Consider the following 144,179-nt stretch of genomic DNA (forward strand, 5'->3'; position numbering starts at 1 on the left):
ATGTGGTCACCTTTTGTGACCTTCTGATAAGCACAGTCAATGGAGAAGACAGATTCGCTTAACAACCATGCTACTAACAACTTCAGTGATTCACTTAACAATGGTGGCAAGAAAGGTGGTAAAATGGGACAAAACTCACTTAACAAATGTATCACTTAACAGTATAAATTTTGGGCTCAGTTGTGGTCTTAAGTCGAAGACTACGTGTAAAAGATTTTTTTTTTAGACACTCAAAACCATGATAGTGAGCTGTTAAAAAACTGATTTTTTTTGACAATAGTACAAATTACTCTGGATGAACCAAAGTTCTGCTGAATTTTGAAAGTCTTACTCCAAAGTCAGTAGGTCTAAGAATTCTTCTATTTAGACAAAAGCTGCATCAGACTAAGATTTACCGGTAATTTAAAAAAACATAGTGGAAACAGATTTGTTGTCCGGTAAGTAGCTTCCTACGGGTGGGAACTGTCTACCCCTTTCTGTCTCCTAGTGTATGGGAGTTCCCTTTCTCTCCTGAAATGGAAGGTCTCTCACTGCTATTCTTCTCTTGCTTTCTGGCTGTTCTGATGGTCATTGCTGTTACTGTGTCATGGCCATTTTTTAGTTGGGGAAGCCGGTTCCCCCACCCACTTCACAGCAAAAATCTTTCTCTTTATTAGCCAGTTCAGTTCAATTTATCATGGAAGCTTGCATACTGTTTTGTAAATTGTCCTGCTTTTTCCAGATGCCCTAAGAGAGGGGTCTCCGACCCCGTCCATGGACTGGCACTGGTCCGCAGCATGCCAGCAGCCGGGCTGCACAAACAAGCGAAATCCATCTATGGGATGCAGGCAGCACATGAAAGCACAGCACCTCTGGTCCACCGAAAAGCTTCTCTCCATGGTGCCCAAAAGATTGGGGGCACCATATGTTAAATTGGACCAGAAATTATGGGAATTGAAACTTTAACACGTGTGGAAGTTACTAAATTTGGAGAAAATGTTGCAGTGGAATTAGAGAACACTATTTTGAGCTTTGTTATTCACGTGGACACTATTAAATTATTAATGCATGCATTTATACTGAATATATTTCCTGATCTTTTGTTATGAATTCTGGGTCACCTTCAACAATTCAGTCATGTAAATTAAGTCAAAATACTGCTACATTTTGTTCTTACTGTCATGTTTCCGACAGATGAAACCCTTCAAAAGAATGTCGAGGAGTTGTTTATCTTAAAGAATCTTTTATTTGGGAAACAAAGTATTGGCACTACATAGTTGAACCCAAAAACTAAATTCCCCTTCCCTAGATACAAAGTAACAAAGTACAATTCCCACCCCCAATAAACAGTCATAAAGCACATTCCCCAATTAGCTTGAAGCACGGGCTTTCTCCCCAGCTCTCCAGCCTGCCAGACGTTATCAGCTCAGGACCCAGTTTGCCCTTGGATTCCCATGGCAGAGTTATTATTATTATGACTAACTGAACTCTCATCCCAATCCCCCCTCCCAGCACCAACTAATTCTAAAATCATAGAGAAAATGGCTGCATTTTCATCTGTTGTCAAAGCAAGAACATCCGATGTTAGCAGTGTTGACACAGTTACTAGAAACATAGATGTTCATATTTAGGCTGACTTGGCTCTGCTAGTGTGTGCCTCACACACACACACAATCAAACAAAAGAGAAACTTTTCTTCACATATTCATTTATTTTTTAAAATAGAGCCCAATCATGTGTAATCCCCAGGAGCTGCTGTGTACCAATTACCTTCAGATGGTGTTCTCTTTCTGTTGACAGGCCCCTGTGCCCTATCTGAAGTAGATCTGGGTCACACAAGGCTTCCAAGAATGCTCTTCCATGGCTTTTACAGCACCTAAAAATAGTGCAGAAGCATTCTCTGCTTTCATACACTTTCCAGAGCTGCATGAGAGCATACCTCATTCTCACATAGTCACCAAAAATCATGCTAGAATAGGATATGATTTTAAGAATAATTGTTTTGGGGTTTGGCAAACACTGGCCTGTCACCCAAAACTTGTGGCATGTCACCTCTGACATGCATGCCATAGGTTTGCCATTGCTGCTGTAGATGAAGTAGTTCTCTACATCATGGTACTGTAGTGTGAACTCATCTTTTATTTATGAACTCTAATAAAAAAGGTATACTGTAATCTTTAGTCTTTTCCATTTGAAGAAATCAGTTGCCAGAATTTCTTCTACTAAGCTGCTGTAGGCAAGATCTGCATGGCCTCAGTACTTCATATAAGTTAGAATGCCTTCATATCCTTGACTGTATTTCATTAACAAGTTGATACCTCACATAGACCAGGGCTTTTCAACCAGTGGTACAGGTACCACCTGTGGTACATTGGCACCTGGCAGATGGTACGCGACCATCCTAGAAAAGTGGTAGCAGGAGAGGGGAATGAGCTGTACCGGTGGTAGCACCACACAAGCCTGAGCGAGAGATAGCTGGAGCTGCAGGGCTGTCAGGGCTCAGCGGAAGTGCCAGGATCAGCGCCAGGCTCCAGCTGGAGCTCAACACTGATCCTGGTGCTTCTGAGCCCAGAAGAAGCACTGATCAGCTGGAATGTTGCAGCATCTCCAGGGTCTTTTGATTTACATTCAGATGCTTGGCAACTGATTCATATTTATGATGGTCACAGTGTCCCAGGGTCATGTGACGTGACCAAAACCTGCTGTAACCACCCAGCAGATGGGGGGAACTAACACCTCCCAGATACTTTGGATTACAATTCTTAGAAATCTTAGCTGGCTGAGAATTTTAGCACTGTAATCCTGTGCATCTGGCGGATGTTGGATCATGCAAAACAGCTATCGAATGAGGTACCATAGTATTATCCAGAGGAGCTTGTAGTTTTGCCAGTCAAATAAGACCTCACTACTCACAACTGCTTTGTTACTTCAGCAGTTTCCTTTTAAGAATATTAGACAGGATTTGGTGGTTCTTTCTGCTAGGGTTTGCCTTCAATAAACTCTACCATTTGTGTATTTCTTTGTCAGATTCCCTTAGGTATAGGATTTATTTTAAAAGAGGATAATTCTATGTTACCTTTAAAAAATTGTTTGTGTCTCTTTAATAGACTAGTTATTACATTTGTGCTCTTTTGTGAGCAGGTAATTATTTAGTTATTTTAGATGTTGCTGGCCTCAGAAAAATAGTGTAGAATATTTTACTTGAAGTAATGTATTCACTCCTTTTGATTACAATATAGAATGTAGTTCTGTTAGCAAGCATGACACTGAAGTGTGAGAGATGTTGCTAAATATTGCTAAAAAAAGTCTGTTAGTGCTGCAGTACAAATTATTCGTACTAAATTCAGCAATACCTCTGACCCAAATTTAGAGCAAAAATATCTATAGTAGTGCGCAGGCTCAAGAGAGCTTCTTGTGAAGTTGAAAAGCTGGGCAGGCAGCTAAAATCTGCTAAATGCGGAAAAGCTCTTCAAGAAGCCGCTGGTTTGGTTGGAGGATAAGTCATCAAATGTTTTTATAGCACAATGTTAACCTAAGGCTTTGTCGTATATAGACTTCTATACTGAAGCCCAAATTTAGGCAGCGTTTTTGAGCTCATCTGAATTTTGAAAACATGTTGTAAGTGTGATTAAAAAATGGCTGCCATAGTGAGGTTTACCTAGTTACAAAATGGCTGCTGTGCTCAAAATTTGAACATTTCTTTATCTCCCTAATTTCTCTCTTTCCCGGTGCAAGTGAAACAAGTTCTTTCAAACAAAGATCAGAGCTGTAGCCTCTCTTCTTCCTCCTCTTCTTCCTTTATAATACCTTACCATACTTGTAGACTGCCAGAATTGTGAGATGATGGTTAGTGTAGAACAAAGCATGAATAACACAAACACATTAGAACAAGACATGCATACGAAGAGGGGATGTCCACGGTCAGTCAATTGCAGTGAAAGTGCAATGAAATTAAAATGTTATCGCTGTTTTGTGGAAAGCATTTTTATTTTGTAATAATCCCTATGGAGCCCTATGTAGACCAAAGGCCTACTTTTATATACTATACGGGTATTGCTGGAAGATGGCACTTTGCTTTTCTACAGTCAGCATCACATTTATTAAGTTTATAATTACATTTCAGGTAGAGATGAGACCTATAGGCACCAAGCACCTATTGGCACATTGGTACCATAGGCACTGTGTCTCTTACTCGTATTCCAACTGAAGTATTATTAACCGAAAATTAGATTTGAGGGCCTTTTCAGATAATATATTGGGCAGCAAAAATGGAATTAGTCATCTTCCAATATATATACAAATGCAGTACATTTCTACTAGAGAAATGTCATTCTTTGCTAAGTAAGGCACAGCTCTTAGCATTGTGGTATAGGGAAAGATGCAAGAATATCAGAAAATGCTTCTGGATTATTTCAGTTCTGCAACCCACAGCTGTATTTGAGTAAAAAAAAATGGACTGGCTTATTACCTTGAGAGAATGGTAGAAGAGGAATTAAATTATAACATGCATAAATAGTCTTAATGATAATAATAGCAACAATTATTAACAACTAATTATTAACAAGTGAATTTATTCCTCTCCAGGCCCTTATTCATTCACACTTACAAAACAAAGGATTTTCCCCATAAAGGATGGGTGGGGGAAGATATTTCTTTGATTGGTTATAGAAATAACCAAAATCATAGCAGGATTAATCCTTACGTAAACATGGCATCGAATACTTGAAGATAGTGTGGTTCAAGGAAAACACCAAGCATTTCTAGATAGGCAATAAACAGTGACTCATTTAATACTTAAAGGAGTATGTAATCTATTCAGACAGTCACTTTATTTGCACCCTAATAGCAAAAGACAGCATTTACTAATCCATAAGACTGATGTTAAATTCTAAGTTGTAGAAGAAAACAACCAGAACATTGTGCTGGTTACTCTGTTTTACAAGATTCATAATCCTGAGTGTGAAAACCTAAATCTCAATAACATGATTGTTTAGAGTAATTTACACTTCTGTTTTTCTACACTAGCAACCATAGTGAGATTATTATTGTGATTCATTTTCTGCAAGATCAGAAATTTTAAGGGATCAAAATGTAATATCAGTAGTCCAAATAAGAAAATATTTTATTACATGGACATTTTCTTGAGTCATCTTCATTCTCTGATTCTGAGCCCAAATAAGCTTAATAATTATTATAGCTGATGTAGACTTCTTAAACATTGGTTTTTTTCTTGTTTTCCCCCCAGAAAAAAATAATTTTTCAGACTTTTTTATTCTTTTAAGCTACATTTATTCCTCCTACTGTGCAGTTCTTTAGAGGACCTTCATAGGGCTGGGGTTTTTTTGCTTGGGTTTCCAATTGCTCACTGTTCCAGGAAAGACTGAGGAACGAAGAACAGAGTTCTTTATGCCTGTTATTTTAATTAGAATAAACTTTGCTTAGAAAAAATAGGCAAAAGGAATCCAAATTACATAGAAAGAGAAAGTCATCTGGAAAGCAGGTGTATTAGTCTCAGTTAAATCTTGTCATATTCGCAGCCATTAAAATCACCAAATTAAAAGCTTTCTGCCTATGTTGGGAAGGAGGAACCGTGGATGCAGGGTGGCATCTGGGGTGCTGTTTTGCTTTCTGCTGAACTAGATGGTCAACTTTTAATGGAACTAGAGATGTGGTTCTCAGATGGGGTTTAGTAAGTGCCACATGGTGTAAACTGCTTGCAACTGATGCTGGATAAACACTCCAGTGCATTTGTTCTTTCTCATTTAGGCACAATGTTTCGCAAGAAGAAAAAGAAGCGACCTGAGATCTCTGCTCCTCAGAATTTTGAACATCGTGTACACACATCCTTTGATCCAAAGGAAGGGAAGTTTATTGGCTTGCCACCTCAATGGCAAAATATTTTGGACACTCTGAAACGCCCCAAACCTGTTGTAGACCCTTCAAGGATTACCCGGGTGCAGCTTCAGCCTATGAAGGTAAGAAGAAAATATTAGCACACTCCAGAACACTTTCTAATCATCTAGTTCACATATGTATGTATGAATCTTCCCTTGCCCCCATCAAGGTATTCCATGCAGCTTAATACATTAGTTGAGGGTGAAGGTTCATTCTCTGAGCTTGTGGGTTGGTTTCTGAACGTTTTGTTACCAGGCTAGGTAACATCTGCAGCGGAGTTTAGGGGATGTCAGTGTCTGTGTTCTTCTGTTTATAAGGATCTCAGGAGTGGGCCTGTTGAGTGAGGGTCTTGTGATGGGTCAGGTGTGAGTCATCAGTGAGTTTTGTGATAGGGAGATTATATCAGGTCAGGGTCATTCGGTAGTAAACTGCTGGTGGGGGGGCGCTTACGTGGGTTGGTTGAGGTTTGGTGCTGTCTCTGGTTGGCTGTGCGGTTGATTTGGATTCTGAGGGGATCCTTGGCTGGTTGTAGGTCAGTGTGTCTGTTGATAGAATTGCTTGTGGAGTGCCAGCCTTCGATGAACTCACAAGCGTGGTGGGTAGTAGTGTGGTCGATGATTTTTGTGTGCTCCAAACGAACTGGTGCTGTTTGGTATCGGTGTGTGTAGAGATTAAGGATTTGGAATCATGATATTTGAGTGCCAACCGGTGTTCGTGGAGCCTGGTTTTTAATTGACATGAAGTTTGTCCCATATAGAATTGGTTGCAATGGTTGCAGTCGATTTTGTAGATGGCATTGTTTCTTTCATCCTTCTGTATCTTGTCTTTGGTTCTGGATAATTCCTGGCAGAGTGTGGCTGTGGGTTTGTGAGCTATTGCTATTCCTAGGGGTTGGAGAATTCTGACTGTCATTTCTGACACCCCTTTTGTGTATGGTAGGGTTAGTTTTTACGTGGTAGTTGGCTGGGTGGTGTGCTGTGGTTTGGGTGCTGTGTTTCGGAATACAAAGTTTTTTGGATAGCTGTGTTGGAGAAAGACATCAAGCAGCCATTTCTCTTCTGCTTTTCTTATTGTTGTGGTGCTGTAGTGTGTCCTTGCCCTTCTGAACAGGGTCTGGACACACCTTTTTTGTGTGGTGGGGTGATTGCTGGTGAAGTTGAGGATCTGATCCTTGTGTGTGGGTTTGTGGTAGATGCAGGTTTCCAGTTTTCTATTGTCTCCTTATGTCAATGTCAAGGAATGGGAGTGTGTTGTCTGTTTTCTCTTTGCGTGTGAATTTGATCCCAGGTAATATGTTATTGAATAGGTGGTGTGTTTCTTCAGTTTGAGAGCGCTTGATGATAATGAAGTGTCATCGACGTAGCATGTCCAGAATTTTGGTTGGATAGTGGGTAAAGCTATGGATTTGAGTTTTTGCATGACTGCTTCTGCTATTAGGCCTGATATGGGTGATGCCATTGGGGTACCTTGTACTTGCTTGTTGATTTTCCCATTCAACCTGAAGTATGTGTTGAGGCATAGATCCAGAAGTCTCATGATGGTTTCTGTGGACATGGAATGTTCTGTAATGGCATCATCCTTGTGGATATGGTGTTTAGTGAGTAGGTGGTGTATGCTTTGTTTAGCCAAGTCGATGTCAATCAAGGTGAAGAGAGCAGTGATGATGAAGGAGACCATAATTTCTTCCTTGTTGATCTTGGTTTTTTTTGATGCATTGGAGAAATTGTTCTGGGGAATTTATTGAGTGGGTTGAGTCATTGACCAGGCATCTGAGTTTCCAGTGCAGGGTTTGTTAGTATATTAGTATACTAATATGTTAGTATTCATAGTAAAAAAGTGCAGACATGAATAAGAGTTGAAGAGTTGGGGGAAAAATTGCTGGAGAGGCAGATCAGAACTTCATCAAACTTCAATATTATTCATTAAGTATATTGTTTGGGAAGGTTTCTGGCAAATATTTTCCAGTGGTAGATCTCTGCATTAGTATTTTACAGTAAATCTGGAAAGAGCTGTGTATTGCCTGAAAGCTAATACATTGATTATATTCAGTGCTTTTTTTGTAAAAGAAAAAGGTGCCGGAACTCACACATGTCATACAACCTGCCTTGCCTACCCTACAAGGTTCCATCCAAAAAAGGTGCCGGAACTCCGTTCTGAGCGTTCTATGAGAAAAAAAGCCCTGATTATATTAGTTTTTCCCATGTGACGTCTTTTGGGTATGTTGGGGCTACAGCTCCTCAGAATTGGTACTCTTGGCTAAATAGTGGGAATCTTGAGAACTCTAGTTTCAGTACATCAGGAGGCTGAATTATGGCATTGACTAGAATTCACTTCATCTCATGTCAAAGGAGCAGTTTACTTTTAGTGTGCATTTATCTATCTTATGCTTTTACTGGACATATTTAAAAAGACTCAACTCATTTTCTTTGCTGTGTAGAAAGAACAGTAAAATCTACCCATTCTGTGCATTCAGTCTGGGTGGATATGCTTCTTCTAATTTTCTCCTCTTGGGATATTGGGAAAGGGGTGTATACCATAGGCCACCCAACCAGGCAGAGGAAAAAGATAAACATTTTGGTATTCAGTAAAATACAGGAATGCAGGAAACACACCACTGTAACTACTCTGACATAAACTGGGAGACAAACTCTGAAGCAATTGGGAGATCAAACAGGTTGCTGGCATGCCTACCTGACAACTTTGTTACCCAAAGGATAGAGAAAGGAGCCAGAGACTCAGCTGCACTAGACTTAATCCTTACTAACGGGGATGAAATGATAGAAGGGATGGAAGTTGTAGGAACTTTCAGGGAGAGTGAACATATCATACTAGATTTGATCATAACAAAGATACAGATAACTGAACAAAGTCGGACTAGTGCTTTAGATTTTAAGAGAGCTGATTCCAACAAATTAAGAAAGGAAAGATTCCATGGACAGAAATCCTAAAAGGAAAAATAACCCAAGATATTTTGGAAACTGAAAAATAAGATTATTAAAGCCCAATCAAACACAATACCAAAGAGAAAGGGAAAAAAGAGGTCCCAGATGAAACCAGCATTGTTGCATAAAGAGATCTCTGACAAACTGAAGGACAAAAAGTATAAATGTAAAAAATGGAAAGAGGGGTTCATAACTAGAGCATAGTATCAGAAAATAGCCCTAATCTGCAAGGATTTAAGGAAATCTAAGGATCAGAATGAAATAAGACTTGTAACAAATGCAAAAATAACAAAAAAGGTTTCTTTTGATATGTAAGGAACAAGAAGAAAGTCAAGGAAATGATAGGTCCTGTGATAGGAGAAGATGGCAAGATTGTGACAGGCAGCAGGGAAAAGGCAGAACTGCCTAATTTCTTCTTTGTGTCTGCATAAAAAGGAAAAAAATAATCCATCCTATCAAAAACACCACTGTGGGAGTCAGATCAGGAAAACAGGTCACAATAAGCAAAAAATTAGTAAGAAAACACCTTTTTCACTTGATGAGTTCAAATTGCCATGACCAGATGATTTACATCCCAGGATTCTGAAGGAGCTGGCAGATGTGATCTTGGAACCACTGAAAAAAAGTCTTTCAGAACTCCTGGAGGATGGGGGAAGTGCCAGCGGAATGCAAAAGAGCTGATATGATTCCAAATTTTCAAAAAAAGAAATAAAGTGGAACCAGGAAACTACAGAACAATCAGATTGACACCAATACCTGCGAAAATCCTAGAAAAGATAAGCAAGCAGCAGATTTGTAAGCACCTAGAAACAAACAGGGACGTGGTGGCTCAGTGGGTTAGGACGCTGAGCTTGTCGATCAGAAGGTCGGCAGTTTGGCGGGTCGAATCCCGAGTGCTGCGTAACAGAGTGAGCGCCTGTTACTCGTCCCAGCTTCTGCCAACCTAGCAGTTCGAAAGCACGTAAAAATGCAAGTAGAAAAATAGGGACCACTACGGTGGGAAGGTAACAGCGTTCCGTGCGCCTTTGGCATCTAGTCATGCCGGCCACATGACCACGGAGACGTCCTCGGACAAGCGCTGGCTCTTCGGCTTTGAAACAGAGATGAGCACTGGCCCCTAGAGTCGGAAACGACTAGCACGCATGTGCGGGGGAACCTTTACCTTTTTACCTTAGAAACAAACAAGGCAATTAATAGAAGCCAGTACAGGTTTGTTAGAAACAGATTGTGCTAAATAAACCTTATTGTCTTTTTTTTGATAAAATGACTAAATTAGTAGTTCAAGAATATGATAAATCAAGCATCCAATGCTGTGGATATAGTGTACGTGGACTTCAGTAAGGCATTTGTCACAGTAGACCATAGCCTACTTCTTGGTAGAATAGAACAATGTGGTATAGACGGTAAAACCACCAGATGAATTTACAATTGACTGACAAACCGCACTCCGCATGTAGCCCTCAACAAAGCTACATCTACATTGAGAGAAACATGCTGTGTGGTTCCTCAAGATTCTGTCTCAGTGTTCTTGAACATCTTCATAAATGATCTACATGAGGGGATAGAAGGAGAGCTTATCAAATTGGCAGACACCAAGCTGGGAGAATTGCTAATATTTTAGACTCAAGATTCAGAAGAATCTTGACAGACTAGAGAAATAGACCTATCCAATAAAATGCAGTTCCGTGCTGCAAAACCTAAGGTCCTGCACTTAGGCAGGAAAAATCAAATGTACAGATATAGAACAGGCAGTACCTGGCTCAACAATAGTCAATGTGAGAGGGATCTAGGTATCCTAGTCGACCATTGCTTAAGTATGAGAGAGCAATGTACTGCAGCTGCCAAAAAAGCCAGCGCAGTCCTAGGTTGCATCAATAGAGGAATAGCATCAAGATCAAGAAAAGTGGTAGTATTACTCTATACTGCATTAATGAAGCCATACTTGGAATACAACATCCAGGTTTGGTCTCCATGATACAAAAAACATGCTTTAGACCCTAGAAAGAGTGCAGAGAAGAGCAAGAATGATGATAAGAGGTCTGCATACTTAATCATACAATGAACAATTAAGGGAACTAGGTTCGTCTAGTCCAGGGGTAGGCAACCTCGGCTCTTTTATGACTCGTGGACTTCGACTCCCAGAATTCCTCAGCCAGCCAAGCTGGCTCAGGGATTCTGGGAGTTGAAGTCTACGAGTCATAAAAGAGCCGAGGTTGCCTACCCCTGGTCTAGTCTAAAGAAGAGAAGAATTAGGAGTGACATGAGCCATTGTGGCGCAGTGGTTAGAATGCAGTACTGCAGGCTACTTCTGCTGACTGCTGGCTGCTGGCTTCCTGCAGTTCAGCAGTTCAATTCTCACCTGCTCAAGGTTGACTCAGCCTTCCATCCTTCCGAGGTCGGTAAAATGAGGACCCAAATTGTTGGGGGCAATATGCTGACTCTGTAAACTGCTTAGAGAGAGCTGTAAAGCACAGTGAAGCGGTATATAAGTTTAAGTGCTAATTGCTATAAATGTCTTCCAGTACTTGAGGGCAATCACAGAGATGAGGGGGTTGACTTATTGTCCAAAAGTGGAAGCTTGTTAAAGAGCAATCCCACCTGGAACTAAAGAGAAACTAAGTGAGAATGATTAATCGAAACAGCCTGCCTCCATCATTGGAGGTTTTCAAGAAAAGATTGGACATTCATTTGTCTGGGATGGTATAAGGATTCCTGTCTTGGTCAGAAATTTGGACTAGAAAACCTCCAATGTCCTTTCCAGCCCTATGATTCTATGTGTGTGAGAGAGAGAAATATTGATGGCGTCACTCTATTTTTTTGCTGAAATACTTGAGATTATTCTTTTCCATTGTATCTTGCCATGGTTGCTATCTTTTATCCAGCTTGTGTAATTTTGAATTATGTTGTAGACCAATTTTATAAATTTATAAATTTCTATGATTTTATGGTGTTTTTCCTTGATTGTAAACCATTTAGAGTTTATGATTAGGACAGCAAGACATATTTGAGAAGGAAAGTAAACAGGCAGGCAGGATTTATATAAGACGATTGTATAGGGCAGCTCTTTCCTTCTTTTGAAGGGAATTTCATGACCAGGATATTGACATTGGAAAGTCCCTGCCATCTTAAGCTTAAGCCATCTAAAAATGCCCTTTAGTTGCATTCCCAAAAGTTTTGGAGAACTTTATTTTCTCAGTTTGTAAGTTTTTTTCAGAATGGTTTCCATTCTAATGCAGTCTATTACATCTTGACTATTTAGGTATTGATCTGGTTTATACATTGCTTTTAATCATACTTCATTGACTAAGTCACAGTTGATCAGGTTTGAAGATTGTTTAATGACAGTTCTTTCTTTCTTGCATTTCAGGAAAGGACTGTAATAAGCTAATCTGTCTGTGGGAGTAAATCTCTTCCATTATGGATTTTAATAACCACAGATTTCCAGAGATCCCGTTCTATGGAGAATACATGAATCACTTTTTATATATACAAAAGTGAATTTGACAGTGGTTAGGTTTTCATTTTCTACATATATTGAGCACGGAGAGCTGATAATTCCCCATGAAAGCACCTAATTGAAAGATTTTTTAGGTTGAATTTAGACCATTTCTATCATTCTTGAAAATTGGGTGGTTGTTTTTGTTTGCTTTTGTTTTTAACCCAGGCAAACAATATAGATCAGGTTTTGCTAGGATGCCATAGTTTACTGGTAATATAGATCAGGGTATTCTGGAGGTTTTGCTGGTGAATTGTAAAAATGTAGATGAGTTATACATGACACAGTTCTGATATTGGGTGAGTTAACTAGCTTTAAGAAAATGTGTGAATGTGCTATCACATATCAGACATCGTGTTAAGATGCTTTCAATCATCAGGCCATCTTTCTAAGCTGTGTTAAGTCATAAGGTGGTTTGTTTTGTTTGCTTTAGTATAATATGTGACTTCAGCTATTTTGAGTTGGATTAATTTTACTCTGAACAAATTGTGTGTTCAAATTGGTGTGATATGTAAACCCAGCCATTGAGAGCTTTGTTGAAAGACCTTATTTATTTATTAATTTGATTTATACCCCATTTTTACCTATGATTATAAATAATAGTATACATATTTTTTGGATAACTCCAGGTGGTATATATAATGCTCACATCTCCTGTTTTCCCCACAATTACTGTGAGGTCGGTTGGGCTGAGAAAGAATGATTGGTCCAGAGTCACCCAGCCAGGTTTCATTCCACGGAAATACTAGAGCCCATGTCTCTATATTTCTTGTGAGAGAATAAACTGGAAGACATTCTTAAGTAACTAGTGAAGTCTAGTGTAGACAGAAAAAATACTGAACTATATAATTAACCACTAAAAAGCAAGCAACACATAGATGAGACAGATCTGAATAAACAAAGGTCTATCTAGTCACCTTCAAGGTTCTAATTCAAAGTTATTTTGATTTTTGGGAAATAAATTACCAAAACCATTTTAAAAATTAAACAAAAATTATCCCTTACAGCTAGTCCTCATTTAGCAATTTTATAATTTAGCAATTAGCAATTTAGCAATTTTTTTATAATTATGACCATGATGAAAAGTAACTTTACACCAATCCTCACATTTTCGACTTTCACAGTTCTGTAAAGCAAAGGAAAGCTGCAGTAAGATTATAAGCATAGTCACAGTTTTATTTAGTGACTGCTTTGCTTAATGATTGAGTTGCTGGTTCCAATTGTCGCTAAATGACTATTTGCATTTCTAATTATCTGTGTATGGATACAGTTCCTAAATGAATCCAGCACCTAAAATACAACCTATCCATAAATTCAATAATGCATGGTAAGTGTTCTGGAGATGAAAATGAGGACGGAACACTTGTTAGAAAATGCAAGTATTTGCTCTATTTAAGCTATGTCAAATACTGTCTTCTAAAATGGACCGTGCTTTTTAGACTCCTTGCAAAGGTTGGTGGATCACCCTATCACAAGATTCTACTGTATATGGCTAATAGTGTACAATAAAAGCATACAGATAGTCCTCGCTTAACAAGCAGTCACTTACCACCATTCAAAGTTACAACAGCCTTGGAGAAGTTATTTTATGGCCTGTAAAGCACTTCTAGCTCTTGTGAAATGTGCTGCACCCCAACCCCCACTCCCACCCCGACATATGACTGCATTTCAGGCACTTGGTAACTAGCTTGCATTTACAACTGTTGCAGCATCTCACAATCACTTGTCCGCAGTTTGTAACATTTTTGCTGTTTTGAAATGATGTAGTGGTTGGCATTGTTATATTGAATCTCCTTTTGGAGAAATAAATAATATTAATAGCTTCTTAAGCTTCTGATTTCCTATGTAAATCAGTTGGCTGAGTTGTAAGACAGGTAATGTAGAGGTAGGTGTCTGGGCAGGAAAACACAGCTATTGTGTTGCAAGTCAATATCTTTGCATAGTTGAAATTATTTGGCTTATAACTAATTTCCTGTGAAAAGGAATTCCTTTTATTTTTATTTATTATTGAATGTGCATATCTCGTCTTTGTGTTTATTCACACCAATAAATCTGATGGATTATGATGTTAGAATTTGAGATATCATTATAACAGATGTAAAAAAAAGAACATTTACTTGCATTTCACCTTTCAACATATTATCCAGTAAAGCAGCAGCAGGCAGTAAAAATAGATTGTGTATCAAAGATAATTGGTTCATAGTGTGCATGTTTGCTTTGACAACTTGTAAGCTACATGTTTTTTTCTTTTTCTTTTGCATGTGTTTGTGTGAACTGGACCTTAGTAATTGCTTCAAACTAGGAATTAAAAACAGTGGTAGGCAACACAAATCAATGTATTGTAGATCTGCTCTCTTTTGAAGTTTAGCCTCACTTTTGGATAGCCTCTGTAACACCTGATTTGTTAGTAGCACCAAACACTTTTTTAGTTGTTGAGCACTATGCGGTAAATAAAAATGTGGTTTTCTCCCTGGATCTATATTTTCAGAGTGAACTAGGAATAGTTCACTAATTACATACAGTCTGTAGAAATATGTGTAAATTTGTCCCAGATTTAGATATCCCCTTTCTTAATGAATGAGCAGATGACATTGACTTTCCTCAATTAATCAATTAATTAATTGTTTTGTGGTAGACGGTTGTGCGAGCCAGCACATTTGAAGTGGAAGGATATATCTCTGGAATACTCAATGACATCCAGAAGCTCTCCCTCATCAGTTCTAACACCCTGAGGGGTAAGAGCCCTACTAGCAGGAGAAGAGCCCAGTCGCTAGGACTTCTAGGAGAAGATGAACCAACTGACATATACCTACACTGCGCTGAACCAGACTGGGCGGACAAATATGGAAACTACCTCAACTGCAACGGTGGAAGTAAATCGTCTAGAAGGCAGACCTTATGGCCTGATTACAAGCCCATGTTGGACGGGCAGGCTCATTCCAACAGCCTAGTCATGAAAGCTCAGTCTCTTGACCCTTCAGAGTTCCAAGGGGCAAATAGCCACTTTGCCCCACTCTCATCAGGTTTTCAGCACCAGCAATACGTCCCTGTTCCTGAAGTAAGCAGAGAAGATGCTGTAGCAAGAAGAAACTCCGAAGAGAGCTACGCTCATCAGCCCTGCCATGGGAGCCAAGCTAATTTGAGGCCACCTGGAGAAGGTAGTCCTGGCTCTAAATCAAGGGAAAACAGTTTGAAGCGGAGGCTGTTGCGAACTGTGTTCCCGTCATCCAACCCTTCAAATAAGATTGGAAACAACCCACAGATAAAGGTACGTGTGCTTGGTTCCCTAGAAGGTATTATATTAGTACCTTTCTAGCCTGAGAGCTTCCAAGTTCCAGTTCTCAAAGCAAATATCGCTCTGAGAATCTTCTTACAACTCCTCTTCTTACAACTTGCAAATCATTTCAGGAGGTTATATTTATATCGTGAAGATAGCCTTAAACATATGTTGATGTTAAAGTTTCAACACATATTATCACATGCACAGTATATGTATATGCATGTCTTTCACTTACCAACTATCCATTTCTGTCTGTCAATGTCATTGTTTATTTGAACATACATTTCTTACCTTTATATAAGAATTACATAAAACATAAGCTAAATGGAAAAAACATTGCTCTAGAAAGTTGGGGAGAGGCGTTAGCTGGGGCAGAGAAATGATCAGAAAGAAATTAAAAATAATGCAATTTCCACACCAGCCATTTTATTCCTTCATGCAAACTCATAGCCCTCTGAAAATGATTCTGGCTGGAAAAATATAAATTACTGTGGGTTTTGCACCTATACTGTTTCTTGGATTTTTTTTTCATTGCTTCCAACTTCTCTGCTATGCATTTTTATTATTACCAAATTGCTTTCAAAAGAATTAAGTTCTCTAGTAATAATTTTGTTTCTTGTCTTGATTAAAACAGCTTAAGACCATTTGTTTTACAAAATATTTCAATAACTACTTTTATTGACATTATTGATTCCAGAATAATTTTGCTTATTCGTGAGGTGGCAATTTAGTAACTATATTGATTGCAAAATTATAGTGTCCAGGGCCAAACTATCCAATCTGTTGAGTTGTGCATTTAGTGTGTCTGATCTGTTTTGAAGCAGAAATAACCAACAATGGAAGCGTGTTGAGACTAGTACTACAGAGCAAAAAGGGAAAGATTAAGTCTTTTTACCAGTGCTAAGTTCCAAATGAAAATGTGGTCTGGCATTACTATTTGCATCATGAGGAAACTCCCTTTGGTGCTCGTCAGACTTGAATGATTTCTTTTGCCTTGAAAGTGGCACATTTTCAGAAAATAGCGCTGAATCTGGCAGGACCAGGTCTACTATTTGGCAGATAGAAAATTTTGGATGTCATTCAAGGTTAGCAATTGTTAAATGTTTTAACTTCTAGCTACACTTTTTTTTCTGTCAGACATGGAGAAGGAGAAATGCTTGCACAATTTTTTTTCCTCTCCGATATACCAGAATAAGAGAGGTAGCAAAATAACATACTGCACCCAAACTGAGAAAATGGAATAATAAATGCCCTACAGAGCTAGATTTAATAATGTTAAAAGGATTGAGTTAGTTTGATATTAACAATTTATTTTATTTTTAGTTTGTACAAATGTTGCTCGTTTATTCATTGTTCTATATATATTTTTTCCTGATTTTATTACCACTGTTATATTTTTGGTTGTGTCTTTTCATATCCTCGGTTGTTATATTTACCAATCATATATACATATACACATACACACATACACATATACACATATACAAAGACCTTTCTTCAGCTTCTAGGTTCTCTATGAAGCCCAGAAATAATTGAGCCTTGCTGCTTCTACTGCAATCTATAAGCTCTGTCCCTACTCTTAAGTCCCTATTACCTGAGGTGCTGTGTTAAGTGGAACACATAGAGTAAGGTTGTGAAATCAGGGTGAGTTCCATAGAGCTGCATACAGTGGCAAGCAAGTAGCTGGCATAACTCTCATAAGAACATGCCACTCAAATGCTTTTCTCTGAGGAGCCCTATACAGATACAAAGTTGTGTGGAGCTCTCTGTATGTGAGTGCTCTAGATAACATTTGCTCCTATTTAGCATGGATGTGTACAAAAGGAAAGTCTGTATTTACAGACTTGTATACATGTAGGCTTTCTCTGAGTAGATATCCTAAATGTTGACTGTACATTATGTGCATGAATTGGAGTTGAGCTTTCTGTAATGCATGAGTCTCATATAGAGAGTATTACAGCAGTTGAGTCTTGGAGCAACCGGTGTATTTGTGTAGAAAGTTTGAAGAAAAAGGCATGTCTACGTATTGAGCACCTCCCCCTCCCATAGGTAGTACTGGGTTCAGGAATTCTCCAAATGTTGTATCTGATTCTTCATGGCACAGGTAGTTCTTGAGTTACAATCATAATGGAGCCTGTCTCTCACAGCCATAACTCGTGATGGCTGTAAAATGGGTCAGTCACACGAGCAACCCAATTTTACAATCTTTTTTGTGGTGGTCATTAAATAAATCACCATGGGCATTAAGTGAATCTGCAGAAGTTAAGCAAACCAATTTCCATAAAACTGTCATAAAATGCAGCTATGTGAACACAGGACACTGCAAATGGCTGTAAAGGCAGACCAGTTGCCAAGCGGTCAAAGTGCAGGGGGATCCAACCATGGGAACTTCAGATCTGAGTCATAGGTGCCATAGATTTACCCAGGTAAATCTGTCAGAACTTCAAATAGTCACTAAGCAACTGGTTGTAAGTCAAGGATTACCTGTAATGCAATTGTATCTCAAAGAAGTTGTCTGTTCCAGTTTAACATAGCCACTATATTCTTTGAATCAAATGAAGGTTTTGTCTATAGTGGCATTTGGCGATGATAAAAGCCTTCTCAAATAAGTACTGAGCATGGAATAATGTTTCAGAATCAAATGAAAATGTAAACAGCATTATGGTCTGAAAACCTTGCTAAACTGGATGGAGTATTGGACTAGAACAGAAAGATGTGAAGTCAACTTACCGTCCTGCCACGAAGCCTAGCCATTCTTTTTCAGCCCAAGCTGATGTTTAAGAGTAACAGCAAAAATAAATAAACAAGATAATCTCTGTCTGTACTGTCCTAGTCTCTTTTAAGTAGTGGTAGGATATAAATATGTTTATATGATTCCAAAATTTCTAACGTTTTTCAATTTCAACCAGCCTTCTTACACTTCCGTATCCATTTGGATATGTTCTGGATTTTGCTTTTCAAAAAATGATTATTGCAGTGAGGATCTCAGAATTTTTTTGGAAGAGATCATAAAGCTGTTCTCTAGTGTCAGTTAGTAGCTGCTAATGACTAACCTAATTTGGCTTGGACCAACTACAAGAAGGAAACTGAAGAGAATATGTACAGAGAGGCCTGCTGACTCAGAACATATTCATAAATAAAAGAATGATGGTAGGAGAGCCCAGTAACAGCAAAATTATAGAACTGTGAGCAAGGGAGGCCACAGATCACCCACTGAACCTCAAACGCCTACCAGTGTGTGTGTGTGTGTGTTTTTAATCTGGTCTCTGCTGACAGTTCATTTTGCATCTGTCATTTTGGTAGAGTCATCTTTCATTTGTAAGCTAGATCTATTTTCCCATGATTTCGTATCATTGCAATCTCGTGTTGTACTATAAAGACATTTGAGATGAAATGGTAGCATAGCCAATAATTTTGATGGTAGCAGTGGAGACTGTCTGGATGTAGTCTTGGGAAGGGGATAATAGTTTAGATTAAATGATTAGAAATAAATGGAAATATGGGCATGTTTCTGGTGCTAATTTTTTTTTTAAAAAAATTGGCACATAATGCGCTGAATTTATAATGTAAATTAGTTATAAAAGGGACCCCAAGCTTAACTACCTGTGGAACCTTTTCGGGTGCCCTAGAATACATAAAACAAAGCTGGTGATTTGAACGCTCCTTGCTATCAGGGACATGTCTCAGCTGGACGGAAAAGATATTGTAGACAGAAATGAGCGAAGTACATTTCATCAGGCAAGTAGTGGTAATTGTGCATGCTGACAGTTCTCTCTCTCTGCACTCACTCAAAATGTACAATAATTGCAATATATACTTTCATTTACCAGTATGTATACCCACAGGAGTCAAAACAAAAAAATGCATATGCAAGATAATTAACTATATTTGCTTGCAGCGTAAATATTACTAGTCCAAAATAAGGATAATCTCTTCTATCACCCTATATACTTGCTTAAATACATATAATTGTTTTTCACCTCATTAATACAGAATTGTATTAATGGCCTGGCCTCCTTTAATCCAGCATCTACTGGTTCCATCATTGATAACCTAAGATGAATTATTGTCAGTAGTAGATGGCTATGCCATAGGTAAGGCTAAATATTCCCGAAAAATTAGTATTGTATTATGATAAGAACTTTTAACTTAGCCTGGAGAAATCATAAAACATTAAGATTGATAATAATCTTATTAGACAAAACCAGGAAATCAACTCAACAGGGAAGCTAAAACTGCTTTTCCGGATGCTGGCTATAATATCAAATTCTTGCAAGTCTGATTATGCTGTACCTTCTTCACCTTCTCATAGTTCAGTGAATTAGAGAGGCATCTATCTGAACTGTTTCCAAATGTCATTTTCTTCTGGATTTTTTTTTAAAAAATGTGTCAGCTGCTTTGCCTAGGTAACAGTTCTTGCCTATTTTCTTCAAAGTTGTCTTCTATACCAGGGGTAGGCAACCTCAGCTCTTTTATGAGTCATCTGCTGACTCAGGAATTCTGGGAGTTGAAGTCCATGAGTCCTAAAAGAGCCGAGGTTGCCTACCCTTGTTCTATACTCTTCTACTTTACTTCTTGAAGATCATTTAGTCCATTTCTCTGACAATATAAGAATCCACTACTATAGCAGCTGAATCCTTTCTCCACTCAGCATAGCCATTAAATTAATAGGGTGATCTTCAACTAGATCTTCAAATACCTTGTTTATTAAACCTGACTTATTGTAATGATAAAATCAAGTAATTCCCACTTATTGCATTCCCACTTATTCTTTGAGGAATAAAACTAGATAGGGATTTGCATAGTAATTTAGCAATGATTACCAGTGGCTAATGATAAATCTCAATAAATAAATCTCCAAGGATTAGCTTTCAGTCACTCACACCTAAGTTACTTCAAAGTGCTTTACATCTGGCTGTCCTTGAAGAGTATTGGGAAGCTGCAGTTAGTTCAAAATGCAGTGGTAGGCCCATGTAAGACATTGACATTGGCTCCCAATAGGTTTCTGAGTGCAATTTAAGATGGTAATGGTCAGCTATAAAGCTCTATATAGGATAGGGCCAAGTTCTTTTCAGGACCACTAATTCCCAATTATGTATTTGCTCATCCCATAAGATTTGTTGGGGTCCGAGTCCTTCTTTGAAACAGCGCCAAGTGGGACCCAGGAAATATGTCTACTATGTCATGGCACCTACCCTACGGAAGAGATCTTCCCTGAGATTTGAGCAGCCCCAACTCTCCTAACCTTCCAGAGAGTCCTGAACAGCTGCCTTTATCCTCAAGGGTTAGGACAGGTTGTTAGCTAAGTCTGACATGTACGGTTCAGTTCAGTATTGTTTTAGTGGGGGTTGGCTTTGCTCTGATATTATTTTATTACTTTTTGATTCAGAGAGGTAATTGTACTGGTAGTCCTTGATTTACAACCTTTCATTTAGTGACCATTACAACAGCACTGAAAAAAGTGACTTATAACCATTTTTCACACTTACGACTATTGCAGCATCCCCGTGGTCACGTGTTCAAAATTTGGGAGCTTGGCAACTTCCACTGTCCCGGGGTCATGTGATCACCATTTGTAACCTTCCCAGCAAAGTCAGGGGGGAAAGCCAGATTCACTGAATGGCCACATGATTCTGGTCACAGCTGCAGTGATTTGCTTAACAACTGTTGCAAAAGCGGTTGTAAAATGAGGCATAATTTAAGAAATGGGTTGCTTAGCAATAGACATGCTGGGCTCAATTGTGGTGATAAGTCAAGGACTATCTGTATACATTCTGTAAAAATAAATGGAACCAAAATATCTATATTCTATTTTACAGAGTTGGAGAACAGCAGGGAATAAAGGCACAGGGAAAGAAAGTCCCTTCAGCAGTAATAGTATGGAATATATGTAGTAGCTGAATAATTGGGTGTTCAGAATAGAATCTTCTGGAACTATTGGTCTTGTATTAAGGGTGTACTAACAAGAAAAAAAGTTGCTTATACAGGCAACATATTTTTTAGAGAATGTACAATAGTGTAAACTTTTTCCTCTACTGAACTTCCAGTACCACTAAATCAGTTAGGAGGGGGATTGTGATGCCACACAAGATGCTTAAGTCTTTAAAACTCAGCTAAAGATAATAAGTGCTTTGCTTGTTGACTGCATGTGATAGGTTCTTTAACTCACTTTATATGTCTTTAAAAATAATGAGAATTTTGTTTCTCATCCCTGCTCTATCCATAAATGTGAAATTTCACAAGGTGATGATTGTACAATCATACATATGCATACATACTTAAGCCAAGAAAACTGAGGTGGCATATGAGGGTGTTCCTCAAATAGAAGAATAGGAGGAGCTCAAGAAACTCTCTACTATTTGAAAGTGCAGGACAGGGAATATAGGTAAATTCTTGTTGAATGTTAGAAGAAATTTCCTAACAGAAATAGTTGTTGAAGAATGGAATCAGTTACTCTGAGAGATTGTGACTTCCCTCTGTTTTCAAGTGAAGACTAGACAATTATGTATCAAGCATGCTTTAATTTGGACTTAGATATTGAAGTGCTCATTACAATGTGTGTGTGTTTGTATCAGGTAATTTTTTCCCAAGATGGCATCCTCTGCAATCTATAGGTATGCTATTTCAAAATACAAAGAATACTTTAATCTCCATTCAAAACAATTGTTTCAATAACTCCACGTATGTAGATTGCACCAGCAATGTATTGATTCAAATATATTTAATGTCTTTATCTGAATTGACAGTTCTGCTAACGATACATTTTCTTCTATTCTTTACAAGCCAAACCCCTTCTTCAGGGCACCCCAGCACTGGAGTTCACCGCACAGTCCTGCAGCCAAATCCCAGTCTCTTCCCTCTGACCAGCCTGTGCCTGATTATGCTAGGATTTCAGAAGCTGGTGGTACCCCTCACAAGTCCCCAACAATTGAACATAGAATTGGCTTGCCTCAAGGTAGGCCATCGCCAGCAGGGTCCCCACGGAACAGACACACCCAAACCAGCTCCAGCAACCTTCACCTTCCCCTGGATGCTAAAGCACAGCCAACCAGCGAGGATCCAGCGGTGGTAACTCATGAGCAGTTCAAAGCTGCATTGAGGATGGTGGTGGACCAAGGAGATCCTAGGACAATGCTAGAAAGCTACGTCAAGATCGGCGAAGGATCTACGGGTATTGTCTGTATTGCTCGTGAGAAGCATTCTGGAAGGCAGGTAGCAGTGAAGATGATGGATTTACGAAAGCAGCAACGGCGAGAACTCCTTTTTAATGAGGTGACTAAATTAATAGATATTAAATGTAACCTTTTTTTGCACAAGATGGATAGTGAGTAATGTCAGTGAGATGTAGTTGTACTGCATCTAAAAAGACGCAGAAGGAAAATTATTCATTTGGCTTTTAGAGATTGCTTTTGGTGCCATATATTCATACCATTTAATAACTCTCCCATGCACTTTCATCAAGGATTCTGTGCCAATTTAAAAGCAGTTTTGAACTTCTGCTTCCCCCTCCTATTAGAGCTGTTGGAGCACCAAGCTGATTTATTTCCAGGTCAACTGTGATGTAGCTGAAATTGTTGGAAAGCTGGAGGGAAGTGTTTTACTTTTTAAAAATGATGTAATTCTAGTTTGTTATTTGAAGGACCTCTTTCTCCCCTCTTTCTCCAAATTCCTGAGCTTCAGGAAAATGCTGGCAATCTGGCCTCCAGAACCTAGTGAGTAAAAACAAGTGCGAAATTGACAGTTTTCCTCTAAAAGGATTGTGGATTTTGTTTTCTGGTTTTATTTTAAAAGGGGTTAGTAAGTCTTGGAGGATCCTGGCCAGAACAGTGAATTTCATTTTCATTCCCTGTTCTCAGCATTTTGAACTGGCTGAAGCACAAATTAAAAAAATCTACTGAGAGTTTCAGGAATGAAAATAGTGCTACTGTAGTGTGGGAGGTGCCTGAAAATCATTATGATTTAGTCACGGATATAATAGTCTATTCCACAGGTCGGCAACCTGCGGCTCCGGAGCCGCATGCGGCTCTTTGAGCCGTCTCTTGCGGCTCCCAGCCGCCCGGTGCGCGCGCACCTCTTCCAACGGGCAGTGGTGCGCGCGCACCTCTCCAAATGGAGAGTGGCACCGCCCGTTTGGAGAGGTGCACGCGCACCTCCCCGAATGGGCGGAGGTGCGCGCGCACCTCCCCAAACCTTTGGGGAGGTGCGCGCGTACCTCCGTGCGAACGGGCAGCGGTGCCGCTCTTTCAGGAAGCCCGCCGCGGCCTGTCTGTGAAGCTGCCGAAAGCGGCAGCTTAGCAGACGGGCCGCGGCAGCTTCCGCAAAGAGCGGTGCCCCTGCCCATTCCGAGAGGTGCGCGCGCACCTCTCCGAACGACCGGAGGTGCGCGCGCACCTCCCCAAACCTTTGGGGAGGTGCGCGCGTACCTCCGTGCGAACGGGCAGCGGTGCCGCTCTTTCAGGAAGCCCGCCGCGGCCCGTCTGTGAAGCTGCCGAAAGCGGCAGCTTAGCAGACGGGCCGCGGCAGCTTCCGCAAAGAGCGGCGCCCCTGCCCATTCCAAGAGGTGCGCGCGCACCTCTCCGAACGACCGGAGGTGCGCGCGTACCTCCGCGCGAACGGGCAGCGGTGCCGCTCTTTCAGGAAGCTGCCGCTTTCGGCAGCTTCCTGAAAGAGCGGCGCCGCTGCCCCTTCGCACGGAGGTACGCGCGCACCTCCCCAAAGGTTTGGGGAGGTGCGCGCGCACCTCCGGTCGTTCGGAGAGGTGCGCGCGCACCTCTCGGAATGGGCAGGGGCGCCGATCTTTGCGGAAGCTGCCGCGGCCCGTCTGCTAAGCTGCCGCTTTCGGCAGCTTCACAGACGGGCCGCGGCGGGCTTCCTGAAAGAGCGGCACCGCTGCCCATTCGCGCGGAGGTACGCGCGCACCTCCGGTCGTTCGGAGAGGTGCGCGCGCACCTCTCGGAATGGGCAGGGGCGCCGCTCTTTCAGGAAGCTGCCACGGCCCGTCTGCAAAGCTGCCGAAAGCGGCAGCTTTGCAGACGGGCCGTCGCCATCGGGCAACCGGGAACCGGTTCCATCTCATTTTTTAAAAAATGGCAGCCGCGTGCGTCCGCGCATGCGCAAAAAACCTTTTTGCGCATGCGCGTGCATGGACACACGCACGCGGCTCCCTCTTTTTTTAATTTGTGATGGAACCGGTTCCCAGTGGCTCTTTTTCTTTTTTAGGTTGCCGACCCCTGGTCTATTCCAACCTTGAGTGTTTTTTTTAGGTCCAAACTGTTCAGAATTTCCAGGAAAAGAAAAAGATTGCAACGTGGAATAACTTTGTTCCAGTAGTATGTCTTGTCAGTGCTTGAATTATATAGAAGGATACTGACGTGAAGAAATGCATGTTGAAATTATGGGATGTGACCCTTAGCCCTAGAATGAAAGTCACCAATCTGGGAAGGCTAAAAGAAAAGCCTCTAATTGGAGATATACCACATCAGCAAGAAGCATAGTGTGAATTATGTCATTTGTCTTTTGTCATTTTTCTCAGGTCGTGATAATGAGGGACTATCAGCACGACAACGTTGTGGAGATGTATAAAAGCTATCTTGTAGGTGATGAGCTTTGGGTGCTGATGGAATTTCTCCAAGGAGGAGCTCTTACAGACATTCTCTCTCAAATCAGGTAGGAAAAAACCAGGAATATATCAATCCCTCTCTTCTGATTCAAAGCCCCCTATCTTAGGGTGGGTTATTTAGAAAATTATTTCTGTCACTGAAATTCTGCGTAGAGAACCTGTGGCTTATAAATTGCAGATAACTCCAGGCTTTGTTTTGCACAATTTGCTGCACCATATTATACAACAGCCAAAGAATGTAATTTCAGCCGGCTCTTAAATATCACGAGGGATACCCAGGGAAACTCTGTGATAGGAGATGCAGAGTAGACAAAAGGAAGGGAGCACTTTTCCAAATAGCACATTTGTTGGAATACTGATGATTCCTATCAATTTGAATGGCTTTAATTCTTGGAGTATAAGAATATCAATAATGCCTAGTCATGAGAAAGAATTAACTCCTGGGGGGGGGGGTGTCCTGAGAACTATTTTCACAGATTCAAATTTGATAATGAAATTAATTTAGTAATTTTCCACTAGAGCAGGGAAAGAGGATGATAAATTTTGTTTTGTCACCAGAATATTATCTAGTATGTGTGTAAAACTTGATTTTGGAATTCCAAATCACTTATTCTGAATTTTTTTACTTTCTCTACTTTTTAAGAATGGCTGTTCATAATTCTTACTCTTAATGAAGCAGGAAGTGTCATAAATATCATGCGTGCTATAAGTGAACATTTAATTAATTGTTGCTGTATGAAATTAAGTTACATATACAATTTTGGCTGCTGTATTTCAGACTGAATGAAGAGCAAATTGCTACAGTATGTGAGTCAGTCTTGCAGGCACTCGCCTACCTGCATTCCCAAGGTGTGATTCATAGAGACATTAAGAGTGACTCCATTCTCTTGACTCTTGATGGAAGGGTAATTCTTAATTTGCTTCTTTCATCTCTTTTATTTCCTGCGTTTTTACCTTGGCTTCTCTTTGCCATAACTCAGGAGCAAAGTGTGCTTTTGTATGTAGAAAATTCAAGGTTCAGTCCCTGACATCTACACTTTAAAATAAGCAAATTAGACAAGGGGCCATATACACAGTTAGCAATTGTGTGAATTGCTTTTAAAAGGTAAATAAGCTGCCAGCTCCAGCCAATTCAGAGAATTCAGTTAGAATCCTCAGGCAGGGCCTTTAGACCATTGCCTACTTCTACATTTTTTTCTTCCAGCTGGGCCTGCTCACTTGTCAGGGATACATTTTACCCTATAACTAGATGGGATTTGCAGCCATACCTTGCTAGGCTCCTTTGAGAACCTATGTGGGCATGGAGGCAATGGTTGGTTGGGTCTAGGAGGTGATCAGTGCCCTTTGAGGAGATGGGGGATAGAAACCATCTTAAAATTCACCTATACTACACCACTATTACCCTGTCTTCAGTTTTCCATTTTGGAGAACATTTTTGAGATGGTGGTGGGGCTTCAGTTACAGAGACCCCCTAGAAGAAACTGATTTTCTGGGCCCCGTCAATCACATATTCTTTTGTGAGGAGCTGAGGACACTATTCAACAGTAATTCCATTCCTTCCAAAGCAAATGGTTCCAATATGTTGCAGGGGAAGCAGACATCAGTTTGACAAGTGTCCCTTTGTGGAGTACCAGAGGGCTTCTCTGTGATATTTCTTTAATACTTGCATCAAACTGTTGGGAGAAGATTCATTTTGTAGTTCTGACTTTAATCTGTAAACCCTGCAGGACTTGTCTTCTCCTACAGTCTCTTTACGTGCCCATTTCCTCCCCCTACTTTTTCAGTGTAGGATATCTAAGGTTACCTTGCTTTCTTTTGTGTAGGTGAAACTCTCTGATTTTGGCTTTTGTGCACAAATCAGCAAGGATGTGCCAAAACGGAAATCCTTAGTAGGAACACCATATTGGATGGCTCCAGAAGTTATTTCGAGGTCTCCATACACCACTGAGGTAATTACAGCTCCAGAACCTGAAAGGGGTGGCAGTTTGAAATATTTTACCAACTCTCTTTTAGCACCTACCCTTTAAGATTATGACAAAGTATGACTCGATGTCTCCTCTTGCCCTCTGTATTATTATTTCTGATGCGTATAATTCAGTATGCTGGAAACCATGTTCAGACAGAGTGCAAGAAGTTGGTTGATGTGGCTTTCTCATCTAATTCAGCAGCTTACAGCTGTACATCAGTGCAGAGCTGGCATCACTGTAAGACTGTTATGATAAAAATGTTACGTTTATTAATTTTTGCAGAATTTGTTACTGTGAATGTAAAAATAAATAACAGAAGCAATGGCACAACACTGAAAGGAAGATAAACATGCCCTCTTGATGTAATGCTAGAAAAAAAGGTTAATTTATAATCTTTCAGGTTCTTTGGTATCTCAGCTGGGAAATTCTCTTTATCTCTGAAGAAAATACAGTATCTTTTTGCACATCACCTCCTGCAATCTTTTGTTTTGGCAGGTAGACATCTGGTCTTTGGGAATCATGGTAATTGAAATGATTGATGGAGAACCTCCCTATTTCAGTGATTCTCCGGTCCAAGCAATGAAGCGGCTCCGTGACAGCCCTCCTCCCAAATTGAAAAACTCTCATAAGGTGAATATATTTGTAAAAATTTCCAACTCTGTATGTTGTAGCAGCTGAATACACTTCTAAATATTATATACAAAAATATTTAGAAATAGCCTGAACAATGTTTGCAAGGGATTCCTCTTGCTGTTCTTACCTATGGCTGTTGTGCGAATGGGCATTATTGGGGAAACTGAACTTGACCATAAATCTACACTCTTTAAATTGTATGCACTCGTAATGAAGCAAATATTCATGTAGTTAACACATAAGCTAGCATATAATACAGCCTTCCTATTTCTGTGCTTAGGGAGGCTTTCTAAGTGATAAGTACCATATTTGAAGTAATTCTGGTGATCATAGAATCATAGGACTGAAAGGGACCTTGGAGTCTTTTAGAACAACGCTCTACCTATGCCAGGAATCCTTACACCATTCTGGACAAATAGTTGTCCAGTCTTTTCTTAAAAACTTCCATCAGTGGAGTACCCACAATTGTTCTGTACCAGCCTGCTACCGGCCCTGCAGAAAAGGCAGGGACAACCCCTTTAGAAACGGCAAGAGGCTGGAATACACCTGCCAAATTTATTCACATAAAACAGAGTAAGACAAGACACCAACCATAAAACACGAGCTAAGAAGCAGGAACAATCCAAGCGGTTGCCTTCAGCAAACCAGCCCTCCCACACATTCCCCTTAAATACAGTTCAGGGCGTGGCCTCTCTGTGCCTCCTTCCGAGGTGCCCCATTGCCTTCCTCTGTTTACTCCTGACTGACTGCCTCCTGCGTCGGGCGTCCTTGAACAGGGCCAGCTGTGGGTCATCTTCATCCACGCTGTCAGGCTCACACAGCTGGGTCTGCATCGTGACCAGATGAGAGGGGCCTTGCTGGGGGGTCTCATCAAGCTGTCCAATCCCCTCAGCAAGCTCTTCAACACCCCCCTCCTCCTCCTCTGAGTCGTCCAACCCAACTGCCGAACCCACAGGCTGACCCTGAATCACAACAACAATTCCATAAGGCAAGCTATTCCACTGATTAGTCATTCTCACTGTCAGGAAATTCTTCCTTATTTTCTGGTTGGATCTCCCTCTGACAAGCTTCTACTGAATTGCTTCTTCTTCTGCCCTCAGGTGCTATGGAGAATTAAGTCCCCTCTCCCTTCACGTATTGGAAGACTGCTATCAGTCTCTTCTAAGCCTTCTCTTTGTTGGGTAAACATACATCCCTTAGCCATTCATCATACGATTTAATTTCCAGACCCCTTTGTTGTTCTTCTCTGCACTTTTTCTAAGGCCTTAGCATCTTTTTTGTGTCATGGTGACCAGAACTAGACACCGTATTCCGACTGTGGCCTCACTAGAGTGGTTTAGGGCAGTACTATCATCTCCTGTGATTTTGTTATTAACCCTCTGTTGATGCAGTTTATGATTGCATTGGCATTTTTTGGAAGCTGCAAGGACATTGCTGACTCATACTTAAGCAGTGGTCTACCTAGACACCTAGATCTCTCTCATAGGCCTACTGTTGAGCCAGGTACTTCCTATCCTGTACCTGGGCATCTGGTTTTTCCTACCTAAGTACAGGATCTTACTTTTCTCACCATTAAAACGGCATCTTGTTGATAGGGACCAATGCCAAGATCCTGAATCTTGAGTCTGTCTTCCAAAGTGTTAGCAATTCTCCCTAGCTTTGTGTCATCTGCAAGTTCCTCTGAGCTAAAATATAGTTGCACATCAGATACAATGTGATGGTACCATATGGTAACACTCTTCTGCCTATGAGAACAACCACATAGATCTAAGGTCTGTTCAGAAGCTGGAGAGGGCAGAATTTAGCTTAACTGTGACTTCTGCAGACTGTTGCTGGCATCTAGTGGTGAGTGCAAGATATATTTTTTTCTAACAGAGAAGCCTGTAAAAAATAATTTTTAAATGAAATCCTGGATTTTACAGCTCTAGTGGTGCAGGATGTGCTTGAGTATGAGAATAGATGGCTATTCAGCTTTTGTCTAAAGACCTCAAGTTATAGGGTAAATGCAATATCATGACTTTCATCGAAGTCATTAATAAAAATCTAGGGCAGTACAAAATCCAAGCAATTACTTGTGGTATTCCAATTGAGAATATTCTTAAAGCTGGTGTGGGGACATGCATAAATATTCTGTCATTCAACCTACTATGAATCCTTCAGGCAACTGTATCATCTAGCCTTCATTTTGCCATTTTATTAATGAAGATCTTCTGAGAACCATAGTTGAATGTTTTGCTGGTTTACTTTATCTATCCCCCTGATAATTAAGTTAGTAAGTCTGTCAAATACGAGATAAGACTTAACTGGTATGATTTGTTTGTGAAAAATGCTGGCTCTCACTACATTCCTATCCAAGTGCTCATAAATACGTTATTTAAAAATCATTTTACAACACTATTCAGTAGAGGCACCAAATTGACAAGTTTAAATTCTTGGATCCTCTTCTTTCTTTTTTTGAAGATAAGAACAGTATTTGCCCTCCTCCAATCTTTTCGGACTTTTACATTTCTCCAGGATTTTCAAAGATTATAGTTAGCAGTTCTGTCATCAACTTTGCTTGTCTACTTGTCTTTCCATCAGTGGCAAATGATGGCCAGCAAGAGGTTTCTCTTTCTTCATAGGGAAGACAGATGTAAAATATAAGTTTTAATGTTCTGAAATATTCCTACCACCTCTTTTGTTATTTTAAGCATTTCCCACAAGCCTCAGCTGATTCTCTTCTTTAGCTCTCCTGGCGCAATTCCTTCAGTTCATTCTTGTATTCTTTTTGGTTGGTTATATGCATTTCCTATGCATGACTCTTTCTACATGAGCTTTCTAAAATGCTGTAAAGAAAGAGACAGGCACAGGAAATGGAAGGAGAAGCATATAACCAAAGAAGAATACAAGAACTTCTTATATTCTCCAGAGATCTCTAACCTTTTATTCTTTGCCAAATATTCTTCATAGAATTTCTGTATTTTAGAATTGCAACCATGTAACTATCACAGCTATAATTCTGAGAGGATATGTCACAATTTTAAAGGCAGTCCACATAATAGTGTAATCTATCCATATTTTATCTGCAACTTTTTCTATTTTCCCTACTCTTTGTATAAAGTTCTGTTAAAAAGAGGAAAATTGAAGAGCTACAAAATTCTTCTAGTGGAAGAAGAAGGATTTTTCCTTTAGAAAGCAACCGTTATAGATGGGCCTCAAAAAAAAGTATGGAAATATTCTTTCTATCTAATTTATTGCAAAAAGTGCCTTTGGCACTTTAAAAGCTCCTTCAGAATAATAACTATATATTCATATTGTATTTTACTCTCAAATGATAGTTTTATGTCACCTTAAAGATTAACACATGTACCGTGGCATGAGTTTGAGTTAATTTGGAAATATGAAATAAAATTTAGATGACATTTATCAGATTTGGTGCCATTTCTGCTTTTCTAAAAGGGTTTAAAATGGGATTGAAAAAATAAAAATAAATATCATCATATAAATAAATTCCTCCAGTAGTATATAGGACACAGTTTTTGAAAAGCTCCAACATTCTGTCTTTTATCCTTTCCTATTTATTGTCTTTAGTAACATCAGACACAAATCCTTTCAGACATTACTGGAATCTGTTTTATTGTATGTAATGTCTAATATTATTTCCAGTGAAAATTCCAGGTTTCTTGAGGCCTGCCATAAAACATTTCCACAATGTATTTTAAAATGACTGGTGGGGTTTAATGGATTAATCTTACTATTTAATAGTTGGGTGTGTTTGTCAATGTTTGCCAAAGATTGAGAGGAAAAACATGTATATTTATCTAATTTGTATATCATAATACTTCTATAGCACTTTTTATTTATATAAAGTCAGCTTGGAAAAAGCGCCATACTAAGCCTTTCATGAAGCCTTGTGACCAGCCAGGATTTGTATTTGGGAAAATATTTAGATGACAGTATTATGTAATCAGATTCTCTCACGTCCCTAGGCCTCACTGCAAAGTATAAGATTTGAAAGCAATACCCATGTGTGTATGATGGCAGGCTAGTCAAAGTAAGACATCAGCCTGGGTTTCCTCAGTTCCAAGTACAACATTTTGTAATTTGGAGCATATAGATTGCAAGTACAATAGCCGGTGTTCATAAGTTTGAATTCAGGGGGGGGGAAAAGCAAAATAAACTATAATTACAGTTTTATTGTTGCTGTTCAATGCTTGGTTGTTTGTTCTGATGTTGGAAGTTTACGAAAAAGAACTTTGGATTACCTCTGGGAGCAATGGCGACTTTAATTTAAAATTTTAGAAGAACTTTTTGTGTTGTTGAAACTGGCTTAAAACTATCAAATTTTGTTTCAACAGACCTCTCCAGTTTTAAGGGATTTCCTGGAACGAATGTTAACACGAGATCCTTTAGAGCGAGCAACAGCACAAGAACTCCTGGATCACCCTTTTTTGCTTCAGACTGGACTTCCAGAATGCCTCGTGCCCCTTATTCAGCGATACAGGAAACGCACCTCTACCTGCTGATTCTGAACCTGAATCTAGCATTGAAGTGCAACCTTTTCCTTAGAAATTCTTACTTGATTAGGATAGGATGAAGGGCAGTGTTGCCCTGTGCACACTGCTTCAAATTGGACAGGGTTCTTTCCCAAGATGTGAATGTGAGAGGAAATTTTCACCATCTTTTAGCTGCTTTTTAATGTTTACCTTTCATTTTGTGGCTGAAGACAATCAAAATCTGGATTCCTACAAATTCTTACTACCGGTATATTATGAATATTGTAAAATGTCTGGATTCTTATTTCTAGAAACATAAGTAAGATGGTTCTGTCAGCTTGGGTCATATGTATCTGCAACCTCCAGAGGCATTAGATAGTGACTGAACTAGAACTTTCTGAAAGAACGAAGTCTGATCTTTGTCCTTTCGTAGTAACTAAAGGATAGGCATTCTCATTCACTTAACTCTAAATGGCATCATGTCTGTCTTAAACTTGCTATAAAATGACCTTGTCCCTTATTTATTTTTAAATCGTTCCTCCAGCACTTTTCTTTCCTTTTCCAAGAATGAATAATATTGAGCCTACAGCTTTACAAATGTTTAGAATGGTCTGTCATTTCACCACCTTAACACAATATCTTTGGGGAGCAGGGCTGTAAGGCAGACACTTCCCCTGGAAACTTATTCTTGAAATTCTGAAGCATATAAACATAGTGCCTTCTCTAGCAGTGTCTGAAACAGAAGGCAGCACAGGGGTTATCTAAATAAGGAAGCATGTTTGCTCTAAGTACACTGGACTCATCCTGGACCCCTCTAAATACACTGGACTCCTCAGTGAGGCAACTAATAGGTTGTATTTTATACCAGTTTTGAATTCTGTAGCAAGGTGAATAAAGTTTTGGAAGCAATCCTGTTAATTCCCCTGAAAATGTCTGTTTTGCAGGTGAAAATGTTTACCCTCTACCTCCCATGTTTTTTAAGCAGGGGAAAGCATGGAACAGATTTTTAAATGTATGCTCATCCTGGATGTGGACTGATCATTTTTAGTATTTTTTTCTAATGTCAATGCAGCAATTTTGTATGGGGAATTTGACCAGTGTAAGAACAAGGTCATTTTGACACTTAAGTGGTATTATGTGCATTACTGTATGGAGTGTTAATTACAATATATTGCAGTTCAGTCTTGTGAAACAGATGTTTTGTAATTTGTGGACTGTGAGGATCGTTTCAAAAAATTAGGTGGGAATTTGAAGGGGGTTAAATTTTATTTCTACTGCCTCAGAGTTTGCCCTCACATGATAGATTACCCATCTGACTCAAGTGTAGATTTGTGTAAAAATATAAACTTGAAATACTAGAGACATTTTTGCTGTAAAATATTTCTGTATGTTTCAGGATCTGTGCAAAGCAAGTTCCTTTTTTAAAAAAATACCTAATTATCCTAAAAAAAATATTTCTTTTGTGTGTGTAAGTTGTTTGCTTTTGTTTTAAATTAAAAGATTTTTGATTATTCATAAATATCTTGCAGTTTTGATATAGTTTAAACATGCAGTTGTTATTTTGTGATAAAACTTCCAATGAAGAATAGCAGTCCTATAGCTCTGAAGTTTAAGCAAGTGCCAACAAAGTTCAGCAAATAATTCAAAGGTTTATTCAGTAGGGTCCAAGACTACAATGTCAAAGGCTATTTGAGCAATAAGGTTCATATGGAGTCCACTAGCTTTTTAAAAAGTTTTTTTAAATATTAAGAATTTTAATATTTTAATTTTAATTACAATTACAAATAAACTTATGAGTGTGAGGAGAGTGAGTTTCCATTCTGTTGTATTCCAAGTAGTAACTTCAATTATAAGTATTACAAGATTTCCACTTCAAATGATAGTCTAAAAGGAGGAGTAAGTCCATGTAAGTTTCATGCTGCTACGATCTCCTACGATTTCTTCGTCTTTTAATTAGAGCTTGCTGTGAAAACAATACAATCTGTGTTTAAATTGAAATGTTCCAGTTACCTAGAAACTCTATGGACACATGCATAATTAAAATGCATAAAGCCCAGTAAAATGGTGGTCATAACAAATAGCACTACGCAGTATCTGAACAATCCTATGTCCAAAGTAATGTTGTCCAGCCCCATTGCTTCCAGAGCAGTAAAAAGCCTTCAGTCAACAACGTTAAAAGCAGCTGCACTGGTGTTTCCTTTTCTGTGGGCTGATCACTTTCTCTGTTAATTAGCTGAAAAGATAAATTGGTCCCTTTCCATAGATTCTTTTTCCTTTCAGGGAGTCTTATATTGTTCCCTCACATTACAGTTTTGGATCTTGTTTGGAGTGCTTAAGGATGAAATATCTCAATATTCCTACCTACAGCAAGGTAGGTCAATAATGAATATGCAGACATTTGCATTTCCCTCCTTCCTTGCCCTGCCTATGTTTAAAAAAGCCCTTTCTTTCCCACTTCTTGCTTAAAATTGAAGAAAAAAGATTTAGCCCATCTAAACATGTGCTATAAGTCCATTTCTAGTTAGGGGCATGTTCAGACCAATCAGGCCAGCATATCCTCTTTGAGGGGATTTCAAAATGAAGATTTCCAAGATAGCATTAGCCATGGAGGCTGTCAGAAGAAACAACTTGGCCCTATTTCCTGCCTTCCAAGATTTGAATCCTCTCTCTATCCTTAGAGGGACTTCTTTTGCAAAGCTAGCCTACAAATACCCGAAGGACCAGGCAGATCATCCTGCAGAAAATCTATCTGGTGGCTAAGGGTCAATATTAATTCTATGTCACATAATCAGGCAATCAGCCAATGTTAGCTGATGGAGCCTGGTTTGATCAGTTGCAGAACTACACAATCCCCATCAGTGCAGCTTCATCTCCCAAGTAGAAATATTATACAAAAATAGATACTTTTAGTCCATGGGAATGTGTGCATCTGTGTCCTTCAGAGTAAATGAAGACGTCTCAGAGGAAACCTAGGGCTAGGAGATGCAGCATGTTTCTTTGATTAAAGCAGTCCACCTAACGGACAATTAAGTTTTGAAGTCCAGTCCTGGGGGAGGGGTGATCAGTTAACATTCTTTCCAATACCATAGGCCTGAATGAAATCATTCCACTGAATCTACCATCAGTCAGGAAAAGGGAAAAGGACCTACAGTAATACAAATATTGTCTTCCTCCCATTCCAGGTTCCAACTAAATTCAAAGGATGGCTGATTAAAAGGTGGTTAAATCAGGGGTCTTGTTATGTTATGTGGTAGGCCTATTGTTGTTAATGACTGGCTGAGAGGACTGGCCTTATTACAAAAAAGAGGATTTAGCGAGATACAAAATAGAAAGTTATCTACTCCTCTGCCCCTTCCTGCCCCTTATACCTCTGTTTTCATTCCTTTTTTTCCACAGATGAGCAGACTTTCAAACTGCAACACTTACCATTTTTTATTGAAGAAATCAAGACATCACTTGAGGGCCAGTTTAGTGCAGACATGTCAAACACAAGACCTGGGGGCCGTATCTGGCCCATGAAGTGGTTTCATGTGGCCTTCAAAGCCATCCTGGAAACTGAGGGAACGGCCACCGCTGCCTTGCCCCGGCCGGCTGGGAGCCAATGTACAATTTTGTGGTTGTCATCTATGCTGAAATACATTCAGTCCCACAAGGACATCTAGAAACAGCGAGGGACCGGCCCCTGCCGCGTCAGCACTGCCCCCTGGGCACACGCTGGGGAAGTATCACCCCTTGTAAGGAATGAAGAAATGCATCATCACCTGGAAGTGGCCAGCACATGGGCCTGCCTACTTCAGGCAGGCTTGGGGCTGGGCAGCGTTGCGCTTCTCTTCAGATTTGTGCCACCCGGTTCAGCCTCTCGGTGCTGTGAGGAGAACGCCCCACTGCCTGCCAAAACCGGGCAGGCTGGGGGCTGGGTAGCATTGCGCAGGTAACGTCGACTCTCACGCTGCTCATGGCATCCCCTCCCCCAGAGCCCACCAAGCCGGATATGTGAAGTAGGCGAGGGCCATGTGCTGGCCACTTCCAGACGATGGTGTATTTCTTCATTCCTCATGAAGAAATGACACTTTCCCAGCTGTTTCTTGCCTGTTTTTCTCCCTCCCTCATCTCAAATATTTTCCCACCACTCTGTACTAAGGAAGGAAGGAAGGAAGGAAGGAGAGGGAGGGTCTGAGGGAAATCCTGCCCTAGTCCTTCCCTGCTGGCCTTTCACCATCCCCTTGCCCCTTCCTCATGGCCAATCCTGGGGGATCTCCCATCCTATTGCTAAGAAAGCTTTGGATACAAAGCCAGGTCTCCTCACATGGGCCTCCCTCTTAACTTTGCCCTAGTACCCATCATGAGCAGCCTGGCTAAGGAGAGCAAGCACAGCAGCAGCAGCAGCCTTGAGGAGGAGGTAAATGCAGCTGGGTGCCCCCTTGGGGAAGTGGGGCTGGGCTTAGTGCTGCGGGTGCTTGAGGGCTGGGCTGGGCATTTGACCTCTGCGCCACCATCCAGCCCCCCGCCCTCCTGCATGGCCTGAGAGGAACAGTGAGGCTCCTCCAGTGGACCATGCCTTGGCACTTGCCCCGGTCCCATCTCCTTCTGCTAGAGACCCTCAGATCTGTTTCACTCCTACCCAGACCCCCATAGGCACCCTTGATGCGAATGATGTAGAGCTGGCCATGCCCACCCAGTAGGCCACACACACTCCAGCCACGCCATCTCAGTAGGCCACGCTCACCCTGGCAACACACACACACACACCCTCCGAGGGCAACCGCAATGCTGATGCAGCCCTTAATGAAATTGACTTTGACACCCCTGGTCTAGTGGCTAAGGCAGCAGGCTAGAAACTGGGAGGCCATGAGTTCTAGTCCTGATTTGGCCATGAAAGCCTGCTGGGCAACTCTGGGCCCTCTGGGTAACCCACCTCACAGGGTTGTTGTTGGGAGGAAATGGGAAGAGGAAGATGCGTCGAATATGTCCGTTGCCTTGAGTTATCTGCAAACATAATACAGGTGGGATATAGACAAATAAATAAAACCAGGCTGAAATTATCATACTTTGGATACATTATGCAAAAACCCAGTTCCCTTGAGAAATCCACAAACCCAGGAAAGGTAAAAGGAAAGAAGAGGATAGAGAGAGAGCATGGCAAAGGGACAAGATGCAATGGGTACATCACTGGAAGACTTGTAGAGGCAGCCTGGAGACAGATCATCCTGAAGAAGGTCTCTCTATGTTGTTGATGAGAGTCAACATCAACTTGATGGCACCAATCATCTATCTTTCTCCTTTCTTCAGAGTTTGAGATTCATTTCGGTTCCAGAGGCATTTTTGGAAATAATAAATATGCTGTTTTTGCTTTACTACATATCAACTCTCCTCCCCTTTTCTTCAGTGTAGTTAGGTGAGAGACAGAGCCAGGCACCCAAGTGCCACAGTGGAAACTCATGTCAGGTAAATAGTGGCAGGAGGAAAGACAAAGCTTTCATCCCACCCTCCAACTTCCAGTGTCCCAATCTCATTTTAGCTCACAATTGCTTTTAATCCCCCTCACTTCCCAAAGATGTCGCATAAGATATTGAAAGACCTCTGTTTCCCAGCAGCCAGTCCCGCAAGCAAAAAGACTCTTTTAGACAGATCAGCTGCACACCAGAAATGGTCTTGTAACGCTAAGTTATGTGGGGGGAAAATACCAGTGAAAAGAAGCAGGCAAAATGGTCTAGTTTAGAGAGTAATAGCTTCTACATGAACTTTTCAAGGCAGGTTTATATGCACATTTAAAATATCATTTCCATTAGTATAATGATTGCTAACAAGATAAAATGGACCATATACGTTTTTGCTAAAATTAACTCTTAACTTTAATACCCATCTCAATTGCTATCATATTGTTTTTGTTGTTTCTATACCTCTTCTACTTCTTGTTAGAGGCTGTGTATTTAGTACCTTTGGTACCTAAAAGTCTCTGCTTTTAACTTTATAGTACATGATTCCAGGTTCCTATTAGGACTTATAACTTAAATTGTAACATAAATAAACACAATCCTCACTATCACCATAGTAATGGACACATATTAATGCTCTTTCAAACTTTCTTGCTCTTTGGCTGAAAAGTGATTGATGAACATGAAAACGAAATAATTTTCTTCATCAGAAAACCACCAGGAGAGCAGATTTTGACGCTAAGCGCGCTCTGAGTCCTTTTATTTCAGAGAAAAAGATGAGCTTTTGGGGAGCAGAATTCATAAACCAACTATTGCATAGCTTTGATACGAAAAGACATGAAAACCGCATAGGTGAAGGAACTGAAGGTAACACGCTGCATTTCACAAGCAAAGGAAGACAAACTTCTAATTTTCTAATTAAAGAAAACCTTCCCGAGAAGCCACACATCCAGCACCGCTTCCCAGTCCACCCCGCTAGCGACGGCAGAAATGTAAATACTAACGAGCTGAAGTAAACAGCACGATTAACGGAGTGGGTAACCCCAGAAACTTGTCAAGCAAAGCTGGATCGGATGCCCTCCTTAACGGCGCCGTCCTCGGGATGAAGCGAGGACACGACAGGCGGCTGAGATGAGCTGCGGCTCTTCAGAAAAAGCCGGGTCGCTTCCAGCCGCCCGCCCGCCCGTCCCCACGATCAGTGGCTGAGGAGACTCTGACAGTCAGGCGCCGTCGACCTGCGAATCAGCAGGCGGCCCCTCGTCGCCGAAGGCTCCTTTCTCGCTTCTGGGCCATCCGCTTCTTCTTCTTTTTCTCCGTCTTCTTCCCCTCCTTGGAATCTCTGCTCCTCCTCGTCTAGCGGGAGCTGTCGCTCTCTGGCCGCGTGAAGCGGGGGAGAAGCAGCTGACGCGGCCCCGTCGTCGTCTCCCGCCTGCGACGACGGCGGCGGCGGCGGCTCCGGGAAGATGAGGAGCAAAGCGCCGGCCGAGCGCAGGGCGCGCACGCACTGGTGGTGGCCCCCGCTGGCGGCCAGCTGGAGCGCGGTGTGGCCGGCGCGGTCGGCTCGCTCGAGGCGGAGCTGGCCGAAGCGGCGGAAGGCGCGCAGGAGCCACTCGACCACCGCCGTCCGCCCTTCCGAGGAGGCGTACATGAGAGGGCTCCAGCCGCGCCCGTCCACCGTGTCTGGGTCGGCGCCGTACTGAACCAGCAGCTTGGTGACCTCCAAATAGCCGCGCTCGCAGGCCAAACTGAGGGCACTGCGCCCGGCGTCGTCGCTCAGGTTGACCGCGGCGTGGTGCTCCAGCAGCAGTCGCGCAAAAGCCAGTCGCCACGCCGGGTCCTTAAGCAGCACGGCGTACATGAGCGGCGAACGGCCCCGGTCTGAGCGGCAATCCACAATAGTCCCATCGACGGCATCCAGGACAAAGCGCGCCAGATGCATCCGCCCTGCCCTCATGGCCTCTAGGAAAGTCTGCGTGGACGCCCCCGGGCCCAGGTCCCGCGGTTTCAGCATGGCCTCCCGCTGCTCCTGATCCCCCCCTGCTTCGGTGCCTGCTGGTGACTCGAGGCGACGGCTCTCCAGATCGGCTTTATAACCTCCCCTCAAGTCTCCATGACGATCGCCGCCTTTCCGCTCCGAGAGAGACAGATCCGTTTAAGCGCTCGGGTTGGCGGGCTGGGGAGAGATGTCGGCCAAACTCCGAGATAGTCACGGACGGCAGGAGCTCCCCGCCCACCTGCTTTCGCCTGTCAGGTTGAGCGGGAAGCTGAATGCGAGCCCGAACGGCTGATTCCCTCCCCTCTTTTGCCACGGAATCCCGGACGATCTCTGCGTAATTAGGAGACCGTCTAAGCAAGAAGAAATAGAAATTCTTGAATGGTGGGATGGTTTCCTCAGACTTTTTCAGGGCTCAGTTATACAGTATTGAGTAGGTAACATCAGTGCTTTTTTTGTAAAAGAAAAAGGTGCCGGAACTCACACATGTCATACAACCCGCCTTGCCTACCCTACAAGGTTCCATCCAAAAAAGGTGCCGGAACTCCATGAGAAAAAAAGCCCTGGGTAACATGACTTATTTAGTAGAAGGCAGTTGTATCTCTATGGCAGGGGTGTCAAACTCAATTTCATTGAGGGCCGGGTGGGTATTGCAGTTGCCCTCAGGGGGCCGGGTGGGTATGGCCAGGGTGGGCGTGGCCTACTAGGTGGGCGTGGCTAAAGTGCATATGGCCTACTGGGTGGGCGTGGCCAGCTCTACATCGTTCACATCAAGGGTGCCTATGGAGGCCTGGGCAGGAGTGGGACAGATCTGAGGGTCTCTGGCAGGAGGAGGGTCTCTGGGCCAGGGCCAAGGCAGTGGGGGCTGTTCCCTCACTGCTTCCAGGATGGCTTCACGGGCCACATGAAACCGCTTCGCGGGCCAAATCTGGCCCCCGGGCCTTGTGTTTGACATGTCTGCTCTATGGCTACCAAATCTGGCCAAAGAAATTGACAGAATCACTGCCTGGCAGCAGATTTTTTTTTTCCTTGCTTCCCTCTTATGACTCTTTGGATTTCTGCGGCTCTGGTCTGTTAGCCTGTACAGTATAAATATACTGTATTTAATTACAGGTAGTCCTCGGCTTACGACCAGAATCGAGCTGAAAATTGATGTTGCTAAGTGAGGAATTTGTTAAGTGAGTTTGCCCTATTATATGACTTTTCTTGCCAGAGTTGTTAAGTGAATCACTGCAGTTGTTACATTAGTAACATGATTGTTAAGTGAATCTGGCTTCCCCGTTGACTTTACCTGTCAGAAGGTTGCAAAAGGGGGTCACATGACCTTGGGACACTGTAACTGTCATAAATATGAACCAGTTGTCAATCATCCAAATGTAAATCACATGACCATGGGGATGCAGCAGTGGTCAATAAGTCTGAAAAATGGTCATAAGTCACTTTTTTCAGTGGCATTATAACTTTGAATGATCACTGAATGAACTATTGTAAGTCGAGGACTACATGTACTTGGGATCTGGGATCTACCAAAAGTGGGTTTTTTTCCTTTAATTCTCTCTGCAATGATCTTGCTACATTGGAGTGCTGGGCATTGAAATCTAGCATATCTGGAGGGCAATGCCTTGGAGGAAGCTTTTTTGATGTCATGTGAAAAAGCTATCTGGGATATTTGATGCAAGCTCTGATTGTCACTTGATGGCTATGCATTTATGCATTCAGCCTTTTTGTTGCATAGTTGTGTTGGAGGATAAGTTGTATATAAATATAGTACTCATGTGCAGTCCTCAGAACCCAGAGTGTGTTTTGATTTCTGCTTTTCACAGTGACAGATGGTAGCAGGACCAGTAAGTACAACAAGCACCGTTTCCATGGTTTGAGATCATCCTGGTGGGTGCTTTTGCATCTCCTTTTGCTCTGCCAGGATATCCAGTATCAGTTCCTATGCAGACAGGACCTTGCATATTTTCTATCAGTTTGGGCTTTGTTCTGTATAGGTCCTGAAACCAGATACAGGATAGTATAGAACAGGGTTTCCAAACTTGGCAGCTTTAAGACGTGGACTTCAACTCCCAGAATCCCCCAGCTGGCATGGCTGGTTGGGGAATTTTGGGAGTTGAGGTCCACAAGTTTTAAAGTTGCCAAGATTGGAGTCCCCTGGTGTAGAAAGTGAGAAATCTATATCACTGACAATCTTTTCAAGATATACTCAGAATGTGCTGAAAGTCTTCTAGCAGTTGGCAATGGTCATATGAACAAAGCCAGCACACTAGCCAACAACAGTGGGGTGCCCCAGGGCTCTGTTCTGGGCCCAGTGCTCTTCAACAACTTCATCAATGATTTGGATGAGGGGATAGATGGGAAACTCATCAAATTTGCAGACGACACCAAGCTGGCAGGAACAGCCAACACTCCAGAAGATAGGCTTAAGATACAGAAGGATCTTGACAAACTTGAACATTGGGCGCTATCTAGCAAAATGAAATTTAATGGTGAAAAAAGTAAGGTTCTACATTTAGGCAAGAAAAACCAAATGCACAGGTATAGCTTGCTCAATAGTAGTAACTGTGAGAGGGATCTCAGCGTCCTACTGGACAATCAGGGGTTGTCATAAAGATTCTCACAATTTAGAAAATATATTTCTATTGATGCAGTTAAAACTGCATTTGTCTTTTTCAAGCCATATCACACTGCTAATGTGTATTCTGTGACAAATAGAATTATAAGATACTTTTCATGTACTACTCATTTTAAGTGTGGTCTCATCCTGTACTTGTGTATTTTCTCAAACAATTTTTTTTTGCATTTGCCTCTACAAAATTTTATTTGCTGTTTTCAGAACACTTTGTTGACTTAGCATTTTGAATGTCATTTCTGTCTTCTAAAATATTAGGTTTCCCTCTCAATTGTGAGTCTTCTTCAAATTTTATAAGTTTTTCTTCCATCTCATCATCTGAATCATTAATAAAAATGTTGAAAAATACAGAGCCTTGGAATGAACCTTGTGACACCTTTCTTAATAGCTCCCTCCAATTTGATAACGAGCTGAGGAGAAGCCCTGTTTGAATATTTATTTATTTAATGTCTGTATGCATACATGCATGTATGTTTCTACACAGCCTGTTCTTGGAATAGTTTGTCCACAAATCCACTTGAAGATTAATTGTTATACTTCTAACTGGTATCTATGTTCTGTAGCTTGTTAACCAGAAGCTCATAGGGAACTGAATGTCACATTCTCCCACATCTTATTCTGGGTCTAATCCAACAGTTCTTTGTATCTTAATTAATTTGAGATGAATACTGTTCTTTTAGCCTTGTTTGTAATTACTGTAATAAGTATCATCACACCATCTTTTTAGAAAAATTGAAAAAGTCTTTCACGTGATTAGTACTTGGCTGATCTTGTCTACATGAAGAGACTAAACAGGATTAGTCCTAATAGTTAGCTGAGAGACCAGCACAGAATTCAAGACTATAGAACAGAGTAAGAAGTTGAATTATATCCCAGAAGAAGTCAGTGGCAAACTACCTCTTTACTGTTGCCTGATTTTATCCATGAGTCATCTAGAGATAACTGCATGGGGATTCCAAGACTCAAGGGAGACTTTACTAATTACCATAGAGAAAGGATGGCAAAAGTAAAGGATCCTCTGAATGTTTTGTGGATAAATGTCTATGCTCTTTTACAGACCTCTAATTATTCATAATAGGAATTATTTATATTTTATAGGCCACCATTAAATAATAGCTTCACAACTTCAGGTAGCATTCAGATGGTTCTAAATATAAATTGGTAACAGTGGCCTTTATAGCATATCCTTCTCTGATTATTTCTTTCATCATGAATATTGCAATAAGTCTGACGAAATGCCTAAGTGTGACACCAGCTGCGTCTTTGCAATTCACATCAACAATTTAATGACCTAGCCTTCACAAGTCTTTCATACTGACATATACACTTCAGTTTGCTTTCTTTACTGAGTGTTGAAGAGCATATAACACCTATAATTTTGATTTTAACCAGTACTTTGTAATAAATTCTAATATAGTTTATAGTTTATTAATTCAGCTATAGAGTGGTAACCCCTCCCACCCACCATTTGCTACGTTGTGATGATTATTCTAGTTGTTGTTATTGTTATCCTCCCGGGATGAAGTTAGTCTCTTGTTCTTGATTTTCCATGTGACCTGACAATCCCCAGATGATAAAAGATTAAATAAGTTCCTATCTTGCTTCAAAGCATTTAAAACCCAACAGAGTACTAATTATGGCTCATGAAAGCAATATTCTTTTCCTACCTACTACCTATTACTGAAGGGATGGGAAACATGTTGCTGAACGACAGCCTTGGCATTCTCCACAGCTTGGCTGGCTGTTTAAACCTCTTAATCCAGCAGTATTTGAAGAACCCTAGTTCCCCACTGCTCCTGTATAGAATTTGAAATTATGAATGGTAGGAATCACATAGAGAGAAAAGAAAGTTTGCCAGTAACACATAAAGCAGGGAATGCTTTTCTTTCTCCAGGAGGCTTTTAACCTAGTATAAATTCCTGTCCAGGTATTTAACAGGCAGAGGAAAAGGAGGCAGTGGTTAATATAGTATTAAAAAACCCAAACTGCTTTAAATAAAAAATGTATTCCATCACATATACGCCCTCCCCACACACAAAGAGAAAGAGCCCTCAACTTACAATAGTTCATCTAGTGACCATTTAAAGTTACAACAGCTCTTAAAAGAGAGACTTATGACCATTTTTCACCCTTACAACCATTGCAGTACCCCCATGGTCATGTGATCAAAATTCGGAAGTTTGGCAACTGACTCATATTTATGACAGTTGTAGTGATTCCGTGTGCCTTTGGCATCTAGTCATGCCGGCCACATGACCACGGAGACTTCCTCGGACAAGAGCTGGCTTTTCGGCTTTGAAACGGAGATGAGCACCGGCCCCTAGAGTTGGAAACAACTAGCACGCATGTGCGGGGGAACCTTTACCTTTTACTAGTGATTCCTTTTTGTCACCTTTGGCAAGCAAAGTCAGTGGGGAAGCCAGATTCACTTTAACAACCATGTCATAAAAAGGGGCAAAACTCACTTAACAAATGTTTCACTTAGCAACATAAATTTGGGGGTCAATTATGGTTATAACTCAACTACCAGTACTAACTTAACCATTGTGGTGATTCACTTAACTGTGGCAAGAATACACATACATACACACACACATACATACATACACCCATTTATCTCTCTCTCTCTCTCTCTTTCTCTCTCTCTCTCTCACACACACACACACAAACTGCTAGGTGGGCAGGAGCTGGGGAAGTAACAAGAGCTCACCCAGTTGCACAGTGCTTGAGTCTCACATCACAACATATAGGCCCTTCCTGAAAAATGTAGATCAGGGCTTTTCAACCAGTGTACCTGTGGTACATTGGCAACTGGCAGGTGGTATGCGACCACTCTAGAAAAGTGGTAGCGGGGGAGGGGAATTAGCTGAACCGGTGGCAGCACTGCACAAAGCAGAGCGAGAGATGGCTGGAGCTGCAGGGCTGTCAGGGCTCAGCAGAAGAACCAGGATCAGCGCTTCTTCGGGGCTGTCAGGGCTCAGCGGAAGCACCAAAATCAGCCCCAGGATCCAGCTGGAGCTCGGCACTGATCATGACGCTTCTGAGCCCAGAAGAAGCACCGATCAGCTGGAATGTTGCAGCATCTCCAGGGTCTTGTGATTTACATTCAGATGCTTGGCAACTGATTCATATTTATGATGGTCACAGTATCCCAGGGTCATGTGAAGTGACCAAAACCTGCTGCAACCACCCAGCAAGCGGAGGGGATAAAAACCAAACCAAACCCCACCCCACCCCACTCCCGCTGCCAATCCTCAACAGAAATGCTCACAACAATGAAAACCTCGGACAGGAGGAAGAGCGCTGCCGGGCGGGCAGGCAGGTGTCTTGCTCGGCTGTGGCTTGGGGGGGACTTTTTTCAGTGCCATTGTAACTTTGAACAGTCACTGAGCAAACTATTGTAAGTCGAGGACTACATCACTTTTTTCCTTTTTTTTTTTGGTCATCAAATTTTTGACACCTTGCTAGGAGACTGGTGGTACTTGGATGTTGCCATATCCTAAAAGTGGTACAATGGGTGAAAAGGTTGAAAAGCCCTGATGTAAATCATTCCAATCTTACAGTGATTGACTAATCAAGTCCAGCTTTCTTTTATTTGACACTGTTGATTATGCTTTTGGAAGATACTGGATTTATAATGCAATGCAATTAGAGGGTAATTGAGCAGTTGTGCATACATGCATACACATACACTTTGATGCAATATTTCAATATTCTTTTTAATGCTTTAATTTTTTTGGGGGGGAGATAAAAGCATATATTTGTAAAAAGGGCATATTTTGTTGACAAATAATTTTTTATAACATTATGGGATTTCCAAACATCTTACCAATCATTTCTGAGTCTATGTCTCATGAAGGGACAGAATTATTTGTAATTGAGTGGATTCTTCCTTTCTCAAGCACGTTGTATGGAAACTGTTCCTTCCTTTGAATCTTCCAGTTTTAATCCCTTATATTTCTAGAGCTGATAACAGAAACAATGGGCAGAAGAAATGGGCAATCTAGAAACATTTGTATTGCAATCAATTCATTTTAGTCTGTCAAGATTTGAGCTTCTTTGTGGTCGACAAATGGATCAACTTATTAGAAATATGGCCTATTATGAGGCTGGTTATACTTTCTATCAGTATGCCAAGCAAAGATTTCTCTTCTTTTCAGTCTCCAAACTGTACTTTTAAAAGCCCTCTTCCCATTTAAAAAATAAAGCATTAAAAAAATACATGCATGTGCTGTATGTTGGTGGTGGGACAGTTTCACACTTTATGAAAGGCCAGTGACTTGCTAGAATTAAGAATCTGCAAGAAAGCCCCAGTGTCCCCTTTGCAGCTACCATCTGTCTTCCAAATGTGTTCAGCTAGCAAAATTTTCTTTCCTTCTTCCATTCAAATTGCTCCTCTGGAAAAACTCAACAGGCTGTTGCCGTACCTTTGCTAAGTATGTGATGGTAGATAGGCATAAATTGAGTAGGGGCCTCTCGTGGTACAATATTTTCTTAAATGTTATAAACGAAGAAATCTTACTGATGATATCTGGTATTTGAGTATTCCTTAGCAAAGCAGTTGTAAGATGACTTTCTAAACACCTTGAACTCCCAGAAAACTCACCTGAGATCCGTAAAAACCAAGTCAGAAAGTGGCTTAAGAGCAGCTAGAACAATCCCTACAGAGTTGGATTTCTTACTTTTTTTAAAGCAAGGGTGTGGCATTTCTCTGCAGATATTTGAATTGCTCCAAACACATCAGCCTGTGTCCTTTTGCACAGAGGCCAGGATCTAGTGGCTCTGATAGTTCCTAAGTTAGATTTATGGCTTCACTAATTAATCTTGAATGAATTTGCATGTATCATTTTAATCAAGAAATCATCCCTAAACTGAAAACCATCTTGTGTTACTGTTTGCAAAACTGCACACTTGTTTCATATTTGCAACATGAATGGACATTTGTGTGCATACAGACTCTCCCCCCCCCCCCAAATTTAAAGGTTATTTTTGCCATTCCATAGCTTGAAAAATGACCATATATTTCTTTTGGATAAACATGGTCTTCTCAAAACATCTATTAGACAGTCATTTCAGCTGCAGTTCCCCAGATGCCTACTGGTTTTGTGAAAGATGACAAATGATAGTGAAATCTTGCATATTGGTGCACATTGCAAATTATTCCTTTGATAGACTGGGGAGTGCCCAGGTTTGTAAAATATATTTTTATTGCTAGATTTGACTATTTTAAAAAAATTGGGACAGCAATGCTGAGATAGTTCCTTCACTGGCCACAGATCTGCATTAGAAAAAGACAGCTGACTGGCCTGCTTACATAGCTTGAAAGAAGCAAGATAGGACTAAAAACTGCCTCTAAAAAATCTCAGTGTTTGATTCCCCCCCCCAAACTGGACATACAATTAAGACCAGCCAGAAAAAAGCCAAGACAGCCTATTGATGAACATCTTGTCATAATATCTGTAGTGATCCATTGGACCACAATAATAATAATAATAATAATAATAATAATAATAATAATAATAATAATAATAATAATAATAATAATAATAATAACAACAACAACAACAACAATAATAATAATAATAATAATAATAATAATAATAATAATAATAATAATAATAATAATGATGATGATGATGATGATGATGTTGGAAATGACCTTGGAGGTCATCTAGTCCAACCCCCTGCTCAGGCAGGAAATCCTATACCATTTCAGACAAATGGCTGTCCAGTCTCCTCTTAAAAACTTCCAGTGTTGGAGCATTCACCGCTTCTGGAGGCAGGTTGTTCCACTGGTTAATTGTTCTAACTGTCAGGAAGTTTCTCCTTAGTTCTAGGTTGCTTCTCTCCTTGACTAGTTTCCATCCATTGCTTCTTGTCCTGCTTTCAGGTGCTTTGGAGAATAGCTTGACTCCCTCTTCTTTGTGGCAGCCCCTGAGATATTGGAACACTGCTATCATGTCACCCCTCACCCTTCTCTTCATTAAACTACACATACCCAATTCCAGCAACCGTTCCTTATATGTTTTAGCCTCCAGCCCCCTAATCATCTTGGTTGATCTTCTCTGTACCCTTTCTAGAGTCTCAACATCTTTTTTACATCGTGGTGACCAAAACTGGATGCAGTATTCCAGGTGTGGCCTTACCAAGGCATTGTAAAGTGGTATTAGTACTTTACGTGATCTTGATTCTATCTCTCTGTTAATGCGGCCTAGCAGTGTGTTGGCTTTTTTGGCAGCTGCAGCACACTGCTGGCTCATATTGAAGTGATTGTCCACCAGGACTCCGAGATCCCTCTCACAGTTACTACTATTGAGCAAGGTACCACCTATACTATACCTGTGCATTTGATTTTTCCTGCCTAAATGTAGACCCTTACTTTTTTTGCCATTGAATTTCATTTTGTTAGATAGTGCCCAGTGTTCGAGTCTGTCCAGATCCTCCTGTATTTTAAGCCTATATTCTGGAGTATTGGCTATTCCTGCCAGCTTGGTGTCGTCTGCAAATTTGATGAGTTCCCCAACTATCCCCTCGTCCAAATCGTTGGTGAAGATGTTGAAGAGCGCTGGGCCCAGAACAGAGCCCTGGGGCACCCCACTACACACTTCCTTCCATGTAGATGCGGTTCTAGAACAGCAGTCTTCTCTGGCTCATCCTGGAATATGTCACTGGTCTTGGATCTATTCAGGGATAAACAAACTGACAGCAGCTAAAAATTGCTGTGTCTAACCTGGTTTGTCAGCCACCTCTTCTCCTGCAACCAGCTCAGCCTGTAAGCTCCTGACTGTCCCTAATGAAAAGTGCTCTGTGAAAAGGTAAAACCCATCTCTCCCAATTGGTTTATAAGAGTGCCAGAGAGAATATGTTTCTGGGTGATTACATAATTGGATGGCAAACAATGTTCAGCTGCTGCATTTTGTCACAAAGACTTTATGATAAAGGATACCTGTCAGGCAATTTGTGTATATAGATGGGGTAAAGAAGAGCAACTTAGGTTAATTGGCTGTATTTGTTCAGATTAAGAGAACATTTCTGCTGACTGTCTGGCTGAGGAATTCTGGGAGTTGCAGTCCACAAGTCATAAAAGGGCCAAGTTTGAAGATCCCTGCCTTATAGGATATTGAGTCAGCTAATATCCCACAAGAAAAGTGGTTTAAGAAAACAGTCAAACCTGGAAAAGAGTCTTCTCGGATCAGGGAAGAAATCTTCTTTTTCAATCAAGCTTAATTTAGATACGTGGAAACAGTACACATTTCCTCTGCATTGTGGTTGACCTCCAGTGTGCTAGGACTATTAAGGTGCTTCAGTTGTCTATTGAATGCCATAAAGAACTGACTACATAGCTGTTTTCTGCAATCAGCTAAAATGTGTGCAACTTTGGAAGTGATCCCTCTTTATTATGTGGAGAATTTGATCAATAGGATAAGCTGGGTGTTATCAGCACTACATAGTACTGTAGGAAAATCTTCTGAAGGGAAGGGTTATAACTGCCAAAACATCACTGTGGGCATCTCTATATGTGGGGTCTTCCACTCCATAATCAATGCCTTGTCCTTTTGATTCCCCCTCCCCCTTCAACATTTTCCATTTAACAACTGAGCCAATTATTTCTTGCTTGGACTTGAAACTGCTTCAGAGCAAGATTAGTTTGACCAGATGGAGAGTTCAGAAGCTTAACTAGCTGGCTGTTGTTCAAACCCACCCAATACGGCTCATTCTATGTTGTGATAGTAGTAGGCAATATCTGTTGGTGTTGGATTTTAGTGGTAAATCCAAACAGAATGAAAACCTCTGATGTAAGTCTGTCAGATCAAAATGTCTTACTATTCAAAAATGTTGGGTAACAGTAACCGATATTCCATTATGTTCTATGGACCTCTGAAACAAAATGAGATTTATTTTTAAAATATAAGAGCTTTAAAATAAGACTTCCTCTGAGTCTTACAATCTGCTTTCCTGGACAACAGTGGATTCTTCATCCATGATGGCATCCTCCTTCACCACCTCAGTTGCATAACTTAGAGTCTCAGGGGTCACCAGGTTCCCACATGGCCCTTGATCTCCCTCATCGGCAGCTCCAGGGGCCTCTCTCTTTGCTGTGTCACCTTCCAAAGGATAACAGACTTTCATGCAGTTCTTCACTAAATCCTGCACTTCTGCACTGATAGTTTTCATCTTCTTTTCATACTCCGCAAATGCTTCCTGCTGGAGCTGCAGAAAGAGACAGGAAAAGCTCACAGTGGAGAAACCTGTTTGCTGCATGTTTACAAATTCAGCTATGAGTCTTTTAGCAATGCCAACTTTAAAAAAAAATACTCTTCTCCAAGGACAAGATCCCTGTGGTAAATTACTTTTTCCATTCCTCTGCTGTAATTATAGGTGTGGGGGAGAAGATAATTCCCACTGGGGCCTATGGGGAACGCCACCTTGTTAACATGGAGGGAATGAAAGGTTCAACCTCTTTTCCTCATGCGCTGTACAGCAGTCCCAAATAAAACTGCCTTCCGATTAAAAGAAGAAAAAGAAAAAAAACCTTATTCAAGTAAGCCTAAACAATTTGTTTATTCTTGCTATCTTATAAAGGCTCAGAACAAATAGGATTTCATGAATGAATCTTAAATAGGTGAATGCAATCTCTATGGCATAGATGCTGCTTAATAAGTAGAGGACTGGAGGGCAGGGAATAGGCTGCCTCAGCCTTCCCCAATCTTCCATTTGTGTTGAGATGTCAGCTTTGGCCATGCTAATTGAGCTGTGCTGGAAGTTGCAATTCCAGTACTTCTGAAGGGCAATATTTGTGAAGCCTTTGCACTCATTCTAGACCTCCTGAAATAACTTTCTTTTTTTTGTAAATTAGTCACGCAATACCTGGCTTTCTTTTTCCTTGATTTTTCCAAGGCAGGTTGACTGCTTTGCTTCTAAGACCTGTTGATGCTTTGACTGTTTCTCATTCATCTTGAAGCAAGAGACACATTTATGTTAGAAGGAATAACCTCCCATGCCATTATATAAATGCAACATTTCAATGCAGTATCATTCTGTAGATAAAACAATACCAGTGATGAAGTGTGCAGGGTATTTTAGCTTCCAGTTCCTCCTCATCCTCTTATAGTCCCATATCCAAGTATGATTTTTATAAATATCAGGCAAATGACAGCTGCTTTTTTTGCTATGAAATATTACAGGCAGTCCTCAACTTATGACCACATTTGAGCCCAAAATTTATGTTCATAAGTGAGAAATTTGTTAAGTGAGTTTTGCCCCTTTTTACGACCTTCCTTGCCAAGTTTGTTAAGTGAATCACCACTTCAGTTGTTAAATTTTTAACATGGTTGTTAAGTGAATCTGGCTTCCCCATTGACTTTGCTTGTCAGAAGGTCACAAAGGGTGATCACGTGATCCTGGGGCATTGTAACCATCATAAATATGAATCAATTGTCAAGCATCCAAATGTAAATCACATGGCCATGGAGATGCTGGAATGGTCATAAGTGTAAAAAATGGTCAAAAGTCACTTTTTCAGTGCCATTGTAACTTCGAATGGTTACTAAGCAACTGTTGTAAGTCAAGGACTACCTGTACTAGAATGCTTTGCTATACATCAGTGTTGAAGCCAACAACTTCTGAGATTTAGACGCCGAGTCATAGGCGATAAGGAGGAATGCTTCAGTGTCTTGTTTCTTAGTTTCATGACACTTTGATTCCAATTTTATTCTTCCTTGTATAGGACATTATGAGTAGTCACCCTAGACAGCTGACCTGACATCAGTTTGTCTCATGCACAGGTGATCATTTGGAACGTCTTAAGGTGGTGAGAAACATTCTATGATGGCCCAACTAAGCAAAGGGGAGGGGCAAACGGTCAACTGCTTCTGTTCCAATTTGAAAATCATAATGACTTTCCTTACATAATTACTCCTGTGGAATTATTCACTCAGGGGTCTCAAATAACTCTATGAATTAGATTAAGTTGTGAAAATAACATCAGTGAATTAAAATTCTGCCCTATGAAAGTTTATTTATTTATTTATTTATTTATTTGTGATATTTCTACATGACCTTAATGGCCTTAGCATTTAGTTACATTGTTCAGATGGAAATAGGTTTAATTAAAATAAATGTACTTATTTATTCTTTTTTGTTGTTTCTTCATGTTATGACTTTAATCTACTTCCAATTTGTTTATTCTGTTTATAATGAACAATTACACTTGTCCCCATTATACGTCACCCAGGACCCCAGATGGATAAAAGTCTAAAATTTGAAAATTTCAGTATGTTTTAATGCCCACACAAATCACAGACAAAAGATGAAATGGGTACTAAGGCCACTGTAACGTATGGTTGGAAGCTATTCCAGGCACCATACAAAATACTGCAGTGGGAATGTAGCTATGGAAATATTTCAAAAGAGAGAAGTGAAATATATATGATCTACTAAACGAGGTCAGAACGCAAGTTCTTTCCTTCTTCTAGGCGGTCTGTGTAAAGCTGAGGCAGCCCCATTTGTTTGAGTCCCTATATCTGGATTAGAATCAAGTGTCTTTCTTGGAAGAAGGAAGCATTTGTAAATCACTGGGCACAGCATTTGCACAAGTCAACAGGGCACACCTAATAGTTGTTCTTTTAGATGCTACAGAAAGAATCCAGAAAGACACTTACCTGCTTGACTGCTTTTACAACTTCATGAATATGTGAATTATTGATTTCTCTTTTTAACCTTTAGGAAAAACAAACCACATCTTATGTATTAGTTAAAATTTGCAGCCTAGATTGTGGTTAAGGCATCATCTAGATAAAATGTTTTCATGCCATACGTAATCACTTAAAAGCAGAAAGAATTTTGGTATAGAAGAATTAATTTTGTCTGCAAAAGAAACTGTATTAGAGAGAAGCATCCTATAAACTTTAATCTAGGGCTACTTAAATTATTTGAAACTTAACATTAAGAAAACCAAGATCATGGCATCTGGCCTTCTCAATTCCTGGCAAATAGATGGGGAAGAAATGGAGGTAGTGACAGAGTTTATTTTCCTGGGCTCCAAGATCACCGCAGATGAGGACTGCAGCCAAGAAATTAAAAGACGCTTGCTCCTGGGGAGGAAAGCCATGGCAAATCTAGACAGCACACTAAAAAGCAGAGACATCACCCTGCCAACAAAAGTTTGTATAGTCAAGGCTATGGTCTTCCCAGTTGCAGTGTATGGCTGTGAAAGTTGGATCATAAGAAAGGCTGAGCGCCAAAGAATTGAGGCCTTTGAATTATGGTACTGGAGAAGATTCCTGCGAGTCCCATGGACTGCAAGGTGATCAAACTGGTCAGTCCTAGAGAAGATCAACCCTGACTGCTCTTTAGAAGGCCAGATCCTGAAGTTGAAACTCAAATACTTTGGCCACCTAATGAGAAGGACGGACTCACTGGAGAAGAGCCTAATTCTGGGAAAGGTTGAGGGCAAGAGAAGAAGGGGATGACAGAGAATGAGGTGGCTGGATGGAGTCACTGAAGCAGTAGGCGTGAGCTTAAATGGACTCCAGAAGATGGTAGGGGACAGGAAGGCCTGGAGGAACGTTGTCCATGGGGTCACGATGGGTCGGACAAGACTTTGCAACTAACAACAACAACCTAAATTATACTAATCACTTGAGCCTTACAGACTGCATATTCATCCATAAGATGGGCTACTTATTATTTTCTGAGGACATGTCAAAATAAAGCCCTCAGACTAAAATACTGGTTAATTAATCAGACTGACTGAAGTGAAGAAGTTAAGGTAAAGAAATTAAGAAAGTAAGGTAAAGAAAGAAGATATTTTGAATCTGCCTGGTATAGTTACTGTAAGAAGCTTTGGGCTTGCATTCCTTCTCATCTCCTCTCCTCCATCTCATCAAATGATCCAACTTTGTCATAGGTTATCAAGGTTGCTTACGTTAAAATCATACTCAACTAGGACTAATGAAACATGGAAGCCATCTTCATTCATAAGTAGGGTGGAGAGGAGATGTGAAGGCTTGACTAAAATCTTGATTGTTTTTACATGTACAGCCCCTCATACCTGCAGACATCCCTGTTACTTGTCATGCACAATAAATTGCAATTAACCAAAACTAGAAATAAATGCTTCCAATCATCTTGCAGCTTGCAGAATGAGACAGGTCGTGTTAACTATGTTATGACTAAACCTCCCTGCGTTTCTTAAGTTTTAAGTTCTCACGTGAGGAGAATGGCTTCTTTGTCACACTCAAAAGATCTGCCAAACAGGCATTGGCTCCAAATCAGGAGCGTGCAAACCATTTTTCACGTGGAGAATCATGCTTGGTTTTGTGAAGAGTCATGCTTGATTTTCCAGCTTCATATGCTGGAAGTCTTGCTGCAGAAAGTGGACAAGGGCATATTAAAATTAGCTTAAAACATTAATTCAATACAGTACATAGTACAGCAACCTACTGTATGCATTATTTTAAAACGTTCTTTTTCATTAAAAATCAAAATCCAATAGAAATGAGCTACACTTGGGTGTGAGGTCAAAAATACCTTTCCTGAACACTCTTATCAGCATTCTTAGGAACGGCTTGGATTTTGTCCAGTCTCTTCACCTCCAATTTCTTTTTCATTTCTTTAGTGACGCTGTAGAGGAAGATAATCAACTCGAGTTTACAAATTTAACAACAGAGCATTGTGATTAATATTAAATGCTCGCTTCTTTTCTACTCAGGTCACAGAAGGTTTCAAGGTTATAAAGCACAGAGAGGCTGAGAGAAGAAAAGCTACAACAATGAATTGAAAAGTTCTGCATACACGAACATTAATTTTATAATTACCTTTCCCAAGTCTCCTTTAGTGCCTTCAGCTCGGTTGCTTGCTTCTCTCTTGCAAGCTGTAACATTTTAGCAACTTTCTGTTTAAACAGAGCACAAGGAAAATATTTTGTTTGTTTGTTTGAACATTATCCTAAGTTGTCCCAAAGGTGCTTTTTCAAAAGGCAACTGGACTTTTCTTGTTTTTACTTGAAGATGTTTCACTTCTCATCCAAGAAGCTTCTTCAGATCTAGTTGAGAAATGAGACATATTCAAGGAAATTAGAGTCCAATTGCCTTTGGAAAAAGCACCTTTTGGACAATCATAACAGAATAACAGAGTTGGAAGGGATCTTGGAGGTTTTCTAGTCCAACACCCTGCTCAGGCAGGAAACCCTATACTCAGTGGTGGGATTCAGCCAGTTCGGCCCAGTTCAGCAGAACTGGTAGCTAATTTTTTGTTGCCCAGGCCCAGAATGGACTTCCGGAAGCGGCATCCACACAGAGAACCAGTTGTTCACGTCACTGCCTATAACATTTCAGACAAACGGTTGTCCAATCTTTTCTTAAAAATGTGCAGTGTTGGAAACCCACAACTTCCGTAGGCAGGTTGTTCCACTGATTAATTAGTACTAGGTTACTTCTTTCTTTGATTAGTTTCTACCCATTGCTTCTTGTCCTACCTTCAGGTGCTTTTGGAGAATAGCTTGACTCCCTCTTCTTTGTGGCAGCCCCTGAGATATTGGAACACTGCTATCATGTCACCCCTCGTCCTTCTCTTCATTAAACTAGACATACACAATTCCAGCAACTATTCTTTATATGACGATCAGGACGTGGGCGGTCTTGTCGATATTACCTGGGAGGAGTTTGATTCTGTGACTCTGGAGGAAGTGGACAGGATTATGGGGAGGCTGAGCTCCACCACATGTTTATTGGACCCGTGCCCTTCCTGGCTGGTTTATGCGGCTCGGGAGGGGACACGAGGCTGGTTCCAGGCGGTTATATCTGCCTCTTTGAGTGAGGGTAGTTTCCCCGCCATCTTGAAGGAGGCGGTGGTGAGACCTCTCCTCAAGAAGCATGCCTTGGACTCAGCTGTGTTAAATAACTTTCGTCCGGTCTCCAACCTTCGCTTTCTTGCGAAGGTTGTTGAGAGTGTGGTGGCGCATCAGCTTCCTCTGGTCCTGGATGAAGCGGATTATCTAGACCCGTACCAATCGGGTTTCAGGCCCGGGTACAACACGGAGACGGCATTGGTCGCTCTGGTGAATGATCTCTGGAGGGCTCGGGACAGGGGACATTCCTCTGTCCTAGTCCTATTAGACCTCTCAGCGGCGTTCGATACCATCGACCATGGTATCCTGCTGCGGCGTCTCAGGGGATTGGGAGTGGGAGGCACAGTCTTGCAGTGGTTCTCCTCCTATCTCCTGGGACGTTCGCAGTCGGTGTTGGCAGGGGGGCAGAGGTCGACCTCGAGGTCTCTCGTTTGTGGAGTTCCTCAGGGGTCGGTCCTCTCGCCTCTCCTGTTCAACATCTATATGAAACCGCTGGGTGAGATCATTCGTGGTTTCGGAGTTTGGTATCATCAGTATGCTGATGATACCCAGCTTTTTATTTCGACCCCAAACCACCCCAGTGATGCCCTCGACGTGATGTCCCGTTGCCTGGAAGCGGTTCGGGTCTGGATGGGGAGGAACAGACTTCAACTCAACCCCGACAAGACTGAGTGGCTGTGCATCCCGGCATCCCGGGATATTCAGAATATTCCATCTCTTTCTATGGGGGGTGAGTTATTACCCCCCGTAGATAGGGCTCGCAACTTGGGAGTCCTCCTAGATTCATGGCTTACTTTGGAAGATCACATGGTGGCCGTGACTAGGGGGGCCTTTGCCCAGTTTCGCCTGGTCCGCCAGTTGCGGCCCTATATAGACCGGGATGCCTTATGTACGGTCACTCATGCGCTCGTGACCTCTCGTCTGGACTACTGCAACGCTCTCTACATGGGGCTGCCCTTGAGGACCACTCGGAGGCTCCAACTGGTACAGAATGCAGCCACGAGAGTTGTGTTGGGAGTCTCCCGATACTCCCATGTTACACCTCTGCTCTGTGAGCTGCATTGGCTGCCAGTTGTCTTCCGGGTGAGATTCAAGGTACTGGTAATGGTGTTCAAGGCCCTACATGGCATGGGTCCGGAGTACCTTAGGGAGCACCTGCTGCCGGCATCAACTTCCCTCCGCCCTGTGTGCTCCCACAGAGAGGGCCTCCTCAGGGTGCCACTGATCAGAGAATGTCATTTGGTGGCCCCCAGGGGGAGGTCCTTCTCTGTGGGCACCCCGGACTTATGGAATCGGTTGCCGGTGGAGCTCCGGATGGCGCCCGACCTTCGCTCCTTCTGGCGCGATCTGAAGACGCATTTATTTGAACAAGCCGGCTTGGCCTGATGGGGGATGGGTTGGGTTTTTATTGTCATTTTAATATATGTATTTACTGTTTTTTATCTTGGGCATATGTTTAATTCTTTTTTAACTTTTGTATTTTTTGTATTTTTATATGTTTGCCCTGTTCACCGCCCTGAGTCCTTCGGGAGAAGGGCGGTATACAAATAAAATTATTATTATTATTATTATTATTATTATTATTATTATTATTATTATTATTATTATTATTATTATTATTATTATTATTATTATTATTATTATTATTATTATTATATGTTTTAGCCTCCAGTCCCCTGATCATCTCTGTTGCTCTTCTCTGCACTTTTTCTAGAGTCTTAACATCTTTTTTACATTGTGGCAGCCATCATGACCTGTATGACTGACAATCTCCATAGACATGATCCTGAGTTGGAACTAGGAGGATCCTTTCCGCAGAAGGGATTCAGATTCAATAGAGGCTCATACAGAGGCATTGATCCTCCTTGAAATGTTTTCTATCACTTCCCACATCATTCCAATCATTTGAAGCAAGTTTGCTATGGGCCTAGGAGAACCATAATGGGAAAACCGAATAAGGAAAACATAAGAAAGAAGAAAGAGCAACTTCCCTGCCTTGGAAGGGAATCACACAGCAAGTGATTTATCCAATGGCTTCAGATGTTTCCAAAGCTGTGTTTGTATTATACAGTAGTATCACTCTTAAATGATAAATTTTCTTGAAAATTGCCAAGGAATTTTCTTGAGAATTGCCCAGAAATACGATGAAATATCATTTTGGTAATATAAGGAAGCCATATGTACATACGGTATAAGCTTTCCCCCCAAAACAACAATGCAAATTCAGATAGCACTTTTGATGTTGGGATTAAAGCCACCTGACAAGCTTAGCATATATATAATGCAGTCTTAATGAAATGGTTCAGGTTCTTTAGTAATAAGTAAAATGGCTTCTGGTTATGTGTTGCGGTATTACAAATGCAGCAAGATGGGGCTCCATCTTCCATGTTCAATTTCGCCCCGCTGGGGACCCTAAAAAGAGTCGAAAGTCACCCTCCAAACCGGCAGGGGAAAGACTGTCTACATTCATGTGGGTGGTCAGAAGCTGCTGACAACTGAAGATAAGTACTAACTAGCAATTTTTGAGCAATGTGGATGGAACTGGGTGAGACTTTATCCTCTTTTTATGACCTTAATACTACTCTCCTGGAAAAAAGAATGCCCAAAGCAAAGAATCTTCCCCGATGAAAGAAGGAAGGGAAGTTTTTGCCCCACTCCCTCAGGAAAAGCAAAGCAGCGAATTAATTGCTTTGGGGGAAAATAGAGAAAACTACAAGATCAATTTGGAATTAATACAGATATATACAATATATACACAAACAGAGGAAGAATTACTTGATCATTCAAATGCACTGACTTGGAAAGTTATTTGACAAAGAAAGAAAGCTAGAGTAAGACTGAAGAAAATAGAGGTTTCGACCTATTAGATGGGATATTATACTATTAAACAGATGTCTGAATATGGTTAAGAAAATAGATAACTGTTAGAAATAAAAGTATTATTATAATTAGAAGGATAGGATTTGTAACTAGAATATTATACTTTGTTATGAGATGGGAAATATGAAAATTCTAAAAGGATTGGAATAAGGGAAGCTTTTGGTTACCCAAATATAATTTATTATGAGAAAATTATAAGCAATAGAGATATTTTGAACATTGATAGGAAATAAATTTTTTTTAAAAAGCAGGAAAAACAGGATATTGATTGAACAAATGGATTTTAAGTGAAAGTGCAATTGAGATATTTTCTGGCTAGAAAAGATATTATAAACTGACACTATTGATATTATTATTTTTTATTTTAATTCCATTTATATCCCGCCCTTCTCCGAAGACTCAGGGCGGCTTACAAGCTTAGCAGTAGCCTTCATTCTATGTATATGCCTGCTTATTAGGGCTTTCACACACACACACACACACCCCAAGCGGCATTATTACAAAGTCAGCTTAATTGCCCCCAACAATCTGGGTCCTCATTTTACCTACCTCGGAAGGATGGAAAGCTGAGTCAACCTTGAGCCTGGTGGGATGCGAACCTGCACTAATTGCAGGCAGCTGGTGTTACTTAAGGAGGCATTAGCCCACTGCTCCACCAAGGCTCCTTATGTATAATACCAGAAAAATGTGAAGAAAATGTCTATATTTAGTTGTATATGTATTAACAGTAACAAGAATTGTATTTGCCCAGTGTGGAAAAATGCATACCACTGGAAGAAGAGAGGATCAAGGAACCACTGGAAGGTGTAGTATTGGAACTAGACTGAGAAAGTTAATATGTACCACTGAATTATCAATGAACCCAGACAACATGTTGTTTATTAAGTACTCATGATTGAAAAATTAGAAAATTAATAAAATATGTATAAAAAAGGTAATAAGTAATTAAATAAAGGAATGCTAATAACAATATGGTTACTATACCTCTGTGGCATGCTGGTCTTTCTTCTTCCAGATTGCATCATACTGTTCTTCTCCCAGGTGGAGTAGTTCTTCCTCCAACTTCTCTTTTAGCTCTATCCTTTTATTATCTGCATTCTCAGTCAACTCTGCAACATTTCCCTTTGTGCTGCTTTCATCCAAAATGATCCTGCAACTTTAGAGACAGCAACAATTCTCAGTCTTAAGGCAGAAGTGGCCAGTCCCTGACTGTACTCCCCTTTTCAACTGGGATATTGCCATGATATCTACTCCATGATCAGATCAGTAAATGAAAGAATCATTAGTAAGACTCCACAGTTTTTTTGATCTGCTTCCTCAATAGACAGTCACGATTTGACAAAAGGACAAAACAACTGCAATTCAGCAGCTTGGGTGGAGTTCAAACTCTTATTTTTATGTCAGAGAAATCTGGAATTTCTTGCTCTGAGCTTGCCACTTCAGAAAGTAAAGATTATATATATTTTCTTTTAATTCTCTCTGGTGTTTGGAACTGTGTAATGCCTGTTCTACTATTTCATAGCACTCTTGTTTGGCACGTTTGAATAGCACTGGGAACAAACCAGTTTGGTTAAAGGGCTGCTTCCCACACCCTTTTCCAGCACTAAGAGTAATACATTACCACTGTATTAACACATATAACTGCATATGTCAATTTCTACCAAATCTCTGCACTAGAAAAAACATAACATCCATATTGGTTGGATAGTGTCCTTTCATATACTGAATGTTTATGACATGAATATTATACTTCAGGAAATGCACCAGAACTGCTATTTAAACATGAGAAAGTACCTACTTTTGGCAATGCAGACATTCATTTGTCTTTTAAGTAGCCATTCGGATATACCCTCCCCACCAAATATTGGAAAAGTAAAAACTTAATTATCGTGGAGTTAGGGGACATAGGAATTGCATGTATGTACAGTGAAACACTCTCATCTGTTTTTCTGAGGGGAAGCAATGGTTTTCCTTTCCCTAGCTCAGTTTCTCAATCTCAGCAACTTTGAGATCTTAAAGTTGCTGAAATGGCAAACACTGCCTAGACTGTACTCTATTTATTATATAGGCTGCGGATAGGATAAAAGCAGATGGAGCTGATCCAGTTTTACAACACTAGCAAGAAATTCTGGACTGTATTGTTGGAAGAACTACAGGCCAGGAAGGTGGAACATGGGGAAATAGGAAGAAAAATATGCCTAGAGAATTCTGTTTCAGGCAATCACAAGCCCGGTGATTGAATTTTATTCCTCTGGCTCTCTTGCTTGGCTCAGCATATACCCAGGGGCAGGTACAGTGAAAACACAGGTAAGTGGCATGCTCTCTGCTTTAGCTTACCATTATCAGTTAGTTACAATCCATTTAGCATGCTAATAGGTTAAGCAGAGCCAAGCTGGTCTAAGGTCTGGATGGGGAACCACCAGGGAGCCCCATGATGTGTCGCCAAGATGGCAGAAAGGCAAGATTGTAATGTATCAAAACACAGTTTTAATCTGACTGCAAATAAGAAACTCTTTGTTTTCCTATTTCTGAATTAAAGTCTACCTTTTTCTTCGTGGTGTTCTTGGTGGGCATGGCATTTCTTTTCTGCCAAGCTGGCTAACCACCTCAGTGAAAAAAGTGGTGTATTTCTGTAGTAGTTCTTCCTTGCGCTTTGTCATCTTCCGCTCCAGCTCCTTCAGCTCCTTTTCTTGCTTTTTCAAGACTTTCCTAAAATTTTTCATCTGCTGTATCTCTTCAATGCTGGCTGTCTGTGGCTCTGAAACACAGAATGAAAAAGACATCCATCAGTTGAAATAAGATGCTAGGTTGCCACTTTCCCGAAGGATCCTTTTCCACAACTAATTTACTATGCTCATTTTCTCTCAAGATTAATCTTGTGTTGCTTGAATATATTTTGCCTTCTAAGCACCTCAAACGTAAGAAAAAAAATCAATACAGATCCCACTAAAGAATGCTTTAGAGCAGTGGTCCCCACCTTTCTGGCACCAAAGACCAGATTTGGAAGAAAAACAGTCTTCTACAGACCAGGGGTGGGGATTGGTTTCAAGTGCAACCTAGATCCCACACGTGTGCAAATGAAGCTTTGCTCACTCACCTGCTGCTTGTGTGGCCCAGTTCCTAATGGCTCAGGGGTTGGGGGACCCCTGCTCTAGAGTTAATATGTAAAAATTTGAAAGCCACCGATGAGTACTGTTCATAATATTGATTGGGATCCCCAATACTCTGCTCAATGATTGGTCCATTCAGTGGGGTTTTCCAGCTGGACATGGAGCTGGCTTAGTGGGAAGCTGGCTTAGTGATACCCCTTCCTCTACTTATAAATGGGGTTCTGTGACTTCATTTTGAATTCTAGCCATTATTCTGAATAAATTACTAATTCTGGTGGAGCAGTGGTTAAAGTGCAATATTGCAGGCAAACTCTGCCCTCAGCTGGAGTTCGATCCTGTCAGGGCTCCAGGTTGACACAGCCTTCCATCCTTCCAAGGCTGGTAAAATGAGGACCAGATAGTTCAAGGCAATATGCAAATAATGCTTCTATATTGTAAATCACCTTGAGAGTTCTGTAAAGTGCTAATGCTAGTCTTCTGCTTCACTTTTTTTCTGGATTTTTATCTCACTTGGAGTGAACTTTTCAAAATTTCTTAAAACAATAATCATGCAAGAGAAATTTGTCCCAGCTGGGTCCTTTCCACAATGTAGTGGGGCACCTACTTCCATAATCCCCAGGTAGCATAAGCATTGACAACTTCATTGACAACATGTACTCTAAGTAGAAGTGAAACTTCTCTGTTCCTGGAAAATTACCATAATTTCCAGTTTGCACCCAGCATACTCAATATGCATATCAGGGCGAGCACATATGCCAATACAGCAACTAAAAATATCGCTTGATGTTTATTTATTAAAGACCAGCAAACAACAAGAAGAGATAATGGGCAAAACATGACAAAAAAGGAGGTAAAACAAAGAGGCGTGAATAGACAAGAATTTACACCACCACCCCTCCGAAAAGGCCAGAGAATTTTTCAGAAAACAAAAACATTACAGTGAGTAATTAGCATGAGCGGTCCCCAAGAGAGTGACCTTTGGTTATTCCAGCCTTAATTGTTTTATGTTCATAATGGCAACAGAATAGAGATGGAAAACAGGACATCCTCTATTGTACAGTATGAAGGAAACAACTTGGTGGATAAGGATAATGTATCTTCTTCTTTTTTAAAATGTAGCTTTTACCTCTACTTCCAGGGGAGGTATGGCAAACTGAAAACAGCTAATGACTACAGCAAAGACCAAGAAACCAGGGAGTAGCCGGGTTCCTTGAAACCTGTCTGGATAAGGAGAGGATAGGAGATTGTCCACATGTGCTCCGGACAGCTGCTCCTTAGGTTGCTACAAAGTAGCTGTTGCCTTTCAAGAGTGAATATCAGTTAAAAGGACCAGCAGTCGAGAAATATGCCACAGATTAGCCTTTGGAGTGGAGTAGCAATGGAAGCCTTGGAAAAGATATTTAGATTCACTTGTGTCACAAATGACAAGGTTCAAACCATCCTACTTATGTGAAGTCCTAGCTCTCTGAAAAGTAAATAATACTGAGAAAAGTAAAAGGAAAGAGAGAAAAAGAACTACCAGGACAAGGTAAATAGTTTCTTTATTGATGGGTAAACTGCTGGAAGTCCTAAAGAACCAGTTTGGGAACATATACCTTCTGTATCATATATTTTCTAAAAAGCCTAAATGGCCTAGATAAAATGAAAAGTTTCAAGTCTCCTCTTGCTGTAATAAGGAGAGGGTTTCCTTAATTCCTATTGCAATTTTCCCCCACAATGAAGTCCCATCCCTGAATAAATGTGTGGAGTGGCTTTTGAAAGGTATTGTGATAAAGCCCACCAGTTGATATCAATAGGCTGAATCACCACACATTTTGTAATAATGATTGGTATACATGTAGAATCTGTTTACATATGACATTGTGTCAGATTGCTAAAAAGAGAGGGCTTTCTTACCTGTAGTTAATTTTGCAGCTTCTTTCATGGTCCCTTCTTTTGGTGTAATCAAGGTTCCTGGAGAATGGAAACAACATCACAGTGGACTAAAACTTTATTCCTTTATAAATAGATTTTGACTATGGTCAGAATGTTTAACTGGTCCCAGTGATGTGGGTTGAACCTACTTCTTGTCACTTGGAGTTATACCATCTCCTTTCAATATGTGAGCTATATGTGTTCTCCTGTTCTCAGCTCCTATCATTTCCATAGCATTACCTGCAGGGCCATTTGAAGGAGTGCAATAAATTCCTATGATGTTAGGTATCCCGTTGACTGAAAGATTCTTTTCCAAAATGGATTTCTATAAAATAAAGTTCAACATAAAATTGATATCAGTGCAAAAACAGATCCTTGGAAACAACTAGCTGCTTCCTACCCAATCCTATATTGGTTTTGCTTTTTTTTTTACTCTTGTTTGGCACTTTAATGTTCCTGCATGAAAGCAGCAAGAAAGATGAAGTATCATAAGGTGCATTTTTAAAATACGTAACAAAGTGGAGATATTCCATCATCATTCTTCAGGGTAGCCCATGTGAATGTCCTACCAGTGAATCCAAATTTCTCAACCTAAAAAATATTATTTCCTTTTTCCATTCACTTGACTTCTTTAAACTGAAGACCTCAGGGCGTTTGGTTGTCCAATTTAGCCCCAGACATTCTGTGACTTCCTCAATAGGCACACATTGCTATACTTTTCACATTGACTCCCCCAAATAAAATGCTCAGTAACACTCAGAGCTGTGATAACTCAGAAAGCAAGTTGAAAATATGTCTTTTAAGTACTGTCTTATTCTTAGCTTCAAGAAAATTCCATTTACAGCACCTTGATAATTAAATGTGAAATCTTATGATGATTTGATGAGACAGTCACTCTTTTTGTGAATAACTGTCTAATCCGGAATAAGAAGTGGAGAAAAGCAAGTCTGAAAAGCAGCACTTCAGCTGCTCCCAAACACAATTATATATCCAGGCTTTTATTTTGTTCCTGGAGGTGAAGGGTGGTGCCTTTGGAGTGGGAGGTGGTGTGATGGACAATAGTAAAGCAGCAGTTTCCCAGAAGGGAGGAAGCACATTCTAAGAAAAGGGGGGGGGGAGACAAGAGGCAACACAACCTACACCTGGCTAGGAGAAAGAGGAAGAGGGTTAGGATGGCCACTCTCTAGAATCTTCCAGGGTATTTTCTTAGGCCAGTAAGGATTTAGTCTGGCAGATTCTGTCTGTTGTGTGCAGCAAATAAAGAACTGAACTTTGGCTGGATTGTTCTATGTCATTCTTGGGCTGGGCCTGACACTGTCTGATGTGAAAAGGGAAGAAAGAATTTAATTCTTTAACGCTTTTCAAAATATCTAGCAGCTAGGTTTGCAGCTAGGGTAAAATAGGCTGAAAGTGGGTGCTATCGACAGCTGTACAAAGCAAGTCTCAGTTTTAACATGGGTTAAACCAAGCCATCGTATTAATCCATAATATAGTTTGTTTCAACATACGATAAAGCATAATATGGTGTTTTCGGTACATTATGTGAAGGTAGCATCTATGGTATATTAATCAGGTTTAACATTTAAGATTCCTTGTGAATATAATAACTAAAATGCTTTAGAGGCCAAATAGAAGAGATTGTTAGCTTGTTTTCATCTATTTTAAAATTCCAGTGCACTGCCTCACATTCCTTGAATCCTTTGCTAAATCCCCTTCCTCATCCTCCAGTGCAACGCAGACCTTAAAACAGTGTTTTTCAATCTCAGCAACTTTAAGCTGTGTGGAATTCAACACCCAGAATCCCTCATCTAAATCTTTAGGATTTCAGCTCCATTCCTAAAATCTGACAAAGGGATTCCCTTCCCCTTCACAAAGGAAAAGGAAAAAACCCTTCATGGAACTGCAGGAAGAGAGCTGAAATCTTCGGGATTCAAGGGTTTCAGCTTTGTTCTTCCAACCCCATGAAGGATTTCAGCTTATGTCCATCTTCTCTCCTTACAACCTTCCCTGCTGCCCTCCCCACTGACCTTCTAGGAAAGCCAGCAGAGAATATTGCCAATGACATTCACATGATCATGACTGAAATAAGTAAGTGAACTGGTTGCCAAGCACCCAGATCATAATCAAGCAGATTGTTATTCTTGGTGCAATGTTTTGTAATGGTTGGAAGTACTTTACAGGTCATAAACCACCCTTCCTGAAGCTATTATTAATTTGGTCATTAAGCAAACAGTCGTTAAGTGAGGACTATCTATAATCGATTTGCTATTCCAATTACATAGGCGTTTCTTGTCTTTTGGATAACTCTGTAACATTTAGAATGTATGGATAACATTCTGGATCCTAACTGAAGTATTTCAGAAGTATTAATTTTATGATTCTAAAACAACACTGGCCCATTTTATTAAAAGCTTTTTAAAAATAATTACTCTTTGTTTTTCTTTGGTTGCTATTAAGAGGCATGTCAGACTCTGACATGGAATATGCTGGCTTAACTTCTATCACTAGCATCCTGATTTGAGCTGTAATACAAAAGCAGGTATTTTACACACAAGATACACACACACACACACACACACACACACACACACACACAGACACTATTTGGAGAACTCACCTCATTATTAGCATCTGCATCCTTCATCTTTTTATCATGAGCATTAAAAAACTTTATTGGATTGGATAAAGCCATGGTGAGATCTATTTAAAAAAAAAATGTAGAATACTATCTCATTATCCCTTATTGATTGATTGCTAGTTCCTTTACTAAGCATATAGTAATATTTGCCTTATATGCTTTTTGTTATTCTGAATCAACTAGTAAAAAAAATTCAAGACATACAATTTGCAGTAATAGATTGTTAAGCTTCTGCAAATTGCCTGCACTGAGATAAAATTGAAGTGGGCCTGTAATCAGTTCAAAGGTATACCATTTATAAGAGCAACAAAATCTCATTTTTCTTGCTTTGCATTGGTGAGTATTTTTAGAACAATGCTGAGTGACTTACATCCTCATTTACAGTTTTTCTTTGGAAGGACTTATACACCCTCCTTCAGCTAAGATTGGGAAATGTGCTGCAATATAATAATAGCCATCTCTATAGATTGTGACTATGAGTAGCCATTCAATCGTTGTTCAGCCTATTAACTTCTAGGAAAGGAAGTTTTAACCTTCCCCATCTCTGTCCTGTTTGGCTGACCTTGTCTGGGATTAGAAATTTAACAAGAACAGAAGCCGAAGAAATTTAAAAAAAATCAAATAAGAACAGGCCTGTTTGGTGTTTGGATAGGAAACCTCTGAAGAACATTAGGTCTGTAAGCTTAATTGGGAAATAAATAATCTTCAGAGTAGGGCAATAGCTAATCACTTCTGCACTTTGGGCAAGAGAGCTGCATGGGTGTATCCAGGAGCAAAGATCAATCTGAAGGAGACATTATGTCACTTATCCTTGTCTTGGGACACTGATAAATAGCTGAAAAGAAGATAAATGCACACTGTGGTTGCTACAAATATGGCAATATAGACTTATTGTTCTTATTGGCAGTGCCTCTATAAGTAGACCAGACTAGGAAATCAATGCCATGTAGGTCTAAAATTATTCTTATTGGAACAACTATAGTAACAGAATATTGCAAGTCTTGAGTATACTCTCCTCCTCCCCCCTCATTTTTTCTTTGTGTGAATGAGAAAGGGGCCTATCTGAGACATTTTCTCAATTTAGTTTCTTTGACCAGATTTAAGTTGTGTTTGTCTGATTATTGCCTTTATAGCAGTTTTTTCTCCTGCCCTTGAAGGCCATTCCTTCATCTTCTACACTTAGTATCTTTTGGTAACAGTTATTATAATATTATCATCTTTACTGAAGGCTGCCTAAGACGCTCATATCTACCTAAAAACACCTCATCCAATGCCTCACTCAAGTTATTTCACAATTTTACTAAGAGAATCTTTTCAATATCCTTCATCCAGAAGGTGTAGTAAATAATTTTAATTGGCCAATATACACCAGGCCTCTGCTTAAAAATAGCATCTAGAAGCAAACCAAGACTAATAGCAATAAAGACTGGAAGCCACCTTTTATTCTTTTTTAAAATCCTGCAACTAAAGTATAGGTGTCCTGCTCTTTCATCTTCAGAATACCATACCTGCCCATGAATCAGGAACATAATCTTTCATCTCCACATAGACAAATAGAGAGGGCATTGTAAGAGGCCGGTTGGTCTCACTACGAAGGCAAACATGATGATAACCTAAAAAAGAAAATGCATGAATCCAGTAGGAAAATATACTGCTCAAAAAAATAAAGGGAAAACTTAAACAACACAATGTACTGTATTTAATAGTAGGATGTCTTATCTTGTGTTCCCTTTATTTTTCTGAGCAGTATATACAGTATAGTGGTTGCAATTTGGGTGCCAGAGTAAGAAATGCAATGAGCCTTCCCAGAAAAACAGCATCTTTGTAGGTTCTTCGATATCATATCATTTCTGCTTTTGTAAACTGTGTACCAGTTTCATACCAAAGAAGTTCACAAAAGTCACTCATGATGAAATACTTAAACTCTGGTGAACTGGATAACAAGCGAACGAAAGGAGTCCTTCAGCATTTCTTCACAATATATATATATGTTTCCTTAAAGAATGAGCTCTCTTTGTGCATTCCTTCAAATATAAGGAGAAAAAAAATTAAGGAAAAAGTCTGGTGGCACACATTACTCCACTTCCTATAGTTCTCGGTATCCTCACTTTCAGATCTTTTAGCCCTGAGTAGGGTTAAAGCACTACGAAGCTACTTCTATTTGTAATCAATTAGACATGAATAAAGGGTTTTCAGATTTTCTAGTTCTCACAAAGAGATCCTACTTTACTACTTTACGCTTTTGAAGAATGCACAAAGACAGCTTTGGGTTAATTGCTGGCTATTAAGCCAGCCTTCACCTCTGGCTCTATGAAGGACATCAAGATTCATAGGAAGCCAAGATTGTGGTTAAAAAAAAAGAGAGAGAGAGAAACAGTCAAGTTCAATGGTGAGAAAAATGATCAAGTCTTACCCGAGCACACAGCAGTAACCGGGATAATGCGGTGACCAATAAACTTCCCACCTTCTTCCAAAGCTACAATTCTGAGAGAAGCCAACTCTGGCATTAAAATCTGGCAGGAAAAAATTGTTTGACGATTTGTAACATTTTTTGCCTTGAAATCCTAAGGTCGGGAAAAGTATACTTTGGAGGTCCCCTTATCTTCTGTGCTTTCATAACTAAAAGGGCTTCTATGTTCTTGTGGATGATCGCTTAAAGGTAAAGGTAAAGGTTCTCCCGCACATGCATGCTAGTCTATTCTGACTCTAGGGGCCAGTGCTCATCTCCATTTCAAAGCCGAAGAGCCAGCACTGCTTGTCCGAAGACGTCTCCGTGGTGTAGCCAGCATGACTAGACACCAAAGGCGCACGGAACGCTGTTACCTTCCCACCGTAATGGTCCCTATTTTTCTACTTGCATTTTTATGTGCTTTCGAACTGCTAGGCTGGCAGAAGCTGGGATGAGTAGCAGGCGCTCACTCTGTTACGTGGCACTCGGGATTCGACCTGCCAAACTGCTGACCTTCTGATCAAAAAGCTCAGCGTCCTAACCCACTGAGCCACCACGTCCCTTGATATCGCTTACTAAGGCCATATCTTGTTCTAAGCAAGTCACTGAGCTGTTTCCCTCTCTCCCCATTACATCCCCAACTATTCCTCTTCATTAATGGTAGCTGCTTTCTCACTACCTGATTCAACTTAGCTCAAGAGTAATATCACTTTTTTAAAAAAAATATTCTGCCAGCCTCAAGATCAGCCACCCATATGCAGGGAGGTTTCCCTATACGGTTTGCTCCTCTTAACCTAAACTTTTCTGGTAGCCAAGAGATATAAACAAAGATTGATCTGGTTGGAAATATGATATTCTTAGAAATATATAAATAAAATAACTGTACTGAAACCTTCTTTATATCTTGGTTTTCTCTCTCTTTCTCTTTCTTTCTCTACCTACCTGCCTATCATTGTGGACAATATGAACCACTGCTGATCTGCTTTCTGCATTCCTCATTTTCAGAAGATAGTTCTATACTGGCTTTGAGGGACAAATGACATGGATTTTGTAATTTGTTAACTAACACAGTTATTTTGTATTTTAATTTGATGTATTTTCTCTCTTTTAATATAATGTTGGTTCATTACAGATTGGAATATAGGATAGTTGTATGGATTACCGTAGTTAGATAGCTTTTAACATTCCTAAACTGGAAAAAAAATCTTCAGACTGATTATTTTCTCTGTTCAGATACAATACAGACAGGAATTTGGGAATAACTTTTAACATTACTAAATTAAAGAGATAAACAGGCTGAAGATTATCTGAAGATAATTTGTTAGTGCAAATTGGAGTCTGGTTTATCTTTTTAGTGAACTCTAAACAACCCTTTCCCTTACAATTTACGCCTCTTCTGACACCAGACCTTATTTTAATGAACATGTGTTATATTATGGGATCCAAATGTGTAACATGCTTGACCACATGTAACTGATTTCCTATGCAAAGGGGAGGTTACTTTTACCCTGTCCAATCAATTTCCCTCTTGGATGTTTCTTTGTTATGCTAACTGTAAAAGGTGTTGTAAACTAAAGATCAGGCTTCCCTCTTTGAATGAGAGGAATCCCTTTTGTCTGAATATTCTGATAAATTGTAATAAAGTGATCTTCCTGTCTCGGTTTGTCTCATTGGAAAATATGCATATCGAGGCACGAGCCTAAAAGAGCCACATTTGGCCATCACTTCTTATATTCGTACTAGGCATTATAAATGCTTTGCAATTCATCTGCAGAATAATGAAGGTTATAATGTAATGAAAGGGACATATATTTCCATATTTTGTGATCTTGAGCTTTTGCAAATGTTTAATTTTTTTTAGAAAGCACAGAATTTGTACCCCTTGATCTGGCATAATTTAGGAGGGCTTTTCTTTTTTTCTTTTTTCAAATAAAAGCTTTGAATTGAATATAACTCATTTTTCCCTTAAATTTCCCATTTTCAGCATTGAAATATTAACGAGTACCTGAGAGGGTCACTAGAAACAAGGAAATGAAATCTGCAAAGCATTCTGCCCATAAAACATGTCTTAAGAAACTACAAATTATAACAACCTCTAATGCTTGGAATTTTTGAGGACAGCTCTTACTCAATGAAATATGCTCCTGAATATTTTCCTCAACCCCATGACTAAGTGATGATACTAAAAATGTGCTGCTGATCCTGTTTATTTTATTCCATTTTTACACCGCTTCCTACATCAAGAACGATAGAGGAATCTCCCCGGTCTTAAATGCCTAGAACAGGGGTCTTCAAACTTGGCTCTTTCATGACTTGTGGACTTCAACTCCCAGAATTCCTCAGCCAGCATGTCTGGCTGAGGAATTCTGGGAATTGAATTCCACAAGTCATAATAGGGCCAAGTTTGAAGACCCCTGGCCTAGAACCTGGAAACAGCCGGCACTGTACCCTTGGAAGTGACACATTATTATATTATAAGGACTGTTACCTTTTCAAACACAAAAGGGTCTTCATTCCATATAGGATTGATTGAGTTGGCATTTGGTGTCACTTTGGTTCTGTATCTACGCTTTGGATCTCCTGGCAGGCCAAACAGCTCTACCTCTACATAAGACTTCACGCTGCGTTCTGAAAGGAACTGCCCAGAAATGATCTGTGCATGGAACAAGAACAACAGAATAATTTATTACATAAAGTTTCAGCATTAGCTCTTTAGTCCTTTCTTCTTCTTCTTCTTCTTCTTCTTCTTCTTCTTCTTCTTCTTCTTCTTCTTCTTCTTCTTCTTCTTCTTCTTCTTCTTCTTCTTCTTCTTCTTCTTCTTCTTCTTCTTCTTCTTCTTCTTCTTCTTCTTCTTCTTCTTCTTCTTCTTCTTCTTCTTCCCAGAGGCACACACAACTTTTCTCAGGCTGAATCTGGTCTTTGAGTGATCAGGCAGAGAACTACATTCCAAAAAAGCGTGGATGGAGCTGGGGCAAAAGTTCACTTTTGTTTCATTTCTAACACTGTGTTCATATAATTACTATTAAGTACCATCATATATTGAATAATTCCCGCTTCTGTATCATGTATGCATTTCAACTCAGTAACAATCTTTGAATGTACATGCATCTTTGTTTTAAGTTACTATCTAAATCCTTCAGGTTCATTTCCCATTAGCTTATGTAAGACTTATTGGTCTTACATTAAATTTTATTCCTTATACTATATATTGTTTCACCTCACAAATTCTTCTATCTATGGGGACAATATTACTGCAAAGTGCTGTTCATAGAAATGCATGACTTAATGCTTTTTGTATCAAAAACTGTTCTACAAGCAACATTTGAGAAACGTTCTGGTTTAGCTTTTCTTTAGTTTTCTAGATTTTAGTAGGCAGGTAGATTGAAGCTTAACATAAAGCATCATCATGACTACTATAATTCCCTTCAAAAACAACTTGTCTTCTTTGAGTGAGAAGCATGAATTCAGAAGGTGTGCCAAATTTGTGTATTGAGAATGAAATTAGGCTTACAAGCACTATTACCTGAGTGCCAGGATTCTTCTCTGAGATGCTTTCTTTACTCTTAGTGACACAAGTTACATTCCTAAAATGTGATGATGGTACTATTTCTAGGAAAGGGAATTATGTTTTTATAAAAGAATTAGAAGTTCACACCAAGGGCTACATGAACATGAGAAAATCAAAGAACTGACAGACTGATTTGGGAATATTTCCAGCTGCTGGAGAACACCAGATTTGGTCATGGCCATATGGTAGCCCTAGCTTACTCAGAAGCCTTCAAACTGGTTTGTTCTATTTGGACATGAAGTGGTACCGGTACATGTCCAATTGCAATAGAGAAGATACACTGATGTTTTGCCTAAAACTGCAGATTAGTCCATTTGTGTCCTTATCTTTCTCTCTAGCTATAACTGGCCAAGTGAGTGTTAATTCCATGAAATGAATTCATTCTATTTAAACACAATAACAACTATAATTTTCTATGATCAGACTGTCCTGCAGGTCGCTGTAGAATTACTGTGCTAGGGAGACCTTGCTAGGTAGTAAACACACTCGATATTTAACACCACACTTCTGGACGGTAGACTCCCAATCAATCCCTCAGTGTTTACTTACGGTGATTGACAAAGTGCTTGCCACGACTACATCAATACGATCCACTGAAAAAGGATCAAAGTGCTTGTCTGGACGACGCATGAAGTCATGTTTAAGAAGATAGCCACTTTGCCCATTGAATTCAAAGAGAGCCATGTTCTGCTGCATGGGGACATCTGGGAAAGGAGGTGGTGGAGAAGATTATTTCATCCCAGGACAAACAAAATAAATTAGTAAGCTCCACTGAATTGGGTACCTTTCCTTCTATTACAGCTAAAGTCAAGAGATGCATGATCATATAGACAAGTTCAGACCTATCACACAATTAGGTATCGGGTGGTTAATGGATGGATGCGAGCTTTATTGGGACTCAGCATTATTTACTGGCCAACCTAGCAGTTCGAAAGCACATAAAAATGCAAGTAGAAAAATAGGGACCACTCCGGTGGGAAGGTAACAGCGTTCCGTGCGCCTTTGGCGTCTAGTCATGCCGGCCACATGACCACGGAGACGTCCTCGGACAAACGCTGGCTCTTCGGCTCTGAAATGGAGATGAGCACCGGCCCCTAGAGTCGGAAATGACTAGCACGCATGTGCGGGGGAAGCTTTACCTTTTTATTATTTACTGCTTATTGTTTTAAATAGTCTTTTTATATATTCTGTTTTGTTTAACACTCAGAGTTCTTTCTAATAGATCAGCAGCTATATAGGTTTGTTAAATAAATACTGTAAATACATTTATGCAAAACAATATTAGACCCAGAAACTTAATACGGCACATGTACCCAGGCCCAAAGAAGTGCGCCACTTACCACTTGTCTGAAAGTTTAAGGCCACCATTTGACACCCAACATTCCAGAACATCTGTGGCATATAGTTAGATGAATCCATCCGAGTCCCTTTGGGATAAATTCGGCTCATCTGCCTTTTGTTGTAGCTGAATTTCTTTTAATAGGAGACCATTATTTGAATGAATGCAATAAGTATTCTCATTTTATAGGATAAACAGTTGTACACAATAAGATAAATGCTATTCCTGCCCATTCATTATTGATTTAATTCATATTATGCTGAAATTAATCATTGTACAGCTGAAAGGGAACAAAAAATATTCTGTGTACAGAGTGATTAAGGGAGACAGAGGCAATGAAGACAGGAGAGTATTAGAGATAAACCATCTTTGCTATTGTTTATAATTGTTCTGCACACATAAAATAGTAGCAAGAGTTTTTCTGGGTCAGTCCCAATAGATATTGATGCAAGAATCATAACCTCTAGGTAGACTGATTAATAGAGTACATCTTTTAAATGAATTCTTACTAGCTAATATTATTAAATATTATAATATTATTAAAACACTACAGCTAGCTAATAACAATCTCCGTTACAATAATAAATATACTCTATAGGCAATTTCACATTATTTCCAACACCATGGAATGTGCAACTATTATCCCAATTTCATTTGTACAGAGAAATTCTCTTTGGGCATATATGTATAAATTGGAACGAGCTCCTATATACAAATATAAAACATAACTAATCACTAAGGAGATGCCTTTAAAAAGGATACTCTACAAACTGGATGGGTGACCTGGTCAACAACTCATAAGCCTTTAATTCAGTGAAGGAGGAAACAACATAACTGTGGTTTTTCTCTGGAAAAGTAAGGAAGAAAGCATAGAACATAATCTTTTGTTTTCAAATCCATCCCTTCTTCAATTTAATTTCCAATGCTTGTTATCATTTCTAAATAAAAATGCTGGTTGCACATGTTGTTTCACATAAAAAATAAAAGAAGACACAGAAAGAGTTGGGGGTCAGGTGGAAATTCATTATAGGATTCCTTCAAGCATGAAAGTGTATCCAGGGAGATTACTTATGGCAACAAACAAATTTGTAGATAATGTTAAGTCGTGGGCTCTTGGGAGCAGGAATGATGACACGAGGCAGAGTACAGGATAACTCATATTTTTATTCTTGCTGGAACTGTACTAGAACTTAGCTGCAACCAGCCACAATATATAGTCTAGCCCCAAGGCGGCAGCCAATAGGTTTGAACCCACTCAAGCTGCCTGGGGCTAGCCAATTGCAGGAGAGGAGACAGCAAGTCTGGAATACTGGAGAGCCATTAGATGCTCCAGTAACGCACGTGGTGTATCACCACAAGCCCACTACATAACAGATAACATAACCTCTGCAGATAATAAGGGAGGAATCAGTCACTGCCTAATTAAAGTTGCTGTTAAACTGTGTTTCGTGGCGGGAGGATAGCATTTGTGTTGCCGCAAATTCTATTTGTCACATGCTGTAGAACCATCATGAAATAATTGTACAATAAGCTTCCACTTACGTGCAATGAAGCCATTTTTATTGTGTCTAGGAACATATTTTAAAATAGAATAGAAACCATAGATTAATTTGAAAGCTGGGACCCGCAAGATATCTAAACTTTAACTCCTAACATTTCCAACCAACATTATTTTGAAAGTCAAAATCCAGCCTATCAGTTGTTCTAAATTCAGGAAGGAGGTCAGAAAAAATTACCGTATTTTTCCATGTATAAGATGCACCCTTGTATAAGACACTCTGGTGTGTGAGTTCCAAGCTTATGGCAAACAAAGTCAACCGCCATCCAGCACTCTAAATAGATGCCTCCCAGCCGCCCCCCCACCTAACCAGCATCCAGCACGATGAGCATGCACAGTCAGTTCACAGCAGCAGCCTTACGACCCTGGTAAACAAACCGGCATGACAGCAAGGCAAGAGAAGCGAAGGCAGGTTTTAAACTCCCCACCGTTTCTCCATGGCGGAGCACCAAACAGCTGAGCCGGCAAATCTGGAAGTTTGGCTGGCCGCTATTATCGAGCAGGACAGCTTCACAGCTGCGTTCCATAAGGTCCCCGGCCAGCATACAGGTACAAGGGAGGGAAAGGGCTGTCGCTGCCATCCATGCTGCTGGTCCCATCCGCTGCCTCCGTATGCCGCCATCCAATGATCTTGCCCCCTCCCGTTAGTGGCAAGCCCACTGAGGCTTGACATCTGCACCAGGTGGCATGGCAGCAGCATGTAAAGAACCCACACAGGCAAGCCCTGGGCTGTGGAGGTTACCATTATTTTTTTTGTGTATAAGATGCTGCACTTATATAAGACGCTCCTGATTTTTGAACAGGGTGTTTGCAGGAAAAAAATAGCGTCTTATATACGGAAAAATATGTTACTGCAGCTTTTGACTAGAACATAGAATCAGCTCAGTTTTTCCATCGTTAATATTTCCACCAATTGAATATATTTTATAGGGAATAATTTCTTTCAATTCTTTCTCTCAATTTCATTATTATTTATTATCTATCCTTTAAGCATAGGATGGGACAAAGTCTGCAATTTCATTGGGTTTTTATCAGTTTCATAAATTCTTATTCAATGTTTGGCCTGAATTTGAGAATGTTTTTGACAAGCTTTGGCAAATGTGAAGAAAATATAGATACACAGATACACAGTTTTCTTCCTGTTAACTCTCAATGAATCAGTGATGCATAGTAAGTCCACAAGCAGGTAAAGCTCCTTGGGCTACATGCTTCTGAAGAAGAAACCATAAATGATAAATACCTATTGTGCATCAACAAACCCAAATCTTGTTCCAATTTCTGCCTCGGAATGTGGCCTCACCTGGCCCATAAGATGCTGTAATCCTAGGATCCTCTAGAAGATGGATGGTAAATGCGGCTTGAGGGCTAGATACAGTTTTAGATTAACTCGGCTGGCTTTCAGACTAATTTATAAAGCTGTTATAGATAATTAATTTAGATCCTGTCCTAGACTCTTCATGGAGAGGCACATGAAGACACAGATTAGGCTCTATCAGGAAGGTTTTTAAAATTTTGGACCTGGAAAAACTATACATAAGTAATAAGTATTCAATCAATTGAATGAATGCTGTGTTCAGCTGCTGAATACAGCTGAAAGATGCTGTATTTAATTTTGCACCATTTAGAAGCAGGGTTTTCTTCTGCTCACTTAGACAATCACTGAAACATACAATTCATCTAGTGGTGCAATAACTTTTCCTTGGCTGGTACCACCCTGTATCATATTGCTATTAGAAGTAGGGGTCCCCGCCCCTCCATATATAGGTCCTAAACCACATAGAACAATGTCAAAGAATGACATTTACACAGTTAATAGATACATAGTTTTCAGTGCAAATATATGTGAGGCTTGCTTTAACCATAGAAAAACATTTTCCTTAACAGGACAAAACAAATCGTCCTTACGTGCCGAAATTTCAAAACTCTCGAATTTGATGGGTTGAATGTAATTCACCAGACTGGACATTTCTTCATAAGCAGTCACTTCCAGACCTGCAGTTCCCTAAACAGAATTTTGAGGGTTACAGAGCAAATTGTGATGCAAACTCCAGTAATGTGCAAAATAAGTATCAGAAAGGACTAAGCAGAATTCATAAGAACAACCTAGGGGGACTGGTGCCTTCCTCTTTGAATATTATATGCTCTGCAGATCTGAGTCTTTCAGAATTGGATTTCCAACTAACTGCATCTATTTACACACCCTTAGTTCACTCTTCTGGGAGTTGTAGTTCCAACCTACCTGGAAAGTCATCAGGTTAGGGAAAGCTGTTCTTGTAAAATTAGGATTAGAATATGCAAAGAGGGATAAGCCCTACTCTAGATTCTGCCTCTGCCTCTGCCTCATGATTAGGACTAGAATATGCAAAAGAGGGATAAGCCTATCCCTATTCATGATTCTGCCTCTAGCGAGTTAATGGGGATTGATATTCTCTTGCCCTTTCCTAGCTGATTGGGAAAGAATAGTTGATTGGTATTACTGACACACCAGAGAGGGCAGAATTTAGCAGCTGAGTGGTAAAACTACTGAGCTAAATGTCTTTTCAGATCTCACCAGCTGGTTTTCCCATGGCTGTGTCAGTATTATGTCTTCCATACTTCCAAGGAATTTCATTTATTTATTAGTTAAAAGGTTTAGCCTATATTGTCATTATTAAAATAATTCCAAAGTCATGTTCTGTCAGAATTCAGGAGAAGACACCACACATTTGAAGGGCTAATCTTTTATGATAGGACAGCTGACACCAATGGATAAATCTTAGCAATTTCGGTGAACTATTCTGTTACGTTTCTAGAAAGAATCATACAAAGGATGAGGGGGGACATGATAGCAGTGTTCCAATATCTCGGGCCACCACAAAGAAGAGGGAGTCAAGCTATTCTCCAGAGCGCCTGAAGGCAGGACAAGAAGCAACGGATGGAAACTAGTCAAGGAGAGAAGCAACCTAGAACTAAGGAGAAACTTCCTGACAGTTAGAACAACTAACCAGTGGAACAACCTGCCTCCGGAAGTTTTTAAGAAGAGACTGGACAGCCGTTTGTCTGAATTGATATAGGGTTTCCTGCCTGAGCAGAGGGTTGGACTAGATGACCTCCAAGGTCCCTTCAACTTTATTATTATTATTATTATTGTGAAAATTAATAACATCAACTTTTCAGTAAGAATAGCTGAAATAATAAAATATTATTTTATAAAATAAAATAATCTCTGCAACGTATACCAATACTGTAATCATGATATATGAAAAAGTATACCAATACATGTAATCAAAAAGATTAGGGTTGAAATGATAGCAGTGTTCCAATATCTAAGGGGCTGCCACAAAGAAAAGGGGGTCAACCTATTTTCCAAAGCACAGAAGGCAAGATAAGAAACAATGAATGGAAACCTAGAACTAAGGAGAAATTTCCTAACAATGAAAATAATTAACCAGTGGAACGGCTTGCTACCAGAAATTGTGGGTGCTCCATCACTGGAGACTTCTAAGAAGAGTCTGGGCAGCTACTTGTCTGAAATGGTATAGGGCAGACATGTCAAACACAAGGCCCGGGGGCCGGATGCAGCCCATGAAGTGGTTTCATGTGGCCCGCGAAGCCATCCTGGAAACAGTGAGGGAATGGCCCCCACTGCCTTGGCCCTGGCCCAGAGACCCTCCTTTTGCCAGAGACCCTCAGATTTGTCCCACTCCTGCCCAGGCCCCCATAGGCACCCTTGATGCGAACGATGTAGAGCTGGCCACACCCACCCAGTAGGCCATACACACTCTAGCCACGCCCACCCAGTAGGCCACGCCCACCCTGGCCATACCCACCCGGCCCCCTGAGGGCAACCGCAATGCTGATGCGGCCCTCAATGAAATTGAGTTTGACACCCCTGGTATAGTGTCTCCTGCTTGAGTAGGGGGTTGGACTAGAAGACTTCCAATTCAGTTATTCTGTTATTCTGCTCTAGGAATATTAGCTCAGCAGAAAATTACAGTTTAATTATTTCATAAAAAAGGAAATGTTTCTACTTTTTATGAGATCCTCTGATCATCTTTCATTAAGTGAAGGAAAGTATGAGGTCTAAACTATTTCATCTGGTTAAAGGCAGGACAATCTCCCATGAATATAGATGACTGTACAAGAGATCATTAAGCTAAGGCCTTGGAAGCTAAGCTAAAATCTTGAATAATTACCGTATACTTAGGTACCGTATATGGTAATTGTGTATATGGTAATACACAAAATCATAAATCATACCTCATCAGACTGTAGCTTTTTAATCTCTTCCTCATTTAGGTTTTCCAAATTTCTCTCTGCTTCAGGAACTTCTTCATCCTCTTCAACTGGTTTGACTGACAATTTGAAAGAAAAATCGGTATGCTTATGAAAGTTCGCATCTAATCTGTAATTCCTCCAGACCAACACTTTCTGCTTTTCCCCATCCAATTTCCATTCTGGAGCTCTAGTCTAGACGCTCACTCACCCAGGCACAGATTGTTGACCAGTATGAACTACAACATACTAATAGTCAGTGGAGGCAGGTCATAAAAATGTTAACTAAAAGCATATTAAGAAGGTTAGTTTAGATATATTTATTTATTTATTGATGGGATTTATATCCCGCCCTATCTCCCGAAGGACTCATATACCATTGTAACTCCTTTGTCTTATAGGGATCTGTAATATATAAGAAAATAATTAGCAGTGGTTACTGAGCCCCTATAAATTTTTAATTTACATGTCTTTTGGGTGGACATGAATTCAGATTTTATTTCTTTAGCAACAAATGCAAAAGTAGATGTTGCTCTTTGAAATGTAAGTTCACTGGATGACTTTGGGACAGTCGCTATCTCTCAGTCCAATTTATCCAGCAAAATTATTATTGCGGGGGGAAATGAGAAGAAAGTGTTAAGTATATCTGGAAGCAGGGCTTTTTTTCTCATAGAACGCTCAGAACGGAGTTCCGGCATCTTTTTTGGATGGAACCTTGTAGGGTAGGCAAGGGGGGGTTGTATGACATGTGTGAGTTCCGGCACCTTTTTCTTTTACAAAAAAAAGCACTGTCTGGAAGCCTTACATTATCTTTATATAGTTCTATCCTTAGTCTTTCATTTTGTTTTATTTATTTTTATTTTTATTTTTATTCCATTTATATCCCGCCCTTCTCCAAAGACTCAGGGCGGCTTTACAAACTTAGCAGTAGCCTTCATTCTATGTATATGCCTGCTTATTAGGGCTTTCACACACACCCCAAGCGGCATTATTACAAAGTCAGCTTAATTGCCCCCAACAATCTGGGTCCTCATTTTACCTACCTCGGAAGGATGGAAGGCTGAGTCAACCTTGAGCCTGGTGGGATGCGAACCTGCACTAATTGCAGGCAGCTTGTGTTACTTAAGGAGGCATTAGCCCACTGCTCCACCAAGGCTCTCTGTTAAAGAGAGTCAGACTTTTATGCAGCTCTGCTCTCTATTATATGTTCTCTAAGAGTCCCCCAAACACCTATTTTTTATGCAGTCATGATGCTGTTTATGTGGTCTCTTAGATAATCCTGAATCACTACATGTAGCCCTTCACTTATAACTGCAATTGAGCCCAAGATTTCTATTGCTAAAGCAAGGCAGTTGTTAAGTGAGTTTTGCCCCATTTTCAACCCTTTCTGCCATGATTGTTAAGTGAATCACTACAGTTGTTAAGCAAATCATGTGGTCGTTAAGTGAATCTGGCTTCCCCCATTGATTTTGCTTGTCAGAAGCCTGATGGGTCAGTTACATGACTGTAGGACAGTGGAACTGTTATAAATACATGCCAGTTGCCAAGTGTCTGAATTTTGATCACATGACCATGGGGATGCTGCAATGGTTGTAAGTATGAAAACCAGTTATAAGACACTTTTTTCAGTGCTGTTGTAACTTCAGATGGTCACTAAACTAATAGTTGTAAGTAGAGGACAGCCTGTATTCCAGGGTAAAAAAATACCCCAAGGGCCAGTCTTATTTTTTGTCATAATCTTCCTTAACCTCAGGGTTTTCAGTTTTTGGGTATGACAATTCTCACAATTCCTGGGCAAGTATTTTCCCATGTTGTCTTGAAATTCTGGAAATTATAGTCGTAATACATAGTTGGAGGAAGCCAAGTTTGGAAAGGCTACTGTATGATATGGTACCTGTGCTATCCTTTTCTATAGGTAGAGGTTGGTCTGTGATTTCATCCTCCAAACTCTTCCTCTTCTTCGGAATATCTTGGTTCTCCCCAGGCATGAATTGGTTCTTCTTGTTCTTAATCAAGATCTTCCCCATTAGATCCTGAGGACTTGGAAGTGGAACTCCTGGTTTTAGCTACCAAAGAAAAAAACACCAAAGAAATGGACCAAGTTAACATTCACATCATCCTCACAGTCGCACAGAACGCAGATGGTCTGAACAAGTGAATCCGAATGACTACTTAACTATTTAATTTTCTTATTCACTTACTGGATATTTTTCCAGGGGTTCAGTCAGTAACATGTCTCCAAAGATGGTTCTGCAGTACTCAGCCATCTTTGCCTGCTGCTTAGGCCTAAAAGAAAATACAAGAAAGGAGTAAATTATGAAAAAAAACCTGAGTTTAGCATCATCCATGCTTCACCTGTTTTACTCTCTGTTTATATCCTAACATCTGCAAGATTCATCTAAATTTACTACCCCAGAAAATTTTTGGTTCTGTTCTAAACCTTGGTCTGCATCTCCTCTCTACCATATCCTATGCTTGCTATTGCACGGTGATTGTTTTAAAAATGCCCTTGAAATTATTTAGAGTTAATTTAAGATTTTTTTTCTCTCTTTCTTAATTATTAAATAATTTGACTATCAGACAGCTGCATTCCACATTTATTCAGATCGAATACACTTCCCAGGTCCATTTTAACAGATACATTTTCTAGGAAATCTAGAAATAATTGTTTCAATGTTTATGGATGAGAAGATTGGATGAGAATTTCCTTTTACTTATAAATAAGTTTTGAAAAGGAAAAGGTAGGTGTCAGTTTTTACCATCTCTTGATTGTGAATCCTGCTCAGCCTTTCATGAGTTGTCTGAGCACCAAACTGAAAAAAAACAACTTCTGGAGAAAACCCACAGCTGGAGGAAATATGTTTATTGCCTGAAAACTAGCATGGCACATGCGTATACAATTGCTTTCTTGTGTAATTGACTGGGATGCTGCATGGCAATTGATTTTTTTTTCCTTTAAAGACTAAGGTAAAGGTAAAGGTTCCCCCACACATGCGTGCTAGTCGTTTCCGACTCTAGGGGCCAGTGCTCATCTCCGTTTCAAAGCCAAAGAGCCAGCGCTTGTCCGAGGACGTCTCCGTGGTCATGTGGCCGGCATGACTAGATGCCAAAGGCGCCCGGAACGCTGTTACCTTCCCACCGTAGTGGTCCTTATTTTTCTACTTGCATTTTTACGTGCTTTCGAACTGCTAGGTTGGCAGAAGCTGGGACGAGTAACAGGCGCTCACTCTGTTACGCGGCACTCAGGATTCGACCCACCAAACTGCCAACCTTCTGATCGACAAGCTCAGCGTCCTAACCCACTGAGCCACCGCGAATAGGCCACAATTAATTTTGATTTGCTAGAAGGTTGCTAATAATATTGCAGCAAAATTAATTTATCCTGACTGACTGAACACCCTCCTCCCCACTTCCAGTTTATCAAAACACAGATTCCTTTTCCCACTGAGTAAGATCCTAATACTCACAAATCCACATGGTTCTCAAAAGACAGGATTACTGGGTAGGGAGATGTTTTAAAAGCGCTTTCTGCAATAGCCTCAATTGCATCCTGTAGGAGACAAAGAGAGAGAAGGAGAGTGAAGGAGAGATCGGCTTTTCATGAATGTAATTGAATGTTTGCATAGGTAGAAGAAACCTGCATCATTCAAATGCTGATGAACATCACTCATCATTGGTGTACTGGGTGGTTCTGGGGAGAATTTTAGTTGAGCAATATCTGGAAAACCACAGGTTACTCATTCTCTGGGAGAAAGCCTCCACATGTATAACTGGAACCCAAATCAGTAATATGTGCATATTTGTGTGGGAATTATCAGTGCAATACTGTACAATGGTCAGTTGCCTGGAAGTCTCAGAGTTTCTAGTGTCATGTGAACCGTCATTTATAGACTGATGCCTGATGTTAAAGGACAAGAGACCATGACCACAAGTGAAATGGAGAATGCCATAATGTTCATAATTGGGAAATAGTTAGTGTAATGTCTGATTATATTGGAAATATGTTTAAAGTGTATACAGTATGGGTTTATACCCTAATTGTCTGTGGTGAGAATATTTGAAAAAAATGGTATTTTTGGGGGGGGGGAACCCACTGGCAATTACTTTGTAATATTTGGAATTATTTTTAAATACATAAATATACCAAAATACAGAGATAAGCAGTTTTAAAATGAGCAATTGTGTCTTTGTCCTCTTCTAATTTTATAGGCTGAAATTGCAATTAAACTCTCCTAACGTTAGCCTGATTACACCTCAGTCTAATTTAAAATTTAAACTGCCATGGCAATTTACTTGCATTTTATAATGACCTATTCCATACACCAAATTAAACATTATGATGACTGAGTCCATGGTCAAATTTATGGTTAAAGCTAACAGCTCTAACCATAGTCTGTAAATCTACAGATTTAGCCATGGTGTATGTTCTGTACTGGGCTTGTGGTGATGCATCACGTGCGTTGCTGGAGCAGCTAACGGCTCTCCAGTAACCCAGACTAGCTGTCTCCTGTCCTGCAATTGGCTAGCCCCAGGCGGCAAGAGTGGGTTCAAACCTATTGGCTGCCGCCTATGGGCTAGACTATATATTGTGGCTGGTTGTAGCAAAGTTTCAGTACAGTTCTAGCAAGAATAAAAGTATGAGTTATCCTGTCCTCAGCCTCGTGTCGTCATTCCTGCACCCAAGAGCCCACTACTTAACAGTGCAGAATTCAGAAATTGCAGCAAAGGAAAGGATGTCTGCAACAGCACTTTTTTTCACCCCCTGAGGTTCATCAAAGCTTATTTTCAAAAAGAAAGAGCTGTGGAAATAATTAGCTAATCAGCTGAACCTCCATTCAGCTCCCTTTTTATTTGTTAAACTAAAAGGGGGAAAGAAAATATTGGTTGGGCTAACCATAGCAAAGGTGACATTAGACAGAAGAATAATCAAACTACCCTTATTTGCGGCAAGATAAATGTGCACAGAATGAGTGAACATAGCTCTTAGAAAAGAGGTAGATTGTGGGAGGAGAGGAATCCTTTTAAAAAGTTGATCGTTAATAAAATTTTCTCACTGGCTTCTGACAAAATCATGGAGGCATTTGATCTGGTCCAGCAGAATTTTTGTATGTTCTTAATATTGTAATGAGGTGGGATTTGTTAAGCTGGGCCTTTGAGGACTGCACTATTTGATTATGTGCCAGATCAAAGACCTATCCTGTTCAGCACCAATTTTCCTATAGAGACCAAGTGGGTTTTTTGTGTGAACACTGCATAAGAAGGTCAGGCACTGAACTGCTGCTCCCCAGTTATCCCAGACTGATATTAAAAAGCCTCATTTGGAAGAAGCAGGGCTTTTTTCCTCATAGAACGCTCAGAATGGAGTTCCGGCACCTTTTTTGGATGGAACCTTGTAGGGTAGGCAAGGCGGGTTGTATGACATGTGTGAGTTCCGGCACCTTTTTCTTTTACAAAAAAAGCACTGGGAAGAAGTATCATAATAAACAGCTACAGTAATTGTCTTATCCTCTATTAATATGTTTGACCTGTCTTTAAAGCCATCTTTATTCTTGGTATATTGTAACGGTAAAGATTTCCCTGTCCTGTCGTGTCTGACACTAGGGGACGGTGCTCATCTCTGTTTCTTAGCTGAGGGAATCAGTGTTGTCTAAAGACATTTCCATGATCATGTGGCCAGCATGAAGGAACACTGTTACCTTCCCACTGGAATGGTACCTATTTATCTACTTGGATTTGCATGCTTTCCAACTTCTAGGTTTGCAGGAGCCGGGGAAAGTAACAGGAGCATATCCTGTCATGTGATACTCGGGCTGTCAGCTTTCCAGCTGACAAGCTCAGCTTCTTTAACGGCTGAGTCATTGCGCCCCCTACCTCTTTATATTGTATAATTGAATAAAGTTTACGAATTAGGTTTTTGCTTCTTCCACCACTCTCACTTTCTTTGGACAATCATGCATTGTGAGACAGCATTATATATATATATATTTTAATCTGGAATTTATATCTGTGTTTTTTTACATGGTGTTTTATCTCATTGCTGTGTGCCACCCAAAGTTGCTTTTTGTGAGATGGGGGCTATATAAATTTGATAATAAACAAACAAAGAAAGAAAGAATGCATTTGTGGAACCTCCTTATTTATTTTCCCTACTGCAATACTGTAACTGAGAGTTCTTGATAATACTTCTTTCTATACAATTATATATGCTTTCTCCTGTGGTCCACCCATTGATTGACATCATTTTAAATAGGACATTTATCTTCTGTGGGTAAAATGAGGCGCATTCTGCAGCAACCGTAATGCCAAATGATGGCATTTTTACCAGCACATAACACAACTGAGGAAAGCCAAAAAAAGGGGGGGGGGGCTTTATGAAAGAGAGGCCAAGTTGGTGAATTCCAGCTCACCAAGAGTCAACTGTACTGAATGGCCTATAACTTTAGATTGTCTTTTGCAGAACAACTTTTAATTGAACAAGTAGTTGATCATGGATGGGGAGGGGAAGGCTGATCCTGCCTCTTGATCTGATCTGATTCCAAAGGAAACTGATGTAGGTTCAAATCAGGAGAGAGCCACCACTTCTTTCCACCCACAAGTTATTTTGGAGAGGAAAGCTAAGAAGGAAGAAAGGAGAGAGGGGAATGTCCAAATGTTATATAAGCTATAATGAAAAGTACATGCTGTGCTAACACTCTGTAATTCCTTTTAAATTTTCATTGTTGTGGTGCAGAGCAATCATCCCCTATAATTATAGCTCCACTCAAGCACAATAGCTTCTATTTGCTCTGTAGATTGCGTGGTGTTGTGTCATGGTAATTGTGAGGTCATAAGATGGAGAATATAAATTGTTAACATCAAAAACTACTACCAGGGTAATCATTTAAAGGGACCTTTTATTCTTTCCCCTGCGGCTTAAATTACAGCTGAAGGTGGGAACCTACTGAGTGACTTTCTTTCTGAATTTTTGGGACAAAAGAAAATATTTAAATACTTGAAAGAGTAGTAAGAAAGAATAGGATTCTGATTATTTAAATATATAAGCCTATCATTTATTATGCATGCATCACTGATGCAATATATAGATCTTAAGCACCTATAATTGAATTGCTATGTCTTGTGTGACTTGATTACAGTAACGTCAAAGCATTGCTGTGCAGAACACAGAAAGTGACGGAAAAGTTTAAGACCTTTAAGTTCAAACTCATTTAGGCAAAAAAAAAATGAACTAAAGAAATGAAATCTTTATTCTGGTCAAAAACCAGCAAAAGGTGAATAAACAAAATCTATATTTAGAATAGAGGTACCTGGTTTTGTAGTAGTAAATCAGAGCATATACAGTATATAAGGTTCTTGGTGTTGTAATTGATGACATGCTAATCAATGGGTTTGTGTTTAGCACCATCTACTCCCCAATTCTGGGTACAATTCCTGTGTTCCAGATTTTTAAGATCAGTATAGCTAAATGTAAATTGCTCCAGAGGAAACAACAAAGGAATATGGAAAACAAGTCCTATGAGGAAAAGTTTAACAGACATGGAGCTTTTATAACCTTAAGATAAGCATGTGCTGTTTTTGTATGCTTCCCTCACAAATAACTGGGTCCTCAGAAGCTCCAGAGGCCCTGGATGCTGCTGCTCAAAAATCTCTTGGATCCACTTGGATTCCAGCTGAGCAAGTCTGAGTGAGTTGACTGACACTTTGTGTAGTCTTATTGTCTGCAAAGCATTTGATACTGCAGTTCCTGAGGAAATAGGATCCTTAGTTCTATCCACCATGCCACCAATTTAGATCCATGACCTTCCTAGGTGATTAAAATTTCTATGGTTGGGTTCACATGGTTGCAATTTTTTTTTTAACGTAAATAAATTGTTCTGCCTCCCATGAAAGAGATGGTGGTAGACCCCTTCCTAAAAATGCCATATTTGGATCCAACACTTCTGGACAACTTTTGCCCTATCTCCCTTCCTTTTTTGGGGAAAGTTGTTGAGGAAGTGACTGGACTGGAACTTCAGAAAGCCCTGAAGTAGATTATCTGGATCTTTTCTAGTTGGGTTTCGGGCTACAAAATACTACAGAGACACAGTGTTAAGGCTGTTTTCCTCCTTTCTCTGAAGTTGGTTCCAGTTGGTATAAGTAGGAAGGAGGAGAGGCCAACCCTTCAGCCCCCTTACCTGTGGGATGCCTCAGGGTTTGAAACTCCTGTCTTTCCTCTTTAACAACTACATGAAACCACTGAAAGAGGTCATCCTCCAACGTGGAGTGTAGTTACAACCAGTATGCTGTTGATACCAGTTGTACTTCTTGATTCTGAGCTGACTAAACAATGCCATCAAGATCATATCCCAATGCCTGGAGGAGGTGAAAATCTGGATGGGGAAAAACAGTTACATTTAATTCTAGCAAGACAGAGTGGCTGTGGTTGGAAATTTATCCTGGTATAAGGATTTTCTATCTCTAATTTGGGGTGGGGGTGGGGGGTAGCACGTTGCCGGATGGAACTATATGGGCTCAAAGAGAACAGAAAAAAAATCACCAGCAAATGCATACCTTGAACAGTATTTCAGTTGTCATAGTGTACCCGTGGGTGATGATAGGTTCCTCATCTGGAGGACGTCCCTTCCAGCAATCAAGTTCCACACAACGACAACCAGCCAAGAGAGTTTGGCGATACATTTCAGGAGATGAGAGTCCAGAAAACTGTCCAGCTGTTAAAAAGAAAAGAAAAGAAAAAGAGGCATGTATATAAAATATTAATAGAACCATAAAACAATAACTGTTAAAATTACCACAAATAAGAAATGATTAAAAGATAGGGAGGGCGGCAATTGGAAAGTGGGTACAGAGTGTGTAAGTGTGAGTATGAGTGAGTGCATAGGTGTAAAGTTGCTCTCTGTGTGTATGATTAATGTAGCAGAAAAAAAAGAGGGAAAATGATTGTTCAGCGGGCAAATACATTAGGTGATGTATACGTTATAAGCACCCAATAGGCTTATAGGCATCTGCCCTATGTTGTGGCAGATTGTGATCCATTTTGCCTATTTTCTTTGATCATCAATGGCTAGATCTTGGTTGATTATCTTTCATAGCACCTGTTACCTAATCTTTTTTGAACTGGCAGAACCAGGAAATGTGGGGAATTGTAATCCTAAACACATATAAAAGCTGACCACTTGGAGAAAATTATCCTAACGGAGACAAAAGAGTGTGTCTTGGTAGATATCACCGTACCTGTTAGATAAGTGTTGTGGGATGAGCTGATGAAATAGTGGGAGAGTGGATGGTTCATATCTTGGTACAGCAACAGTTTGTCTTGAGATACGATGCTGTTTTCAGGACCACACAGGAACCAAACCATTCCTTCAGGAGACAGTTGTCCTGCAGGAGCAAATAATCATATTGTGACTGAGAGTGGAATTCAAGACCTTGAAGGAGCTGACTGTGAATCAGGGATAGGTACCTTGCTGCCCTCCAAAGGTTTTGGATTTCTATTCCCATTAACCTCAGCCAGCATGGCCAATGACAAGGAATTGTGGGTTTTAGAGTATAAAACTTCTGGAGGAAACTAAGTTCCCTGTGTTTCTACATTGGATGCTCAACCGCAGTGCTGGTGCTTTATTCTGACTTAAAACTAAAGGCAATAGATGTAGGATTGTTGTGAGCCATGATTATTTCATAACTTGTATTCCTAATTCCATTCAATCTGCTGGAGATTCCTTATTTAGCTATCTTCACTCACTTCCCATTTGGACTGCTGCCATGTGCTCTACATGGGGATGCTCTTGAAGATTACCCAGAAGCTTTAACTGGTTTAGAATGTGGCAGCGTATGCAGTCATGGGTGCCCCTAACTTCAGCCATGTAACAGCTCTGTTATGCAAACCACATTGGCTCCTGGTTTCCTTTCGGGTACAATTCAAGGTGCTGGTTATTTCTTTTAAAGCCCTATATGGCATCGGGCTAGGTGGACTGCCTCTCCATAAGAACATCTACCTGTTCTCCACATCAGATAAGGTGGACATGCTCCTAGTCCCTTGCCTTAAACATTCCTATTTTATGGAATCTAAGAAGCGGGCCTTTTCTGTGGCAGCCCCTGCTCTATGGAACCCCTTCTTGTTGAGGTTTGGCAGGCAATTACCCTTCTACCCTTAAAACCTGGCTTTCCTCCCAAGAGCTGGGATAAGATGAGTTGGATGAGAGGATTTAATAATGGACTGAATGCGGAAACCTAACTTTGGTGCCAGGTTTTAAATGTTTCTGATTTTAATAAATATATATTTTATGATACTTTACTATTGGTGTTATTTTAATTGTTGGTTGTGAGCCACCCAGAATTTGACATAAGATGGGTGAATAAATGTGAATAACCCTTATTCGTTTTACCACTTTCATTTTCTTCTATGTCCATTTTCCCCCAGAAGCCATTCTTGACACTACCCAAACAAATATTACCTTGTTAAATGAAGTTACTAAAGTATATAAGTCCAATAAACATAAACATAAACATTTACAAAGTGTCTAGAATTTAAAATATTTTAAAATTCAATGGATAATATTGTCTCTCCAAATACTTTTTTAGAGAACATCATAAACATTATTAATTACTCTAAGTCCTTTTTTAAAGTAGTCCTCATTTAGTGGCCACAATTAGGACTGGAAACTCAGTCATTAAGTGAAGTGGTTGCTAAGAGAAAACATGAAAGCATGACTGTGCTTATGATCTTACTTCAGCTTTCCTTCCATTTACAGAGTTGGGAAATTTTAAATGCAAAGATTGGTTGTAAAGTTATTTTTTCATCACAATCATAATTATGAATAGTCACTAGATGTGGCAATTGTTAAATGAGGACTACCTGTATTATTATTATTATTATTTGTTTCCATATTCACAGGTTTACATATCGTAATGAAAGTGATCTTATCATGATAATGATTATTGTTTGTTTATTGCCAATTACAGATTTTAAACATTCTTGAGGCAAATTAATTAAGAATACAAGGAAAATATAAATAACATGAATAAAATCTTTAATCAAGAAATATATGTACACTAAATAAATATGGAAATAATTTCTCTTTTTTAGCAATTGTGATTCACAGCCTCCTCCGACCTATTGGCTATTCATTTTTGTTGGATGACAAAGAGAGAAGAAGGCTATAAGGAAGCATTCCACAATATCAGGAATGCAGTATATTTTTTTCTGGGAGAAGAGGACTGTTGCTCAAGGGAAGGCCAACTGGTATATAATGGCATACCCTGAAGTATTCACAAAACTCTTAGAAATCCTGAAGTATTCATAGGATTCTCAGAGACCTTGAAGAATTCACAAGACTCTCAACACTGTCCTGTTCCTTAATAAGTCTTCCAGATATTCTGTTGATATTTAGGAGAAAGTTCATTACTAAACTGCCAAATATCCTTCTGTGTGTGTAGTGGATATAGGTGTATAGATACCCAAACAAGCACACATGAATATATTCACTACTACTTTATGGTTTCTACCCTATTTACATTCACATAAGAATTGGACAGTGTGTAGCACTCTATTCTCTCTATAGGCCTGGGATCATGACAAAACCTCATTCTAGTAGAAAAGACTCACCTCGTTGAATATTCATCCCACTGGGCTCATATTTTTCTATGAGGCCCTGCACTCTATCTGGTTTGGCAGGAGGGAAAAGTGTGTCACTGAGTGGGGAATTTCGCTGTTTCTTGTTGATAAATTTTGTCAAGTGATCTTTCGTCATGTATGGCTTGGCTTTTGAATGGCTAAGGAGAAACAATGAAGAAGAGTGTCTTTAGGTGTCCCTGGAAAATCCCCCCCTACTTAGTAGCAAGACAACATTCTTTCTTTTCTTTTCTTTTCTTTTAGTATTGAATAAGCTTGCTCTATCTTATCCTTTCCTGTACTGCAGATTTAGATTCAGCACTATAAGGCATGAAACAATTGGTGCAAAAATAAAGCTCAGTCTAAAATACTTTCTTTATCAACCTGAATCTTTCTTCAACTTGTGCATACTAGACAACTAAGAAATGAACAACTAACACCCATAAAGAACCCTTTGTAGAGAAAATGTTATGTAATAGAGATACTAGCAAAAGCAACAGCAGTCAGAATTATATACTGCCCCACAGTGTTTTACAGCACTCTCTGGATGGTTTATAATGTCAGCATATTGCCCCCTACAATCTGGGTCTTGATTTTACCAACTTTGGAAGGATGGAAGGCTGAGACAACCTTGAGCCCCATTAGGATCAAATTCCAGAGTTAGCCTGAAATACTGTATTCTAACTACTGCGCCACCATGGCTCCTACTAAGCCATCCTTCCCAGTTTGCTCTTTCTGAAAATGTTGATCTACAGTTCTCATCATCAAGCATAGCCAACAGGATGGGATCTGGAGGAGGAGTACTGTAACATAGAATACCTGAAAAGCATTAGATTGGGATCAGTTTATCTCAATAGTCTCTGTCAGGTAATGTGTGGCTTAACAAACCCGTGATGAAATGGGAATAAACTTTCCATCCAGAAAAAAATGCTGGTTGACACAGAATGCAAATTCAGAATCCCAAAAGACTAATATGAATCCAACCAAACACAAAGCACAAGAAATTCTGAAAGATGAGAACTGCGCTATATTTCATTGGATTCACCCAGACCCCCTTTACCTACATAGTATCCCTTATGTCATGAAAGCTTACTGTGAGGTAAATATTTCATCAATATCTCGCCGAGGACAGAGGTTCATCAGGAATGTTTTATACACTGTTTCAGGAAAGTCCTCTGGGTTGATGCCATCATTCTGGAAATGAAAGAGCAGCTCATGATCATATTTAACAATATATTCTGAGTTATAATATGAATTCTTTCTCCTGTGCCTAAATCTGACAAAAGGTTGTTTTTGTCATAAAGAAAAGCTGCATGTGAAATAAAAAAATACATCTAGCAAGAATTTGTTTTCCCTTCAGAATATAACTTTTTCAGACAATGTATGATGTAGCTATAGTAGAGTGAAGTCATTTATGGGCCGCTCCACCTGTAGTGTTTTTAAAAGTGCCATGCTGTTGTGGTTCCGTTACCTCAATGTGTGGTTGCAGCCCTTCTCAAACTGAGATGATTAGCTTATGCTTTGATTCTGGCACAGCAGGAAATACGACAAATGGCAAGCAAATTGTTTTCCATCAGTGAGAATTTGCAGTTTATCCTGGTTGCTTGGCTCATCCACCTCTTCCCACAACTGAGCTTATGAGTAGTACTGAGCATTGAAAGAATGGCAGTAATGGCAACACTTGTGGAATAGAGCAAAGATGCTTCTGAGGGTTTAGAACAGGGGTGTAAAACTGCCAGCCCGCAGGCCGGATGCGTCATGTGGAAGCCACACCCATCTCATTGCCGGCAATGGCAAAACCGTCCCAATATGTTGTGTAACATCACGTGACATCGCGAGTTTGACATGTCTGGTTTAGAGGGTAAAGATGGTGGCTGCTTGCAAGGGCATTACATTCAATATAACCAGACTTTTGTAACCTGGTGTTTTCTAAAAATTTGGGGATTCCCAAAATTATTAGCCATAATTCAAGAATTTGTGATGATCCAGTCCAACACAACTAAGTTGGGAAAGAGTGGTACAAAACCAAAATGATTACAAAGTGAAAAATCGTATGACTATAACTGTGCTTATGATTTTACACAGGGCAATATGTACTAACTATGATGGCAAACACCTGATAGAGATGCTGCAAAGGTCATAACTGTGGGCATTGGTTGCAAAGTTAGTTTTTTATCACAGCCATTAGCTGTGAATTGTTGTTGTCCAAGGCAGTTGCTAAACAAGGATTACCTTTACAGTTATTTCTCTAGGATATTTGCAGATTGGCAATTGTTTCCAATTCACTATTTGTTTAAATCAGGGCTTTTCAACCTTTTCACTCATTGTACCACTTTTAGGATATGGCAACATCCGAGTACCACCAGTCGCCTAGCAAGGTGTCAAAAACTTGATGACACCCCCCCCAAAAGGAAAAAAGTGATGAAGTACAGGTAGTCCTCAACTTAGAACAGTTCACTTAGTGACTGTTGGAAGTTACAATGGCACTGAAAAAAGTGCCCCCCAAGCCACAGCCAAGCAAGACACCTGCCTGCCTGCCCGGCCGTGCTCTTCCTCCTGTCCGAGGTTTTCATTGTTGTGAGCATTTCTGTTGAGAATTGGCAGCGGGGGTGGGGGGGTGTTTGGTTTTTATTCCCACCCCCCCATGTGCTGGGTGATTGCAGCAGGTTTTGGTCACTTCACATGACCCTGAGACACTGTGACCGTCATAAATATGCCAAGCATCTGAATGTAAATCACAAGACCCTGGAGATGCTGCAACATTCCAGCTGATTGGCGCTTCTTCTGGGCTCAGCAGAAGTGCCAGGATCAGCACCGAGCTCCAGCTGGAGCCTGGCGCTGATCCTGACGCTTCTGCTGAGCCCTGACAGCCCTGCAGCTCCAGCCATCTCTCGCTCAGGCTTGTGCGGTGCTGCCACCGATTCAGCTCATTCCCCTCCCCCGCTACCACTTTTCTAGGATGGTTGCATACCACCTGCCAGGTGCCAATGTACCACAGGTGGTACCTGTACCACTGGTTGAAAAGCTCTGGTTTAAATGTTCAACAGTCTTCCCCTCTTTACTTTTTTTATGCAGGATTGTATCTAACTCCTTATTCTTGATACAAACCAATAGGAATTGCCAACAATCATTTTATTCAGGTATTAAGCCTAAATAAAATAAGCACATTCACTGAAGTCCCAATGATTCCCATACAGATTGCTTCTACCCATTTAGTTCCTGACCTGTCAGACAAAGCTGCGTAGAATACTTTTTTCAGAGGTGGCTGCTCAACTTAGCAAATTTTGGGCTGAAAGAGCAAAACCATTTGCTCAAGAGCTTTGATGAACAGTCTATGGAAATCTGTGTTTGTTATGCAATTTACATACCTTGTTCACAATTAAATTCCAATTCAGCTGATGAGCTCTGGAGTAGATACATGTAAGAAAATAATAATAATTACTGACCTTTCCCTTTGGAAGATGACAGGCAGTTAATGCTGCTTCTACCCTTTTTCTGTCCGCAGGAAACATTTGAAAAATACTGAAAAAGAAAGGGATGATAAATTAAAGAGAGACAGGGCCACTAGTGGAAGATGCAGTATTCTAGTGGGAAGACTGCCCGTAAGGAATAACCATTATAATAATAAAATAAACAAAACTCTACCTGAAGGAGAATATTATGTCAGAATAGAGTTCAACCTTCAGTGTCTAAGGTTTATATTAGGCAGAGCAGTTACATTCCTAAAGTGAACAAAGGTGAAACTTCTGTGTTTCTGGAGCTGAATGGGGTTTTTATTTGAAAGGATGGATTTCTGAAATATCCAACACATATATATTTTTATTTACAAAGATATCAAGAAATCACAACTTTAGTTTTTCAGTGACGTTCTCTCAAATGTTGCAGATATGATTTTTGGATAATTCCAGGGGCCACAAAACCAACATACGAGGCAGCAGATGGCATATGTGCTATAAGATGCCACTGAGATTTAACTCATCACAATAAAAGCACTGAATAGAAAACATAAGGAAGCTCTTTCACAAGAGCTTATACGCACCGGCGTATAACACGCACCTCATTTTAAAAAGGAAATTTCAGGAAAAAAACTTAAATTTCAAATAAATAACTTTAAAGCAAAATGGGTCATTAACATTATATCGGCGTATAACACGCACACATCATTTGCCCCCTATTTTCAGGAAGAAAAAGTGTGTGTTATACGCCGATAAATACGGTATATTTCCAGGAAGAAGGAATATCCCCTATGAACTATGCCACATCTTAGCTCTGACTTACTTTGACCTGCTTTAATCTGTAAACCATAGGGCGGAAGAAGCAGGTTTGTTGAAGAATCAGCCTTTTCAGTGGAAATAGATAGAGCATGAGCGCATACATAATTGCTCATTCTTCTTAGAGCAAACGTACAAGGATATAGCCTACTCTTTGCATAAGGACTAAGGAAGTAGTGCATTTAAATATCTATCACAAATATGATACATCAGTGATGCTTTGTTGTCAATGACAGTGTATATATGTGTGTGATCAAAGTGCTAAAATGGAATACTCCCCCTGTGCAACAGACCTCTACATTCCATTGTATTTTGTGGGATTGTGCCATTCCAGCTGAAAAATGCTGAATAAATATATGCTGGGAATAGAGATTAGCTGGTTACTTCTGTGCCCAAAGTCCAATAGGAGCCTGTGCTATTGCCGTGACCCAGGGCCATCTCAGATCTGAGTGTATCATTGACCAATGCATTATGAACACCATACTCACTTCTTAACAGGAATTTTCCCCTCAGCGTTCAGCTGCAGCTTCAGTTTCACCAGACTGCAGGAAAGGGCAGAACAGATACATTTTTATTAGTTTGATATCTATAAAGTTATGGGACAAAATAAGAATGAAGGAAAGTAGCCATAGCAGGGAAAAATATTGAGGTATGCCTGGTTTGATTCCCTCAGGAACTGGAGCCTGTGTGACTAGAATCAAGCCTCTTAAAAGTATCCAAAATAGAGGCTTGAAGATCCGAAAAAGGCAAATAAGGTTATATGCTGTAGTATAAAGCCTGGATCTCTAGTTTTTCACAGGGAGGATGCAAAGAGAAGGAAGGGGGATAGTTTAGGGAAAGAGAACAGAGACGAGCAAAGAAATAAAGAGGAAGACCCTTGTTGCCTTCTCCCAAATGGTCAACAAAATGAATTCCAATGAGTTGATGCTACTACCGGTAGAACTGTATTTTCATCAGCTACCCTATGAAGAGAATGTCTTGCTCATATTTGGCTGTTGTTGTTATTGTTATTTGAAGAACGGGGAAGATTATGTACCTTCCTCCTACGACTACATAAATGACCAGCTTTCAGCTTCATTCAACCACCAAACCATACTACTAGGACTGTCAAAAAATACTTGGAAATACAAGCGTGGTGAATAACTACTCACATTTTCTCCAGGAAAGTGTAACGGGAAGCATTATATATAAAGGGGTTCTTAACGAAGTCCATGATATCATCTGCCCAGTTCTGAGAAATGAAGACAAGGATACAAGCTGAAAGACCAAAAGTTGTGAAGTGTAACATCTACATTTCAGTGCATGAGTGGCAGTATTTCCACATGGAATAAATGCTCATTTTCCATTATTGCTATCCTTTCTAAAGGCACGATTCTATTCTATGCCTCTTTTTGAATCACTGACATTTACTTTCTATTTATTTAAACTAAATGGAACAGATTAACATATTTCTCCTATCTAAAATGGATGATCACATTGATACTCATACTTAGGCATTTGTCAAAATAAATAGAAGGTCAAAAGATATAAAGTTTGCTTGAAGACAGTTTGGTCCAATGCACTTGGTTCTTCCTGCCATCTTTTGTTTACATCACAGTTCTATGAGGTGGGTTTGGCTAAGACATCATGAGTGTTTCAAGGCCAGGAAGGGAACTCATAATTGGGTGGGGGTTTGAATATGAAAGTAATCAGGCCTAACATAATCACTATATCACACTGATATTATGTTTATTTAGCTTTTAAAAGGGACGCGGTGGCTCAGTGGGTTAGGACGCTGAGCTTGTCGATCAGAAAGTCGGCAGTTTGGCGGGTCGAATCCCAAGTGCCGCGTAACAGAGTGAGCGCCTGTTACTCGTCCCAGCTTCTGCCAACCTAGCAGTTCGAAAGCACGTAAAAATGCAAGTAGAAAAATAGGGATCACTACGGTGGGAAGGTAACAGCGTTCTGTGCGCCTTTGGGGTCTAGTCATGCCAGCCACATGACCACGGAGACGTCCTCGGACAAGCGCTGGCTCTTCGGCTTTGAAACGGAGATGAGCACCGGCCCCTAGAGTCGGAAACGACTAGCACGCATGTGCGGGGGAACCTTTACCTTTACCTTAGCTTTTAAAACAATCACATATTGTTCCATTTTTGTCCATGGCTATATTCAGTGAAATACTTTAGGGAGGAAATGCACATATAAAAAAACACCTTGTAATTCTAATATCCAAGCTGGTTTAAAACCAGTGCCTCTCATCTCTAATGTCAGGACTTTAAACAGAATGTCAACTGCTTCTCTTACATTCTATATGGTACTGGGTGGCGATTTTGGTTAGCTTTTGCTTCCATTAACGTCTGAAACTTTATTTTATTTTCTAATACCTTTCCAACATTTTCTTTATAAGAAACAAAATTGTGAAATGTGAGGTCCACCATATCAGGACCAGAAACCACAGTCAATATTTTGTGAAGAAAGTTGTTGTTTGGAAAATCCAAGTTGAAAACTTCTCGGAGCTTGTGATTCTGCAAAGGATAGATATAGAAATTAATAAATAAAAGCACATGGAGAAGGAGAACTGAAAGGAGAAGTGAGAAGACTTGAGAAAAACTTTGCATTCAAATTCAAATTGGGATTGGGCTTTTTGAACACAAAATAATATTTTAATTAAAATAATAGTCTTTACTCACTGTTTCCCCCTCTTTGTCTTTCTTAGTTATAGATGAGTTTATCAAGCTGATTTTGGTTTTCGGGTGTATATTATTGCACATCTTATCAAATCCCTAAAATGGCCTTTAAATGCTACAACCAACACAGGGCTGTTAGAGAAAAACAGTTTTCAATATTCTGCTTCTTTAATTTGCATTCAGTCAGCATGACATTTTGAAGGTATTTTGTCTCTCTTCATCTTGTTCCACAAGCTTGGCCCTGCTAAGGCCAGAATCCTAACTATCTCTCCTAGTCTAGAAGTACAGGACAACTTGGGGAGCACCTTGGGGAGCACCTGCGGCCGGCGTCAACTTCCCTCCGCCCAGTACGCTCCCATAGAGAGGGCCTCCTCAGGATGCCACCGGTCAAAGAATGCCGACTGGTGGCCCCCAGGGGGAGGGCCTTCTCTGTGGGCGCGCTGGATTTATGGAACCATCTTCCGGTCGAGCTCCGGATGGTGCCTGACCTCCACTCCTTCCGGCACGATCTCAAAACCTACCTTTTCAAACAAGCTGGCCTGGCCTGATGGGATGGGGTTGGGTTTTATTAATGTGTTTTAACCTACTTTTAATGTGTTTTAATTTATTCGTGGGCATTTTGTTTAATCGTTTTTAATTTTGTATCTTGTTTTTTAATATGTATTGCCCTGTTCACCGCCCTGAGTCCTTTGGGAGAAGGGCGATATACAAATAAAATTAATAATAATAATAATAATAATAATAATAATAATAATAATAATAATAATAATAATAATAATAATAATAATAATAATAATTTCTAAGGAAGCAGATGTTTTAGCAAAGACAGTATCTACACTGGAATCCTGTTTCCTGACCACCTAATGGCTATTTATCAAAATGCAGTTGCTGCTCAGTACAGAGAAGCATTACAATTACAGGTCTTAAAATTAAAGGTGTCAATTGTTACTCTGGGAAAAGGAGGAACTATTCGAACACTTCCATTTTAATGCTGTTGCATCAGGAAGATAGGTAAAGAAATACAATAAATGCCATGCAAGTGAGTCACATACTGTATCACTGTATTATAAAATGCTTACATAAATTGGTCCTTGTTTGGCACTAAGAAAGAAATATTGTAAAGCTGTGATATTGTTGATGCTGTACTTTCAAGTGTTGTCAAGAAAGCCCTACATGACTTGACCAGTGGGAGACTTTGGCTGTTGCCATTCAAAATTATTTTTTTCTTCTTTTCTGAACTCCTTTAAATGTGTGCAAACCCCAGGGCTCTGAGCAATAGTGCATTTCTGTAGCCTATAACACACACACACACACACACACACACACACACACACACACACACACTGCACACACTGATTTCCTGCCCACAGGTTTCCTCCTTCTATTCACAGTAGAAACTTGACTCTTATTTCTAAAAATCAATACTGTTTCTCTCCTTCCCTTTCTTCAGCAATATTGTGTTTCTTTATGGCACCAAAAACTCTTCTGTTAAAATTTGTTGGTATTCAGCTGTGCCAGACTGCTAGCAGAATTATTTTCAGAACTCTGATAAATCATATGGGAAACCTTCTCTGAACAGAGCTCCAATCACAAAAGGTGCCACAGCCAAATTTGGAGAGATCTCTCGGCACTATAGGACCTTCTGTGTAGCATTTTTTGAGCTGGAGACAACATAATGGGAAGGGAAAGGTGCAGATGGAAAAATCCACTTTTTTCCATTACAGCTGCAAGCACTTAAATCCATTCCAAGACTGTTAAGATATCAGACTGGAAGTGGTTTTTTGTATCATCTTAAATTGCATATGGCCTTTTGTACTATGCACGTTGAAACAAAAGATGGGGAAAAATTTACTACAGAAGCTGGGTTTTTTTTTACTTGTTGATGAAACAGCAGTGAACAGGGGCATCCTGTGGAGATATAAAAAATGTCAAGGTGGTCACAATTGCACAATCAAAACCCTGCTGCTTTTTTGGCTTGTGACAGCTGTGGGTTTGAGTTCATCACAAAAGATGTGTTGGACAGTTTTCCTTGACTTCTAAATTCTCAGTCAGCTCACCCAATTTTAGGAGCCAAAGTCTCCTAAATTTGAGAGACACTAGGTTAGAGAAGGTTATATATTATGTCATAAACTTACTTTAGGAATCTTTGCAAATTTCCCCACTCTAGTATCTCGGACACTTGTAATATCCAGAAATTCAGTTTCCTGCAAAATAAAAAATAGCATGCACAATTTTGGCATCTGTGAAAAAAATATATAAACCTCAAATACAGATCATTTGCATAAACAAGCATATTACTTAGTAATCTAATCATCTTTGGCACTGAGCTTCAGTGAACATGAATTTGTACACAGTATATTTTATCTATTTTTTTATAGGTTTAACTCCAACAGATTCCACTAGAAGTAGATTCAGAGACTTTCTTTATCAGACTACTACAAAACAGAAAATTGTAACATCCAAACTAGAAAAAAATCCAATTGCTGTTCAACTACAGCTACAGCATATACAAATCATTTTATGCAAACTATTTCTAGAGAAGATTTATTATTTTGGTTCCTTGAAGTTTTACAGCAGCCAGAAGAAAGAAGCTTAAATTCGCCTCGGGATTTTTGTTTGAAAGTGTTGACGTTATCTATCTACAGTGTTATCACTATTGCTGTGTGTTTTTAAAAACAAAGACAAATCTATACATTCCCTTCATCTGAGAGTAGACAAGTTGTTGACTAATCTTCCTTTGCAGATGGTTTGCTTTGTTTATAAACAAGGATCTAGATGAACCTAGTGAAATGGGGAAAACAAAAAAGTATTGGACCCTTGTGGTTCCAATAGAAGAGAATTTCTGCCCACTCAGAGCTGTAAAATTGTTGGTGGTCTCTAAGCTTGGCCGGTTGCTTACGGACATAATGAAATGAAATTTCATTACTAACTGGCTGAGCACCAACAGAGTACCAAGAACTCCACAAAGCAAAGAAAATGTGCTGTTTAAATTTGGAAAGAGAAAATGGCAGGGAGAATGGGTTGTTGCATCTCCTGACACTTCTCTACTCAAAAAAATTCTCTTCAAAAGCTGGCTTCAATATAAAAACAGGTCAGTGAGGTGACTGGGACATAGTGGGTTTTCACAGAATGCATTTGAAAAAGATCATGTTAGTCCTAGATATATGTGTCGACATAATAGATAATAATTCTGGCAAGAATTCCATGAAAAGAGCTAAGAGGACTTTCGGTAGAAGAAACAACATAGGCAGTTATTGGTCTGATGTAGCTTTTGTACTGTATGGAATATATGTGGCAGGCATCAGTCTCCAAACCCAATCCATTAATGTCATTTTTGTACTTTAAGCTTTTGTTAACGTTCTCAAAAGCAATGTAGCCAACCAGGGTTGTCAGGATACAAATTCTAGAATACATAGCTAACCTTAAAGGCTGATTTAAATTCAAAATATAAATTTAAATTAAACATTGAATGTGATTTGAATGCAAATCTAGTAATGACCTCTTCTATATTTAAGCATTTTGTTTGTTTAATTTTCCAATTTTAAAAAGTGTTATATTTCCAAGGCAAATGAAAGAGCTGGTATTTTTATATTTGCTTCTCCCTTTATGTAATCCACGTGCACTTAATAGTTACCACTCAAAGGGAAACAACCTTGTCTTCCTGGAATATCTACCCTTCTTTAACTCAAAAGGTCTATGATTGATGTCAGCCCTTCAAGGTAGTCTAGACAAGACACCAAAATCATGAGTATTAATACTACCTTTGTGTAAGGTTACAGTAACAGAATCTTATATGCCCGAATTATCTTTATGTTTATAAATTGGTTACTTGCAGGTTTGCTTCTACCCAGTAGTATCTAACTGTCCAGTCCCAGTCAGGGAGGATGAGCAATGCTTCAGGTTCCATTGGCCAAAGAATGCCACTCGGTGGAACCTAGGAGATGTGCTTTCTCTGCCATAATGCCCACCTTGCAGAATAGTCTCCCTTCAGCTATCCTAACCCTGTGTGCCGGGACCCGCTTCTTGCTTGTACAAGTGATTTGGGTTTATTGTTTCTCAGCTACTTTAAAATTTTGCAATGCTTTTTATTTTATTTTAATTCTAGGCACTAGCCAGAGTCATTTGTTGAGACAGGTGGCCATATAAATTGAACAAATAAATCAAGTTATATTTTTGCTAGCTGAACTGAGTGTCATATATGCTTCCTCTGGTCTGGATATGAGGATTTACTAGGAGTGTGCTGAGTGAAAACTAATTTGGAAATTACACAGTAATTTTCCAACCTTTACAATATAATGATACATGTTCCCAAATAGATACATTTTGGCATTAAAGTCAAATCTATACATTTCCATCTGAGAGTAGATCAGCTACTGACTAATCTTCCTTTGCAGATGGTTTACTTTACAAGGATCTAGAACAGGGGTGTCAAACTGCCGGCCCACAGGCTGGATGCCTCATGGCAAAACCACGCCCACCCCATCGGCCGGCAATGAAAAAAAAGTCACGATACATCGCGACACATCACATGACGTTGCGAGTTTGACAGCCCTGATCTAGAAGCTAGTGAGATGGGTAAAATAAAGAAGTATTGGACCCTTATAATTCCAATAGAAGAGAGTTTTATTTTATTTCTAGAGTTGTAGTCGTAGGTATATAAATGAATTCAAAATGCAAAACTGCACTTCTTTGAATTATTCATTTATTTTTTAAAAAAACAGAACTGGCAAACATTTTTATATCTCTAAAGTGTTTGGAGAGGCAGCTGGAGGCAGAGGTAGAGGTAGTTGTAAAACGTGGACGTGCTGGGAAAAGCTGCAAGAAAAAGAAAGATGCATGACCAGCTAAAGAGACAAGATAATGCAACTATGTCAGGGACCTAAAATTATCTAGGTGTCCAGGTTATGATCAACAAAGTATTAAATAAGATGATCCTTCAGGTGGATCCATTCCAGAATTTTGTTTTGCTACTCTTAAGATTTAACACTTTCCCAGCTCCCACTATATGCACAGCAAATAGTGCATCCTTCACATGTGGGCTAATTCACAAGCTTTAGTTACTGCAGAGAAGGAAGTCACTGCAAACCGCAGTCTCTGACTTTCTGCTAGAAATCAGTAGTAAAGCAAGCAAAATGTGATGCAAACTTGATAGCTCTTTTTTCGTGCAATTTTTCTTTGAGAAAAAATTGAGTAGCTTTCCTATGCATTATCACAAGTCCAGCATAGTATTATCTAATCACCACATCTCAAACATGTATCTTTTTCTTTGTTATATATGCAGATCTCTTTGCATCAGATCTTCAAACCATATCTTCATTTTAGGTAACATTTCACTTCTTTTTTTCAAAAATTATTTTTAAATATAGATTACAAACAAATTCAACAAGAACTTGTGGGAACAGAAAATAAATTATGACCTTATTAACAGAAAAAATCCACATAATAATACTTAAGTCTAGTATTAAATCCAGACCATAGAGAAATATATTGCACCAACTTCTTATTTTTAATACACACTGATTTTTTTAAAATAAACAATAAACTTGTACCCAGGAACCATTCCTTAAAATCAGAACAGTAAGTTTATTTTAAGTCATGTAAAATTATCTTCTTTGTTGGCCCTAGATCTGATACAGCGATGTTCTTCATGAGATGAGAAATCCCATCTTTTAAGAGTATAATTTAAGATCCTAAATGGTAATATCTGTTGATATGAAACAAAAATAAGGCTACAGCTAGAGAAGAGAAGATCACATAGTTAAAAAGTTGTTGCTTTCCAGTTAAGTGCTACATCTCTCAAGGATCCTAAAATTGCAGGCACCTGAGTGGGTGCTAGAGGATTTGGATCATGCTGTTTAATGCATATTTTAATTGCTAAGAAAATACAGGCAAATCATTTTTAATATGCAACTCTCAATATCTTTAAAACAGACATTAGTAATCAACTGTTTTAAAGTGTTGACCTCTTGTTTAGCCTAAGAATTCCAGTAAAACGTCTTCCTTGCTATTTTTACATGTGGGTTAATTCAACCTAACCATTTGTGCTGAAAGTGAAGATCTCTGTTACATATACCAGGACCCTGCCAAGAGGTATTATATACTTGCTATTCAAATAAGCCCTAGAGAGAAGAATAATCATAAAAACTCTTGTTCCAACACATGCAGAAGTTAAAAAAAAATCCCAGTGATGTAGTTGAAAAACTGGTGTGTTAAAGCTGCCATCACCATAAAGTAATATCAGTTTGGAAAAGGCTATTCAAGGGGCTTTAGCTTCCCATAAATATTTTCTCATCAACTTATTTATCTGTGTAAAATATCTAATATGAATTAATTTTGGAATCCCCCTAGACCAGACATGTCAAACTCACGACATCACGTGACGTCGTGCAACGTATCAGAGCTTTTTCACCATTGCCGGCAATGGGGTGGGCGTGGTTTCCTGATGATGCGTCCGGCCCGTGGACCGGCAATTTGACACCCCTGCCCTAGACTATGCATTAATCTCTATGTAATATCCATTTTTATAACATTAATCTTGTCCCAAAAACTTAATGGGAATTTTAAATGTTAACTTATCTATTAAAATTGTATCTGTACATTTGGACATATTTGAGGCAATGGCAAACCACTTAATTATCAAGAACTTCTATAACATAATCAGTATACAAAAACCATTTATATTCAGTATCAAGTGCCACTACACTTTTATTTTTCTGTAGACAAATAGGAAAAGCCAATGGTTCAAAAACCAGATTAAAGACTAAGAAAGATAGGTGATATCCTTCCTAGGTGCCACCTTGTAACTTCATAGGCTGAAAGATAAATTCATTTGTAAAACTCTTGCCACTGGTGCAAATATGAAATTATGATCCAATAAACAAAAGATGGTGGAAGTCCATATCTTCCTAGAACACATGTTACAAATTCAGACCGAACCATGTCAAAGATCTTTCCAATACCCAATAAAATTAGAACAGCTGATTCCAATGTATCTGTCATGATATCTATAAATCACCAAGCAGATGCTTATCTATTTTTTATAAATCCAGATAAGATGGCTAAATGACAAATGGTATTATGTTCTGAAACCTGTCTAGTGCTTAGTGTCCACATTAAATAAAGATATTAGTTCATTCCTTGTACATCCTGTGGGGTCTTTCTCAGATTTTAATATTACTGTAATATAAGCCTCATAAACCAAATAGGGAATTTAGAAGGATTAAATGATTGACAATAGGCCTCCACCAATATCGGTTCCAATAAGACTGTAGAAGTTCTGGACCATGCAAGTGAAACACTGAATTCTCCTCAGTTTCATAGATTACAACATTTCTGAGATTTCTTGTAATGTTGAGAAATGTTTCTTTTTCCTATCCAAAAAAACTTTTCCATTTCAATATTTCCCAGGAAATTGTTACTTCCTTGCAGTTCAGTTAAGGGTTGCTTACTTGATGTACCTGAATATAAATATAATGTAATAAAGAATATAATAACACTGATTATTGATGGGTCCTGGTTCACAAAATAACTATCCATCATTGGTCTGAATTCCAGATATAAAATTTCATTGTTTTTGTTGTATCAAATGATAATGCCAAAACTTTACAGCTTCTCCAGATTACCAATATTTCTGGCTGAAACATTTCAGAGTATTCAAACTGTTCTGAGCATAGAATCTCCCTCGCCCCCCACTTCAAATTTTGTTGTTTTAAATATTTGATGTGAGCAGTCTGTGTTGTTTGTAGCATATAACAAAAATGAATTTTTAATCTTATTTTCTAATTGTTCAGAATTAATGTCTCTGATACTCCTTTTGGCTCAGATGAAAGCAACAATGAGAGGCTTCTGGTGGCGGCGCGGCGCCGAAGACAGCCTTCCCGGGCTGCCCGCGGCTCAGCTGTTTGTTTTTTCGCCCGAAACAGCGCCGATCAGCTGTTCGGGTGAAATTGAAGCCCCCTCCTCGGGAGAAGAGGAGGGGGTGAGGCCCCAGGTAGGGGTAGAGTTCTCCGGGGCCGCCTGAGCTTGGAGCTTGGGCGGCTGAAGGATTGAACTCCCCCGAAGCCTGGGTTGCTCCCAGCTGGCCGGCGTCTCTGCTCCGAACTTCTTGGAGCAGAGCCAGGCGTCGGGGAACCATCCCTGCCTGAAGAAAGGACTATGATTTAAAGGAGCAGGCAGAGCGGTACAAGAGGTAATGGCCAAGAGGATTATTTTACTATACTCTCTAGCTTTTTGGACTTTTTAAACTTTAAGTGAAAGTGCGTCATAACTGAGGACTAAAAGATGGCGGCGAAACCTCCCCCTAAAACTCTTCGGAGCGGTGGATCTTCGCCGGTGCAACAATCATCACTACAGGCATTACACCCTCCTGAAGTGCTGACACCGAAGGATTTACGAGATGCTCTGGATAAACTTTTGGAATCAATCAATCAATCAATGGGTGATAAATTTGCACAGATGGAGGAGAAATTGGAGAAATTGGAGGAGAGAATGGAAGAGAGGATGGAACAGAAGTTCAGCATGATGAAGGTAGACATTTTGTCTTCAGTGCATAAAGTGGCGGGATGTGTGGAAGAATTAGATGAAAAAATGGATGATCTGGCTCAAAGGAATGCCATATTAGAAGTAAAAGCACGGGAGAATGAAAATGCAAGAGAAAAAGTGGAAAGGGAGTTAAGTCTAGCCCAATATTACCAGATGCAGTTTGCTGTCAGAATCAGAGGTTTAAAAGAGAATATTAAAGAAGATTTAAAGCAGCTGATTTCTGAGGCTCTTGAAGTGGTATTAAAGCAGCCAGCATCTGAAATAAGAGCAGCTATGGATAAAGTGTTTCGGGTGAACTCATGGATTGCCAGACAGAGAAAATTGCCTAGAGATGTGGTGGTTTACTTTGCAAAAAGAGAGATTAGAGATCAAGTTATACAAGCTGCCTATGATGCTAAAGTGGTGATTGCTGAACAAGAAGTCTTGGTTTTAAAAGAAATTCCTCCAAGGATTTTAAGGGGAAGGAAGGACTATACATTTCTCGTGCATGAGCTCAAGCAAAGAGATATAAGGTTCAGATGGGAGATTCCAGATGGGCTGATGGTGATGCATGAAGGTAAAAGGTATCGGCTGATTACTGTGAAGCAAGCGCATGATTTCTATAATAATGTCTTAAAAGCAACCCCATTAACACTTCTGGAAGCTGGAAAGGGATCGGGAGAAGGAGAACATCAAGAGGATGAAACAGAGGAAAGTGGTGTTGGAGGAGATCAAGTTACAACTTCTCTGGATGATCCTAGAGAGCAAAGAGTAACACGTGCTGCTTTAAAACGAGCAAAGAAAATAAAAGAACAAGACCAGCAAAAGTCCTCAGATTCTTCACAACATACATATAGTCAAGCTGTGGGAGGAGCACGGCCTAAAGAACTTAGTCCTATCAAAGCTGTGCTCCAAGAGCTTTGGGAGGATATGCATGGCAACTAAATTTTTAACCTGGAATGTTAATGGACTAAATTCACCGCAGAAGAGGAAGAAAGTTTTTCAATATTTAAAACAATTTAAGATTGACGTTATATGTTTGCAAGAAACGCATATTAGACTTCTGGATCAAAAGCATTTATTGAACTCGAGACTGGGTACGCAATTTGTTGCCTCTGCAGAGAATAAGAAAAATGGAGTGGTTGTTTATGTTAAAAGTGCCTTAACAGCAGACTTAATTGAAGCAGATAAACATGGAAGATATGTTATGATTGAGCTGTTGTTAGAAGGTAAAAAGACGCTTCTAGTTGGATTATATGCACCTAACCAACAACAAGCTGATTTTTTTAGTTTACTCCACACAAAGCTTACCCAGTTGGATTATAAATCTTTTATTTTTATGGGAGACTGGAATGGTGTTTTGGATGTACAGTTGGACAAGGCTGGAGCTTTTAAGCGCATTCCAAGTCATGCTAGACTGCCTAAATCTTTTTTTGAAATGAAGGATGACCTGGAATTGCGAGATATTTGGCGTGAGAGACACTTACAGGAGAAGGATTATACTTTTTATTCTGACAGACACCAATCTTTTTCGAGGATTGATTTTATTTTGTTGACTAATGATTTTTTTTTGAGAACAAAAAAGGTGAAGATTTGTGCAAGAACTATTTCTGACCACAGTCCAGTTTGGTTGGAGATTGATAAGGAGAAAAGAGACAGGCGCTCGTGGCGTGTAAATGAGAATTTGTTTAGAAATCAGAGAAATGTGGAAGAATGTAAACAGAGGATGAAGGATTTTTTTGAGATTAATATGAATAAAGGTACCTCTATGGACATGGTTTGGGATGCTAGCAAGGCCTATATGAGAGGGGTGTTGATATATATGAATAATAGACATAGACGTGCAGTGGAATCTAGAAGGAAAGAATTGGAGAATGAAATAAAGGAAAAACAAAAGGCTTTGATTTTGAATCCAGAGGATGTGAAGCTTAAGGAGGCTATTAGACTGCTAAGAGGACAATTTGATAAATTAATGGCAGATCAAGTGGCAACCAATCTGCGGTTTGCTAGGCACAATACTTTTTGCAACGCCAATAAACCAGGCAGATGGTTAGCTTATAGACTGAGGAAAAAACAAAGGGCCTCTAATATAGATAAGATTGAGTATAAAGGTAGGGTTGTGTTTCAACAGAATCTTATTAAGGATGCTTTTGTGGATTTTTACTCGAAATTATATACTAAAGAGGAAATTAATGTAAAAGATATCGATATATATCTGGAGAATGCTAGCACCCCAGTTCTTACGCAAGTACAAAAAGAGGGGATTAATCAATTGATCACAGAAGAAGAAATTCTTACAGCAATTAAAGAACTGAAGGTGGATAAAGCGCCAGGCACGGATGGCTTGACTGCGGCCTACTATAAAAAATTACAATTTGAGATGATAAAGCCGTTAAAGGAACTGTTTCAGACAATTCAGAGGGGGGGAAAGGTGCCACCGTCTTGGAAAACAGCTTTTATTTCTTTGATTCCGAAGGAAGACCAGGATGCTACTCAAGTTAAAAATTATAGACCGATATCGCTTTTAAATACAGATTATAAGATATTTGCTAAGGTCTTGGCTAATAGACTGATGAGGGTTCTGCAACAGGTGATTCATGGTGATCAAACGGGGTTTATTAGTGGTAGGCAAATGAAAAATAATGTGAGACATATAGTTGATGTGTTAGAGTTTTTGGAAAGGCACAACCAGATCTCTGCAGCGCTAATCTTTTTAGATGCTGAAAAGGCCTTTGATCAATTGAATTGGCAATTTTTGTTGAAAGTTTTAGATAAAATGGATTTTGGGGAAAAATTTTTACAGCCGATTAGGGCATTATATCAAAAACAATCTGCCCGCATTATAGTTAACAATAGCCTGACGGCAGTATGTAATATTGAGAAGGGCACAAGGCAAGGGTGTCCGTTATCGCCCTTGTTATTTGTGTTAACATTAGAGATACTATTGGCTAAGATTCGGAGCTCGGAAAAAATTAAGGGGATACAAGTTGGAGATCAGGATTATAGATTGAGAGCATTTGCAGATGATCTGGTTGTTACAGTGACCCAGCCAGAGAACTCTGTTGTGGACCTGATGGAGATAATAACGCAATATGGGAAGGTTTCTGGATTTAAAGTAAATACACAGAAAACTAAAATTTTGGCTAGAAATATGACAATTTCACAGAAGGCTCTCTTAGAAGGATTAACTGGATTTGAGATTGTTAAGAGGGTTAAATATCTGGGGGTGATTTTGTCGCCCTCTAATACAAAGCTATATAAAAATAATTATGAAAAACTATGGGGGAAAATTCAAAAAGAATTGGAGAGTTGGCAAAAATTGCAATTGTCTTTGTTGGGACGGATTGCAGCAGTGAAAATGAATGTCCTGCCCAAATTTTTATTTTTATTTCAAATGATACCGATTCTTAAGAAAGACTCTAATTTGGAGGAATGGCAGCGTGGTATCAATAAATTTGTGTGGGCAGGGAAAAAGCCACGAGTTAAACTTAAGATTATGCAGGATACTCGTGAGAGAGGTGGCCTTAAATTGCCTAATTTTAAATTATATTATGAAGCTGCTGCATTAGTAGGAATAAGTGATTGGATTAATTTGACGCAATCGAGGTTATTAAATCTTGAGGGCCATGACTTGTTGTTTGGCTGGCATGCATATTTGTTGTATGATAAGAAGGTAGATACTGTGTTTAGGATGCATATTTTAAGACAGGCATTGCTGAGAGTTTGGAAGAAGTATAGACATAAGCTAAGCAGCAAGATACCATTGTGGGCAATTCCAAAACACGCAATAGAAAATATACATGCTGGTTTCAAACATGATGTGACTACGTACAAGGAAATTTTAAGTTTCGAAAGGAATGTCTGGTGTTTGAAATCATATAGCCTCTTGCGAGAAGAGAAGGTTGTTCAAACTTGGTTTCAATATATTCAACTACAGGCCAGGTGGAAAGAAGATCAGAAAAATGGATTTACAATGACTGATGAAAACTTGATAAAGCAGATTAGAAATCAGGGATTAGCACATATTAAACGGATATATCTTGCATTGATAGAGATTGACTCAGAAACAGAGCTTGTTAAGGATTGTATGATAAAATGGGCCCAAAACATCCAGGAAGTTATCTCAATGGACACGTGGGAAAAGATTTGGGTGAGGAACGTAAAATTTACTCAAGCTCAAAATCTAAGAGAGAATTTTTACAAAATGTTTTATAGATGGCATCTAGATCCTAAAAAGCTTGCAAGTATGTATCCGAATTATCAGCCTAAATGTTGGAGGTGTGGTGAGGAAGATGCAACATACTTTCATATATGGTGGACATGTAAGAAGGTTAAGGCTTTTTGGATAAAAGTCTGGTGGAATATGCAGAAGATTCTTAAACAGAGGATAAAGTTTTGTCCGCAACTTTTTCTGTTGGGAATAATTGCAGACGCTACAGTTGTGGACACCAAGCTGATGTTGAACTTAATTACGGCGGCAAGACTTTTGATAGGCCAATACTGGAAGAAAGAGGAACTGCCGACCATAGAAGAGTGGACTTTAAAGGTTTCCGACCTGGCAGAGATGGCGAAGATTTCGGCCTATTTGAAAGATCATTCGCAAGAACGTTATATTATGGAATGGAGAAAATGGATTGAGTTTATCCAGAACAAGTATAGGGTTAAGAAGTTTTATGTAGCATTCGAATAAGTCTTCTTTCGTTTTCTTTTTTCTTTTTCTATTTTAGTTTTTTATATATATTTAATAATGCTAAGGTTTGTTTTATCCTATATAAGCTAGAGAGTGATGGATTTTAGAACTTATAGTTGTTAGTATATGGTTGTTTATGATTGCTTTTTTTTATATATATACCTTGTATTTAGCTCTGGGAAGTCGGGGGGGGAGGGGGGGAGGGGGGGAGGTAGGGGGGAAGGAGGGAGGGGGGGAGGGGGGGTGGTGGGGGGAGGAGGGAGGGGGAAGGGGGGTTTTTTAAAGGAAAATTGTATTTTAAAACTTTTCAATAAAGAAAGCAACAATGAGAATCTGATAGATGTCTTATGCTTACTCCAACGACTTAACATCTTGGTAGAACTCCATTTTTTAAAAAAAAAATAAATTCAATTATTCTGCAAAATGTTAATCTCTTAAGAGGCACATATTAAAATACCATCTAAAATTAGCTGAAGTGTAATTGCTAAAATTCACAGTCAGGAGTCCCTAGAGCATGGTCTGCAATTGTAACAAGGTCTCCTGATCCACCAAAACAGAAGAACTAAAAAATAATATATTCTAAAACAATTTTAATGTGCTTATTTAAAAAAAAGGTTTTCTACATTTTAGATTTTAACAATGCCAAATATTTCTAATATATATGCTTTATAATGCCTTCCAGTTTTAAGAAGAAATATTTTTTAATATCTGAGGATCCTAAATTAAACTCTCCAGCACAGATTATACAGTATGCTGATAATTTACAGATCATGGTTTAGAGAACAGCTATGAAATATGTCAGGAGTGTGAATTGTTTCTGAAAACATTTATATGGTGTATACCGTGGCTTCTGGAGGTCAGGACCTACCTTATTTTGAAATGTCCAATACAGATAAAATCCCTTTGGATCCACCCGTAGAATGACAGGAAAAGCATTAGCAGACTCCTGGGAGGAAAATGATGCATAGTTCAAAAATCTTAATTTATTCGTTTTTTCATTTATTTATATAAGAAACAAAGAAAATGAATACAGATAGTCCTCAACTGACAACCATTCGTTTAGTGACCATTCAAAGTTACAAGGGAATTGAAAAAGTGACTTATGACCATTTTTACCATTGTTGCAGCTTCCCCACAGTCATGTGATCAAAATTCAGAGAGCATAAAATGTGGTTGGCCCCGACTGTCCATCCAGGTCATAGGTAGCCCCCCAGGTGCGTCCATTGTAACTTTAAATGGGCACTAAACAACCAGTTATAAGTTGAGAATTTCCAGTACAGCTGAGGTCAATTCCTGACTTGTTCCATGTTAACAACTTTATTGTGCATTATCTGAAACTCTGAAATTGTCTTAATTCAGAATATACCTTTAATCCTCTAACACAGGGGTCCCCAACCCCCAGTCCGTGGACCAGTACTGGGCTGCAGCATGCCAGGAACCGGTGCGCACAAGCAAGGAAAGCCCCATCTGTGGGATGCAGGCAGCACACAAAACCACGCCTCCTCTGGTCCAGGGAAAAACTTCTCTCCACGTAACCGGTCCCTGGTGCCCAAAAGGTTGGGGACCTCTGTTCTAATATACATATTGTCATTGTACCATATAGTATAAATGCCATGAGAAGATTTGCACTGATCTGCTTCAATATGAAAGGCTGAGATGGCATTTCATCCAAAGAAAAATTTACAGCTGACTTCTGCAAAAGATAAAGTCGTCCCAACAGCTTATGTCCAAGCGACAGCTTGTTCCAACTCGAATCTAAGCAATAAAACTCAAATTGGTGGTTGGTGGATTAACAGAGACGATGCTACCACCATATCTATTTGCTTGTTGTTTGCTTATTTAATGTTTTATATCAATATAAACAATGTATTTGTATTTTTATATTTATGAGTTTAATTACAAGCTGCCCAGAGAGACTTTGCAGAGTGACTGGCATATAAATTTAATTAATTAAATAAATAAACATGTTTGCATAGCTGGTCCATGAACAGGAAACAAACAACCTAGCTATTCTTGAAGCACTTGTTCCCAATTTGGATACAGCTGCTAGTAGCAATTTTAATACATAACTCAAACAGATATAGATAGAGAAAGAGACAGAGATAGTGAGATAGAAATATGCTGATTCAGCCTCCTCATTATTGAGCAATGATAATTCTCAAGAAGTTTGAAGAAAATGTAGATACTATATTCAGTTACATTCTTGTACACTGGGTGCATCTTCTTGATTATCAAGGGTATTAACCATTTTACTATTTTTTGTTTAAAAGAGGACAGCCCTCTGCTTTTAAGAATGTATTCTTGATTTCAAGGGCTGTTCAGTCTGAGTCAAGTTTATTGATAGAAAGCATTAAGACAGAAGAGCAAACATTGAGAAGTTGCCATCCACAGTCATAACACATTGTAACATCCAGCACTTGAACACACTCTTTCCCACTATGATAAGATGTGCTGCATTTCTGTACAAATTATAATCATTACTTTTAAAATTGAATCTTTACACTCCATCAGCAGATGTAGCCTTTGTGCAAGTCTGCTCTTCTGCCCTCTTTCGTGAGAATTTTCTCTTTAGCGGAAAGTACACCAAGTACAACCATGCCAGCATTTAGCAATGTTATGCAAAACACAGGAAAAAAGCAATCAGTAAGTAAAGGAAATAAAAGGCAGAAGATAAGAGAAAAGGGAGCATAGCTAAATCTAGTTTACACAAAAACATTCATTATAGTTTCCCAAAGTTTTCTATCCTTGTAAGCTAGCCTTTAGCATTTTATCATATCTAAACACCAATTCATACGTATAAGACGACCCGGCGTATAAGACGACCCCCTACTTTTAAGAAGTTTTTCAAGGTTTTTTGTCTTATACGCCGGAAAATACTTACATGCCCTGCCCTCCCTGTCCGGTGCAGAGGAGGCGAAGGCCCAACTGGCCCCGCCGGCCCTCCCACTGCTCCCGCGCTTCTGCCGGCCCCCGAGGCGCAGTGTTTCCCGGGCGGCAGGCAGCGCCGGAGGGCAGCCGCCACCCCGCCACGGCCGGCGCCCCTCCTGCTTCCCTCCCCAGGCCTTGAACTTCTCCCATTCGGCGCAGGGCGGGGCAGCTCCGCCCGCAGCCTCTTTTTCATGTGCCGCTTCCCTCTCACCATCGGCCGAAGCGCGCTCGGCCCAGGCTCCCGGTCCCTCTTCCCGGCCGGCTTCCCGCCCTGCCCCTCATGGAGCTGGACTGGGTGTGCAGCCTCTCGGTGTGGCTGCTTTTCCTGGGCAGCCTGGCGGTGCGGCTCCTGCGCTCGGACCTGTTGCTGAGCCGGCTGCTGCTGCTGCTGCGCGTGGGGCTGCTGGCCGTCCTGCCGTTGCCCCTCAGCGCCGCGCTCACGGTGGCTGCCTGCTGGCTCGTCGGAGAAGGACTTCCCTGCCGGCTCCTGTCTGACGCTCTTCCCTCTTGAGGCAGCTGCTGCCTCAAGAGGGAAGAGCGTCGGACGGGAGCCGGCAGGGAAGTCCTGCGTGCGCGCGTGTGTGCGCGGCTCCCGTCCGATGCTCTTCCCTCTTGAGGCAGCATCCCCGAGGACTCCTTAGGAGCCGGGGAGCGATGCTGCCTCAAGAGGGAAGAGCGTTGGACGGGAGCCGGCTCTTCCCTCTTGAGGCAGCAGGGGGAGGATGAGAGAGGGGAAAAAGTAGAAGGGGCTGGTCCGTCTATCGTGCTAGAAAAAAGCGAAACAGCGGCGAAGCCCCGGTCAAACCAAACTTAGATCCCGCCCTTTTGCCAGCGCACGATGAAACTGTGCAAACTCCAGGCACAACTCATCCCTCGCCGACGGGGGAGTGGTAAGGATTGGCCAGTGCGGCGCCTGCGGTATTTCGCCAGTGGGGAAGGCACTAACTCGAGAGCCAGGCGATGCTCCCTGCAATTTTTTTTTAGAAAACCTCGGTATTGGCTCTGTCCTTAAAGAAAGCAAACAAACGCACTCCAGATCAGAGGGGGCTATTTCGCCAGGAGCTGCAAGAAACCGCCCCCCCTCCCACCCACTTCCTGCACCTTCACTCCTCCAGAGCAGTCCCACAGGTGGCAAGGCCAGGGACTTCCAACACGTCCCCCGAAGGGAAGCCTGAGAAAGTAGCGAACAGATTACTCTACCCTCCTCCAAGCAGCCACATCCCACCTCTGTCCGACGGGCCCGCTGGAAAGGAACGCGCCTTATGAAAGCGTGCAGGACTTCCCTGCCGGCTCCCATCCGACGCTCTTCCCTCTTGAGGCAGCATCCCCAAGGACTCCTTAGGAGCCGGGGAGCGATGCTGCCTCAAGAGGGAAGAGCGTCGGGTAGGAGCCGGCAGGGCAATTCTGCACACGCGCGCACTCCCCAGCTGCTAAGGAGCAGCCGGGGAGTGCGCGCGTGTGCAGGACTGCCCTGCCGGCTTCCGCCAGACGCCACCCACTGATTTTCTGGCGACTGGGCATATAAGACGACCCCCGAACTTTTGAGGTGATTTTCATGGGTTAAAAAGTCGTCTTATACACCGGAAAATACGGTAGTCTTCATAAAAAGGCACACACACTTTCACATTTGTAACAAACATACATCTAATGTCCACACAGGCATTCCTTATATATTTGTTCATAAATACATTAAACAACCAAGGTTCCATCTCCTTTTCTATTATCTGTACAGTGTTGAACAATTCACTAAGCATTCTATTTATTAAATACATGCTTTACTTACATCATATACTGCTTTGTGTCATTCCACAGCTAACCTTCCATACTGTCCCTATGGAGATTGTGTAACTGGTAGAAAACTTAGATAATTTACTACCCTTTTGGGAATGTGTATTAAACTACACTAGTAGATTCAAGGGAATATGTTTAAATGTCAAAGATGTGAATGTAATATTGAATTATATACCCAAATACTGGAATTTGATTGTTTATCAAGTTTGGAGAGTGAAGAGGCAAAGAGAACTATATTAAGAAATTGGAAAATTTACTGTATATTATTCCAGATGCCAAAGAATGGTTGTTGGACATGTGTGTTCTACTTGTTTTGCAAAAAGCAATATTTTTTACTAATCACAGGATGCAGCAATATACTTTTTACTGTTGATATTTTCTGCAAAATGAACATTCAGCAATCTTGGAATCTGCGGAAATACAAAGAGCCACAATGGAGTCCTTGTCGACTAACAGACTTTAGTTATGATCATTTAAACACAGAGCTTTTTCCATTTCATCTAAAGCATGATTCATATCAATGCAATCCTTTTGTGCTTTCTGCCAAATTTTGTGAAGTATTTGAAAATTGCACTTAATCTTAATTTTACAAGTTGTATTAATAAGGAACTAGTAAATTGGGATGCTGAATAAATAGCAGGCATGTAACATCACATGACCACAGATTGATATGACCACATGTCAGTAAGTATAACATCTTAAAAAACGTACTTATTAACAGGCCTCCACCAAAAATCCCTTAATCTCTCTGTCAGGATGATACAAAAGGAACCAATTCATCAATCCAGGGATAAATTTGACAGTACTGTACTGTATATCATCTCAGTCCCTTTCTAGGGGCTATTAAAGGCTCTGCTGCTCTACCTTCCTGAAAAAAGGCAGAATTGGAACCAGAGATTGTCCTCAATTTGCTAAGACACTAAAGCCATCTTAACCCACAACCATGGATGTTCATTGCACCATTGTATGCATTACACCATGCATGTGACCGAGAGACTCTAAATGGGTCTGGTTTTGCTCCCATGTCCATATCAAAGCAAGAATTGTCATGGTACTTACATCATCCCACCTGATAAAGCGTTCACCTTCAATCATGTACTTCTTCACCTTAGGAGGGGTCAGGATAGGAGTAAGCACAGACATTTTGGCATTCCCCTCACTCCAAGGTTGGACGGGGAGGTTGTCTCTCTTCACTTCCTCTGCCTCCTTGCTGCCTTTTGGAGCTTCTCCTCACATGGTGCTCACTGTTATTTCAGGAACCAATATGCTTTATAGGCAGGGGAAACTCTGCAGTGGCTTCCAGAGACAAACACTGAGCTCCTGATCTGCATAGGCAAACGATGGGCTTTCTAAAGCACACAGGTAAACGCTGAAAAATCCAGAAATAGCGGGCTAGGTAGACAGACGTGATCAACAGGAATCATAAAACTGCAGAAAAGAAACCAACTAACGAGGGTTTCCTGCTTCTCAACTTCCTCATCGAAGCTTCTGCTTCTCTCCTCAGCAATTCAGAAATTATTTCAACATTCCTTTCTGAGACTTATTCATTTCTCAAAATTAAACATTGTGGCAGAGAATTCTTCTCAGACAGTTCTTCTCAATACTCAGGGAATTAGAGGATTTGTAGGTCCAATGTATCCAGAGAGTATGACACTGGAAAAAGGCAAGATACTTGGTTAACTGGCTGCTCTGTTTTTCTTTGAGAAACTGAGTCATCATTGTTCCCTTCCGTTATTAAATGTGGTCTCTTCACAGAGTGTGGCTACTGCTTGCCTACTCAGTGTTTCTCAAACTTGGTAACTTTAAGATGTGTGGACCTCAGCTCCCAGAATTCCCCAGCCAGCATGGTTGGCTGAAGAATTCTGGGAGCTAGAAGTCAACACATTTCAAAGTTGCTAAGTCTGAGAAACATTATAGCAATAGCACTTACACTTATATATTGTTCCATAGTGCTTTATATACTCTCTGAGTAGTTTACAGAGTCGGCATATTGCCCCCAATAATCTGGTTCCTCATATTACTGACCTCAGGATGGAAGGGTGAGTCAAACTTGAGCCTCTTAGGATCGAACTCCATGTTGTGGGCAGAGTTAGCCCACAATACTGCATTCTAACCACTGTGCCACCATAGTCCCTTGTTATGTTAGATCAGACATGTCAAACGTGCGACATCACGTGACGTCGCACAACGGAGCTTTTTCTCTGTTGCCAGCAATGGGGTGGGCATGGTTTCGGGATGACACGTCCGGCCCGTGGGCCGGCAGTTTGACACCCCTGTGTTGGATGAAGAGAACTTCCCAAATCCCTATACTCCATATCTCTAACACAATCCCCCTATAAAATATACTATTCTTGTTATTTCTTTAGAGGCTATTTCTACTTGTCCTGTATTATTCAAGAACAGAAGTGATAGGGTGAGCTATTTTAAGCTATGTTAGCTTACACTTCATAACATGGCCTTGAGCCTTCATGAATTTAATTTAATAGAATAACAGAATAACAGAGTTGAAAGGGACCTTGGAGGTCTTTTAGTCCAACCACCTGCTCAGGCAAGAAACCCTATACAATTTCAGACAAATGGTTGTCCAATCTCTTCTTAAAAAGTTCCAGTGTTAGACCATTCACAACTTCTGGGGGCAGGTTGTTCCACTGATTAATTGTTCTAACTATCAGGAAATTTGTCCTGAGTTCTAGGTTGCTTCTCTCCTTGATTAGTTTCCATCAATTGCTTCTTGTCCTGCCTTCAGGTGCTTTGGAGAATAGCTTGACTCCCTTTTTTTGTGGCAGCCCCTGAGATATTGGAACACATCTATCATGTCACCCCTCATCCTTCTCTTCATTAAACTAGCAACCATTCTTTATATGTTTTAGCCTCCATTCTCCTGATCATCTTTGTTGCTCTTCTCTGCACTCTTTCTAGAGTCTCAACATCTTTTTTACATCGTGGAGACCAAAGCTGGATGCAGTATTCTTAGTGTGGTCTTATGAAGGCATTATAAAGTGGTATTAACACTTCATGTGATCTTGATTCTATCCCTTTGTTAATGCAATCTAGGACTACATTGGCTTTATTTATATAGAGTTGCAAAAATTCAGATGACTACAAAGTGACAGGAAAGATTTTCTGAATCTCTTTGCTACATCAAATGATTTATTAACTGCAAAAAAATACACCAGAAACTCCTATCTGGTAGTCCTAATATGTTTTTGGAGATTTGTTTTGTTTTCCCTGAGATTTTTCTTGCTTTCCATTCACCATAAACATTTTTCCCTCTCCATGAAGCCATTCCTATTTTAAAAGAAAGGATTCCAGGCAGTGGTGGGATTCAAATATGTGAACCACTGGTTCTCTGCGTGGATTCTGCTTCTGGAAGTCCATTCTGGGCCTGGGCCTCTGAGGCCCAGAAGGGACTTCCAGAAAAGGCGTCCACACACTTCTGGTGGGCCATTCTCAGCCTAGCAAAAATAGGCTAGGGCTTCAGGGGCACCATCCAGTTGTGGGATTCAGCTGGTTTGCCGAACTCAACAAAAAATTAGCTATTGGTTCTTCCGAATTGGTGCGAACCAGCTGAATCCCACCACTGATTCCAAGTATCACATAGTTAACACATTTTTAAAAATGTATTCGCTTCACATTATGTTTTGCACTTTACTTTTGATAGATATCTACATACCACTTTCACTTTTAACATCAGAGGGTTCAAAGCAGCCTCAAAGGTTACCTAGTTTGACTTCCATCAATATAAGACAGAGATCAATGTCTGGCCTCTGCTTAAAACAAAACAAAAGCAAATTAGTTCATATTACAGCACAAGATTTACGTTTACAAAAAAGAAGGTGACAGAAGACAAACATGATTTTTTAAAAAGGCTGCTTTGCAGAGTTATAAAAATAGGAAGCTTCATTATAATTTTCACTGAAACTGGAGGGGAATAATGTGACCGGATGATCCATGTGTCTCCTCTAACTGCTGCTCACATCTATGATGGAGCAACTGTTTACCTCAGTTATGATTGCTTATCTGCTCACCCCATATTTTGGCTGACTTCACTTGCTAATTTATACTAATGCTGGATTCTTCAGAATTCTAAATCAGAATACGTCTTAGCTCATCTTAAGGTACCAATCTTTTTTGTTTTAGAAAAAGCAGCCTGCATCCATGTTGGTGGATAAATTTCTACATGAATGCTTCCTTGCTGTGAAATACAATAAAATACAACCACAAGCCAGCAAATCCTCTGTTACAGTGGAAAGGCTGTTGAAGACAGCCAGTCCTCATTTCATGTTGCTGCCAGAGCTGGGACTGCTTGCCAAAGGAAGAAGTAGACAGGTTTAGTCATGCAAAGAGATCCCCAGCATAGTTGGTAAACTTGAGTTTGTGGTTTAGTACATTATGTCAAGTGGACCAGATATGGTCTATTAGCATATCATGGTTAAGTAAATAATGATTTCATGTACTTTACAAGCTATGCTTTGAAGCCTTTTGCTCTGCAATCCCCTGCATTATTCTGCAATGTCTGAAAACTGCACACAGCTCAAATTAATTCTAGTGAGTATTTCCTGCAGCAAAAGGGGAAAAAAACCCTTATTTTACTTTAGAAGATGATTCAGTAATGGAAAATCTCTCCCTCATTTACATTAAAGGTTTTAAAGTAGAGATTGGATAGAAGTGGCATGAAGTAGAGATGATTTGAGTATTCCTTCAAAATCTGTGAATTTAACATTTTTAGCAATGAAAACACGAAATTTCAGCAAGAAAAAGAGATAATATTCATAAGAAAGTTTCAAACTAAACAGGAATGGGCTTGTAAAAATGGCAGTCACTGCGGCTGTTTTGAATAAATCAAACAGAAGGCTTGCTCTAGAAGCCAACTTGCTGTCAAAATATTTCCATGTGCCTAAACTGAGATTTAAGAATCATTTCCTCCTATGGAAAACAGTTGTTATTTGACTACCTGTGGCTGTGATCTACATACATATCAGCAGCTTTGAAGAGGAAGGGAGGAAATGGAGAGTACTTACCCTTCAGAGCAAACATTTCACTAAATTCCTCCTATTTTGTGGGATCAGGCCTGGGGCTGCCAGTTCTGAACTGCAAAAATTCAGAACTCACAAAGGGCAGCAAAGATATATAGTGGCCACTTAGCCCTGGCACCAGTAAATCCTTGCCCTGATAGTTTTTGACTTGTGGTTTGTAAGACTTGAATGACATTTTAAAAAAAAGCACGAAAGCTTATTACATCTGTCTCTGTGCATAAACAGGCTTATTTCCACTTCTCTATCCCTGACCAGAAATTCCTACATACTGACAAAGTGATACATACAGTATTATGTATCTATGAATTTAATTGTAGCCTAGAAAAAAACCTTCACTATTTATCATTCGGGTAAATGACATTATCTATCTATCTATCTATCTATCTATCTATCTATCTATCTATCTATCTATCTATCTATCTATCTATCTATCTATCTATCTATCTATCTATCTATCCATACTTACATACATACAGTACATACACACACACACACACACACACACACACACACACACACACACACACACAATGAGAGAGAGAGAGAGAGAGACTTGGTGTTTTAATTAGCCTAAATATTATATCTTAGCAAAATATGCAGCAATAACACTGAATAGGCAAGTGTCTTTAAATTTTTGATTCAGTTTACAGGGACTGAGATGACATCATTTGTAACTTTATCATGATCTTCCACTCATTCATATGTGATGTTCCTATTGTTATGCAAATGTCCTCATCATTCACAGTTCCATTATTAGTCTTTAGGGGTGTTTGTGATAGATAAAACAAACCAGACTTTGTTATCAATGGTAAAAAGTTTAATATACATGTGATTTGGGGTGCATGTTTCTGTTTGGAGTAGATTTTTAGAGGGTGGCTTGGGGAGGTTATTTTATGCACATGCAAATTGCAGATAGTTTTTTGCACATATAAAAAGTACTTGTTTTCAAGGTCTAGTTATCCATGCTTTTATTATCTGAGGTTCTTAGGCTGGAAGAGAACCCACACAAATTAAAAGGTATATGTTTGGTAAATTGTATTTGTCATCCCGAGAGCTATATTGTATCCTCCTGTATGCACAGATATACAAGGAAGTTATACATACACAAAACATAAGTGAGATGTCATTTGCTATCGTAGTTGTGGCTTATCACACACACACACAAAACAATGCTTGGATAGCTTGGGGGGGGGGAGCAGCTCAGCTAGGAGGATCCTGAATTAAATTTCTCCCAGAAGATGTTATGAAAAGAATCTGCCTGTATCCTGAAATGCTATCCTATTATTATCAGAGCTATTTCATAAAAGAACTGTTCACTACCTCATTTACAAGGGACTTCTCAAAGCCTTATCTGTAACCTCCAGAGCTGTTGTACAGTGGTGAACAATTTGTTAATGGGATTGAAGGATGGCATGCTTAAATGCATTGGGGGTGGTCATCGTGTTTATTTTGATTAATCCATTCAATTTAAACTCTACCAAATTTAGAATGTGCATTGCTCCCATCTACATTTTGGACTGCAGGCACAATTTTCCACTTAAGGACACCCTCTGCCCCAGTGGTGGGATTCAGCCGGTTTGCACCACTTTGGCAGAACCAGGCCCAGAATGGCGTTCCGGAAGCGGCATCCACACAGAGAACCGTTTGTTCGCATATTTGAATCCCACCACTGCTCTGCCCTCAACATGATTGCGCACCCTTGCATTATCACTAGGCAACTTTCTGGGCTTTTCTGATATTAATAATTCTGGTTTTCTCTGTAGCTTTGGCCATTATTAAATGGCACAGTGATAAAACATATACAGTTTTAAGGCAACTCTAGTGACTTTTTTTCCTGAATACCTAATAATTGGGTGGATATACTATATGTGGCAAGAGTCTTATGATGAAATGAAGTTGTTGATTTCAACAGATATCCACATTGCCCTGAACTGTATAGTGAGAGGGGAGGATAACCAAGCTAAAGAGGAAGAGTTGCTCTATCTTAAGGGTAGAGGAAGGGTATTTAGGGGACAAAAAGTTTGGGGTCTTATTATATTTTAAGTTAAATGTGATCAGGAAATGGGCTGGTCACCTAGCAAGAAGAACTGGTGGCAAGGCAGTCATAGAATGGATCCCACGATAAAAAGAGGCCTTCATCCTGCAGTGAATAGACCAGGGGTGTCAAACTCAATTTCATTGAGGGCCGCATCAGCATTACGGTTGCCCTCAGGGGGCCGGGTGGGTATGGCCAGGGTGGGCGTGGCCTACTGGGTAGGCGTGGCTAGAGTGCGTGTGGCCTACTGGGTGGGCGTGGCCAGCTCACATCCACATCAAGGGTGCCTATGGGGGCCTGGGCAGGAGTGGGACATATCTGAGGGTCTCTGGCAGGAGGAGGGTCTCTGGGCCAGGGCCAAGGCAGTGGGGGCTGTTCCCTCACTTTTTCCAGGATGGCTTCGCGGGCCACATGAAACCACTTCGTGGGCCAGATCTGGCCCCCGGGCCTTGTGTTTGACATGTCTGGGATAGACAATGGCTAAAATGATTTTATGTAAGGAAAATGTCTCTTACATTTCTGGATCTGAATTATACTTTCTACTGCTGTTGAATGAGGTCCTATCTGCATTTACATTTATCCACAGGTCCTTGCCCATCGTATTTACTATCTTTTTCTTAATGGCATTGCCCTCCCTTTCTCCTTAACCTATGAGTAACACTATGTTAAATTATCATTAGCTGTTCAGTACTGAATAACTGTTTCCCCCATTATTCAAATGCTAACCAATGATGGCCTCAGGGTGTATAAAATCAATTATATTTCATCTCCTAATACCTAGGAAGCAAATCAGATGACTAATAGTGAACTGATCAGAGAGTACATATTGAGTAGGATGGGAAAATGTAGGCCCTTCCCTTTAATGTTTGGCTGTCGTGCTTCTATTCTAGGGGTGAGTATAATGGTGTATAAAATGTTAGGAAAATTATTTGGCATGCATTGCTGAAAAAGAGGACTCTATGGATAGGTCTGTGTGGTCACTAAAATTAAAACTCAATTTACTTTAGCAATCTGGAGAACACATTGGAGTCAGGGCTGCCCTGTATTGGTAGGCCATAGTTTTCGGCAAGAGTAACAGAAAATGACACTTCATTTTTCTCTAGCCACACTTAGTACATGAAATTTCAGGATTATGAAAATAACTGATATTGATTACTGTTTCCAGGAAAACTATATGGATATGTCCCTGTAATCACCAGGATTCAAACTTGACGTGAAGAAGGTAAACAAAAATTCAGAGCAGAAATCATCCTTGAGGATCAGTTGAGCTGATTAATGCAGTAACTCTACACCACTCTGGGATGTTTGTGGTTTTCTCAGTTTTATGCAAGATTAAAATCACACCACAGTGAAATATAGGCAAAAGCAAGAACTCAATAAATGTGTTCCTTCTGAAGAACTGCTGTTGGTGACTCATCTTCCTTCCTTTTTTTTTTTAACAAGTGTTTGGCAGAATGGGCTGTAGGAGGAAGGGCAGTGAAAGCAATGTAGGAAAGAGAAACAGAGATCTGAAGGCAGACCCCACCTTGGGTCACCATGACTGATAAATATTTCCCCCTCCAAATAGCAATATGCGGAAGAGGGAACGCAACCGAACCCACAGAAAGCCAATCATTTGCCTATCTTGCTCAGCACATGCAAAAATCAGGACACGATCATTTGTCTAAGGGCAGCATCCCTTATCTCAGTTGCAACTTCCAGACCTCAGGATTTCAAAGCGTACAGTGAAAACTGAGGCAAGATGTGTTGGCCAGAAGAGATGAGTTCAAGATACCTTGCATGAATTTGGAATAAAGAGAGTTTAATGAGTCTGAGAAGAAGCCAAGGCATCCGCAGGAGGGAATGCGGGGGGGTGGGTGGGCGGGGCGGGGGGAATGAAGATAGTGATTGTGACTCTATGTTTGTTCCCAGATGAAGCCTAGAGAGAGCTTGAGCAGATAATTTCAGGTCTTTATTTACAAGAGAGGAAACAATACTTCTCATCTCTGCTACAATGAGCTCACATTCTTTGCTTTTACCATTCTCCAATACCTGCATCATTTGCTAGTCCCATCTCACAGCGGGGGGGGGGGGGCTTCACACTGGCACTTTGGATGCCTTCCCCTCAGTCATACTATTCAGTAGATATAATGCTATTCTTTACCAAGAGCATTGCTCTTATTTTGACACTGAGACAGTAGTGCGAGTGCTTCTGAAGTCTCATAACTACCACTTTTGGGAGGCAGAGGGAATCTCCCCTCTAACTACAGGTAGTCCTTGATGTACAACAGTTCATTTAGTCACCATTCAAAGTGATGTCACTGAAAAAGTGACATGACTGCTTTTCACTCTTACGGCCATTGCGGCATCCCTATGGTCACATGATCAAAATCCAGGCGCTTGGCAACTGACCGTTGCAGTGTCCCAGAGTCATGTGATCACCTTTTGCAACCTTCTGACAAAGTCAATAGGGATCCAGATTCACTTAACAACCATGTTACTAACTTAACAACTGCAGTGATTTGGTGGCAGGAGAGGTTGTAAAATAGAGTAAAATTCACTTAACAAATGTCGCACTTAGCAATTGGGCTCAACTGTGGTCGTACGTCAAGGACTACCTGTATAAACTATTCAGACTGCTCTCATAGAGTAAATGTATACTGCTCAAAAAAATAAAGGGAACACTTAAACAACACAATGTACTGTATTTAATAGTAGGATGTCTTATCTTGCGTTCCCTTTATTTTTTGAGCAGTATATATAAGTAATCCTCACTTAGCAACTGACTTGCACAGCCCCTGTTTGCAGTTATGGCGATGATGTAAAAGTATCTTTGTGACCAATCCCTGCATTTATGACCTTCACAGGCCTGTAAGGCAAAGGAAAGCTGAAGTAAAAGCATAAGCACGGTTGCAATCACATTTTTCACTTAAAGACCACTTTGCTAAATGACCAAATTGCTGGTTCCAATTATGGTCACTAAACGAGGATTACTGGTAATACTTACCAAACAACCAGGATCAGGAAGTCATTAGAATTTGTAGCATCGCTTACGACAATTAGATTTTTTTTCAATTTGTTTCCTTCCCATAGAGTATTTAGTGCAGTTTTTATTGAACGCAATGCAATGTACAGAACTTTACATTTCTGTTTGGTTTATGACCATATATTTTAATAAAATAAATCATGTGATTGCAATTCTCCCTCTTGATGGGCAGAATTTATGTATAATGAAGTCCTGGATATCATCTTGATTTTTTGGGAATTCCTCCCTTTCCTCTTTTACAGCAGTCTTATTGCTGATTTTTTTTAAAGCAGTGTTTCTCAACCTTAGCAACTTTAAGATGTGTGGACTTCAGCTCCTAGAATTCCATAGCCATTCGTGAGGAATTCTGGGAGCTGACGTTCACACATCTTAAAGTTGCCAAAGTTGGGAAATTTATATATTGACTATGATTGTAAAATTAATAATGGAACATTTTTGCCCAGTATCTGTTATACTATGTATAACACTATAAAAGTAATATTGTTCTAGACAATTTCCCATTATAGGAATAATACCACACTTTATACCACAATTGTGAGACCACACTTGGAGCACTGCGTCCAATTCTGGTCACCATAATGCAGAAAAAATGTTGAGACCCTGGAAAGTGGGCAGAGAAGAACAACAAAGACGATAAAGGATTTGGAGACCAAATTATATGATGAATGCTTGAGGGAGCTAGGTATGTCTTGCCTACTGAAGAGAAAGATTAGGGAAGGACATGATAACTGTCCTCCAATACCTGAGGGGCTGTCACAGAGAAGAGGGAATTGAAGTATTCTCCAAAGCACCAGAGGGCAGGACAAAATGTATTGGGTGTAGTATCATTAAAGAGAGATCCAATCTAGAAGAAAGGAGAAATTTTCAGACAGTGAGAACAACCAATGGAATAGCTTGCCTCCCGGGGTTGTGGGTGGTTTTTCAAGAGATTGGACAGCCATTTGATCAGGATGGTACAGTGTCTCCTGTTCTGAGTAGGCAACTGGACTAGAAGACCCATGAGGTCCCTTCCAGCCCTCTGATTCTATATTCTACCCAGTGCTTTTTTTGTAAAAGAAAAAGGTGCCGGAACTCACAGATGTCATACAACCCAGCCTTGCCTACCCTACAAGGTTCCATCCAAAAAAGGTGCCGGAACTCCGTTCTGAGCGTTCTATGACAAAAAAAGTCCTGATTCTACCAAAAATCCAGTCATTTTTATGAAGCTTGATTTTCTAAAAGTACAATCCAGGGGAAAATATATATTCAGGAATCACTATCAAAAATATTTGCTTCGGCTGCAATACACACTCGCACAAATGTACTGGGGAATATTATCCATCTGCCTGTTGGGCACACAGTGACCAAATAAACCCAATTATGTGTTTTTCTCAGCTGTTGAAAAAGGAAGGACTGAGCCTGCAATTACCTCTCTCAAGCTAATGCTTGTGCTTTGAGTCATATTGGCCGGTCTGTACTTTGCTTAAGTCTCCCGGTGTCTGAAGGTGATGGGAAGTCAGATATAGTTCCTTCTTACATAAACCAACTCTGTTTCTTGTTCCCTTTCTGTATTTCTGCCAAGAAAGAAAGAGAAAGTGAACAGTGTGGACATGTTGAAGTCAATGTGTTCCTTTTTTTAATAGATCAGAGCAGAGTGAAGCATTAGCATACCCTTGTGCCTCCATTCCCCTAACTCAGCCCTAGGTATTTAGAAGCCATTGGGCTTCAGTATGGCAAGAGATAAAGACAGCCATAGTTGTTCTTTCTGTCTGTCTTCAGCCTACAGTACAGCTCAATAGAATCCCGCTGTCAACCCTGTGACAAACTGAACTGAAGCCATTTTCACTTCGTCTTCGTTGGCACATAATTAGATTAGAAGAAGGGAGGGGGGTGTAGTTCTCAGTTAGCCAAAACAATTCAAACCTATGGGAACCAAGGTCGTTGTTGATAACATTTTGGTGGGCTGGAGAGCTGGGAGGAGTGCCCGCCTTTTCTAACAATTGGTGAATGTGATTTATGACATCTAATTGGGGTGGGAATTGCAACTTGCAACTTTGTAACCAAGGGGAGGGGAATTTAGTCTTGGGTTCACTTTTGTATGTGCCAAGTTATTTTGTAGCCAAATAAAAATGTTCTTTGAGGAAGAATTCCTTGCCTTAAAGTTCTTTTGATTGGTCTCATCTACCAAAACCATGACACCCACATGCTATTGTAAGTCTGGGAGCATGGAACACCGGAGGGCGTGGAAGAAGAAAATAGAAAGACTCCTGTTCCAATCTCACTTCCTATCTCATAAAGGTAAAGGTAAAGGTTCCCCCGCACATACGTGCTAGTTGTTTCCGACTCTAGGGGCCAGTGCTCATCTCCGTTTCAAAGCCGAAGAGCCAGCGCTTGTCCGAGGACGTCTCCGTGGTCATGTGGCCGGCATGACTAGATGCCAAAGGCGCACGGAACGCTGTTACCTTCCCACCATAGTGGTCCCTATTTTTCTACTTGCATTTTTAAGTGCTTTCGAACTGCTAGGTGGGCAGAAGCTGGGATGAGTAACAGGCGCTCACTCTGCTATGCAGCACTCGAGATTTGACCCGCCAAACTGCCGACCTTCTGATCGACAAGCTCAGCGTCCTAACCCACTGAGCCACCGCGTCCCTCCTATCTCATATCATAGCTTTATTTCCTATTGGTTTTTTCAGCCATATCAGCATCCAGTAGCAATCAGCGAGGGTGAAAACAAGGTGCTGAATTACATCATCTTGCTAAAACTGAACCCTTTCAAGTGTTTTTTCTTTCAATTTGAGGGTAGCTGATGGAACTTGGCCATAAATTCACCCAAACACCCCCTCTACATTTTGATTTAAGCAATTTAAATTTGTACAAAATATTGCCCTCTGGTGGTTATCCTGTGAAATTGCACAAGCAGCTGCAAATGGATAACACATTTATTTGTTCCACTCCAGCAACACAAACGACCTAAGTCCTTTCTGGACTCTGCCAATATATTTGTTGATTTGGAAAACTTATATCAACCCCACATTAGAAATTTCACTTGCCTTTGATGACTCCAGAAATTCTGTTGAATGTTTTGCAGTGTTTTCCTATGCCAAATACCTTTAGGATGAAAAAATGTAGACACTGAAGCAAAGTGATTTTTCTCACACATTTTCCACGTAAACACATTTTCCCCAAACCTAAATATTGCAAGCATTAAATGTTAAGATATGCACAGATATAATAAAAAAAACGGAGCCCTTGCCAAGCTATGTAGCATTGCTCTAAATAGGTGTTTTTGAGACTTGGTGATTTTTATTTATTTAGCATATGGCAGTAACTTCGAACGTGTAGATTTCAACTCCCAGAATTCCACAGCTAGCAATACGTCTCAGTCGGCACATCTTAAAGTTGTCAAACTGCTCTAAACTGCATCACCATCGCCACCATTAGTCTTCTATCACAGAAAAGATTAAATTCCTTCCTCCTACTACATTTAAGATACTGTCCCCTGTTCTTCAGTTGGCAGGAAAAATAGCCCGGTATGAAAGCTGCTGCCCTTATTAATCATTTGCCCATCTCCACTGCAACTGTCTCTCAACACTGCAGAATGGGATCGTCTGAATGACGTGTGGAGAATGCGTTGGGCAAAATGACTGGCTGAATCATCTGGCTTTGCTTCCTAGCCTCTTCTTCATGTCATCTACCAGTCAGGGAGCTGTAAAGAGGGTCTGACACCAATACTCGTGTATTTTTAGGCAGATTTGTGTGATTCCACTTCCCATACTGTCATAGCACAAGCTTAATCATGCATTTATAAAGAACAACAACACAAACAGGAATCATAAAGGGAGTTGAGTCACTTGCAGCATTTCCTGAGAGGGTTCAATAATTTCGCAATTACACTGTTACAGCCTTGCACAAACGTGAAAGAGGCAATAAATAAAAATACTCACAGTAATGATGGTGTAGTCTAGCACTCTTACCCACAACCAGCCACCGGTCCAACACCTTTCCCACACATGTTTCAAAAGTAACAAGAAGTAACCTATAGGTTGAGTTCAAACACCGGTGAGAGCAAACACACCTCTGCAGAGTTTTCTTTGCAACCAATCAAAGCAAGACAGTAATTAAAGCAATTTATTGAGCTCTGTAGGGAACAAGAAGAATGGCAAGAGGAGAGGCTGACTGGGGACAAGAGGGAAGTACTGCAGCTGTCACCTCATCAGCCTGAAACCCTTAGAAGGCACCTATTAGAGCCTTCACACTATTCGTCCCCCAACTTTGCTTCCAGGGTCAGCAGTGGTGGAATGTGGCACATTTTAAACATATTGAGGCTCCCAATGGATGACATCAGAATAGTTGGGAAAGTGTTGGTGTTACGTTTCGATGTGCGTGGATCAGGAAGACGCCAGTCGTGAGTTACAGCAACAACGTTTATTGAGAGTAGACTGGACCGGGGAAATAGGGGTTACCTGGGCACTATTTGTACCTGTCCAGGTGTGTGCTCGACCAATAGATTCAAACCTTGGTTTCCCGCCTAAGTTGGCACCCAATAGCTTTAACTTGGCTTTCCCGCCAAACAGCTGCTACCTGGCCGCAGCTGTTCGGCCCTGCGCCCCCTGGTGGCCCTTGCAAAACATTTCTGCCCACATACATAACACCTAGTACAGTTAATAATAATTAAACCTGGTCTCACTCAAGAATTAAAGAACAGGTGAAGGCAAGGTCATGTGCATATGGGGAAATCACTGTTCGCAAGGAATGACTATGCCATAATTAAATGAAAGTGGGGACCTAACCTTGGTGAGTTGATTTTAATTGTCTTCCCCTCTTGTCTGTTTTAGTAACAATCATCTCTCTATGAACTCCAGACCAGACTTAGGAAGAGGCTAAGGAAAACTGCAATGGAAGAAGGGAAAAAGCAAACAGAGGTCCATTTCTGTTATACAAGTAGTCCTTGACTTACAACAGTTTGTTTAGTGACCAAGGTTAAAATAGCACAGAAAAAAAACTGACTTATGACCGTATTTCAACGTACGATTGTTGCAGCATCCCCATGGTCACATGATCAAAATTCAGATGCTCGGCAGTATGTATTTATGACGGTCCCAGGATCATGTGATTGCCTTTTGCAACTTTCTGACAAGCAAAGTCAATGGGATTAACTTAACTGTGTTACTAACTTAATAACTGCAGTGAATCACTTAACAACTGTGGCAAAGAAAGCGGGGCAAAATTCACTTAACAACTCTCTCAGCAAAAGAAAGATAGCCAAATTGTTTCTTTATTAAGGCTAAAAATGGCTGCTATTGTGTGTACCTAGCCATCTGTTCTGTACCAGCCTGCTACCGGCCCTGCAGAAAAGGTAGGGACAACCCCTTTTACAAGAAGGCAAGAGGCTGGAATTACGCCTGCCAAATTTATTGCTACAAAAACAAATAGAACAAAACACAAACCAAGAAACAGGAGCTTTTCAAGCGGTTGCCTTCAGCAAACCAGCCCTCCCACGCATTCCCCCTTAAATACAGTTCAGGGCGTGGCTTCTCTCTGCCTCCTTCCGAGGAGCCCCATTGCCTTCCTCTGTTTACTCCTGATTGACTGCCTCCTGGGTCGGGCGTCCTTGAACAGGGCCAGCTGTGGGTCATCTTCATCCACGCTGTCAGGCTCACACAGCTGGGTCTGCGTCGTGACCAGGTGGGAGGGGCCTGGCTGAGGGCTCTCATCAAGCTGTCCAACCCCCTCAGCAAGCTCTCCAACACCCCCCTCCTCCTCCTCCTCTGAATCGTCCGACCCAACTGCCGAACCCACAGGCTGACCCTGAATCACAACACCATCCTGTGTTGTTGGTTCATGAGGATGAGTCTCCTGACTGGGAGAAGGAATGGCTGAGTAGTTTGTCACATGGGAAACTGGGCAGTGTGTGTGGGGGGGAGGAGTTTAGTTTGAAAACAGTTGCTGTTCCTTGAAGAAGGATGGGAAAAGATTGATTCTGTTCATATAACGCAGTGTTTTTTCCAAACTTGGCAACTTTAAAAGTGTGGACTTCAACTTCCAGAACAATTTTTTTCTTATCATCAAAGGGTGTTTTTTTTCTCTCCCTTCCTGCCTCTTCTGTACATTGCTCATAACTATCACCCTCTGTCCCATTCTGTCTCTAAAGGAACAGTAATTGATTGATTATGTGACATCGAGTCATTTTCAATTCCTAGAGAGTTAGATTTTCTCCAGAACAGTTTGAGAAATTCCAGGGAATTTGGAATTGTATGTTCACTAATTCATGGTATAGTAAACATGTGACTAAACTTATTTCAAAGCAGAATTTGCCAGGTGTCAGTCTGGAGTAGGAGCATAGGGAAGAAAATTAATATGGCCACATCAGGATAAAATGTATTTGGGTGATAATCAGCTTTTACAGCATGTTTCAGAGTGTCCCCAGATCTGCAGCTGCATGGATTTTAAATATGTTTCCACAGTAAGCGAAATTTTGCATGTTTTTGTACGTAACCTATGTAACTACTTATAATTACTCTAGTGTTTTTATGCAAAAATAATTAATATGCATTTTTTTCTATGCAGTTTTCCCCAAAAATATGCTTTATTAAACATAAAAGGTAAAGGTAAAGGTTCCCCCGCACATGCGTGCTAGTCATTTTCGATTCTAGGGGCCGGTGCTTATCTCCGTTTCAAAGCCGAAGAGCCAGCGCTTGTCCGAGGACGTCTCTGTGGTCATGTGGCTGGCATGACTAGACGCCAAAGGCTCACGGAACGCTGTTACCTTCCCACTGTAGTGGTCCCTATTTTTCTACTTGCATTTTTACGTGCTTTCAAACTGTTAGGTTGGCAGAAGCTGGGACAAGTAACAGGCGCTCACTCTGCTACGCGGCACTCGGGATTCGACCCACCAAACTGCCGACCTTCTGATCGACAAGCTCAGCGTCCTAACCCACTGAGCCACCGCGTCCCTCTTATTAAACATAGCTAGATATAATTATTTTCTTTGTACAAATGGTTCCATATACACATTGATTTGCCTCTGTTTTCTCAAAATACACAAAAGTTTTAATGGTTTTCTAGCTGAGAAATGCCTGCACATTTCTTTTGCATTTCAATCTCTATTTTGGCAGAATCCTTTATGCATATATAAAACAAGCATACTATTAACGGTTAATAATTAACAGCAGTTAATTATATGGTTTGAACTAAAATTAAACAGTATAAATGTCATATCTAACATTAAATCAATATTTGGGGGGAAAATGACCGTACATTTATATTATAGATCAGGGGTCTTCAAACTTGGCCCTTTTATGACTTGTGGACTTCAACTCCCAGAATTCCTCAGCTAGGCATGCTGGCTGAGGAGTTGAAGTCCACAAGTCATAAAAGGGCCAAGTGTGAAGATGCCTGTTATAGATAAAACAACTCAGGGAAATTTTATCATATTGCTAAAAAATCCACTTTCCAGTTTCAAAAAAGGACAAATCACAGTGTTGACAAAAAGTACATAGAATATCAACAATCTAATGCTGTAAATCAGGTATACAGTTCTCTTTCTGCTGTTGTACATTAATTCTTTTAGCTATATCCTTAACACTGAAGCTCTGTTTTCAAATATGTGGATAAATTGGGAGAAAAAATGATTTATTCATCCTAATCCATCATTTTTACAATGAAAAAAACCAGATGAAATCAATCTTTATACTATCAAAACTCTGTCTATTTGTAACCTTCATTTAGCCAAAACAATGCATCACAGGGCAACTATTTTTGAACCTAGGTACCTCAAATGTGCTAACTTAAAAAATGCATACAAAATCTGGAAGCCACTGACTGCTCTTGTGGAATTAACATTTCAAGGATCTTCAAACCAATTATATTTATAACCATGTGGCCACTGCAGCACCATGGCAGCCACATGATTAGATGATTTCCAATGATCCCTGCTAGCTTCTCACAAGCAAAGTCAATGGGGAAGCCAGGTCCTGTCATATTAGGACTTTAAAGGTGATAATAAGCATTGAATTGCACCCAGAAGTTTATTGGTAGCCAGTGCAGCTCACAGAGCAGAGGTGTAACATAGGCATCTCAGACTTACCCATCATTAGTTATGCTACTACATTCTGGACCAGCTGCAGCTTCCAAGTGGTCTTCAAGGGCAGCTCCATGCAGAGCATGTTGCAATAGTTGCCCTGACCTGCAAGATGAGCAGGACGTGGGCGATTGTAAGGAGGGCCTCTTGCAAAAGCCTCTCTGGCAATAGCTGCCACTTGCTCCTCCAGCAGAAAGTGAGATCCCTAAATTGTGTACCAGTCTTGAAAAAAGCAGTGCAGTCCCACTCAGGACCAGAGACAGAGGATCCCTAGAATGGAGTGGTCCCAGGCCTCATAGCTACTTAGTCTCGTTAGGGCTGAGTTTGAGCCTGTTCTCTCCATCCAAACCCCAGCAGCTTGCAGACACTGGGGTATTCAGAACACTGGGGTATACAATTTAGAAATTGTCCAGGACCAAAGTGTAAAAAAGATGTTGCATTATATGTTGTGCTTTTCCAATATAAGCACTTTGCAAAATGAGTGCACTGAGCAACTTGTTATACTCTGATGTGTGGAGTATCCAACTGTTAAAAGTATTGAATGCCAAAGGGATCACAAAAAGCATTTTCACTATCACACTGAATTGTGACTTTTCTTTTCTCACCTCTTTGGGGGGGAGGGGGAAATCGATGCAACTGTTTTTCTGTGTCCCTCCCTTCCCAGAGCCAGTGTGAATCCTGCTCCCCTATAGTAAATCTTGCTGCAGAATGCCTACACCATATACGTGAAAGAGGACTTTACAGCACTGCTGTCTAGTTCTAGTTCTCAACCACTACATGGAAAGCCTGCTTCGGTTGGCATGCTCGGTGCCCTGGTTACCTCATGCACCATATTTTTTGCTCTTCTTTCCTGAACGAACTTTTATTCCTTACAACCAGTAAACCTATCGAACACTAGGGGCAGCAAACAGTTAGAGGAGTTTTTGCATCTTTTGGCTGCCATCTAGATCTATATACCGCTTCATAGAGCTTTTACAAGCTCTAAGCGGTTTACAGAGTCAGTATATTGCCCCCAACAATCTGTGTCCTCGTTTTACTGACCTCAGAAGGATGGAAGGCTGAGTCAGTCTTGAGCCTCTTAGGATCGAACTCCTGGCAGTGGGCAGTGAGTTAGCCTGCAATATTACATTCTAACCACTGCATCACTACAGCTGTCCGCAGTTGTTGAATAAGCTCTATTGGAGAGATGGGATTTTAAAAAGCAGTTGTGAGGATCTGGGTAAATTATCCCAAGAACATTACATGAAAATGGGTGGAAGTGACTGGCTAGAGCATCTTGGAGTAGCAGCTACCAGGAAGAGAAGTTCAGATAAGCAGGCCATTGAAATTCAAGAGAGAAGTCCTCCTGATTACAGATAGTCCTCTGTTTACAACCACAATTGAGCCCAAAATTTCCATTGCTAAGCGAGACAGTTGGTGAAAAACAATTTCTTTCCAGAAACAATTAGAACTGCCTGGACCACCTTAAAACCATAATGATGGCAAATCAAATAGAAACATGTAAATGCTTTAGGAAGCAAAAAATATACAAAACCACATGAGATGAATGTTTTTATTAACCAAGAATTCAGTGTCAACAATGCAAACCCCTTGAAACTAGGCATTCAAATCTTGCCTCCAGTTTGGCAGTTTAGAAAAAGACTGAACTTTGAGGAACATAAAGAACACAGAATTAGGAAACATGCAGTGTGATTTAAAGAGAGAAGCAATTCTGTAAAATGTAAAGATAGCACTTTGATAACTAGGGGAAAAAACATTAGCTGTTCAACACTATAATTATTTTTGAAAGGTACATTGCTACCAGAAGGCAGTACCATGAATTCTGAGCTCCTATAAAGTTGAATGATTTTTATCCCAGTCTGTATCCTTTGCAGCTTATAAAAATAAGTCAGTTTCAACTTTATGAAGATAACTCAATTTTAGTTGTGAAGTTTCAAGCAAACTGACCAGCTGCTTTGGCCCAAGGGCTGCCAGTGTCCAACAATGCATTAATTTGGGGGTCCATTTTAACAAGAATATATCTGGGTAACAGTTCAGAGTTGGGAGTTGGTTCCCTGGTTCGGTGAAATGGGCTATAATCTTCTATCTGCTCAGATTTACCCATAAATATAAAAACTGGAGTTCACTCCCAGAGAACTGCCTTGTGGTTTCAAATTCCTAAATACCACAGGTGGAAGTATACTATATATCAGTGGTGGCGAACCTATGACACACGTGCCAGAGGTGGCACTCAGAGCCCTCTTTGTGGGCACGAGTGTCATGTCCCGGAGATGGCAACCATCCCTCTTCAACCAGCTGCCCGAGGTCCCACGTGGCCGGATGCATCCCGGCACAGCTGGTTTCCCTCCCCCCGTCCCATCCCTTCTGGCCTCGCATGCTCTCCTTTTTCCCGGGCACAACCCACTGCATTGCCCCCTCAGCTGTTGGCTAGCTGTCCAGAGTGCGCCAATTGAGGAGCCGGCAGGCTGTGACTGCTAATGGACATTGTCGGCCCCCGTGCGCTCGCTGGCCTCTGTGTGGGGGGGCTGATGGTGTCATGCAGTAGCTGCCATGGCCCCTATCTCACCTTGCCTTGCCCTGCGGCAATTGGCATACCCACCCTGCCTTGCCTCTCCTCACCCCACAGGACGTGCTTCTGGCCAACCGCCCCACCTGCCAGAGACCCCCTGGATCTCCCCCAACCCTGCCTGGCCCCCACAGGCATCCCTCCCCTTGAGCAACATCGAGGTGACCATGCCTGCTTTGGCCACACCCACCAGGTCTGCCATGACCACCCCAGTCATGCTCACCCAGTGGGCCACGTCCCACCTGGCATCCGGCGATAAATAAGTGGGTTTTGGGTTGAAGGTTCACCATCACTGCTATATATAATATAACTGAACAAAAGCAGAAGCAGAAGCAGAAGTATAAAATTAAGCCTAGTCATGTTGATCATAGAAATTGTTCTTTTTGAAGGATACGTTCAACAACAGACTCAATGAAGTGTACTAAGTTCCTGATTGTATCCCCACAAAACCCCTAAGTAGTAATAATGGCCCAAATGTTACATGGGCCATAATCACCACATAATTTCTGAGTTGCTGATCAAGTGCCTAATAGTCATGTTTAGAATCACCCTTGCTGCTGTAATAGAGGTTGAGAGTCCATTATTTCTCTTATTTTTCTTCCTGGAATAAAAAAAAATGTGTAGAACAAATGAAGTTGGTGCCACCACAAACAAGGGTGAGGGGGAAATTACTAATTCCTATCTATTTATGCCTCATTATCACACACATATGTGGCTGCTAATGCAGTGTGGTAAAAATCAAAATGGGCCACAAAAACATTTTTGTGGGCCTCTTTAGAAGTTTGTCTGTATTATGGAGAGGAGAGGAATTGTTAGTTAACCATCTATAAGTCTCCTGGATGTCATGATAGATCAGAAGGACTTAGTTTAGCATTGGTTGTGTTAAATCTAACTCTCTTAAGGTTAATTGACCAGGATTTTCTAACTGCATGACATAATAAAATAGCACCCTTGGTTATCACTTAGACCTCCAAGGTCTCCTCCAACAGTATTAGTATTAGCACATTAGTATTAGTATTAGTAATGTTAGCCATTAGACAATATTATCCATGGATATCCATATCCATGTCCAACTCTTGGTGTTTCTATGGGCCAGATCTCTTCACATCTTCCGATCTTGCACTGCTTCTTTGAATTTTTCTATTGATCTGGCTGGTGTCAGCTTTGATGGTGTCCAGCCACCATGTTTTTTGATGGCTTAGTTTCCTCTTACTGCTAACTCTTCCAAACATAATTGTTTTCTCCAGTGAATTCTTCTGCGTGATATGGCCAAAGAAAGTGAGACAAGGTTTTGTGATTTTGCCTTCCAGTATACAAAATGACATGTGGTATGCAAAAACAAACAGTAGTATAGTATAGTATAGTATAGTATAGTATAGTATAGTATAGTATAGTATAGTATAGTATAGTATAGTATAGTATAGTATAGTATAGTATAGAATAGAATAGAATAGAATAGAATAGAATAGCATAGAATAGAATAGAATAGAATAGAGCTGGAAGGGACCTTGGAGGTCTTCTAGTCCAGCCCCCTGCTCAAGCAGAAGAACCTATATCATCTTAGACAGGTGGATGTCTAGTCTCTTCTTAAGCCGCTGTCTAGTCTCTTCTTAAGCCGCTGTTCTGGCTAGGGCCGATGTAGATCGCAGAGGGGAGGAGCGGGGGTCGGTCACCTCCGGGGCTCCAGGGCTGGTCGTGGGGCTACCTATTCCCACGACATCAGGGAATGGCAGCAGATGTAGGAGCAGAGGGCCGTATCAATCTCAGGGAAGGCCTCTCCGCTGCTTACAAGCGGTGAGGCACTCCGACCCTCTGCCTCTACCCCAAGGTCCCGGGAGTGAGGGTGTGCAGCCCCCTGAGCTCCGGCTGGTGTATTTGAATGCCAGGTCTGTCTCTAATAAGGCTCCTCTCGTTCGTGACCTGGTCGAGGGTGAGCAGGCGGACCTGGCTTGCATCACGGAGACTTGGTTGGGCCCAGAGGGCGGGATTCCTCTAGTCGACCTTTGCCCACCAGGTTTCCGGGTGCTGCACCGGCCTCGGGCTCAGGGTAGGGGTGGGGGTGTGGCTGTTGTTATGAGGGAGACCTTGTGTCCGCGGGAGGCCACCGTTCCTCAGATAGTCGGGTGTGAGTCTCTCTTTCTGAGATGCGGCCCTGGTGCGCAGTTGGGCTTGCTGCTGGTGTACCTTTCGCCTAGTCACGCAGCAGCAGCCCTGCCTGAGCTGCTCGATGTCCTCTCTGGGCTGGTGGTTGAGTTCCCCAAACTTATAGTTTTGGGGGACTTCAATCTACCATCGCTGGGAGGATCATCTGAGTTGGCTCGGGAGTTCATGGCTTCCATGACGGCCATGGACCTGACGCAAGTAATTTCGGGACCGACTCATGAGGGAGGCCACACCCTTGACCTAGTTTTCTTATCTGGACGGTGGTTAGATGATCTTGGTGGGGGCTCTCCAATTATTATGCCCCTGTCATGGACCGATCACCATCTCCTGCGGCTGGTCTTCCGTTTTGCCACCCCCCGCCGTGGGTGTGTGGAACCAATTAAATGGTACCGCCCCAGACGCTTAATGGATCCCCAGAGGTTCCAGGCAGCGCTGGGGTCCCCACCTGCCTCCCTTGCTCACAGCTCGGCAGACGCCTTAGTGGAAGCCTGGGAAAGGACGGCCACTGAGGCTCTTGACCGAGTTGTACCCCTGCGGCCCCTGACCCGGTGCAGATCTCGTCGAGCTCCATGGTTCTCTGCGGAGCTCCGGGAGATGAAGCGTCGGAGACGGGGCCTAGAGAGCGGTTGGAGGTCCAGCCGATCCGAATCCGACCGATTGCGACTAAGAGCCCACATTAGGTCTTATCTCGCTGCGATAAGGGAGGCGAGGTCTAACCACTTCGCCACCCTTATCGCGTCCGCAGATAATCGCCCGGCCGCCCTGTTTAGGGTGACTCGCTCCCTCCTAAATCAGGAGGTGAGGGAGGATCCCTTGCAGGGTCGTGCCGAGGAGTTTAACCAACATCTGTCGGACAAAATCGCTCGGATTCGGACCGGTCTGGACTCTGACTGGGCAGAGTCTGACGATCAGGACACGGGCGGTCTTGTCGATATCACCTGGGAGGAGTTTGATTCTGTGACTCCGGAGGAAGTGGACAGGATCATGGGGAGGCTGAGCACCACCACATGTTTATTGGACCCGTGCCCTTCCTGGCTGGTCTATGCAGCCCGGGAGAGGACACGCAGCTGGTTCCAGGCAGTTATATCGGCTTCTCTGAGTGAGGGTAGCTTCCCCGCCATCTTGAAAGAGGCGGTGGTGAGGCCTCTCCTCAAGAAGCCTGCCTTGGACCCAGCTGTATTAAACAACTTTCGTCCTGTCTCCAACCTTCGCTTTCTTGCGAAGGTTGTTGAGAGTGTGGTGGCGCATCAGCTCCCTCTGGTCCTGGATGAAGCGGATTATCTAGACCCATACCAATCGGGTTTCAGGCCCGGGCACAGCACGGAGACGGCATTGGTCGCGCTGGTGAATGATCTCTGGAGGGCTCGGGACAGGGGATATTCCTCTGTTCTAGTCCTATTAGACCTCTCGGCGGCTTTCGATACCATCGACCATGGTATCTTGCTGCGGCGTCTCAGGGGACTGGGAGTGGGAGGCACAGTTTTACAGTGGTTCTCCTCCTATCTCCAGGGACGTTCGCAGTCGGTGTTGGCAGGAGGGCAGAGGTCGACCGCGAGGTCTCTCATTTGTGGAGTTCCTCAGGGGTCGGTCCTCTCGCCTCTCCTGTTCAACATCTACATGAAACCGCTGGGTGAGATCATTCGTGGCTTTGGAGTTGGGTATCATCAGTACGCTGATGATACCCAACTTTTCCTTTCGACCCCAAACCACCCCAGTGATGCCCTCAACGTGATGTCCCGGTGCCTGGAGGCGGTTCGGGTCTGGATGGGGAGGAACAGACTTCAACTCAACCCCGACAAGACTGAGTGGCTTTGCATACCTTCATCCCGGGTTTATTCGGATATTCCACCTCTGGCTATGGGGGGTGAACTATTACCCCCCGTAGATAGGGCTCGCAACTTGGGAGTCCTCCTAGATTCACGGCTCACCTTGGAAGACCATGTAGGAGCTGTGACTAGGGGGGCCTTCGCCCAGGTTCGCCTGGTGCGCCAGTTGCGGCCCTATCTTAGCCGGGATGATTTGTGCACAGTCACTCATGCGCTCGTGTCCTCTCGTCTGGACTACTGCAACGCTCTCTACATGGGGCTGCCCTTGAGGACCACCCGGAAGCTCCAACTGGTACAGAATGCAGCCGCGAGAGTTGTGTTGGGAGTCTCCCGATACTCCCACGTTACACCGCTGCTCCGTGAGCTGCATTGGTTGCCAGTTGTCTTCTGGGTGAGATTCAAGGTACTGGTAACGGTGTTCAAAGCACTCCATGGCATGGGGCCGGAGTACCTTAGGGAACATCTGCTGCCGGCATCAAGCTCCCTGCGCCCTGTGCGTTCCCACAGAGAGGGCCTCCTCAGGGTGCCACCGATCAGAGAATGTCGATTGGTGGCCCCCAGGGGGAGATCCTTCTCTGTGGGCGCTCCGGAGCTGTGGAACCAGCTACCGGTAGAGCTCCGGATGGCGCCCGATCTTCGCTCCTTTCGTCGCGATCTCAAGACCTTTCTGTTTGTACAAGCCGGCCTAGCCTGAAGGGGATTGGTGGGGTTTTTTATTTTTGGTGGTTTAGTTTTTAACTTGGTGTTTTAGAATTCTATTTTAACTGTTTTAATATGGGCAACTATTTAATCTCTTTTTAACGTTTGTATTTAGTATTTTATTCTGCCCTGTGAACCGCCCTGAGTCCTCAGGGAGAAGGGCGGTATACAAATATTATTAAATTAAATTAAAATTAAAATTAAAAATCTCCAGTGATGGAGCGCCTACAATTTCTGGGGGTAAGCTGTTCCACTGGTTGATTGTCCTCACTGTTAGGAAATTTCTTCTTAATTCCAGATTGTTTCTCTCTATGGTCAGTTTCCAACCGCTGTTTCTTGTCCTTCCATCTGGTGCTTTGGTGAACAACTTGTGGCAGCCCCTTGCCTTGTGGCAGCCCCTTAGATACTGGTACACTGATATCATGTCTCCCCTATTTCTTCTTTTCCTTAGACTAGCCAGACCCAAATCCCGTAGCCGTTCTTCATATGTTTTAGTCTACAGCCTGTAATCTATTGAAATGGTACCTCTGAAGGCAGATTATCAATACCAAGTAGAGGTTGATTGTGAAGGTCTTATGTCTTTATCTCATCTAAAACTGCTTAATTAGTGCATGGAGAAAACTGCATAGTGTTTATCGTATACAAACAGTTGATCAATGCCTTACTTAGTATGAAGTATTATAAGGGGACAAAAGCTGAAAATGCCACAAGTCCTGATTCAGAGGGCCCTGAATGCTTCTCTTTTTATTTTCCACAAAGGGAAATAGGCAACCATTAAACATTTATTTAGTGGAATAGTCCTAACCCAAAACAGGAGGAATCTTAAACCAGGGCTTTTCAACCTTTGTACCACTTTTAGGATATGGCAACATCCGAGTATCACCAGTTGCCTAGCAAGGTGTTAAAAACTTGATGGCCAAAAAAAAAAAGGAAAAAAGTGATGAAGTACAGGTAGTTCTTGACTTACAAAAGTTTGCTTAATGACTGTTCGAAGTTACAATGGCACTGAAAAAAGTGCCCCCCAAGCCACAGCCAAGCAAGACACTTGCCTGCCTGCCTGGTGGCGCTCTTCCTCCTGTCTGAGGTTTTCATTGTTGTGAGCATTTCTGTTGAGAATTGGCAGCGGGGGTGGGGTGGGGTGTTTGGTTTTTATCCCCCCCATCTGCTGGGTGGTTGCATCAGGTTTTGGTCACTTCACATGACCCTGGGACACTGTGACCATCATAAATATGAATCAGTTGCCAAGCATCTGAATGTAAATCACAAGACCCTGGAGATGCTGCAACATTCCAGCTGATTGGCGCTTCTTCTGGGCTCAGCAGAAGCACCAGGATCAGCACTGAGTTCCAGCTGGGGCCTGGTACTGATCCTGGTGCTTCCCCTGAGGCCTGACAGCCCCGAAATGCTGATTTCTGGCACTTCCGCTGAGCCCTGACAGCCCTGCAGCTCCAGCCATCTCTCACTCTGGCTTGTGTGGTGCTGCCACCAGTTCAGCTCATTCCCCTCCCCCGCTACCACTTTTCTAGGATGGTCACGTACCACCTGCCAGGTGCCAATGTACCACAGGTGGTACCCGTACCATTGGTTGAAAAGCCCTGTCTTAAACCATTTTCCCCCTCAAAGGTTTGCTTAAACAACCATGTTTTTATTGCCCTCCTATATCCCAGTAATGTTAGGCAAGTGAAATCTCTGATGGAGACCAGGCTCCAAAGAAGGGCAATAAGGATCAAGAAGGCCTGCAACCAAGAACATTCTTTAAGAGTGGGAACCAGGAAGGAGAAGGGTCTTCCTGATTTAATCAGTGGCCAGGAAGTACTGATAGAAGGTAGGATCCTAAATATCCATGTCATAAAACAGTCTTCTCATCATATAGATACCCAAGTCCCATAATACTGAGGACACATAATGGTCTTATAATTATATAGGTATCCAGGTGCCCTTGATATTTAGGTCAAATAATTGTACAGATACCCAAAGAAGAACCAATGGCTGCTAGCCATGAAGACTATAAGCTGTGCTACATTCATGAATCAGAATGAACCTCAGTGGGAAGAAGACGATTGCAACCTGCTACGGTTATGCATTTTCTGCAGGCATTTGGTTAATTCCAAGGGAAACAGGATCCTAGACTAGATAGGCTTTTTGTCTGATTTCTGTATGGTTTCTCTTAGGTATGCTACATCATAGAAGATACATTCTTCTATTCTGTCCATTTTGGCACTATAATGCCAACATAGTTGATAGGGCTCGCAACTTGGGCGTCCTCCTGGATTCACGGCTCAGTTTTGAAGATCATATAGGAGCCGTGACCAGGGGGGCTTTTTCCCAGGTTCACCTGGTGCGCCAGTTGCAACCCTATCTGGACCGAGATGCCCTATGCACAGTCACTCATGC

The 144,179-nt window shown here is 40.7% G+C and overlaps 3 protein-coding genes across 5 annotated transcripts; 1 reads left to right on the forward strand and 2 right to left on the reverse strand.

Moving 5' to 3' along the window:
- Positions 1–5,750: 5,750 nt before the first annotated feature.
- On the forward strand, positions 5,751–33,731 carry PAK6 (p21 (RAC1) activated kinase 6; the record flags this gene model as incomplete). Its single annotated transcript, XM_081313723.1, has 8 exons — positions 5,751–5,954; positions 14,948–15,580; positions 22,376–22,864; positions 25,125–25,258; positions 25,990–26,116; positions 27,035–27,160; positions 27,674–27,808; positions 32,149–33,731. 8 exons carry the CDS (start codon positions 5,751–5,753, stop codon positions 32,314–32,316), a joined length of 2,016 nt encoding a protein of 671 aa, XP_081169849.1. The 3' UTR covers positions 32,317–33,731.
- Positions 33,732–38,916: 5,185 nt separating this feature from the next.
- On the reverse strand, positions 38,917–39,732 carry ANKRD63 (ankyrin repeat domain 63; the record flags this gene model as incomplete). The annotated part of the gene is made up of 1 exon (XM_081325000.1): positions 38,917–39,732. One exon carries the CDS (start codon positions 39,730–39,732, stop codon positions 38,917–38,919), a length of 816 nt encoding a protein of 271 aa, XP_081181126.1.
- A 10,491-nt stretch (positions 39,733–50,223) lies between these two features.
- PLCB2 (phospholipase C beta 2) lies at positions 50,224–117,790 on the reverse strand. 3 transcript variants are annotated; one of them, XM_081334902.1, is made up of 33 exons: positions 117,436–117,475; positions 114,139–114,223; positions 112,526–112,603; positions 100,583–100,651; positions 98,145–98,285; positions 96,933–97,012; positions 96,270–96,323; positions 94,957–95,032; positions 92,604–92,704; positions 91,505–91,671; positions 89,134–89,280; positions 88,453–88,610; positions 83,373–83,455; positions 82,107–82,191; positions 81,800–81,971; positions 79,891–79,985; positions 77,557–77,653; positions 74,856–74,940; positions 74,095–74,219; positions 73,304–73,458; positions 71,675–71,839; positions 69,151–69,250; positions 68,246–68,350; positions 66,717–66,799; positions 64,340–64,424; positions 64,082–64,138; positions 61,620–61,833; positions 60,060–60,231; positions 55,165–55,241; positions 54,878–54,970; positions 53,008–53,065; positions 51,215–51,301; positions 50,224–50,557 (listed from the first exon to the last, which is right to left on the reverse strand). In XM_081334902.1, exons 1-33 carry the CDS (start codon positions 117,438–117,440, stop codon positions 50,288–50,290), a joined length of 3,624 nt encoding a protein of 1,207 aa, XP_081191028.1. In that variant the 5' UTR covers positions 117,441–117,475; the 3' UTR covers positions 50,224–50,287. The 3 variants fall into 3 exon arrangements, with proteins under 3 accessions (XP_081191028.1, XP_081191029.1, XP_081191030.1); XM_081334903.1 differs by lacking the exon at positions 114,139–114,223 and having other exon boundaries at positions 117,436–117,790; XM_081334904.1 differs by lacking the exons at positions 50,224–50,557; positions 51,215–51,301; positions 53,008–53,065; positions 54,878–54,970; positions 55,165–55,241 and adding an exon at positions 55,284–55,391.
- Positions 117,791–144,179: the final 26,389 nt, after the last annotated feature.

This window comes from Vipera berus, assembly GCF_964194415.1.
Source record: "Vipera berus genome assembly, chromosome: 1".
Lineage (NCBI taxonomy): Eukaryota > Metazoa > Chordata > Lepidosauria > Squamata > Viperidae > Vipera > Vipera berus.

Coding starts and splice junctions, on each gene's coding strand:
- PLCB2 (XM_081334902.1), bottom strand. Junction 91,672..92,603: donor GATGAAATATTTACCTCACA/GTAAGCTTTCAT, acceptor GTTTCTCCTTAG/CCATTCAAAAGCCAAGCCAT. Junction 73,459..74,094: donor CTTAAACTTTCAGACAAGTG/GTAAGTGGCGCA, acceptor CTCCTTTCCCAG/ATGTCCCCATGCAGCAGAAC.